Here is a 144,179-nt window from a genome sequence, read left to right on the forward strand (position 1 = left end):
CTCAAAAGAGGTCCCAAGGGAGGTCTTTGGCTTCTACGTTCTGCTTGAACCCTCGAATTGTCTAGGTTCAAACTTCAGTGCATTTAATTATATAACCAACCCTAAGACTGTCTGGACAAATATATCCTTTTAGTTTTCCCACATATTTACAGTTTATGCAGATTCGGTGGGCATGTCTTAATCTCCCCCCAAATGGTACCAGAATGATGAGATTAACTATAGTTAATGGATCCACTTATTGCAAAAGATCATTCACTTGTCTGACCTCTTGGCATTGGTATTCATGAAGGAGCACACCCGGCTGTCACTTGAGGTCATAAGTTGTTCTCCATATTGAGGTTTTCATGGTGACCATGGATCTCTCACTGATTACTGAGGTCTAGGAAATATTATTCTAGAGAGAGAGAGAGAGAGAGAGAGAGAAGAGAGAGAAAGGCTGTTAATTTTTACCATTACAGAAAGGCTGTTAATTTTTACCATTACAGCAGAGATTGGTCATCATAACTCTGCCATGCTATTGATGAAGCAATCACAGATCCACCACTAGTCAAGATGATGTGACCTAGACTTGATTATTTTAGGACTGCTATACTCACCTGAGACATAAAGTCCATGCTCCATGTGTGTGGGCACATTATTATCACTCTGGATAATAGAGAACCACTTTGGCTACATGGTGAGTATTAATAAGAACCAATAAGCACTTACTTTTCTTGTTGTCCATGAAGACCAGTTAGTGTGTATCTGTCTGTAGTATGCCTTACAGGAGACTTCTCAGTGACAGAGGAAGGTGAATATATTGTGGCAAACCTTGGTCTGCTTTTGTAAGCAGGAATTGCTATAATAAAGTGTCAAACGTTTTGAATGGCTTATAAATACTAGACTACTTACTGGTAGGACAAAAGGACAAAAAGTCTCTTTTTCTGTATCTGGGCACCATCATATGACTGTTGCCACATCATAACCTAATTACTTCTAATACCATCAAAGCAGATTGCATTATAAATAGAGGTTTATAAATGCATTTAAACTATTTATACACAGAGTTTCTGTATTCATAGCTTTGTTATTAACAGTTTTTATGCCTAGTGATTTAAACAAAACATAGTTAACTTTAAGGTAAACTAAGTCTTGTATTATCCTTCAGCCATGAAGAAATTATGTATTTTTAAAAAAGAAAACTTCTTTGAAATGATAACTTATTTAACTATCAGACTTTTTTTCTGAGCCATGTGCACCACTGGGAGGTAATTTGAGGGTGATGCTAAAGAATTAATGCAAAGATTATCCATAAATGCATGACTTGGGACCATCTTGAACTATTTTCTGACATATGAGAATATTATAGTACAATGTTTCAGACCACTACTGGGTCCTCATTGGGCCTGATGCTGTAGGAAGCAAATAACTAGGTGGAGGAGAAGAGGAAGAGCAAAAGAGGCTGAGTGGTTTATGAAGCTAGCCTGACCTGGAGGCAAGAAGGTGCTAAATTACCTTGTTCGTCAATAGAGCTAGTAACAAACACAAGTGCCAGTGGGCTAATACCTTCTTCCTTTGAGAAAACCGACCACTGTGTGAGTCACTGTGATCCCAGAGCGGTGTCCTACCCCAGAAAGAAGAGCAGTGGCTGCAGGGTGGAGACTCACAGCTGACTCAACATGATCTGTTTTAACATCATTTGCCTTTGTGTTAATCTCTCTAGTTGGTTTTGGTGGTGGTTTAATCATTTAATCAATCAAACGTTTAACCATCCTACATTTTAAAATATGTCATTGCTGACACAGAGCAGATGGGCAGCACTGCAATGAGCAAGTATGTGATGGAGAGAAAGAAGAGAAAGGGAAGTGGAAAGGTTGTCTGTGTACCATGAAGAGAGGTGTAATGAGATGTAAGGGTGATGCGGAACAAGCTGATGTGAGTAGCCTACACTACCAGCAAAGTCCATGCCAAAGGCCTCAGTCTGGGCTGCCTCCTAGAGCCACATAGGAGGGCTAAGCAGACCTGGCCCTGCTCCCTTCTGGAAGCATGGGAGAACAGGCCCCACACCTTGCTTGGGCAACACAGTAGAGCTGATCCTGGTGGCAGAGATGTGGGTGAGCTGGCCCCAAGTGTATGAATGTATGAAAACTGCCCCTGGCCCTCACTGGCCATGGAGTGGCATGGGTGAAGGTGAGCTACCACCACTACTACTACTCACCCACCCAGCTATGCACCCTCATTGGCTGTCTCAGACAGGAGTGCTGGCCTAACTTCTCACCCAGACAAAGTAGGAAAGCTGGCCCTGTTGGCATGGGTAAAGGAAAGCCAACAGGCAGACCAACTCTGCGATTGCCCAGGCCCAGCTCTAGTACTTTGAGTTAGTCCACCCCAAAATCGATCCCATCTGAGAGCTGTTGAAGCATTTGAAGGAGCCTGTCCTGCAGAACTGAAGCTGCAGGATCACCATGACACGTGACAAAAAGATATCAGGGAAGAGTCATGATGATCTAGTATTTAAAGTATAGGAAAATCCACAGGCCTCTACCAGACCAATGACACCAGCAATGAACGTATGCAAGTAAAACCGTTTGGACAAAAGGATATACTCTGTGACACACTGTAATGTTCCACAGCTTCCATGGCAAAATATTTTTTGTTGCTGTTTTATTTTATTTTGTTTTGTTTTTGTTTTCTTTAGGATGAGGTGGCAAGGGTGGAAGGCAGATATGGAGACATACGAGATTGGGGAACATGATGTAAAATTCACAGAGTCAGTAAATAAAAAGATTTAAATGAAAATATTATACCATAGTAACATTATGTTGTTAAGTAATTTCTGTCTGTATTTGTAGGTTTTAATTAGACAGGAGAAGAGAATGATCACACAGGAAGGTTTGTGAGATGAATTGCACAGATGAATTAATACACTGAGTGAGACATTTGGTAGAGGAGATGGGATTGCTAGAGATGTGTGGATAAGTGACTGGTCCACAAAAATTATTTATACTCCATAGCTGTCCAGATAAAGCTACAGAAATGGTAGAATAAAACAGTGGCTAATGTGATATTAGGAAAAGTGAATCTAGAATTATTTGGGCTTATAAATTCAACTCAGGGAAAATGTGTGTGTGTGTGTGTGTGTGTGTTGTGTGTGTGTGTCTGTGTGTGTGTGTGTGTGTGTCTGTGTGTGTGTGTATTCTCACTGAACTGCAGGCACTCCAGCAGTGAAGATAATATAGAAACAAGCCTTGCATCGATTAGAAATCCAATATTCAATTTTTTATAGATATGAGAGCCCCAGTTCTGCTGTTTACAATATTTATACAGTTTTGACCATTCTCTTTGCTTTTTGTGACATTATAACTTTGTCCACTTAGATGTTTAAAGTTGGGTGGCAATAAAATACATTCACAATGGTATGCGCCAATAATGTTCTTTGTATCTGAACTTTATCATCTTCAATCCCAGCAAAAATTGTTATATGCTTCTGGGAATTTCCCTGCTGTAGGTATCTGAAATATAGAAACATTCTAAGGCCGTGTTTTTTTCCCTCTGCTTGAGTCTTTTTTTCACTAAGCATACTATCTTCAAAGGTCAAGTATATTATATTACACATAAAAATTAAACTGATATCTGGTGAGAGAGAGGTCAAGAGTTCCAAGCATTCCTTAGCTGGAAATAAAATGAAAGTGAAATTAGGTAGTTTTCTGTGCATGAAAATAGCCCTGGGTGACTTGAGGCATATAGCTAATAAGACACAGAAGCACAGAGAAGGAAAATGAGAAGGAAAAATGGTGCAGAATGGGTTCCTCGAAAGTTTCATTTTCCCTAAGTAATCTCATCCCCCAGGTTAGCATCACTCAATGCTGAGAGGGAACTCAAGTTTATGAGTATTCCTCCCAATGAAAAAGAAGTTCAGAAAGAAACCAGCCCTCCTCAGAACATTCTCCACAGTTGAGTGGAGAGTGCGGTATGACTTTCACATGTACTCTGGTGCCTCATAATTGACCATGTCCCCTGGAGGGGGAGACCTGGTGGCACTCAGAGGAAGGACAGCAGGTTACCAAGAAGAGACTTGATACCTTATGAGCATATACAGGGGGAGGTAATCCCCCTCAGGAACAGTCATAGGGGAGGGGAATAAGGGGAAAATGGGAGGGAGGGAAGGATGGGAGGATACAAGGGATGGGATAACCATTTAGTGTAACAAGAATAAATTAATAAAAAATTTTTAAAAAAGAAAAAAATTAAGATGCACACAGAAAATAAATAAATAAATAAAAGAATTAAAAAAAGAAACAGCCCTCCTGCCTCTTGGAACAATTTCTGAAGTAACTGCTTTGACAGTAGACAGATCAGTACTGTTAAGGTATCAGGAAAAAAGCTGGAAACAAGTAAGGTCAAGACAGTTTCTATTGATCTGCATTATGGACACCCACAGAAGCAAAGACAAGAGGTGATAGCTCTAACTGTTACTGTGTCCTTCCTTTCAAAGGAGCATAGCTAGTATTATGGATCACCATCACTACCCATCGATTGTCCAGTACCTAGATATTGTATATATAGATCCCTAAGTCATGGGCACTACAAGCAGCCTTGGCTGAGACTAATCCTGATATATCCAAATGTTCCAGAAATACAGGCAGCAACATCAGGCAAACTAACATTCTGGTCGTGAGAGCTTTGGTCACTCATCCAGGTTCATATTAAACTCATTATAACCATTCTGTAAACAAAACTTTTACTTTACATGGTGGAATTACAATTTTCATCCCTTGGTCCACCTCCGCAAACTATAATTATGAGTATTCTATGAAAACCCATGCCCTAGATCCAAGCTTCACATTGCTGTGTGTAGAACCAGCCTTTATATACCTGCACACTGCTACCACAAGCATTTCTGTTTGTTCTTTCCAGGGCCAGGATGAATCTCTCAGTCAATATCTTCACATAATTTTAAAAAACGAGATAAACCTCAGAAAGTTTTGATATTTTATGAGCCTCAAATTCCCTACCTCGGCTGGCAAGGACATCCATATCATCACTGTTACTGACCTCAAATGGTGGAAGTAAACAGAGATTAAGCTGCTATGTCCTCTCGATAATGAGAAGTAAAAAATATAAATCTAGCTAGTACCTTTGACATTACTCATAGACGTAGGTCTTTTTTCCCATAAGTGGAATGGAAAGTGAAGTAAATTTCATAAAGTTCCTTGTCATTATTTCTTGGAATAATCTTTAGTCACTTTCTTATTATCTGTTCCTTCTGGGAATCCCATTGTTGTATGTACTACTTCATTAGCTGGTGTCTCAGACATCTCAGCCTTTTTCATCTGACAGGTGAAAGATAGCAAAAATAACACCAAGTGTGCTTCCCAGAAAATCTTCACTGAGGCAGTATAATTAACTGCTTAAAGTCAAGAAAAATGAGCAAACTTAAAAAGCAAATACAAGAGAACAATGTAAGGTAATTACTCTGGTTAATTTTTGTATCTATGATACAAACTGAGGAAGAATAACTTGAAAAAATGGATTTATTTGCCTTACACATATTGATCATGGCCAGGTATCAATGGAAATCAGAACAGGAACTCTAGTAGGGATAGAGGCAGTGATCATAAAGAAAGCAGCTTGCAGACTTTGTTCAACTGGCTTTTATATATCAACCAGAGACACCTTCTCTGGGGTTGAACATCCCACAGGGGGCTGGAACTTCCCGAATCAATGACTGATCACAGAACAAGTGCCTCCCAGATATGCCCACAGGAAAATCTGATAAAGGTAATTATTCAATGAGATTCCCTTTTCGTTTACAATATATGTGTAGGTGTGTGTCAGTTGACAAAACTAGCCAAAACTATTTATTTATAGTAGTAAAATATAAAACAGTACTTCTAATTCAAAAATATTCTACAAATCACATCATACTTTAAAATGAAAGGTAATCATATACAGAGTACCCATTTGCTACAGGAAATGCCTGTGATGTTTCAAATTAAAATGAAATGTGTTAAATAACAATAGCACTGATGAATGTGGCATAAGTAGGCATGTACAAATTAATGCATTTCTGTAGTGGTAATGCTGAATTTATTTTTACCCTACTGTAAATGTAAAAACCTAAAAACATCTTTCCATGTGAGGGAGGGAGGGGGGAAAGGAGGAAGCAGGGAGGAAAAAAAGAATAGAAAATTTAAATAGCTTCTCTTTACAACTCAAAGAATGAGAGAAATAATATAGCAAACCCAAGAAGGAGGAGGAGAAGATGAGGAGGAAGTCCTTTTATTTACCTAGTTGTTAGTTGTTTTTCTGCAGGACTGGAGTTCCCTTTTCTGATTTTGTTGTTATTGTTTCTGTTCATGAGGAAAATGTAAAAGAACTCAGAGAGTAGAACTTGCAGATTGTTGCACTGGGTTTAGAAACCATGAGATGAAACCTTTGTAGCTGCAGTGAAGCCAGAAGGAAATTAGAAGAAACTATAGTTTCAGTTCAGGAAGTCAAGAAAGTATTAGGCTCAACAGTATAAGTCTGCTATTGATTGGACTGAGTTTGTGCTTTCTGAAAGCCCATGCACACACATGTGAGATATAATATGAATGAGTTAATATCATAGTGATTAGGCTTAGAACTCTAGCTAGATTCCAGAGAGGATGCAAATATAGAAACAGGCCACTAAGTGAGAACTCTGAAAGGGGGAAACTTAGCAATAAATGTCTTCAAGCACTTTCCTTGGAGAGAGACTCTGGGGATATATAACTATCTATCTCATTAACTATTATTTTCTTGTCATGGCTTAAAGAAATCTTTTTGCAATTTGACCACTTCCTCTTTGTGGGGAGGCCTGGTGGCACTCAGATAAAGAATAAGCAGATTACCAAGCTGAGATGTGATAGCCTATAATCATATAGTGAGGGAAGAGGCCCCCCTAGGTCATAGATCTAGGGGAGGAGAATCAGGTAAATTGGGAGGGAGGGAGGAACGAGAGGATACAAGTGATGAGATAACAATTGAGATGTAATCTGAATAAATTAATAAAATTAAATTTAAAAAAGAAATCATTTTGCTTTCACCTTATGGATTTCAGCTTTAGATTTCCAATGGTTACTCATCATTCATGACACTATTTGGGTCATAGAATGTCAATATATTGATCCTTATGTTCACCAAATAAAGTTTTGTGCATGGAACTTACTATGTTCAGCAGAAGGTCTGCTACAAATCTCTGACCATACCATTTTGGGCAAGATCCCATCATCCTGAAATATGCCTGAGAAATGATTGACTGAAAGGCTCTTTCCATTCATCTTCTTCCTGCTTCTCATCTATCATCACTATAAACATGTATACTTCCTAAATCTGCTTTGTTATTTCTTTTAATGACAACTATTCTAAATTGGATAGTAAATGTCCCATAAAAACCTTATAGTCAAGGTTTTCTCTGCAGCTAATTGAGCACTCAGAAAATATTAACAACTCTAAGAGTTGGGTGCGACATTGATGGTTCTCAGATGTGTCCTTGAAGAGCATATGAGCCCTTGTCCACTCTGTTCCCCAACAAGCTGTGATGAACAGTTATATGAGGTTTTCTCCACCATGATATGCTGCCGTATCACAGGCTCAAACCAAGCAGCCAACTGCTTGATCCCAGGCTCAAATCTCTATACCTTTGAAACCAAATAAACATTTTCTATTTGGAAGGCGGTTAGCTCAGGCCTTGCTTGCAGTGATGGAAGCTGAGAAACTCAGTAATTCTTTTGCAAATCATTTGATAAGGCAAATTCATTACAGGGTGGTGACAGTAAATTTGTAAGTAGCTCTTGGCTGTAATCAATGTTCAAAGAAATTTTACTCCTATTCTGAAGATTCAGGGCATGTCAAGATAAGATTACCAAGACAATTTCATCAGCTTAGTGTTCTGGTAGGCATAATAAGAAACAGTGCCATAGTGTTATATTATGGACTTTGTCATCTAAGACCTTGAATAGATTTCCTATGGTAAAGTTAGTTGTTAAAGTCATACAACCTTTCCAATTTCAATGTATGATTTTAGAAAGTGGATTATGTTAGTTACTCATCTGTGTGTTTATGTTCAGTGTGAAAAAAATATCATAGACAATTTAGTAACCAAAGTTTCACATATCTTTTTGATATGTGCATGAATTTAGATCCTCTAAGTTTTTAACACCCTATATTTTAATGAATAAATTTTCATGTTCTGAGTATACCTGTAGAAACTGAGTAAGCATTTTGCCATGTTCATTGAACAAAGCAGTTTCCTTAAAAGGAAATAGTATGGTTTGAATTTCCTACAATCTAGTATTGATTAACAACAATGAATACTTTGACATGATATTTTTCCCAAGGCATCAACTTTATTGATCATGCTATTCTTTATATATCAAAATAAGACTCCAATTTTTATAAGGGAAATAACATCGAATATCATTTTCATCACAACTTAAAAGCAATAACTATTGCAGTAATAAATTTATAACAAGTGTGGTAACTTCTATAAGACCTACATAAATTGCAAGCCAGCCAAAATTCAGTAATGATCTGGTCAATCATCTCAGGCTTCATTCCTTATTGATGAACTTCTAGACTTTAGTTTTTTAAGCTTACTTTATTTGGGGTTCTTTAATGCAATACTTCCCTTCCAACCTACCTGCTTTAAATAAGAGAGAATGGAGGTTAATAGGGACAATGGAAGTAGACAGCTTTAGACTTCATTCCTTGGATAAATTCCACTTTTATCTTCAGGTTTCTGAAAGACCCCTTAAACAGCAAACCTCACAATTTAGCAAAAGTAACCACAATTACAGCAGCCAGAACCTGGAACTTTGAAGTGTTCTCAGGCATGTTTCTCACCAGGAATGTCTCTGATTTAAATTATGTAGGGCCAAGTGATGTGAAGCAATGCAAAAGTGATTGATCTTTGATAATTGGACTGTTTATACTCCCCCATATCCTATACAGGATGTTTTCCAGCTGGCAAAGATGATGCCCCTTCAAGAGGCAGGGCATCTTCTACGGGAAAAATATCACATGCCCTCTCACAAGTCTGTTTTCAGGTGACATAGACCACACACCCTCACACAAGTCTAGTTCACATCCCACACTTGAGATAAAAATAAAAGTATGTTTATATCCACTACATGAACTATTGTCAATTGATAATATCTTGTGGATAGACTCATTCTCTTTTGATAATGTGGCCACTGATAGGGTTCCCATGCTGCACTGGATGGCACTGCTTCTGTGCACATATGAACAACACTAACTGGACTGAGTAGGTTTGTTTTTTATCAATTTTTTTAGTTACCACATTTCCTTTAAAAAGTAATTGATATGCAACTCATATAGGTCTTGAACTCACTATACAATATAGGGTGACATGGACTCATGATCACCCAACGTTAGGCTCAAGACAAATAGAATTTCAAGTGAATGCCACCACACCCATGTTTTAATTCATCTTTTAAACTCATTACAATAAGGTTTGTATCATTATTCCCCTATCAACAGTCAATAACTTACATCATTACCAATGATCGTTGTGCTACCTATTTTATCAAAACATATTACTGTAAATTCCAGAAAAACATGTCAAAATTAAACAAATATTTTTAATGGCATGATGTTTGGAGCAGGACATATTGGGAAAGTATGGGCAGTGTTGAGGAACAAATTGAGGTGTTTTTCTTATATTTCATATGGATATTCACAGTTCAGACATGTCAACTCATATATAAAGTAATAGATCTTTTAAGGTTAGTTCATGAAACTTTGGATATCAATAAAAATTAGCAAAATCCATAACAGTTATTTTGAAAACAATAGTGTTTTCAAGGAAATCGTTCCTTCTTGGTTCTTCACTTTGAATCCTAGAGCCTATGAATTAAACTGTCAAATACAAACAGGTGAAATAATTCATGAATATTTTAGGTCATTTACAAAAGAAATGAGTTCTTACATGATTGAAGTTAGAGACTTACTTTCCTTACTTCATAAGGGAAACACTGGGATGAGAAATTTGTGTAAGAAGAAAAACATATTTATTTCACAAAAACAAGTATGTTTTCTGGAAAATAAGGGAGGAAAAACATTTGTTATAGTGTTTATTTATATCAATTATAATGGGTGTTCCATGTTAATTTTGGCCATGCCTGTTCCTCAAATGGTTTTTTAAATTTTTTTATTAATTTATTCTTGTTACATCTCAGTGGTTATCCCATCCCTTGTATCTTCCCATTCTTCCCTCCCTCCCATTTTTCCCTTATTCCCCTCCCCTATGACTGTTCCTGAGGGGGATTTCCTCCACCTGCATATGCTCATAGGGTATCAAGTCTCTTCTTGGTAACCTGCTGTCCTTCCTCTGAGTGCTACCAGGCCTCCCCCTCCAGGGTTATATAGTTAGGTTGCTATTGTTCTTTCTGGATGGAGGTCACCTGAAGAAAGGAGTGATAAAGTCTTATTTCCAAGAAATTACTCTCTTTACTCAGATGAGGGAATCTTCAAAGGCACATCTTTCTGAGACTTCTGCAAAAGAGTGAAACTAGAGGATAGAAAAAGAGTGAAAATACTGCATAGTGAACTATTTTTTTTCTGCCAAAGATATAACAAGCTTATAAGGGGAAGGGGAGACCTCCACAGATAGTCAGGAAGGAGAGCTAAGAAGAGGAGAAGAGCTGGAACCTCTCACCAACTGGCAAAACTTTACTAGCCTGCTAACCAGCTAAGTAGTTCTTCCAAGGAAGAGCAATTGATGCTACAAGAAAAGTGCTGCTCAAGCACCTTGAACTTCTTGGATGCAAAATAGTCATTGGATAAAGCAAGAATCAGAGCATCCACAAGGAGTACATAAAAGCTCCTGCAGTCTCCAGCTCACACACACCAGAACTCCAGCGAACACCTAGTCTGCAGATACCTAGATTTCCTACCATTTCCATATGTAGCACAATGTGCAGCCTGTTAGAGTCAGGGAACTAAGAGCTTCACCTTTAAGCCTGCAGAGCTTCCAGACAAAGGATACTCCATACTTATACTTTTCAATTCTTTGTTACATATTTTCTGCTCAAACATATTAAGTATGACTGTTTTGCTTTTGAATATATATGTATTTATATGTGTGTGTGTTGTATATAAAATGTCTCCCCACGGTACACTACAAGGCATTCTTCTCTATACCCTACATTTCATTTATTCCTTCTTATTTTTATTTATTCTTCTCTAATATATTACAGTTTTCCTTCCCTAATGCCATTCCAGCCCCTTCCCCCCTTTTCCACTATCTTTCCCTATATTTATTTCTCCTTAAACCTGGACATGGTTTTCATGGATATCAAGGAAACATGACATTTCAAACTTCAGCAAGACTATGTACTTCCCCTCATATTAATTAATGCTGAACAAGGCAATGTAGTAGGTACAAGAGTGTCTCAAAATTAGGCAAAAGACTTAGAAACAGCCCATAGTCTCACTGTTAGGAGTCCCACCAGGAGAAAGAGCCAACAACTGTTACTTATATCCAAAGGGCCTAGGTCAGACAAATACACTCTCCCTGGTTGTCAATTCAGTGTCTGTGAGCCCACGTGAGCCCTGTACTTGGTTTTGTGAGTTTTCTTCTGGTATCCTTGATGCCAACAATCAGTTCTTCAGTTGACAGACATCTAGCATGTATCCAGTTTCTGGTAATAATGAATAAAGTTGCAATGAACATAGTTGAGCAAGTGTCCTTGTGGGAGGATGGAACATTCCTTTGGGATATCAACGGGAATCATATACCTGGGTCTTGAGGCAGATAAATTCCCAATTTTCAGAGAAACTGCCATAGGGATTACCAAAATGGCTGTAAAAGTTTGCATCCCAATAAACAATAAAGAAGTGTTCTCCAGCTGTAGGTCTTTACTAGCATGACCTATCACTTTTGTCTTTGATTTTAGCCATTCTGACAACTGTAAGATGAATTCTCAGATAATTTTGATTTATATTTCCCTGATGGCTAATAATGTTGAACATTTCTTTAAGTGCTTTATGTCCATTTGATATTCCTCTTTTGAGCATTTTTTTTGGATCTCTACACCATTTTCTCAGACTTGGTTATGTATTTTGTTGATGTCTAATTTCTTGAGTTCCTTATAGATTTTTGAAATTAGCCCTCTGTCAAATATAAAGTTGGTGCAAATCTTTTTCCTTTTTGTAAGCTTCTGTTTCTATTGATGGTGTCCTTTGCCTTAGAGTAGCTTTTCAGTTTGTTGAGGTCTCATTTATTAATTGTCAATCTTAATGACTGTGCTATTGGTGTTCTGTTCAGGAAATCTATCCTATCTTTGAGATTCTAATATTTCATCCTTAAATTACTCTCTATCATATCTTGTACCTAGAAAATCTATATAGATATTAAAATATCTTTATAACTCCTAAGCCACTAAGCTTAACTATAAAACTAATTATATGGTCTCCAACTCCATCAGAGGTTTGAGAAGGAATAAAATTAACTACCTGAGTAAAAAGAAAATGCAGGCTAGCAGAAAGTTTGCTGGCTGGACAGTCACCCCAAAGCTCTATATTGCTAGTCTATACTCTTTAGCATTTTGGCACAGCATATCTGACAGACATATTTGTGAAACAGGAACTATTAAGTACTTGCTTACCCTGTCTTGGCAGAGCTTGTCTCGTCTTGGCCTACACCTAAGCTTGTCCACTTTAGGCAAAATTCTGTATGTGGTAGAAACAAAGGCATTTTCTGTGGTGCCTAGTATGTCACGTTTGAAATCATCTTCATTAGCCTCTGAGTTTTTTTAAATTAGGTATTGAGTCTATTAATACTGAGAGATATTAATGACTAATGATCATTAATTTCTATTATTTTGATGGTAGTGGTAGTTATAGTGTGTGTGTGTGTGTGTGTGTGTGTGTGTGTGTGTGTGTGTGTGTGTGTAAGCCTGAGAGTGTGCATGTGCACACACAAGCTTTCTTTCCTTTGGTTTTGCTGATGTGAAATTATTAATCTCCTGTGTTCATGGGTTAAAGTAAACTCTTTGGGTTGGAGTTTTTCTTCTAGTGCCTTATGTCAGATTTGTAGACAAATATTGTATACATTTGACTATCTCAGAAAATATCTTTTTTTTTCCATCCATAGTGATTGAAAGATTTGCTGGGTATAGTAGTCTGGCTTACGTCTGTGGTCTCTTAGTGTCTGCATGACTTCCCTCTAGGCCTTTCCCTAGTCTCTAGTGAGATGTCTGGTGTGATTGTCATAGGTATGCTTTATGTATGGCTTGTCCTTTTTCCCTTGTAGCTTTTAATACTCTTACTTTGTTCAATACATTTTGCGTTTTGATTATTATGTGGCAAGGAGAATCTCTTTTCTAGTCTAATTTATTTGATATTTGGTAAGCTTCTTTTACCTTTAAAGGCATTGCCTTCATTAAGCTGAAGAAGTTTTCTTCTAAGATTTTGGTGAAAATATTTCTCGGGGCTTTTGATCTTGGTATCTTCCCTTTTTCTACTCCTATTATTCATAGATTTAGTCACTTCAGAATGCCCCAGATTTCCTGGTAGTTTTCTGCCAGGAATGTTTTAGATTCATCAGTTTACTTGACTAGTGTGTCAGTTTCTTCTAAAATATGTTTGAGGTTCTCTCTTTTATCTCTTATACTCTGTTATTGTGTTTTAGTTCCTGTTCACTTAGTTAGATTTTCCGTCTCTGGAATTCCCTCAGTTTGTGTTTTCTTTACTGCTTCTATTTCCAAGTTCAGGTCTTCTACGGTTTTATTCATTCCCTTCACCTGATTTTGTTTCCTGGATATCTTTATTCATTTTCTTTTCAAAGGCCTTTGTCATCTTTATCTTTATAAGATTGGTTTTAAGGTCCTTATCTTGTGCTTCAGATGTGTTTGTTCTGGGTATTGCTGCTTTTGTTTCTAAATTGGTATCTAGGAAGCATGTTTAAGGTAATTATTGGGTAGGTGCCAGTTTTGCAGTTTATCTTTCCCCACTTGTTTCTGTTCCCTCTTTGGTCTTCTGGGCTGTGGTTATGATGACTGGCAAATTCTCAGGCCCAGTAAGGTGTCTCCACTTGTATTTTGGTAGACTATGTGACCTCTGAGGTTTTGTGGTCCTGGGAATTGGCACGGGTTCTGGTTTTCCATTTACCAGAGTAGCTTCTGGGATTCTGAATACTAACATGGCCCCTAGTAGAGAAGTGTGAGTCTATCAGAGTTAGGATCTGGGATATGGAGTGCAGAGGTGCTACATGAGCTCTGAGAGATCATTGGATCAGCAGGTGTTCTTACCTGGAGTTTTGGATACTGGAACCTACCTCTTTTCTTATCTCATTCATATGTCTTTTCTTTTTCCTTCTTAATTATACTATCCCCTAGCCTTTGTAACCTCCAAAAAAGTGTGGAGCCTTACAGAATCTCAAGTTTCTCTTTCCAATATGTCACCCAACTATTATTTTTGAAAGTTAGTCTGATCATTACCCTTGCCCTCCCTATTCCATTCCCAATCATAAAGTTATTAAATTCATTCCAAGTATGCTTCACACTTTCTTTGGTTCTTTATTTTGCAACTGTTATTGGCAGTTAATGGTTGCTGGAAAAAAACTGAATATATTTGGTCATAGTATAGAGAATGGTAGCTTGTTCATGCTCTTTTGGATGGCCTCACACCCTTGCACATACAGGTAACATAAAAAAATGTCAGTCAGTTATTAAGAAAGAGAGGGTGAGGGTATTAGAAGATATATGTATATTTTTTCAAGAATAATTATTTCTGCATTTACTGAATTTAGTATTTTCTCCTGAAAACAATTACCAATTCAAGGTTTCCATGTAACTTTCTACATTTCCTTCATCTTAAGGTGTCTCTAGAATTATAACAATTAAATAGATGAATTGATTGATTCAGCTCAGATTTACATTATGTGTGCCTACATGCTTTGTATCAGTGATAAAAGCTCTTCAGAAGCAAGGCCAATAATTTATTTTGTTTAGGGTTTCAGTTTACCATATTGTGGATGATATGGTAAAGCATCCTGACAGCCAAAAAAGCAGAAATTGTTTTGGACACAATGAGATGGCAAAAGGTCACAAGAAATTCATGGCTTGCATATCATCCACAAACTGCTAGATTCCTGAATTTTATCTTTATTTGCCCTGGAAAAGTTTGTGTATGGCAGAAACTATGGGGCGTTTGTGGATCCTGCTTGAGGTTTAATTAAGAGGCAGAGAAAGCTATATAGGTTTAAGCTGTTGGCCTTTTGCTGGAGAAATCTCCCAGCTAAGGCTAATTTAACCCAACTTATCACCACCTGCTTCCCAGATCTACCTTGTCTCCCTTGTATCTGCCTTATACATCCTTTCACATCTGCCTGCATCTCCTTGCTTCTCTGTCAGCAGGGTCTACTTCTGCCTAAAAGTTCCATACTTACTATCTTCCACAGCTCAAGCCAGTAGGTCTTTGTTATGCAAAAAGTCACATTCCTTACTCTAGCAGAAGGCAAGGTGGGAAAGGGCACTTACCCATGTCACTTTCTTAGATGTTTAACAACTAAAGCATATGATTGTCTTTTAATCTTTATCAATTTTATACAGCTGTTGTGAATTTTCTCTTTTTGAAACTGATAAAAAGGATAATTGTAAAACAATTCATTTGTAGTCTTCAACAGCATCAGAGATCTGAGTAGGATAAATTGTACCTGAGTAAACAGTTACAGAGCAAGCAGCTTTTAAAAAAAAGAAAAGAAAAAAGGCTACCTGAACATTCACCCAAGGTTCGTTTCAGTCAGTGCTGCATCTATCTTTGGCTGCCAGGCCCACAAGATCTGACAGAGTTTCCAATGAACAGGAATTTTTAAGGCGTATCCTACCTTGTTAAGCAAATTGGGACAGTTGACCGCCCAGTGTCCTATTTGTCCAATATTTGGGCAATGTGAGGTCAGCAGTTGAGGTAAAGGGTAGTTTATATCCCAGTGGCCTGCTTTGCCGCATTTGAAGCAAGCTCCAGGTAGATGTTCTTCACTGCCCATCTTCTTCTTTAGTGGCGATTAGGGCTGCTGCCAGAGCTGATGTGTCTGTTAGAATAGAAACTTATTAATAAAATATCTTAAATGTCATATTCTGTAGATCTATGAAATGTTTGACAACCATCTACCTACCAAATGTATACTTAATTAGACAAATTTGTCACTTCTAGTTAATTAACTTTGGAAATTATATATATATGAGGATAAATAAAGCTTATTTCTGTAACTAACTAAAATAGTACTAAAAGGACTAAAACGATAGTTGACTGACCACTGACTTGAGTATTTAAGTTATTCTTAACAGATTATGATAGTAGCTTTCAAAAGACTAGGACTATACATTAAAATCTTAAATGAGTTGCATATGCACATATACCTTAAATAAGAGTTGACTCACATATAAAATATGTTGTAGCAAATATAACCTTAAATTGATTATCTTACAAAATCCATACCAATCTTAAATATTTAAGATCTGTTACGTTCTAATCTAAAAGGAGATAAAACAATCCACCCTTCTTTTCTCTGTCCACAAGACATGGTAATCCACCCTTCTTTGTCCTTTCATCCTTTTTCCCTCCTTTCTCCTCTTTCCCACCAATATTATAGAGAAAAGAAATAAGGATAAATGAGAAAGGTACCTACATCTAACTTCCTTTCCTTCGTTTCCTCCCTGACCATGACCAATAAGGCCTTGCAAACAACCTATCAAAAGTCAACAAACATCTCTAACTCACTGAACAACCAAAAGCCACCCACTCTACCTCTTGGGAATAAGGGAGCTCTGTTCTTAACTTTCTTCCTGCTACCTGGAGGCAATGGTAAATTTTGGTGATACTAAGAATATTGAGATATGGGCCATGTTCTGGGAGAGTTGGCTGTTTCCTGTGTTGTCAAGGCTAACAGGGATCATCTTCGACTAGAAAAGTGCAGGGATTAACTGAAACCATGTCTGAAGCAATCTGTAAGGTTGGAATTTCTGGGTCTAGTTGCTTTGTCTTTGTTGGTGTCTGGCCCTTTCACTCTAAAAACACTAACATTTAAAGGTAAGGACATTTCTGCGTTAACACATGGTTGGAATATGTGCTGTACACAAATCAACTAAAGATAATTCTCTCTACTCTGAGTATGAACAGGTAAAAGCCTTCTGTGCATCTTTAGAAGTCCCTTTGGACTGTATAATCAAACTGTAATAGAGTATTTCAAATCCACATATGCCATATGAAAGCATGGCATTAAATAATAAGTCATGAGGACCTGAAATCCAAAAAGAGTCATTGGCTACAGTAGAGACATCCAAGTCTCAGCCAATCTTCTAAGCTATTCACTTGTAGGGGGAATCAGCAATCATAGCACCTGTTCTGCTACTCTTCTGAGTCTCTTCCTTCACATCTTCTATTTTATCAGCCAAGATTTTCAGGAAGTCTCTTATGGTTGAGTCTTGTCTGTATTAACATTGAAGGAATCCATAGTTTTTCATTTCCTGGATAGCCTCTTCCCCAATGCAGGATGCTTTCTGACTTCCATTCTGAGGTTAATACATTCTTGAAGGTATAGGTTGATTTAATTCATCAGTCTTTTCTGAAATCCAGTATTTTTCGGCAGCTGTGCTGCTTATCCCATTGATATTTTTAAAAATTAAATAAAATTATGTGTTATCTCCAGGAGAGCTCATATCCACAATATGTTTTATGAGCATCTCCTTTAGAATATAGTAAAATCTTTCTATATTTACTTGACCAGTAGGATTGTAAGGTATGCTTGTAATATGATTTATGTTATAATATTTAAAAAATTGTTACATTTTATGGGAGACATATGCCAGAGCATTAGCACTTTTAATCTATAAAGATAGCTATCAGTTTTAATAAATGTGTAACTACAGGATCAGTATTTATAGAACTCAAGGCAGATGCCAATTGGAATCCTGAGTAAGTATTAGTTGTATGGTGTACATATATTAATTTTTCAATCTCTGAAAAATGAAGCACATCCATCTGGAAATTTTCATTTATCTGGATAACCTTAGGATTACTTTCAGCAGATAGTGTTGCTAGATTTTAAAAAACCAAGTAGGACATGGTTTTATAATTTCCTTGGCTTCTTGCCAGGTTATAGAAAACATTTTTCTTTAAACATCTACTATTTATATGGCATTTTATGAAAACATTAAAGCTTCTAATCATTTCCTATTAATAATTGATCTATCTCAATCCCTAGTGCTAATGGTCCTGGAAAACCTGTATGACATCACATGCCATTTCTATATAATGGATAACATCTGCTTTGAGCTTCCTGTTGTAGTAATATAAATAGCAAAGTGAATTATGAATCATCTGGAATAAGTTCTGCAGTTTCTATGTTCAAAACAACTCTACATATTGAAAATCAATAACTATGTTAAGAGATTCTGGAAGATCTTACAGAACCATGAGAATAACATGTAATCCTGATTTTTAAACTGAATCATATGTACTTTAAACTTCTTTACTTATATTTCCTGACTTAAAATCTACAATTCCTGATTTATTGGAATCTATATAAACCTCTAATATTTGTTCTACTGTTTGTAGCTCATCATTCCATCACTTAGACATATTCTTACCTAAGTTAACTTCATTCTGATTTTCCTGAAAGAGGATATAAGAAACTATAGTCATTACTGAAAAAATTATAATTATTTCCATGCTGATAGTTAAAATAAATTAAATTATAAAATAAATTATATAAATTAAAAAAATCCTGTAGTGTTTTCCAATTTTTAGCTCAGAATTTATTTTCTTCCGTTGCAGACTTTACTTTATTATTATTTAAATGTAATATTTCTTTCTATGACTGTCTAAAGTCAGTTTCTTTCTTTTCAGTGTTTTTGCAAGCTCAGAAACAATTCTACCTATTTATCTTTTACAGCTTTTAAATTTTAATCTTTACTTCTGTATCTAAGTTTCTCTAAACTCTGTCTTCTGGAAATTGCCTTTTCCATGTACACATTACTGGCTCTGGTGTCTTCTCAGTATTTGGCCATTGTGGTGGCCAAATGTTACAAAAGGCTCTAGAACTCTGCTTTCACTACCTGCAGCTGTGGTCATGTCCTGACCAACTATCTCCAATGTTCACAAGTTGCTTGGCTCATATGGTGGCAGGTGCTCCTCATGCTAGCATGGGTAATGGCAGTGCACTCCAATGGGACACAGCACAAAGACTTGTCTTGGGCCACAAGTTGCTTGTCCACCTCCTTGACTTCTTTGTAGTATCTGACTTTGTGAGTATTGTCCATTACTCACAATACACACTGCCAGAAAAACATCATTTCTCTGCCCACTCAAAGATGACTGCTTGCCTGTAGACAAAACCAGCAGCTGCCATGGGAGATAACTTCCTGAACAGAACTACAACAGCCTAAGATTTAAGGGCAACAATTAATAAATGGAACCTAATGAAGCTGTGAAGCTTATGTAAGGCAGAAGACTCTGTTAACAGAACAAAGTGACAGCTGACAGACTGGAAAAGATCTTCACCAACCCTACATCTGACAAATATGTAAAGAGCTCAAGAAACTAAACATCACCAAACCAAATAACCCAAGTAAGAAATGGGCTTAAGAATTTAACAGAGAATTGTTAACAGAGAAATACCAAATGACTGAGAATCATTTAAAGAAATACTCAACATCCTTAGTCATCAGAGAAATGCAAATCAAAATGACTCTGAGATTCCATCTTACACCCATCAAAATGTCTAAGATCAAAAACTCAAGTGATAGTACATGCTGCCAAGGATGTGTAGAAAGGGGAACACTCTTTCATTGCTGGTGGGAGTGTAAACTTGTACAACCACTTTGGAAATCAATCTGGTGGTTTCTTAGAAAACTGGCAATAGGCCTACCTCAAGACCCAGCTATTACACTCCTTGGAATATACCCCAAATATGCTCCACCACACAACAAGGACATATGTTCATCCATGTTCATAGCAGCCTTATTCATAATAGCCAGAACCTGGAAACAAACTAGATTTCCTTCAGTTAAAGAACAGACAAAGAATTTGTGGTATGTTTTCACTATGAAATACTACTCAGCTGTTAAAAACGAGGAAAATTTGAAATTTGCAGGCAAATAGATGGAACTAGACATGATCATCTTGGGAACTGAGCTCAGGCCCTCTAGATTAGCAGGCAGTGCTCTGAACCTTTGAGCCATCTCTCCAGCCCAGCAGGTGGACATGCAGGCAGAATACTGTATATATAATAATAAATAAATAAATCTTAAAAAAAAAAGAACTGATCATCCTAAGTGAATTAACTCACACCCAGAAAGATACGCATGGTATACACTCACTTATAATTGGACACTAGCCCAACAGGGATGTCGGCTGAAAGTCTTCACTTAGCAGGAGATTGGGATAGATACTTGGACTTCCTATTAGGACTCCAGGTAAGAGAGGTATGGTATAACAGGGAAATAGAAGGATCTAGAGAGTCAAAGAAACCTACAAGAAGACCATTAAGGCTAGAGGATCAGAACCCAGGGGGTTCTGCCCAAACTACTGCACCAACCAAGAACAATGAATGCAGTAAACCTAAAAACCTTATCCAGATGTAGCCAATGGATGGCCCATTCTCCACAGTTGTGTGGAGAGCAGGCACTGACTCCGACATGAGCGCTGGTTCTCCCATTGACCACTCTCCCTTGGAGAGGAGACCTGGTGGCACTCAGAGTGAGAGTAAGCAGGCTACCTGCTTGCTGATAGAACTGATAGGCTGTGATCCTGTGGTGGAGGAGGTGCTCCCCTTCTGTCACAGAACTATGGGAGGGGATTAGGATGAAAGAGGGAGGAAGGGAGAATGGGGAGATACAACTGAGGGGATAATAACTGCATACATTACTTAAATTAAAAAAGAAAAAGAAAACTTCCCCAAACCAAAGAAAGAGAGGCCTATAAACATACAAGATGCATACAGAACACCAAGTAGATTGAACTGAAAAGAAAATCCTCCCACTACCTAATAATTAAAACACCAAATTATATATAAAGGAAGACCTATCAGAATTACACATGACTATCAACAAAGACTATAAAATTCAGAAGGCCTAGCAGATATCAAAGACACTAAAAGACCACAGAAATCAGCAGTTTACTACTCTACCTAGAAAAACTTTAAATCAATAGATGGAGAAAACAAACTATTCCATGGCATAACCAAATTTAAACAATACCTATCAGCAAACCCAGTCCTAAAGAAGATACTAGAAAGAAAACTAGAACCCAAGGAGGCTAACCAGTCACAGAAGAACACAAGAAATAAATAGCCCCACATCAGCAAAACCAAAAGACAGGAAGCACATGTACACAACACACACTTGCACTCTACCACATCTAACATCAAATTAATAATCATTGGTTATTAGTATACTTCAACATCAATGGGATCAATTCCCAAATAAAAAGACACAGGCTGAAAGATTGAATGCAAAAACAGGATCCATCATTCTGCTGCACACAAGAAACACACCTTAACAACAAAGATAAACATTATCTCATGTTAAAGGGATATAAAAAGATTTCTAAGCAAACTGATCCAAGAAGCAAGCGAGAGTAATCATTCTAATATCTACTAAAGTATATTAAACCAAAATTAATCAGAAGAGATAGGGAAGGATACTTCATACACATCAAATAAAATCCACAAAGATAATATCTCCATTCTGAACATCTATGCCCCAAATGCAAAGGCTTCCACATTTGTATAATAAACATTACTAATTGTTATATTACATATAACCCCAAACATTTGAAGTGGGAGATTTCAACAACTCACTTTCACCAATGGACAGGTTATCAAGAGAGAGACTAAATAGCAAAATAATGAAAGTAACAGATGTCAAGAATCAAGTGGATCTAACAGATTCTATGGTAATTTTAGATGGATTACCTACTGATCTAAACACAAGTTTGTTTTGTTTCATTTTATTTTGTTATGTTTTATTTTATAAGCCAAACTCAAATACTTTTGTGCTTTAGACCTTCGGAATTTAGGATAACAATTCATTAGGAGGTAAAAAAAATAAGCACTTACATACATGGTTAGGATCACCTACCTTCTGAGTGAGTTGTTTCCTTTTGAAACAGAGAAAATTAATACATGAATTCTAGAATCGCTTCAGTTAGGAGCTGAATACAGATTTCTACATTCTATGTTCCCTGTCATCTGTGAATGTATCATTAGTCAATGATAAAGTTTCCTTGAATTGCACAAGGAGATATAAGTGATCTTAAAGGATACAAATAATGTGACTAAGGATGATAAGACAGTAAGGGAAGAAGGGGGAAAGGGTCAAGCCGACAAGCAAGCATTATGACTCTAATAACAATGCAGTAAGATGTTTTATATTGCGGGATGACGGCACATACTTTTACTTCCAACACTCAAGAGGGAGAGGCAGGCACATCTTTGAGTTTGAGACCAGCCCGGTAGCCAGACATGTAAAAACTCTGTCTGGAGAAATTAACTAATTGCTGTCTGCTGTAGGCAAGTCATATACTTTAAAAGACAAGTCGTGCTAGGTGATTTACCCCAATGTCAGGATTTTTAAATGAAATAATGAATGCTGACCAATGAGTTATTAATAAAATATCCCAAATAATTTTTAAAATTAACTATGTTTTAGAAAGCTACATATATAATATTTATATGATATATGGAGTGCATAAAATATGATATCTCTGCATTGTTATACTTCCTAAATCTCATTTTTATATCACTTGATATCAAGACTAGCTCTCTACTGGTACATAGTTTTTCAGTTTGATATGGACTCAAGAGAGATGGAGTTAAGTCATCCAATATGTACGCTCTTTCTAGAATTTGCATTCACTTTTATTTGTCACTTAGTCTTTAAGTCATAGCAAGTGTGGGAAAAGATACACAATTATTAACAAACCATTAATTCTATCACAACTTATATTTTAGCTTATAACTTTGTTACTTCTCCCATATCTTGCACTCACAAAGATGTGCCTTTTAAACAGACTCTTAAAAATCTTGTTTAGGGATTGGTTTTCATTAATGATTATATTTATGGTAACACTCATCTAAGTATTCACAAGAACATGAGTTCCACTATTATCGATGCACAAACAAAATAGTTCCTACCTCAACACTCTATCACCATTGATGTCCAGGATCTGAATATATACTCTGTTGAGACTCAGTTCTTTGCATTTTTTTTAAACTTTATATATTCCAATATAGTAGAATAGTGACATAAAAATCATCAGATATTTTGAAATTTTACTGTATAGCTGCAACTATTCCCTTGTTTTCACTAAGAAATTATACTTAATTAGATACTTTCTTCAAAGTAACCACACCAAATCATTCTTCCATATCGATTCTGCTTGTGTTCTAGAATGTCTGTATTTTGTTCACATCTAAAAAGGTCTTCGAAGAATAGTCTACCCTCTATTGCCAATTAGCTTTGGAAATGTACATTATGCCCCAAGAAAGGTGGTATGCAAGAGGTTTTTAAAACGCACTGACATTTTCCTTTCAATCTGATGAGTCAGCATTTTGTTACTTCTATGATTTTAATCTACTTTGTTTGAGACATGTTTATGTGCCCAATAGCTATATCTATGGCTTCTGAGATGTTTTTCTTTCTGGCTCATGTTGTTATCTGAAGTTTCTTTTATGTTAATGAGACAGATTTATATTTATATTGAGTTGTTTTATACAACCTCAATGATACAGCCATATTGATCCTTTTACAAAGGATTTGTGCACTATATTCTTGACTATATTATTAGTTCCTGAGATAGTCTTCTGATTTAAGATTGGCGCTAAAATGACTGTGTCACTGAAATTTCTTGTTATATTTTCCTAGTTATGAGAGGAATACAATATAAATCTATATTGTATCTTCCTTGTTAGTGTATTTTGGTTCATCTTCATTCTATTATTCTAGTGTTGTTTAGCACTGTTCTATCTTCTAGTTATTATAATTTAAAATATATGCTTTACTTTCTACATAACTACAATGAATGCTCAGATCAAATCTTGAAATATGTTTTAAAATTTAAATATATAATTATCTAATTTCTAAAATATATTTAACAGTTTTTAAAAAGTAATTAGTTCAATGATTGGTTCAAAATACCAGCAAAATAGTGTAATATAAAATTTTACATTTTTGTTACACACTTTTGTTTAAATGGTTCCGTTTGTCTTCTCACACTACAATCATGGCTTGATGAGCAATCACTGTCCAAAGCACGATGTTCTCATGGTGGGAGACAAGGCCAAAGAAAACCACACAAATGTATTTTGTTTCTGTTGGAATATGACACATTTTCATGTCATATATGTCTCCTTTCCATTATCCAAGACAAATTATACGCCCAAAGCCAGGTGAAAGAGTGAGAAGATGAGTTCTCCCTATAGGAAAGCAGAGAAATGGAAGGGAGGAAATGATGGTTATGAAGACCCAAAACAAATATTTTGAGTTTAAAACTTCTAATTGAAAGGCTTATATTTACTATCTACAAAAAATAGTTATTACATTATAATTTTCTTTTTTTTCTTTTTTTACATTTTTTTATTAATTTATTCATATTACATCTCAGTTGTTAGCCCATCCCATGTATCCTTCCATTCCTCCCTTCCTCCCACTTCCCCCCTACTCCCCTCCCCTCCCCTAAGTCTGTGTCTGAGGGGGACCTCCTCCCCCTGAATATGCTCATACGGTATCAAGTCTCTCCTTGGTGACCTCTTTCCTCTGAGTGCCACCAGGCATCTCCATCCAAGGCACATGTTCAAATATGGGGCACCAGAGTTTGTGTGAAAGTTAGATCTCCTTCTCCACTCAACAGTGGAGAATGTTCATCGGCTAGTCCGGGTAGGGGTTCAAGGTTTACTGCCTATTTTTTCCTTGGCTGTTGCCACAGTTTGCGGAGGACCCCAGGGCCCAGACTCACCTGTAGTTTTCCAGGACCCGCTGGATCCTTCTATTTCCTCTTTCTCCCAGGCTTCTCACACCTAAAGTTTCAATAGGATGTTGTTAATTTTTACTCATTAATGTAAATGTTTTGTTCATCCTAAATTTGCAAGAGTCAGATAGTTCCATCCTTTTCTGTAATTAATAGCAATATAATTTGGCATTTAGAAAAATATATTATTTATTTTCAGTCTCAAGTAATACCTACTTTGTAAATAAATTAATTATTAGATTTATGAAGTGCAGTTAGTAATATCTCTACTTTTTAATAAAAAGTACTTTACTGGCTATCAGTAATATCTTATTTACAGGATATAGAATGGAAAGAAGGCAGTTATAAATTTATTGTTTTATGGTGGAATATGGGGCACCTTTTTAAGTTCATCAATGATCCCCAAGATATAGTTGTGTTTTAGAGATAAGCTAATGATACAACTGTGACCTACAGTGGGTCATTATTTTGAAAAAAAAAATGAAAGAACCAGTACTTGCATTTTAAATATGTGAGATGAGCTAAAACTCCATCAAATTAGATGAGCACTAACCTTCTGTAAAAATAAAAATGATTAGTCTAATTTTCTTGAATAAAATAAAATATGGAAATATTTTAAAGAGAAAAATTTCTTTTTCAAGCCTTGAATTAATTTTTAAGAATATGTAGAACCCCTCAGGAGATGAAAAACTGAATCCTATTATTTTGAATGTTGTCAAGAGTGTGCCAAAATATTATATTTTCTCTACAAATAATTTTTTCCATAATTTTATCATAATATTTTTTATTTGTATGTGAAAGGAAAGTAGAGCACAGAGAGTGCTAGGGACAATCACCACTACAGAGGAACAGAAGACATGGGATGATTCTGCAGTTTAACTGGCGTAATTCTAGATACCAGAAGCAATATGTTGCCTGTGTAGAGCAGCAAAAAATGAAGATTCTATCATTTTTCATTAATAATTTTTTAGGAGAAATAGTGTTAATTTTCATAATGAATACATGCTCAAAAATTGATTAGAAAGTTTTCACTCCCTGTGTTCTACTATATATATGGGACTATTTTATATTATAACTATAGTAAACATATTAAGGATTTCTGTAACTCATGTTTAGTAGGTTGCTCCAAATACATATAACAAAAAAATAATCCCTTTCTGAAGGCTTGACTTATTCTAGAAAGCTATGATAGCATGTGGTCTGTCTAAGCCATAGCTGAGACATAGGCCAATCAGCAGCAGACAGTCTTTACAAGTTTGCATGTCTTATATGCTTGATATTGAGATAGGAATGCCCAAGTGTGAGTCCTTCTATATTAGCTATCCCAGTTATTCAGAGAGTACTCAACCTCACTTCTCTTTGTAAGAATTGCTTTTCCCATAAGTCTTGTGTCCCTCTGGGTCTTATGTTTTTAATATTTCTTGACCTAGGAATTTGACATCGCAGAAGCTGTAGTATATAATTATAATAAAAAATGAAGAAATTATGCTTTATGAGATTCTCATTCTTAGAAAATAAATGATTTATTTCTATATAGAGAAAAACATCCACAAACAAATTCAAAAGAAGCGATGCAACAAACTGAATTGTGCAACACCATCTTTAGACTCATAATAAACTTGAGAATGAATTTTAAATTATTAATATATAGGAAGTAATACATTAAAACAAAGCATGCTTTAAATATTGTTTTTTAAAAACCAAAGAATAATTTAGACAAATGTATAGCACAATAAGCATTTAAAATTTTAATTAAACAGAATAAACATCTCGATGTTAAAACTGTTTTTGCACCGTGTATTTTTTAGGAGCAACAAATAGCATAGACAGTGGAAGTGGTTAAAGAAAGGCAACAGTGTAAGAGAGGGAGCACGAAGAGAAACGAGGGTCAGTATCAGACCTGAGGAGAGCAGGGTGCACGGACAGAGCTTGCAGAGAGAAGACAAACCTTGGGCCGGGGTTTCTCTGTGACAAGCTGGAGAACTACAGCAGGGTGGGCTCCTAGGAGGATATGAGGGTAACTCTAGCTAGCAGGGTCATGGAAAGTGAAGAGGCCACCCTTTAGCTAGCAGGACTCCTCGTGGAAAGAGGGTAACACCAACTCAAAATTTTAAGTTGCCCACAAGATGTACAAGAACAAAAATAGTAGACATTGGGGAAATGTCCAACCAGTACTTGGTCCAATCTGAGACCCATGCCATGGGAAACAACCAACCCCTGACATATTAAGGATACTCTGCTTTACGTGCAGATGGGAGTCTAGCATGGCAGACCTCTCAGTGGCTCATCCCAGCATCTGGTAGAAACAGACGCAGACACCCGCGGCCAAACATTGGGTGGAGGAGTCTTGTGAAAGAGCTGAAGGATACGACAGAAAGACTTAGAGTGGACAGGAGCTCAACAAGAACAGCAACAGAGCCAACTAACCAGGGCCTGGGCGGGGGGGGGGGGGGGGTTGGAGACTGACGCTCCTACCAGGGACCATGCATGAACTGGACCTAGGCCCTCTATACATAAGTAACTGATGGGAAGCTCAGTCCTCATATGAGTTTCCTAGTAAGGCGAATGGGTGCTGAATCAGACATCGACTTTGTTGCCTGCTTCTCAATCACTTTCCCCTGGCAGGGCAACCTTGCCAGACCACAGAGGAAGAGGATGCTTTCAGTCCTGGTACAACTTGATACACTGGGTTGGGTGGGGATGTTCCCTTTCTCTGAGAGTAGGGGAGGGGCATAGGAGAAAACAGAAGGAGGTTTGGACTGGAAGGAGAGGAGGCAGGGGCCTACGACAAGAATGTCAAGTCAATAATTAATAAAATAAAATGTTTAAAAAGATTATCCACTCCAGTATATTTGCATAATAAGTGCCTAAGACTTTTATTCATCCAATCTACATTTGTTCAAAGATATTATTAGGAACTGGAGGATAACATAGTGTTCAGTGTTGCTCTTAAGTAGGTACCAGCTTTAGTTACAACCCTAACAATGAGCACCTCATCACTGATTCTAAATCCAGTACCAGGAAATCTGATACTTCTTTTTGACTCCACAAGTACCTGTATATAATGTCATTAATGATGTACATACCTAAAAAGAACCCCCACACTCATACGCACAAATAAACCTATAGACTAAAAATTAATAAACGCTAAGGCAAATGTTTGATTAGAACAATAGAGATCCAGCATTTGTATGTACAAAGAGACTGACATTCTATAGTCTGTGTATTTCACAATTCTAGTTACTTTTCAAGCATGTATCAAGCATATGAATATTTAAAATTGTATCATGAATGTAGACATGAGAAAAAACAATGGTATGCAAGAATAACTTGTCTTGGTGTTTGTAGAAACCCTATCTCCTCTTCTGTGTAGTAAGCTATTAGCATGGTTAAAGAAAGAGGTAGAATAAGGAGGAAAATGTTGCTGCAAACTATGTGAAAGCTGTCTTCTCTGACTCCAGCTTTCGATGTGACATTGTTTAACTCTCACAATTAGTTGTTACAATGACATAAGCACCTGATATTCTATCAGTCAGATGCGTTTATTCCCTTTGCACTTCCCCAAACATGCCACAGTTATAGCTACTGGGAGAAATCAATTCTATTGTCAGAAGCACCCTGTGTCATAGTTTCTCCTTCCTCTTCCTTACCAGGCTCGTTAATTTTACAAGCTTCAGCTCATCCATCAGCCTGTTGAGGAAGCGTTTCCTCATTCCTGTCAGGGTGTAATCACTCCTTGTTGCCAGATTTATACAAAATTCTATTACTGTACTGCATATTTATTTCTGTGTTTACTTAAGCATCTCTCACAAATAGATTTTTAGTTGAAAGCAATTCTCATTAATATCTGCATTATAGCACAGTGTCTGTTGACTGCATGTGCTCAATAACTAATTTTTATTTCAATTAACTAACAGCTATGCTGTAGATTTTTGTATTTTACTCTCTTCCTTTGAGATGCATTCTTGCTTCTCCATGAGTTTTTTATTATATCTCAAAACACTACTTCTTCAAATAGACAAAGAAAATGTGATATTATTTCTTCTACAACCAATCTAAGGTTTATCACAAATAATCATTCAGCTGAAAAACTAATCATGAAAATTAAATTTTCAAACTTCCATCAACTTAATCTACTTTAGTAATTTAAACAGCCTCTTTTAAGTTGCACACTAAACATGTTTCAAACATATGATGTGACAAACTACTCTGTGTGGGGAGTCATCAATTTGATCTCTTTCACTAGCATTGGTCTCAGTAGTTTTTATGATGAGAAATTATATCTAGAACTATAATCCATTTCTAACAATTATTCTTCATCCATTTATTCCATGTATTCATTTCAGTTTTATCCTTGATCAGCTGTATCAAAATGCAGTTATAAAACAAAAGATAACATGATTTTGGTGACTAAGGGTATAGTCTAGTGGCAGAAAACTTGCCTTGAATGCATACTGTCCTCATTGTGAACACTCACACTGCAGTACACACACAAACACATATATGTACATGCATATAGATTAATATCGACACACATAAATATACATTCACTTGCACATTCACACACAAAGATACATTTGAACACACATGTGTATACACTCACATACACATCATATATTAAAAATTTGTCCACATAGGTACACCAGCACACATGTGCATATAAACTCATATCCATACTCTCTCACACACAAAAAAAAAACACAGACACACATTTTCTTATAAGAAATATGCTCTGCATATTTTCAACAAATGCAGGAAACAAGACAACAGAAAGAAGGAAGTAAAACAGTCTATGAAAGTACTGTTAAAATAAATATTCTAGTAAATAAAAATTACTCAAGATTTTTGTGAACAATGAAATCAGAACCTTAATGTTGAATTTTATATGTAAAAACAATATGTAGTCAAACGTATGCTTTCATATTTGTAAGATGCTAGCATAAAATAAATAACAAATATGAAATATCACATTCTTAAACATTAAAACAACTTTTGTGTAGCCATGTTAATAGTTAATATAAACCTAGGAAAGCATTTATTCATCCTTTGACTCATTCCCAAACTTGTAAAAACTTCTTTTAGTTCTGTATAAGTCCCCTGAAGCTTTTACATGCACTCACTGGATCTCAGCTAAATTTCAGGAATCTGAATTCTTACCATGTCATATGTATACTTGAAACTGAAAAACATGTATCTGTGGAAATTCTCTGTATTCAACTTAAAGCACCTGGCCATGATTGCAACTGCTTTATGGTTTTGTGTGCATGTTAACAGTTTTTTGCCATATTCCTACAAATTAGAATGATTTTACACTGGATCTTACCAATAATGGTATTCAACTCAGGCTTTGATTTCTGACAACAACTAGTTTGTCTGTCTCTTTCTACATGACCCTACATTGTAGTACCAATTCTACTTGAGTCAGAGTGAGATGTTCAGCTAGAGAAAAAGATAAAACAAATTTGAATTGTCTTTTCCTCCTCTGTTACAAGGCATTGTACTACAGCTTTAAGTTTTCTCTTCCTTTCTGCATAAAATTTCTATACTGAATATTTGCAATTTAGCCTACTAGGCTGAGCTCAAGAAATGAAGGAGACACTGTTAAATGTTAACTCTCCTTTTAAGCCTCGCCATTGAAGAATTAAGTTCTTTAAACAGAATAGAATAAAAAGTAGCCTTGAGTACCAAATACCATCAGTGATTTCTCCGTTGAGTCATTCACTTTTAGTAAAATTTTATTTGTGCCTGGACAGCAAATTTTTAATATGTTATTTGGACAAACAAGATAGTTTGTACTCTGTCCCCATATCACATTTACATTTTAGCATTTTTACTATCAAGTCAGATACTCCAGTCGGGTTGAGAACTTGCACTTCAGTCTACTTGCTTCTAAATTTGACAGACTGATACATTTATTTTAAGTTCATTGCCCAAATTCTTTTGGCTAAATATGTCAAGTTTATTATCTAAGCTTGAAAATAACTCCTAGCATGCTCCTTCTTTAACTTTATAGCATTCTGTGCTTCAGAAAATGAGAATATTCAAGTGTTCAGCTTGTCAATGTTTGGCTTCTTTTCCTCTTCCTCTCACACGGGGCCTGCTTGTCCTTCTTGCATAAAGGCAGCCAGGTTTTGTTATTTATTTATTTATTTATTTATTTATTTAGTTAGTTAGTTAGTTAGTTAGTTAGTTAGTTACTTAGTTATTTTGTTGGTTAGTTTGTTTTTCAAGACAGGGTTCCTCTGTGGAACTCACAGAGATCCACCTGCCTCTGTCTCCTAAGTCCTAGGTTAAAGATATGTACCACCACACCTAGGCCGCACTTCCAATTTTAAAAAAAGATTTATTTATTTAATTTATGTATATGAGAGCTCTGTATTTTCATGCATCCTAGAAAAAGGAATCAGATTCCATTATAGATGGTTTTGAGCCACCATGTGGTTGCTGGGAATTGAACTCAGGACCTCTGGAAGATCAGCCACTGTTCTTAACCAATGAGCCATCTCTCCAGCCCCAGAAGCTGAATATTAAGATTAAAATTTCAAAAGACAGTAATATTAACAGCTCATACTTTACTATCTGGATAGAAATACGATAAAACATTATCAGCTAAGTTAATTAATTAAGTGGTCAAACTTAAAAAAAAATTTTTAATAGGAAGGCCACAGTTTTTACCCTTTCTGGGAAGAGTACTAGAGAATGTGTAGCCATCTATAATTCACCGTAAACATTTGTCAATTATCTACTGACATCTTTTGTGCCTCCAAGGACAACACAGTTTTGCAGAAGTCAGTTGTAGCTGTGAAGTCACTGCTGTCCTATTTTCACGCTCTCTGATTCTTCTCTTAAATCCATTTTATCAGATAATTTTCTCTTTAGCTTGCTGTTCTCTACTAAAGAGCCAACAATCACCTCTGATTGTTCCAGTATCTGGCACAAAACCTTTCATAGCTTTTAAACTAATTTTCACTCTTTCTCAACACTGACTTCCAATCCCTTCATGTGAGTGCTCACACACCTGCAGATCACCTGCTGCCTTTAACATTCTATTCCATTGCCTTAACTGGATTTTTCTCTTAGAGCTGCAGTATTCCATCATTTCTCTAAATAAAATGTTTATTGTATTTTACAGAAAATACAAGACCTATTATGTTTATGAAAAAATTGGTAGTTTGTTATTCTATCTATATTTCTTCCAAATATTCCTTATTTGTACAAAATCATGTCCAAAGAACTATCAACCAGGACTAAAGATTACAGAGGAGATACAGAGCCAATACACAAGTGTTCTACCACTTAACTACATCTTCAATCTTCCTTTTACTTTTTTATGTTGAGAGAGTACTCATTAACTTTTCCATGATGCCATTGAACTCTGTAACTTAAGCAGGTCATGAACTTGACATCTACTTTCCTTAGCCTCCTAAGAAGGTGGTTTACAGTATTACAGGCCTACACTACCCTACTCAGTAATCTAAATTATTCCTAAAACTGTTCGTCATCATATTATGTTTATTATATACATGAAATGGAAACAGTACATGATAAGCTATTAGTACATTTATATTCACATTTCTGTCTCTCAGAGTGGAACTTTTTTTTCTACACGTCCCCCCAGAAAAACATCTTTCAGCATATATTTTCATCAACAAAAATTGGCTTTATTGTCAGGCGTGGTGGTGCACATTTTTTATTCCAGCATTCAGGAAGGGAGAGTATAGTAGACAGTGGACAGCCAAGGCTACACTAAGAAACCCTGTCTCAAAAACAACAAACAAAACAAAACAACAACGACAAAAGATTTTATACTTGAGTGTATAAGATAATTTTGCTATGTTAGTTTTATTTCTCCATCTAGATTTCCAGATGGCAGGGAGAATTATAGCCTACATATGTAATTAATTTCTGTCTTTTTATTTTATAATTTCAGGCATTCTTGTTTAAGAATTTTTAAAGAAATGAGGTGTAAATTTTTATCTCCATATATTTTATGAATGAAAAATGGAACTGTCATAGGGGAGGGGAAAATAAAGGGAAAATAGGAGGGAGGGAAGAATGGGAGGATACAAGGGATGAGATAACCATTGAGATGTAACAAGAATAAGTTAATAAAGGAGAGAAAAAAAAGTAAAAAAATACTAATAAACACCATAATTATATTTAAAAAAAAGAAAAATGTTAATTACTTAGTGAACTACTCGAAGAACAATGTGTAGTCACAATATAGTGGCTTTAGACAAGTGCAGCTGACTTAATATTGGGGAAAACTACTGGAGGAATGTGACTTCATAAATGTAAGGAATAGATAAATTACACTAGCCGCTGCGACTCGTTTGTATTTATGGAGATGATAGTATAATAGTCTTGGATTTCAACTTGATCGGATCTGGGATCAACTAAGAGACAAGTCCCTGGATTGGTTCTGTAAGCTTTTTGCATGGAAGGATTAAGTGATAGGGAAAAGCTTCCCCCAGGGCAGATTTAAAGGTTGTAAACAAGAGAGATCTATCTAGCAGTTTTCACCCCCTACATGCCTGCGTTGGCCCCTTCCTGGTGAGTACACTACCTTATTGCTGCTGCCACGTGTCATGAAATCACAGTCAAGATTCTTTAGTCTTTCAAAGTGAACTGAGATTCATCAGACATTGAGAATTACTTCAGGCTTTCATCATCAGTGCGTGACTTCTGTGGCATACAATACTATATGCTGTCTGGTATTGGCGTTTAAGCCTTCAGCATGCATAAGATTATTGTTAAACTATCAGACTGTATTCTGTAAGTCTAGCTAATATCCTATAAAAAAATATGTTCCTTCTATCCTTACAGGTGATGTCACAAGTATGGCACAGTAGCCTAGGTAGCCACTATTTTCTCTGTAGATCCAGGCAACTCCTGGTTTCTACAAACGTTTATGTTTATCTCAGTCGTTCTTCATAGACTCCTATCTGAGTATTGTTTCTTAGTTAAACGAATCCATCTTTATGGAAGGCCCCATATGTACTCGTAGAGAGTTTCAAAGTAGACATGTTTTAAGCTTTGGTGTACACATATGATTGCGTTAATTATCATGAGGAACATTTTCCGAAAATTGTGCTGTGCTTAAATATAGTTAAAATAAAATATATGGGGTTGGGCTCTAAAAGTTCGAACCAACACTGGCTACTGAGTCGTACTGAAGCAGATCTACTTTTTACCTCACACAGATTTGGACTCTGCCAGCCCTTGTGTTTGCAGAGACCTCAACACTCCCTACAGATACCTTATATGTATTGATTTCTCCTGTGTACAAAATAAAATAATGACTTCTGGGATAAGATGGCACAAATGGCATTTTAAAACATTTATGTATCTTTTATTTTATGTGTAACTGAGTATTTTTTCTGAGTGTATGTGCATGCAGAATACACATTGGTAGTATCTACAGAAAATAAGAGATGATATCAGTTACATTGGAACTGCAATTACATACTGGATATAGGCCAAAATTGAACATCTGGGAAGGGAATCTGGATCCTTTGCAAAATCCTGGATTCAACCATTAGTAATGAAAATATTATTTGATTTGGACTGTTACAAAAGATGTCTGGGGCATGTACAGAATCACATAAACTTTAAAATTTTTTTTTAGTTTTTTGAGATAAGGCTTCTCTGCTTCCCTCTGACTCCCAAAGTGCTGGGGTTATTACAGGTGTGCCCCTCTGTGCCTGGCTACAATATAATTTTTGTGTGTATTTTAATAAACATAAAATATATAAAATATAAGTAACTACACTAATGTAACTTACCAAAATTATCAATAGGATATATAAATATACATATATGTTAAAACCTATCTTAAAAAATATGAGTCAATGACCCAAATTCTTAAATATTAACAGATTATAAGAGAAGAAAGACTAATTCTTCAAAAACTCTTGCATGAAAGAAAATAGGAAAAGATACTTCTAATTTCTTGTTATGAAGGCAGTATCACTGTGATACTAATGTCAAGTAACTGCACAAATAAATAAGAAGCTATTATCCAAAGTATTTGATGAACAGAGACAAAATGGTCTCAAAATAACATTAATTATAATAATGTAGCAAGTTATCCTACTAATTATGAATTTGGTTTTATTCCAGGAAGTCAATAATTTAACACAAACAAAACAGTAAACATCATAAAGTACAAAAATAAGATAAAAGATAACATTATGATTATCTCAGTAAATAAGTTGGTCAAAATTTAACATAACCTCATGATTACAGTCTCCAAGTAACCTATTACTAAAAGACCAGTACCTCCAGTAAAAGAAAGAACAATTATGATAAATCTATAGCCAACATTTTAATGAGCAGGGGAAAGTTGAAGGAATTTCCTCTAAACTCAATTGAAGAATATGACAATTGTTATCACATTCAACAATCTTGTTCAATATATTCTATGAGTTCTTAGAGCAATAATTCATGATAAATTATGAGAATACAAATAGGAAAGGGAGAATTTTAAAATTCTATTTGAATACAGTCAGATCTTATACTTAAAACACTATGAAGGTCCCACCTGAAGACTCCTAAAACTAATAAATTCAGCAAAGTATCAGGGTTCAATATCAACATGAAAAAATAGTGACTTTTTACATATTCAAATAATGAACATGCTAAAAAAAAATGAGGAATGAATCCAGTTAAAACTAGCTTTACAAAACAAGTATAAAAAAACAACAAACAAAACAAACAAACAAACAAAATCATGTTATAAGGACTGAAAAACAAAATTAATAAGATCATGAGCAATTATATTGGAAAAACTATCAAATAATGATGTTAATATACACATACATGAAAAATACATCTAAAATTTAATGCACCATAGAAATATATAAAACATCCCACCTGTCCATATTGAAGCTCAAAGAACCATCCATAGCTAACACAATTCTAATAAAACAAAAGAAGCTGGAGCAACCATGATAGCCAGTGTAAAACAATTTTACTGAACCAGGTGCAGAGGCACACATCTATAATGCCAGGACTGAGGGAGGCAGAGGCAGGATGATCTTTATGAGGTCAAAAACATCCTGGTTTACAAGGTTAGCCCAGGATATCCAAGGTTAAACTGATAAACCTTGTCTCAAAAAACCAACCAACCAACCACCACCATCACCACCACCAAGAACAGCAACAACTACAAAACCCAATTCTACTGAGCTATTGTAAGAAAAACAACAACCAGAAAACCATTGTTTTGCCATCAGTTCAGACAATGCCAAGGAATAGAACAGAAGATCCATTTTTAAAAGATCACACAGTCAAAGCAAACTGATTTTGGCACTCATATGATTATAGTAAAGGATATTCTTTAAGACCAGCTGATTAAACAGCAGTTCAGAAGGTATTTGCCTAGGTTTTATTAAGTACATGATAGATACTCAGGATCAAAGTATCTTAGTTCATATCTTTCTGAAAAGGTAAGCTTGTTTCTTCAAACAGTATGAATACAGTTATTTTTAGACCTCTGTTCCACATAATGTGTTGAATTTATGTATTACAACTTCAGATGTTGTTTCGATTTACCAGGATGTTAAGGGGCCTATGCATTTTTCTACATCTATTGGTATCTGTATGTATATGTTCATTTAATATGCCAATTCTGCATAGTTTAGATTCCAGAATTATACTAAAGTACACGACACTCAAGCTCTGGTAGAGATACTTAGGTGTATAGTATTATTATGTTAACTGTCTTTTTAGTGTTTTCTCTATCATGCTATACATTTGCAATAAATGTCCTTAAAGTATATATTTATCATTTAATTCATATTGATTAAAAGAGTAATAATCCTCTGGTTTTTTTCCAAACCATTTTGCTTCTCTGTCCAAAGAAGAAAAAAATCATATGTCACATTTCTTTTGAATGAAAAAAATCTTTATAGTCGTAAAAAAAAGTAACCTTGGTCACAATATTCATTAAAACTAATATTGTAATGGAGCATTTTAATAGTCTTTCCCTCTTTCTCTTTATTTTGTGAAAAAGCATTTATAGCACTCAGCATGAGTTGACACTTAAAGTGAACAATCCTAACAGATGTTATGATTCTACTGCTATTTAAGGCAAATTAATCTTTGCAGTTTTAGTGACAGTGTGTCAATTAAGTGACTACAGGCAGACAAGAATGCTGTTTCATATTTAAGCAGGAGGTACTAAAAGAAATTGATTGCAAAATAATTGAATAGTTTCATAGCTTTATCAGTTCAAAACTTTATATTTATTGATTCAACCTTTACTAATACTTGGCCAATAAATTTTATAATTCCTTACACTGCTTTGTAGCACCGACAGTAAATATATTCTATATTTGCTAAATTTTTACTACTAAATATTATGACACCTAGTGTTCCTACAATTTCAATAACATTTTGAGTTAGTTTTTATTGATAAAAATAATGTTAAATGATGAATAATTACAAGTTCTATATATCAGAGGATAGGTAATAATACAAATGAATAAAAATCCAACTTTAAATTTTTTTTTCTTGATGAGACATTTATCCCATGTGTCTATTTTCTCTGCAAACATTAAAATATATCATATATACATATATATGTATATACACACACACACACACACACACATATTATCTCAGCATCTGTACTTAGATGTTTATCAGTTGGCAAAGACCATGCCCCTGCAAGAGGCAGTCCCTCTTCTTTGGACAAACATTGCATGTTCTCTCACAAATTTCTTTCCACTGGACATACACTGCCCACCCTCACACAAGTCTGTTTCACATTCCACACTTGGGATCAAAACAAAACATGTTTATAACCACTACAGGTTAGTAGGAGTTATTATAGGAGGAAAATTGTTCTACTCCTGCTAGGTGCTAGGTGATGCTATGAGCATCAGTAAAGAGTTTGAACTATAGCATCAACAATTGCTTTATATTTGATCTTTATTTTGTCCATTTCAAGTCAAATACACATTATCAGTAATACTAGAACATCAACAAATATTTGAGATAGCAACCTCATATGGAAGAGTATGTTCTGGAGAATTACTCTTTGTATTCATGGAGTCTGGAACATAGGACCTCGTTTGTCTGTCAGCTTTTTGCAACAGTGAACCATGCCTGATATAAAAGAACCCAACAAAAGGGAAAGGTTTATTTTAGCTTACACTTTTAGAAATGTTAGCCTATAACCAATCTGACCCAGTTGCATTGCAGACCCAACATTAGGTTTCACTTTGTAAGGTTTATATAACTTCTCAATAATACAATGGGCTGGTGACAATACTTTTTGTGTGCATCTTTTGAAGAGACATATAAACCATAACACTCCAGGCCTTAAGTTTTCAGGTGTTTAAATATATGCTTTTAATATTTTGGTTCTAACTCCCTAAACATTTTTAATTGTATATATTTGTCACAATATAGGATCTACTATCTGGAGTTGTTGTCTCCATGTAAACCAAATAGATTATTTGAGCTTTTAGGCCTACCAATATCTAATGACTAGTTGCCTACTTTGACAGGTGTGCTAGAATGACAACATAAGCACCAGTCTCCAATACCCTCAAGAATGTGAAACAATGCATTCTATCTGCAACTTCCAAAATAGATGAGAAGTTTGGAAAAATAAGCAACAAACTGTAAGAAGGTACGTAAGAAATAGAACCATTAAAAAAAAATAACAGACCATAATCTAGCGTGCAGAACAAAAGGATAGGGAGAAGGGGAATCAACTGTTATTCCATTCTGGATCTGGGAACAATCCATAAAAAGGAAGTATTTATGAGCACAGTCAGCAAAACCAAAAGTTTGGATGACAGACTAACAATATGTGTGAAGCAGATTCTAGGAAACAGAAACATTCAGAAAAGCTTTAAAATGTGTACAAATCATCCTAGCCAAGGACAAGAAAGACTTCGAAAATAAAAAATTTGAACTCTGAAGAAAGAAATTGAAAGAACACAGCATCAGAAGTCCCATAATACAACAAACTAAAAGCCACAATAAATACAGAAGACCTGGTAAAGACCCGTGTAAACCCTATGCTTGCTGTCGCAGTCTCTGGGAACTAATAGGCACCTTGTTTAGTTGACTCAAAGGACGTTGATCTTTTGGTGTTCTCTGGTTACAACAATCCCTTTGTCTCCTTTTCTTCAAGAAGTCATTCCAAGGGGAATGACTGCCATTTAGACTCTCTGTCTCATCTCTGTCTCTGTTTCTCTCTCCCTCTCTCTCCCCCCTCTCTCCCTCTCTCCCCCTATTCCTTTCTCTCTCCCTTTCTCTCTCTCTCTCTCTCTCTCTCTCTCTCTCTCTCTCTCTCTCTCTCTCTCTCTCTCTCTCTCTCTCTCTCTCTCTCTCCCTCTAATGTCTGGCTGTGTATCTCTGAGTACATTCTCTCTGATGATGATGGCATAAGACACTGACTTATGAGCACAGCAGAATATCACTATGGATCATTTTATAGATATGTTTTTTCCTTTTTCAGATCATTAGTGTTTGGTTTTATCCTAGGTCCATGGGCGATGTAGTCTCTGGTTCTTGGTCACCTACGCAGTGTCAATTATGGGCTTGCAACTTTCTGAGGAACTACCATATTGATATCCGTAGTGGCCGTACAAGTTTGCACTCCCATCAGCAGTTTTTTTGTCTGCTCTTAGGACTCTTTTCCTCCTCTTGTGTTGCCATATCCAACTTTAACATAACTGTCTTTATTTCATCTTATTATAATGTACTTTGTTCTGTTTGGTTGTTATTTCTTGGAGAACTATTCTTTTCTAATGATAATCAGAAGAGGAACGGATCCAAGAAATGGGAGATGGGGAAGAACCTGGGAAGGAAAGAGAGGAATAACTATAAATTGGATATATTGTATGAGAAGAGAATGTATGCTCAGTAAAAAGAAAAAGTAACATTTTATCACAAAATAAGGCATTAGAAACTGGAATTGTCTCCCATATAATGTATCAAGAATTTGAAAGATAAAAAAAGATTGTGATTATAAAAGCAATTTCTAGATCAGAGGAATAGAATGTTTTCTATGAGAGTGTGTTTCCTAGAAATAATAGCAGTTACAAACAGAAAGTCTTATCAACATGGTTGCCTAAACAATAATTTATTACAATTAAAAAAAAAGAGGCTATTAATTTAAAGGGACATCGTGGAAGAAAAGTTAAGATGGAAGTCAAACAGTTGTAATAAACAGAATATTCTTTAAAACACTAAGGAAACTTATTCCCCAAAACATAAGAACTGAAGCTAGAAAGTTTCAGAATAAAATATCCTTATGAATTTTGTGTATTTTTTATTTTGTATAAAGTTTTCCTATAAAGTAACTTGGTATCTCTTTGAAAACTTACTCCAAGATCTCTGTGTACAGTTCCCAACTGTCCATAAATTTTAATATTTTTCATGTCTTATTACATTTTGAGATATGAGTCATGGGAGTGACAACAACAGTAGAGAAAGGAGAATATTTCTTTTTTTTGTTTGTTTTGTTTTTCAAGACAGGGTTTCTCTGTGTAGCCTTGGCTGTCCTGGACTCACTTTGTAGACCAGGCTGGCCTTGAACTCACAGCGATCCACCTGCCTCTGCTTCCCGAGTGCTGGGATTAAAGGCGTGCGCCACCACGCCCGGCTAGGAGAATATTTCTTGACCTCAAGAAAAGGCAGCTGTGAATTTTTTGGCTTTCAACCTAACAATGTTGATTTTATTACTTTAATCTGATATCATCTCACAAACCAACACATTTATTTATTTTTCCCCTACCTCATCATTAATGTAATATGTTACCTTCTTGGTTGCCATAACAGAAAAGTCAGTGAATTGTTCTTTTTCTTCCTGGAAATAAAGTATATTTATAGTGAAAAGAAAGTCCTAGTAGAAAAAATTAATTCTGAAGGCCATGTTTTTGCTCTCTTACACTTTCACATGTGTTTGGTCTTCTTCTTCTTCTTCTTCTTCTTCTTCTTCTTCTTCTTCTTCTTCTTCTTCTTCTTCTTCTTCTTCTTCTTTTTAATGAATGTGCAACTTTCATGAGACCACAGAGTCAGAAACAGGACTCTATTTTTCTGTCCTGTCCTCCAGTATGGGTATTATGTTGGCTTAATCTCCTTCACTCTCTTCTCTGATCCACCAACATGTGGTAACAATGTGAGGACTGTGCAAGTGGGTGACATACCTACATACCTACATACAGAGGACCTGAAGAACCAGAATTATTTATAACCAACAGTGAACACCTATAGCTTCTGTGATGGAAGTTGTCCTGTTTATGGCCCAGTCTGAAGCATTAGCAGAAATAAGTTAATTACACTATTCTGTTGGACAAAATGTGAAAGAGTGTGAAGCTTCCATAGGGAGTTGGCTCCTAACATGGCTGGTTGGGAGAAAAGAAAACCACAATTGGTTCAGGTGGCTTCCCGGTTTCATCATTTAATCATTTGATGACTGAATTATGCAAAACATACACATTCAGTGCAACATTTGCCATGTCCTAAACACTCACAAATTGCAGTTTTCATTTTCCTTTCATAACTCCTTTCTCATCTTTCAATTACAGGCAGAACATTGCTGATTTCTTATTATGTGTGATATGTATATTGTGACAGGCTTCTCTTGGTGAATGGGCTGCCCTAGAAAACATAATATGTTCTAATCAATGTCAAGCTTGATTCTTTTTTTTTTTACATGAGTAATACCATTGGTTAGTTTATACTAAACTCAAAGCTGATATCACAATTTCAATTAACCTTTTAGAGCATATGTTTTCACCACAAGGCACATTACAGATTTCCTTGAACACATTAAATAGTGTGTCAGTCTTGGCCTAGTGAATCATTTTCAAACTAAAATCACCAAAGTAGTATAAAATTACAAATAAACACAGTGTCTTAACTAGGGCTTTATTGCTGTGAAGAGACCCTATGACTATACCAACTTCTGTAAAGGAAAATATTTAATTTGTGGGTGGCTTACAGTTTCAGAGCTTTAGTCTATTATCATCATGATGGGAAGCATTGCTTCCTGCAAACAGATTTGGTGCTGGAGAAGCTGAGAGTGGCTTGCGCATATAGGAGACATCAAAGCTTACCTCCTCAGTGACACCCTTCTGCAGTCAAGGCCACACCTACTCCCATAAGGTCAGACCTTCTAGTGGTGCCATTTCCCATGGACCAAGTAGTCAACATCATGAGTTGAAGGGGTTCACGCCTATCATACCACCACTGCATCAAATAAAGTATAAAAATAAATAAAATATGCCTGGTTTCAGTATAATATCAGAACCCAAGAAGGCAGGATATTGCCTTGTTCAGTTTCAACTGGAAATAGCATGCTACATGATTCAAAAATTCTATCCATTCTCAGTTTGTTCACAAATAAGAAGGAAAATCTCTCTTTGTTGTTGTTGTGGCATTATTAATATGTGGCAACATAATAAGAATGGACAAATTGAAAAATAGACATCATCCAAAACTTCAGTGAGAGTACTTACCAAAGATCCGTCTCTAGTGAAGTTCAATTACAAACAATTGTATAGTAAAAGTAGTTATACTCAAGAGATGAATAAAATAACACATAAATATAATTGAAGAGACAAAAAAATAATATTATCTTGCATAGGCTTAAACTTTATGACAAATAAGATCATTGAGAAAAAAAATGATATCTAAAAGAAGAAAAATTTTTTGCATTAAATTAATGAAAAACACAAAGAAGAAGAAGAAAAGAAAGAAAAGAAAGTAGAAGGGGAAGAGAATGGAAAAGAAAAAGAGAAGCAGGGAAAATGTAGAACTGAGAAAGCAGAAAAAAAAATTAAGGCACATCGATGCAAAATGTATATCAAATATCTAAATATGCAAAATATCAGAGGCTAGAATTATCTTCATGGCACTTAAAATATAATTAGTAAAAATTTAAAAATTAGTTTTGTCTAATAAATGTTAATTAAGATATAGTCAGAACAGCAACATCGTTAAAGCCAAATGGAATATATAAGAAAATATATATATTATAAAAATGAGCACTCTACCAAGATAATGGCAACTTTTCTTTTCTTTTTTAAGATTTATTCATTTGTTATACATACAGATTTCATTATAAATGGTTGTGATCCAACATGTGCTTGCTGGGAATTGAACTCACGACCTTTGGAAGAATAGTCAGTGCTCTTACCCTCTGAGCCATCTCTCCAGCCCTGATAATGGCAACTTTTGTGCACTTAATGCACCCTGAGAATTTTTATAGGTAAATCAACAGATTTTCAGAGGAAAATATCAATCTTTTAAAATTGTTTCATCACGAATTCACCTACAGAGTCTCTTGACATAATAGGTATTCTAGAAATCTTGATTTGGGATAGAATTGGGAAAAAGATAAGAAAAGGACATAGTCACATTACTATAATTTTAATGAGATTTATATAACTATCATAACTATTATGTCTGCATTTACGTTAGATTATTGCTTTGCTCGCAGTGAGTTTAATAAATGGCTGTTCTGCATTGTGTTGTACTTAAAGTACATTTCAATTAGAAATGTTCCTATGTCCTTTTGCTGTTATCTATACATTTATATCATTAATAAAATGCCTTCTATTTAAAAAAAGATGAATTCACCTACAAAGCCAGTCAAACAAACAAAACATAAAATAATAAGCCAATTAAAATCACACCAGGAGTTCTCTCCACAACAAACACATATTCATTCTTTTAGATTCCACGTGTAACTTCTATCACACTTCATATTTGTTAATCATATTCTAATTTAAAGTTCACAGCAAATTTTAAGTCTATTTTTGTAAATTTTAATATAGCAAATATTAAAATTGCAAGAAAATGTTCAAGTACAAAATAAGTAATATTTCATTGTCTTACTTATTTTACCACTGAAGAACAACTTATTTATGTGATACTTCATGGTTCCAAAATGTTTTAGTGCATATTTCCTGAAAAGGGGACCTTCCCACATTGCCATAATAGTATCATAAATGATATTTAAAAGAGAATAACATTCTCATGCATGGGCCTCTTCTAGAACCTGTTATATCTAGATGATAATCCATGTCCTCATAGTTCCCAGATGAAAGGATTCTATATGCATTTAGAACCAAAAGACTTTCCACGAAGGCAGTTTTTATTAGTTCTAGTATATAAAAAATTTATTTAGCTAAAACTTAGGTAACAAAGACAAGTATATTATATGAACGCATACTTCCATTTTTCAAAGGAGCAATAATTCAACAAGATTTTAAGTCAATATAGATGTTCTATATGAAAAAGTGACCACTATTCATCAAATATTAATAGAGCCACATTTTAACATTAAGCAATTCAATTTTATAACTATGCAAAGATACATTTTCATGAATGCTAATATTAATATTATCATATCTATAGTCATATTATTTGTTGTTTACTGGGTCATATTATTTTTTACTGTATCATAGAAATAGCTACAGAAAATAAAAGAGTCAGATCCCTCATACCATGAAAAGTACACCTACATCTTATTTAACTTGTACGTTAACACCTGCATTGGCAAAAATCTAAGAAATAAAATATTTACTTAGCAAAGAAACATTTGTAAAGTCTTACTTTTCTAAATATTATTTTATTTGAAGACATTTGTTTGGTGTCAGACACTACCTAAATTAAAATGTTTATTTCTAGCTTGACAAAATGGATGTTTGTTTTTGCTCCAATCTAAATGCACAAATGTTCTTGCAAATGTTCCATGGATCTGCAGCTACCAACTCCTTTATATGCTTTATTCACCAGAAACTTTCTCTCTCTTGGCTTTTGAAGAGAGCTTCAATATATTTATCAAAAAGAATAATACCCATTTTCAAGTATATATTATTTATTATACTTTAGTGTTCTTTGGATAAAGTACTACCATGTACATTAATATTGTTGAGTAGTTGACAAAATTATTGAAAAACGAAGTCAAGGAAGGGAAATTTCAGGTATAAATAGACATGTGGATGGAGCTAGGGCATATGTGGTGTCCTGAAAAAAGCACAGTTCTAGTTTACTAATTATGCAGTTGACTAGTATAAAATTGTGGATCCCTATCATCACTATAAATCAACTCAACAAAGTGTTAACTGGTTGTAAGCAAAACATAATGAACACAAGTGTTTAAAAAAAAACAGCTTACTTTAAATCTACAAACCAAGTTAACATGGAAGAATGTCACAGCAAAAAAAAAGTAGTCAGGGATATTAAAGGATAGCTAGAACAGCCTGAGTACCATTTTCTTGTACACAAAGTTCTCTTATCTCCATCAAGGATCTTCACTGTAACCTGCTTGCTATGGCTCTCTTTGTGCCCCATTGATCTATTTTCAGTGACATCAAAAATTTTCAAAAATTATACCATAGTAACTATTGAACTTCAAAATTACCTATAAAATCCTGGAAAGAGAAATGCAAAGCACATAACTCTTATTTCTGTCCTATCTCACAGCTGTACACCATCAGGGCCATAGTAGGAAGACTTATATTTACAGGACAATGTGTAAAGTGCTCTAGAAATTAGAATTCTAATGTCTAGGCTGAAATAAAGGGTTTTCTTCATGCTTATTGACCCAGATTGAAGCAACAGCCACAATTAATATAAAAAGATGACATTATAACCTACACAATTTCAGACTTATAATTGCACTTGACATTAAGTACAAATCTATCAGCTAATGATGTGAATTTAAATTTTGTATTGCTAAGTGAGGCTATCCAGTAATTCCATCTAAAGATATTCATGAACCACTCTACCATGTTGATCTAAATTGCATCTTTTTTAATGAAAATAATGTAAATTACTGCTTTTCATTATAAAGCCCATTTTTATTTTAACAAATATTTGACTTGTTAATTATGAAATATTTTAAACGTATCAATCTAATCAAGAAGCACATGAAACTGTAACTATTATTTTATGTAAACTCTCCACTAGATTCCATGTATATTTCCTTCTGTGCCTGATTTATTACTAAGAAGCAACCAATTATGATTTTTTAATACAATTTGTGTAATTTTTGCCTTTATAATAATTAGCAACATATATTTACATTTACATAAAAACCTTTGATGGAATCAAACAAACTGTTTATTCTTTGTAAAAGACTCATATTGAATTAGGATAGTGGCAATATTCAGATAGGCCTTCTAAAGCACCTCATAAACCTAGATGTGATACTGTGGTGAAAGGCTTGGTAATTCCATGCATGAGGAATTTTGTGTGAAAGTCAAAGTTACAGGAACATTTTTCTTATATAACCTTCAATTGAGTGCAGCTAATGCTGAGAAAACCTTATTAAATGTTTAGTATTATGTTATAATCTGTGTATTTATCAGGTGACTCAAAAGATATATTCTTGTATTTGACTGAGGACATGAGGAGATTCTCTGTGTGTTTTTTCACTATTTGTAAAAAATCTGTCATTGTGTTTCTTAGATAGAAATGACAGTGTTGTTATCCAGTCTGAGGCAGATGCAGGTGATCTATAAATTATGTTTAAAAACCAGAGGAATAAGAACTGCCCTGTAATTCTGAAGCAAATGTTTTCCTTCTGTGGGATGTTTTCTTTCTTATGTTGAAATGGCTGCCCATCCAAATGGCAGTCCCAGCACACACAGAATTTGAGTAGTGGGAGGTTAACCTCAGTTGACTATAGAGTGATTTAGTGGCCCAAAACACCTGTACTGTGTTTTTCTTGTGAACTCTGGGACTATTCACCTTCCCAAGAAGGGCCACCAGGCAGGTTCAAGAATCACCTATTCTTCAGGACCCCAACTCTATTTGTCTACCCAAGGAGGGCTCCCTGGCTCAAGGATATTCAAGCATTTGAGCCAAGACTCTGCCCACCTTCCTAAACATACCTGCCTTGGCTTCAGAGACACACAATCCCAGCTTCTGGTCCATGACTCTTCCTGTCTTTGCAAGGAGGAGGTCCCAGGCTTTAGTATCACTTAGCCTCCTGCCTACTGCTCTACTCACCTTCCCAAGGAGACCACCCAGACCGCAGGATAATGTAGGTTAGACCAATCCCCCAGACACACACATAAATCTCCTGCATATGAGCCCATCTGGGATACAATCAGCAGAAGAGAGCTGTGTGCTATTCACTAATATCCAGATTTAAGAGCACAGCTCCATCATCACAAGGAGGGCAAACCCAGGACCATCCAACTATTGGCCTTGGGCTCTTTTCAATTTCCAATATATCTATCTGGCATTAGGAACAACCAACCAACACTAGGAACAAACAGATGTCTAAAGGCCAATGTAAGAGCACAATCAAAGGAGTTAGGGCAATATGGCACCGAAAGATCCAAGCAACCTTACTACAACAAACTCTGGGTATATTAACGCAGTTGAAACACAAAATAACATTAAATCAATTCTTACAAAGATTTTAAAGGCCTTTAAAAGAGGACCTGAACAAATCCCTTAAAATATAGGGAAATAAATCAAACAAGTGAAGGAAATGAACAAAACATTTCAAGACCAGAAAAAAAATAGAAACAATAATGAAAACATAAATTGAGGGAACCCTGGATATGGAAAATATATATATATATATAAAAAGAACAGAAACTACAGAGGTAAGCATCACCTAGAGAATACAAGAGAGAAAGGAGAGAATCTCAGGTGTAGGAGATACAATTGAAGAAGTTGATACATCTGTCAAAGAAAATGTTAAATCTAAAAAAAATTTTAATATATATTTATTAATTTATTCTTGTTACATCTCAGTGGTTATCCCATCCTTTGTATCCTCCCATTATTCCCTCCCTCCCTTTTACCCTTATTCCCCTCCCTTATGACTGTTCCTGAGGGGGATTTCCACCTCCTGTATATGCTCATAGGGTATCAAGTCTCTTCTTAGTAACCTGCTGTCCTTCCTCTGAGTGCCACCAGGTCTCCCCCTCCAGGAGACATGGTCGTATGCGAGGCACCAGAGTACGTGAGAAAGTCATATCCCACTCTCCACTCAACTGTGGAGAATGTTCTGTCCATTGTCTAGATCTGGGTAGGGGTTTAAAGTTTACGACCTGTATTGTCCTTGGCTGGTGCCTTAGTTTGAGCGGGACCCCTGGGCCCAAATGTTCTACTTGTAGGTTTCTAGGACCCTCTGGATCCTTCTACTTTGCTATTCTCCCATGCTTCTCTCATCTAGAGTCCCATTAGGATATCCTCCCCTCTGTCTCAGTTTCCTGGTAAGTGAAGGCTTTCTTGGGACATGCCCCTTGGGCTCGTATGCAGATATAAGTGAGTATATACCATTTGAGTCTTTCTGCTTCTGGGTTAACTCACTCATTATGATCATTTCTAGCTCAATCCATTTGTCCAAAAATTTCAGGAATTCCTTGTTTTTAATAGCTGAATAGTATTCCATAGTGTATATGTACCACAGTTTCTTTATCTATTCTTCTACTGAGCGATACTTGGGCTGTTCCCATGTTCTGGCTATTATGAATAAGGCTGCTATGAACATGGTTGAGCAAACTTTCTTGTTGTGTGCTGGAGCATCTTCTGGGTATATTTCAAGGAGTGGTTGATCAGTGGAATCGAATCAAAGACCCAGATATGAATCCACACACATATGGTCACTTGATTTTTGACAAAGAAGCCAAATCCATTCGATGGAAAAAGGATAACATCTTCAACAAATGGTGCTGGTCTAACTGGAGGTTGATATGTAAAAAAATGCAGCTGGACCCATATTTGTCACCTTCCACATAACTCAAATCCAAGTGGATTAAAGACCTCAACATAAAACCAGAGACACTAAGTCACTTAGAAGAAAAAGTGGGGAAGATCCTGGAACACATTGGCACAGGAGACAACTTTCTGAACAGAACACGAACAGCCCAGGCCTTAATGTCAACAATTAATAAATGGGACCTCATGAGGCTGAGAAGCTTCTGTAAGGCAGGAGATAAATCTAAAAAATGTTTGATAGAAAACATCCAAGATATCAAGGGCACTATGAAAAGACAAAACCTAGGAACAGGAAGAAAAGAAAAAGAAGATTCCTTATCCCAAGAACCAAAAAATATTTTCAACAAAATTGTAGAAGACAATTGGCCAAACCTAAAGAAAAAGATACCTAAAAACATTTTTAAAAAAAAGCTTACAGCATCAAAAATATTAGACAAGAAAAGAAAATCTTCCTGCCACATAATAATCAGAAGCCTAAATATACAGAATAAGTATTAAAAACTGGGAGGGGAAAAAGCCAAGGCATATAGAAAGGAAGACCAATCATAATTACACCCTACTTCTCAGCAGAGACTCTACAAGCCAGAGGATTAGAAAGAAGTCTTGCAGACCCTTAGAGACCACAAATGTAATCTCAGACTACTGTACCCACCAAAACTTTCATGTACCATAGATGGAGAAAACAAGACATTCCATGAAAAAACAAAAATTAAACAGCATCTGTACATAATTCTAGCCCTACAGAAGACACTAGATGGAAAATTCTAACCCAAGGTGGTTAATTACACCTAAGAAAACAAAGACCAGAAATAAATAATCCCACTTCAGCAAACCAAAAGAAGGGAAGCATGCATACACACACACACACACACACACACACACACACACACACACACTGCTACCACCAGCAGCATAAAAATAATAGTAACTAACAATCATTGGTCATTAATATCTCTCAGCTTCAATCAACTTAATTTTCCAGCAAAAAGACACAGGCTAACAGAATGGATGCAAAATCAGGATCCATCACTCTGCTCTGTACAAGAAGCACAGAACAGGGACAAAAATAGACTGTACTCCAGAGTAAAGGGATGGAAAAGTGTTTTCAAAGCAAAACAGACCCAAGAAGCAAGATCTAGTAGCTTGTCTAAAATCTAATAAAATAGAGTTCTAATTAAAATTAGTCAAAAGACATAGGGAAAGACACTTTATACTTGTCAAAAGAAAAATTCATTTAATTATCTCAATAATCAACCTCTGTGCCCCAAAAAAGGACATCCACATTTTAAAATATATATTTAATTTAATATTAATTTATGTGTGTTGTTGTGAGGCTGTCAGATCTTGGAGTGATAGACAGTTGTGAGGTGCCATGTGTGTGCTGGGAATTGGACTCCCAGTCCTTTTGAAGAGGTGGCAGTGATCTTAATCACTGAACCATCTCACCAGCCCTGGAAATCCACATTTTTAAAAGAAACATTACTAAAGCTAAAATCATACATTGATTCCCACAGATTATTAGCGGGAACCATCAACACCCTAGTCTCACCAATGGACAAGTCATCAAAAGAGAAATTAAAAGTGAAATAATGAAATTAACAGATTTCAGGAATCAAATGGACCTAATAGATATACAGAACACTTCACACAAACACAAAATAATATATCTTCTTCTCAGCATCTCACAGAATCCTCTCATTGAACATATAGTTGGTCACAAAGCAAGTATCAACAGATAAAAGAAAATTGAAATAACCTTTGTATCTTAACAGATCACCATCGAGTAAAGCTGGACTTCAACAACAACAACAAAAGGAGAAAGCATACACACTCATGGAAATTGGACAATGCTTTTCTCAAAGACCACTGGATTAGGGAAGAAATAAAGAAAAAAATTAAAGACCTCCTAAAAGTCAATGAAAATGAAGGCTCAACATACCCAAACTATGTGACACAGGGAAAGCAGTGTTAAGAAGAAAGTTCATAGTAATAAGTGCCTTCATAAATAAATTGGAAAGTTTTCATACTAACAACTTAACAGACCACCAGAAATCTCTAGAACAAAAAGAAGCAAATACATCTAAGAGAATTATCAAACTGGGGCTTGAAATCAATAAATTAGAAACAATGAGAACAATAAAACGAAACAATGAAAACAAGAGCTGGTTCATTGAGAAAATCCATAAGATAAACGAATCCTTAGCAAAACTAACTAAAAGGCAAAAAAAAATATACAAATTAATAAAAATAGAAATGAAATGGTGGACATATTAATTGACCCTAAGGAAATTGAAAGATTCAGTAGGTCTTATTTCAAATGTTGGTATTCCAAAAACTTGGGAAATTTAAATAAAATCCATGATTTTCTTGGTAGATTCCACTTAAGTTTAAGATCAGGCAAATAATTTAAATAGTCCCATAATCCCTAAGGAAACAGAAGCAGTCATTAAAAGTCTCCCTACCAAAAAAGTCCAGAGCAAAATTGTTTCAGCCCAGAATTCTACCAGACTTTAAAAGAAGAGGTAATACCAATACTACTCAAATTCTTCCACAAAATAGAAGCAAACAAAAATATTGCCAAAACAATTCTATGAAACCAAAACTACACAAGGACTCAACAAAGAAAGATAATTTTGGACCAACCTCTTTTATGATCACTGAAACAAAACTATTCAATAAAATACTTGCAAACTGACTCTAAGAACACATCAAACACATCATCCAACTTTTTCAGATATGCTTCATCAAAGGGTTACAGGAATGAATAAATATATGAAAATCCATCAACATAATCCACCATGTAAGCAAACTGAAAGTTAAAAACCACATGACAATCTCATTAGATGATGAAAAAGTCTTTGATAAAATCTAGCACCCTTTCATGTTAAAAGGCTTGGAGAGATCTGGGATACAAGGTTCATAGTTAAATACAATAAATGTAATACACAAAAAGCCTATATCCAACATCAAGTTAAGTGGAGAGAAACTTAAGAAATTTCACTAATATCAGTCATAAGGCAAGGCTGAACACTCTCTCCACATCTCTTCAACATAGTGCTTGAAATTCTAGTTAAAGAAATAAAACAACTACAGAAGGTCACAGGAATACAAATTGGAAATGCAGATGTCAATGTATCACTATTCACTATTCACAGATGATATGATAGTATACATAAGTGACCCGAAAAATTCTACCAGAGAACTCCTAAAGTTAAAACACACCTTCAGCAAAAGGGCTGGACACAAAATTGCCTAAAAACAAAAAAGTCTGGAGCTGAAATAGAAATTAGGAGAAAAATGCCCTTCACAAGAGCCACAAATAATGAAAATATTGTATTGTAATTCCAACCAAGCAAGTGAAAGACTGTATGACAAGAGCTTTAAATCTTGAAGAAAGACACTGAGGAAGATATCAGAAGATGAAAAGATCACCCATGCTCGTGGACCAGTAAAATTAAGATAGTAAAATTGTCTTTCTTACCAAAAGCATCCACAGATACCATGCAATTCCCATCAAAATACCAACACAATCATTTATAGACCTTGAAATATTTATTCTCTTTGTATGGAAAAACAAGAAATACAGAATAGCTCAAAACAATTCTGTACAATAAAGGATCTGGAGGTAGCACCATCCCTGATCAAACTTTATTAGAGTTTATATAATAAAATAGGTTATATGATATATAATAAACAATATACATCGTATATTAGTAAGTAATACAATAATTTCTTATATAAATAATATAATAAAATGGTAATAAACATAAAAAACTATAAATATGTAAATTATGAATAACATAAATGTAAACAACATAATATAAAATATAAATCATAGATTAAAATAGTAATAAAAACTGCATGATATTGGCACACAAACAGACAGGTTGATAAATGAAACCAAATGGATTACACGGAAATAAACCCACACAGCTATGGGCATTTGATTTTTGACAAATGAGCCAAAACCATACAATAGAAAAAAGAAATTATCTTCAACTAATGGTCCTAGTCTAATAAGATTTCTGTATGCATTAGATTGCAGATCCATATTTATCAACCTGCACAAAACTCAAGTACAAGTGAATCATAAAATCAACATAAAATCAGATTAACTAAACCTAATAGAAGAGAAAGTAGGGAATAGACTTGAACTCATTGGTACAAGAAACAGCTTCCTGAACAGAACAGCAACGGCTCAGACACTGTAATAAATGGAACCTCATGAAACTGAAATGGTTCTGTAAATCAGAACCACTGTCAATGGGACAAAATGACAGCCTATTGATTGGAAAAAGTTGTTTACCAAGCCTATATCCAATAGAGGGATAATATCCTAGATATATAAAAATCTCAAGGTGTTAAACAACAAACTAAATAACCCACTTAAAAATTTGGGACAGAGCTAAATGAGAAATATCGATAGGGCATTCTCTAATAACTAAAAAGCACTTAAAGAAATGTTCAAGATCCTTAATCATCAAGGAAATGCAAATCAAAAATGACTCTGACATTCCAACTTACACCTGTCAGAATGGCTAACATCAAAAACATAAGTGACATGACCATTATTTGATCATTTAACAATTCACTTATATAACTTACTCATCCTAAACATTCTGCAATAACACTCTCAAAGTATTGAAGGTAAATTTTGCATTCTTCTTTAGTTGTATTCCCATACAACAATACCTCAATACCTCATATTAGAGTAGAAATATAAATAATGTGTGAAGAATAATTTTAAATTTTAATTCTATACCAATGTTTCAAAATTAAACTTATTTTGCATTAATATTCAAAATTCTATACCAATACATTAAAAACAACCTTGTGAGTAATAATTAGGGCCTTAAGTTGAGGAGTAGCCTCAATAATCTACTTTTTGTCCTAGTTTAGTTTTACAATTAGTTTATTTGTTTAGGATTTAAGATGTTTTTAGGTCTAAATATATGTTTGAAGTTGATAGAGATGAGATATAATTGATATTGACTTACATTTAGAATTTTAGATTCACCAAGATAGGAAAGATGTTTTCTTCAAGGTTGCCAAATATAAATAGCCAATACACTATGAATGTAACATTAATATATTCCTGGTGGTTTTGCGGTCCTCCTTGCTGTATGTAGTTTTTTTTGTATATGTATAATAATATAAATGTATATGCAAAAATATAAAAATTAAAATTAAAAAAATAGAAAAAAACTTAAGTGACAGCACATGCTGGTGATAATGTAGAGCAAAGGAAACACTTCTTTATTGCTGGTGGGAATACAAACTTGTACAACCACTTTGGAAATCAACCTGGCAATTTACCAGAAAACTGAAATAGTTCTATTGAAGTCCAAGCTATACTACTCTGGGTCATATACGCAAAAGGTTTTCCACCATACATCGTGGGCATTTGCTCAACTATGTTCATAGCAGCTTTATTCATAATAGACAAAAGCTGGAAAAAAAATGTTCCTCAACCAAAAAATCGATAAAGAAAATGTGGTATATTGGCATAATGGAATATTACTCAGGTACTAAAAACAAAGACATCATATAATTTGCCAGCAAACGGATGGAAGTAAAGATCATCCTGAGTGAGGTAACCAAAACCCAGAAATACATGTGTGGTACACACTTACTTGGATATTAGCCATATAGTACAGGATAACCATACTAGAACACATAGCCAAAGAAGCTAAGTAAGTAGGAGGGCCTAAGGGAGGATGCTTGAATTTCATTCAAAAGAGGAAATAGAATAGAGATCAGAAGTGGATGAAGAGAGGAAACTGAGTGAGAGGAAGAATGGAGAGGGGGACGAGGGTAAGGAGAGCAGGAGAGGGAAAATGGTGAGGGCACATATGAGATAATCTGGAGACTTGTGACGGAGTAGGCTCATGGACGAATATGAGGTGACTCTTGCTGAGACTCCTAGCTGCAGAGCACATGAAAACTGAAACGGCTACCTTCTGACAGGCAGGACTTCCAGTGGAGTGCAGGGGACACCAACCCACTCACAACACCTTCAGCTCAAAATTTACCTTGCCTAAGAGATGTACAGGAACAAAGATGGAGCAGAGATTGAGCAAATGACCTACCCATAAATTGAATAGCACACACACACACACACACACACACACACACACACACACACACAAACACACACACTCATACACCTTGAAGCTCACAAATCCAACATATCCAATTATTCTAAACTATAACTACTTACACTTCATAAAAAATCTTTATGGACCAGTTAGGCTGTATTTCTATTAGTATATAACACTAACATTTGTCATAAGTGATTAGATTTTATTATCATAGTTTGCCTTATTTAAGGACCTTAAGGATTATGAAAACCAGAAACTACCAAGCTTAGAATTTGCGTCTAGTCATATACTTTACTGCAAAGAAAGGAATATTTAAATGTAGATTAATCATAACCCATGGTGAATGGGCAATAGTTAAGTCAACAGTCAGTGGTTAAAGTCATAATTCACACTTTATGATCAGTGGTAGTGTCAACAGTTGTATCAATCCTGATATTTGATTTATGGACAATGGCTTTATCAATTGTTGCTAGTTTGGGAGGAACATATCAGAATATTGGAGACCAAAAGTATGAGGAAAGATGTCATAAAGTGACCCCTTAAACTAGGAACCTGAAATCATTTATGTACATTAAGAATGAGTACTGATGGGCTTATTTTTTTTTTCGGCAGAAGAATTGTCTGTCCTTCAATTTCTTCTCCATTTACTTAAAGAAATAACAGTGTTTCATAAATGAAAAAATTAAAGAAAAACAGCTATGCTATCAGAGATAGAAATTATATTTTCCAGTAACTATGTATGTCAACTTACAATTCTGAAATAGTCCCTGACATTGCTAATTCTCCAGTCTGGCAATAGAAAATTCTAGCATAATCTGCTCAATGACAGTGTAACTGGGTTGTGATAAAGACACCCAATGCAATAAATAAAGCACTCCATTGGCATCTCCAGAGAAGTTAAGATGCATTATATAGTGCTTTGAATTGGCAATACTTTTACACATAATTTTACACTTCCAGTCAGAATATGTTGGACATAAGAACTATTTGGTAATATTGGGCATTAAAATCTTAATTAGTAAATCCAACCTTAAGAGTAAATATAGTTATGTATTCTAGTATTCATACTAAGGATATTTGAAACTCTACTGGGAATCATTTTAATGTTTAATTAAAATTACATGCAGTATATATGTGTATATGTATGGGTATGTATCTATTACACATAATAGATAATAGAAGATAAACAGATGATAGCTAGGTACACATAGATAAATAGATACATAGATACATATATAGGATGATTGAATGATTCTAGTTATTCAACCTAGGATAATAGTGCTCCTCTACAGAAAACTATAGACTCTAACAAAAACCCCAGTGCTAGGAATAGGAAACTTCCTTTAAGATATTGATCAGGGAAGTACAAGAGACTCCTAAGGCTGTGGCCTTTGCTACTGTTTGCATTACAGGCAAAAAAAAAAAAAAAAAAAAAAAAAGCAGGAACCTATTGCTCAAGACAGCACATGATTTGGACATAGAACTTGAAGGACGAAAGATGGATCTGACCATGAAGTCTCCTCCCTGAGGACTAGCTCTCATAAGATCAGAAAGAGCTATGAAAGATGCCAAGAGAAGAAAGGAACCAATAGTTATATCCATTTGTAATCCATAAAAACTACTACCATGACCACTATGGCAAGTTTTTCCCAAGGGTTCTATGTAGTGGATGTAAACATGTTTTTGTTTTTATCCCAAGGGTGGGATGTGAAACAGACTTGTGGAAGTTTGTGCAGTGTTTTTCCGTTTCAAACAGACTTGTGGGTGAACAGGTGATGTTTGTACAGTAGAAGAGGAACTGCCTCTTGTAGGGGCATGGTCTTTGCAAACTGATAAACATCCTACTTCAGACTCTGAGAGGGGGTTATATGTGTACAAACACATACACACACACACACACACACACACACACACATACACACACACACACACACACACACACACACGAGGCTTGGATTTTGGCTTTTTGGTCTTGGCATTGTTTCTTATTATTTCGCTGTTCATCACTCCACTTCTAGACTCCCCTAGAGAGAAAGGCTCCAGAGAACACCTCAGTGTTCCAGGTTCCTGCCGCTGCTAAGGATTCCAGTGGCTGTGGTTGCAGTCACCTTTGCAGAATTCCTGGTATACTGTTTAATGAAGTCCTGACAATGAGATGTGGAATTGCTCCAAGGAACTGAGTCCAAGGAGATCTACTTCTCTTCTTCCCGTTACCCTCTTTTCTCTCCTATCTAGAACAGGTGGGTTGGAAAGGAGGTATAAATACTAAAGAACCCCAAATAAAATAGGCTTGAAAGAATTCAAAGCCAACAGTTCTATAGGGGAACTTAGGTAGAGGCAACAACATCGGTCACCTAATAGACTTTAAGGTCTGTTCAATAGGAGGCCATTGATGCCTGATACTGTAAACATAGCCAACTGCCAATGGCTGATGAGCCCACTCTTCTGTAATGTTCCCTGGGCCTGTGGTGATGGGTGTTTTGCAGATGGATCAACAGAAAACTGAGTAAGAACCTTCAGATTATTCATTTAGGTAAAAATGGTATAGCATTCCTTTGTGAATGGGCTTATGTACACAGCAAAGCTAACCTATCTAAAATTCTATTTTCACACAGGCCCTCCTATATCAGTTTTTCATTCAACAAATGTGCAAAAGACTTCTTTGCACTGAACATAGGTTGGTTTTATTTTCATTTAGATAATAAGGACATGTTTATATATTTACTCGCATTAATACTTTTATTGATAGACCCCTATATTGGTCTTGTGAAGGTACTTCAGAGCAGCTTTTCAACAGCCACCAGCTCTACAAACACACACTCTGTATCTAGCACTCCCATCCCCATCTCTGTTTTGTTATTCCTCTATACTGCAAATTAAGCTCTCAGAGATGCTTTCCACTGGATACCCATGGCAGCTGCAAGTAAGTATTATCCAGATTAAACTTTGCATCAAATTCCCAAACACCAGGAAAGTAAAACATCCTTACTAGAGAAGTACAATTTCCCACTCTTCTCAAACATCTCTACTTACATTTGAAACACATTCAAGAGAGCTCTTCTCTTGAATATTTTATAATTCTCTTTTTGAAGGAGAATAATTTCAGTCAATTAAACTTGCAGGCTACTCGGAGAAGACTTTCTTATGACTGCTATAAATGAAAAATAATTTTATTTAAAAAGTGAATAGTTCATAAGGATTGAGGCTTTTGAAAAGGTCCATCTATCGCCTGTCTGACATGTCTAGAAACTTGATAATTGTCCAAATTCTTCTGGGAAATTGATTCGGAAAACTTCAGTATTCTATATTTCTTTAGGGTAGTTTTTTTTAATAATTCATATAAGACAAATTCCTAAGGTAATATTAATATTAGATATTTATATGTGGGTATTTTAATGCAGGAATTTAGACTGTAGCTCTGTGGTAAGGTAGTAAACATTATTCTGAGAAATAATTGTGTGCCAAACAATAGGGTGATAATATACAGAACATTGCAAGAAAAGCTAATTTTATTCAAATAAAATCTGTATTTCTGTTCACCTGTTTAATAGCTACTAATGAAATAAGTATCTATATGTATGTCTTACCTTACTCGTACACAAAATACTTTATGTTAATATCCATCAAATGTTAGTATAAACTCTTCAGGCTACATTAAAACTCATAATATTCTATACTTATGAAAATACTATTTCTCCACAAAGATATACCATGGCCTTAATTTATACCAAGTTGTTTATTTATGCTAATTTGTATCTTAGAAGAGCTGACTGACTTTGGTCAAAATAGAATCATAAAGCACTATTTTTTACTAGTTTATTAATGTGAAACATGATTGGAGATATTTACAAGATATTAAAATTTATTATCCAAGCATTCACTTGACAATACAAATGTGTTGGAGATCATTTTATCTCACTTTCTTTGTTAAAAGTCACTGGTTTTAGAAAAAGACAGCAGAAAATGTCGGGAACTGTAAATCTTTATCAATAAATAATATCTGCTTCATAAAGTTGAGTCAACATCAAAACTAATAAGATTGCAAGGAGATATTATTTTCTTGGCCTCAGTAGACTAGATTTTTCTAAGTACAGACTTGAAAAGCTCATCTAATTTATCTTTGAGCTAACTGCTATATTGATCTACAAAAGAAAATAGAAATGTTCTTAATTGGCCTAGTCTGACAGAGCAAAAAAATGGGAGAAATTAAGAAGGAAGAGAAAAACATCATTCATTTTCTCACAGCTGACCAGGGAGAGTGGAGTAAATGTGTACAGCAAATTATTACATTTTGGGGGAGTATGTGAGCACTTTCCGCACAGTGGGATCAAGCTCTCACCGCCTCAAATGGAAATTATTTTGGGAAATGAATAGAATGAGGTTTGGAGATGGCCAAATCATAAATAACATGGATATTGTTATAGAAAAAATAGAGTTCCCAATCAATCAATGCAGCCTCCCTAATATTCTCTTCAGTCCTTTTATACAGCATTCACTCGCACAGATCTGCTACATTTTCAGAGGAAGTATAACCTTAAACATACCACAAGTAACAACTGGAAAACACATTTATAACTGAATGACAATGGAAAAGCAGTTGATTATCCTAAATATTTGTGGACATATAGCTTTTACACCATTAAAGGGATTTATGTCCACTATGCAGCTTTGTAGGAAAGACATTCTCAATGAAATACTACAGGATATTAAAGTGGATAAAGAAAATAAAGAGATTAGATATGATCTGACAGACTTACAGAGAACAACTAGAAAAAAATAAAATCAATAAAGCCAATATTGCAGAGCACAGTCTTTATAAAGTTCCATAAAACAAAATGAAATTAAACCTAGAGACAAAAGAGATCATGCCATGGAAGAAATGCATAAATGCATATTATTTCTATTCCTTTAAAATGAAAATAAGCAAGCTAAACAAATAGAAAAGTCAAAGATAATTTAAAATTTGTATACACACATAAAGAATAAATATTGATCTAAAGTCAATGAAGAAACTACATTACAGAAAAAGAAAAAAGACAAAAATAACTCACCACAAACTATACCTGCATTGTTACTAAGTCTCAAATATAATTAAGGTCCTTAAATCTAGATAGGAAAATATTTCACCTATTTGTACTTTTATTTGTTTTATTTTTAAATTTTCTATCTGACTTCATTTCCAGATTATTTCTTTCCACTAGTACACTTGCTGAGGGAATCACAAATATTAACATTAGGGAGTCCAGTTCTACCAAAACCACGGCATCGAGTCTGGGTAAGATATACTTTTAGTTCTGCTAACATACACTAAGTGGCACTAATTGCACAGTAACTAAAATGTAATTAATATGAAACCATAGAGCTGTTACTATGCCCCAGCTGTATACACTGGTATTTTCCAGATGAGCCAAGTTTAAAGATGGAAAGTAAAGATGGAAATGAAAGTTGTTAAGGAGTAAAATCTAAAGTAGTAAGTCGATATAGTTCCACGCAGCTGATAGACCGTAGGTTTGGCATGTCAGGAATTAGTTACAGTTTAATTAATAATAGTTACTGTTTCTATTTCAAAAAGCCCATCCTGTATCAGGCATTCCAGTAGTCAAAATTTGATGATATAAGTATAGTTAAAATTTTGTGTAAAAATTCTGGATGCTCTATAGGTATGTGATCAAGAAAACTATTATCCACATATGAAAGCAACAAATGGGTAACATCAAATATGCAAGAACTCTGATTACACATGGGGTAATCCTTTGTACTGGTTAGTTTTGTGTCAACTTGACACAAGCTAGTCATCAGAGAGGAAGGAGCCTCAGTTGAGGAATTGCCTCCATGAGATCCAGGTGTTGTAAGGCGTTTCTCAACTAGTGATGAATATGGGACGGCCCAGCCCATGGTGGGCAGTGCCATTCCTGGGCTGGTGGTCCTTGGTTCTATGTGAAAACAGGCTGTGCAAGTCAGGAGAGCAAACCAGTTACCAGCTCTCTTCTATGACCTTGATATCAGGTCCTGTCTCCAAGTGCCAGCTCTGCTTGGGTTCCTGTCCTGATTTTCTTTTGGTGATGAACAGCAATGTAAAAGGGTGAGCCAAATGACCTTGCTTTTTGGTCATGGTGTTTCATTGTAGCTATAGAAAGCCTAACTAAGACACCCTGTCAACTTTATCATGACCCTTTTGTGATTATAGCTCTTTAATTTGTTTCAGGTCTCAATGTCCCTTTTAAAACACACCTGACTCTGATGGTTTTACTTGTTTTTTTTAAAAAAAAAACAAACACGACAAAATTGTATTTAAATGACATTATTCTGTGAGTTCACAAGCAAATCATTCCTGTTGATGATGTCCTTATAGTATGCACAAGATCCAGACAGGAATAAGGGGAAAATATGGAAGGTTGCAAGGGATGGGATAACAATTTAGATGTAATATAAATAAATTAATAAAATATATTTAAAAAATCATAAAAGAAATAGGATCACTTAAAATATTTTAAGCATGATAAATAAGTTTATTTTCTTTCAAATTTTTAATCTAGAAAGCAAACTATTATTTAGAATCTGTTGAAAAAGTAGGGAAAAAGATATGACATTTCTCAGAATATTGTGGTAACATTTAAGAAAATTGAGACTAATAAATTATATTTTAAAAATTTAGTTAACCTGTTGTCTCTAGCTCTTATTTTCATTTTTCATATATTACAAACTAATTATATTAATAAAGATAATATTAAACAAATAATAAATAACATATCAATGGAATTAATACCCCTTCATGTAACATACGTATCACATAATACAATCAAACAACCAGAGAATCAGATACTGAGGTGAATCTTGGATCCTCAATGCACTGGTTATTGAAACACAAACAGCAGAATATAGTAGAACTGCATGCCCTCTACCAACATCTCCGTAGCTAATTGCTATCTACAGATGTCATTCTGTTGAGCCATTTCAACGATTACAATGGTATTTCAGGTATTTATTGTGAGTTTATGTGGCTTTTTGTGTATGAGTACACAAAACACAGTGTACACACGGAAGTCAGAAGATAGCGGCTGAGACTCAGTTCTTTCCTTTTGATGTGTGGATCCCATGGGTCAAATTCAGGGTGCTGTGCAAACACGTCACTCACTGGGCTATTGGGATGGCCCTGCGGTGATTTTAGCAGTGTTTCCCATATTTTTATTATACTGATGAAGAAAGGAAGGCAGAGAAGAGTTGTCATGGCACAGCTACAGAGGGATTCAGAAATGCATATGAATTTTGGTGTAGAGACCCGTACTCTTAGTCATCCTGGACTTCCTACCTCATAAGGAAGGTAACATTCCTATTATTTGTTCTAATATTGGTATCACATAACATTGTATAAACATTATATTAAAAATACCAAGACAATAAAGTTTCTGAAGGACAGAGGTAGGTTATATAAAAATATCCAAAATCTTGTAAAATTTACCAAAATTCCTTTGTTTTTAGTTATTTCCACTAATAAGATTCTGTACTATATAAAAATACATATTGCATAACAAATCTCATCAAAACATTGAGAAATTTGAAAGTTTAAAGTGTAAAGATTATACATTTCTTATAATCACATCTAAACTAGTATCACATATACTCTAGTATTCTGAGTGTAATTACATAATACATATTTATATTTCTTATAGAGAAAAATAAAATTCTCAATCCAATCTACCTTATAAACCAAATAACTATATTTCACACTACCAATTGTTTACTGTTGTTATTCCTGGTTTTTCTGTTGTCTGTTTGCTTGCTTGCTTTTCTATAGGTTTGAAATTCGAGGCCTAGGTCAAAAGCTAGGCCTGCCAAGGATTAGCACATAGATATTGGTACCAGATGCTGTCACATGTCCTTGCATTTTTGAAGATAGAAAATGGTCTCATTTAAGATTTCTTCTACAATCTTTATTTCTTGTTGCTCAGCAGTGACCTTGGGGAGAAATGGAAAGCAATACTGCTTCCTGTAGTTTACCATCTGTGGATCATGTTTTTTGTTTTGTTTCATTTTTTTGTTTTTTGTTTTTTTGCAGGAGGGGGAATGGGGTGGGTGAGTTGTTTTTTGCTTTTGTTTTTTATGATGTGATGCAATATTTACACTGTTTGACTTTAACATATAATGAGTGTTTTCTTTCATTGTTAATTTGTAATGTGCTTGATGTACAGGTACCAAAAAATGAAACTCATTTTTATAGTAAATGCTTATAAAGTCTAGTCTAAGGATATTCAACTTTTGAAGTAAAATCACCATATATATTTTGTGTATATTAGAACATCATGAACACAGAAAATTATAAGGTGAATAATAAATATTTGCAGGACCACGTATCAGCTATGAAAAGTGCAAAAGAATGCTTTGTGCTGACCATGTCCTTCTCTGAGACAACAGCTACACAGAAATACACATTTTAAAAATATACATTGTGTTCACCTAAAGGGTCATGTGACTGAACTACATAATGAGCTACTCTTTTATACTATGTGCAACTGACACTCTTATTGTACACTACCTGTGCTTCCTACAAGCTACTGAGTACATGTTGTAGTCTATTTGTATGAATAAATACATGAAATAGTCACAGAGTTAGAAGAAAACCATGCCATGCTAATTTTAATGTTAATGAGTACTCAATTAAACCATAGCAAGTAGTGAAAAAAAAAAAAAACAACCAACAACCATTAAAATACACTTTGAAACTATGTTCTATTTTCTTAAGAATACAAATTCACTTGATGTTTTAAAATTCATTTCTACTTTCTTTAAATCAAGGAGCATGGGGTTTATTAATTAAGAAACAAAGCTTTTTCATGAAATGCTTCATTTATCTCTTTGGGGTCCTAGTGCAATTATACTGCATTAATCATTAACTGTCCTTCATAAATCATCAAATGAATGACTGAATGGATAGATGAATAAGTAATTACACCTGTGAGACTATGAAAAAAGAAACAGTGTCCACATCTGTAACGTTAGGATTATGTTGACCAATATTGAAGAAAAGGGTAGAAAAATTCCACAATACTTGTACCATATTGATGAGAATATGTATCTTCTTGTAATTAGAGTTTACACATGAATACACACAAATAATGGAAATGAGAGAAATGTGATGAACTTGAATGTGTGAAATAATAGCCAAAGCTAATTTTCATCTTGTACATTTTTAAGAAATATTTATTTTCATTAAAAAAATTTACAATTCTGCCTATATTATATTACTACAAATTCAGATTATCATATTAAAACATTAACTCGAAGACTGGAGAGACTGCTCAGCACTTAAAAACACTGACTGTTTTTCTAGAGAATCCAGGTTCAAGTCCCAGATCTGACTCCCTCATACATACATGCAGGCAAACACAAATACACATTAAATAAAAATAAATACATCGTTTAAAAAAAAGCCTCAACTTGAGAAATGCCTCCAGAAGATACAACTGAAAGAAGAGAACTGGTGAAGGAGAGATGAGAGTGATAGATAAAAATACTAGTGTGAGTAATGTGGACAGAGGCAGAACTGGACGTATGACAGCAGTGATGGGCATGAGAGAGGGCAGAGGTCGACAGTGGATAATATTATTGCCCCGTGGGGTGGAATCCATGGTCCATGCTCCCAAAGACCGAAAAGAACAAAGAAGCTACTTGGACAGAGAGATGGATAACGACACATGCCCTGAGCAAGAGGGATGTGGGAGACTTCTACTACAGCTTCCACCTACACTCTAACTCTCAACCCCACCCCCCGAAAATAGTAATGGCCTAGACAGGAAACCATCAGAGAACTGTTAAAAACTGTGATAGGATGCTGGGTTTTTGCTCTCCACAATTGGTAGCTTCCACCAGAGGTGCAGGGGGGAAGGCATAGCTCTATTTCAGGGGCAGGCCACTGAGAGATTTACCAATGAGTATATAGACAGCACAATTTATTTTTTGATGTGGGGAAGTAACAAAGGCACTGGGGTGAACTGGGAGGTAGCAAATGTTTTAGGAGTGTATGATGGGGAATCCCAAAGAATCAATAAAAGTATTATGTGGGAAAAATATCAACTCACACATAAACGAAATTCTTGGTTCCAAAACAAAGAGAAAGATGACACAAGTACACTGTATTGAGGTTTACTCTGAAGATAATTGTGAGCTAATAATCAAGTACAGTGCACATCAGTTGACGGCAATAGATAGAAAGTATGTCTCAGGGCTCACATAAATCAGTGATAGATAAAGCTACAAGTGAGTAAATTGCCCTGTCCTGAAAACCATCCAAAAACACTGGCTACAGTATAAGTAAATCAGCTCAAAATGACACCACCCCTGAAGGCAAACATCCCAAGATGACCTTGAAATGGTCTTTGACCTTAAAATAACAAAGAGCCAGGGAAATTGCATTGTAAGTAAAATAAACAAAGCAAGCAACAACTTAAACTTTAAAGGGCAGGTGATGCCATTCAGTGTAGTCAGCCTGCCTAGAGTGTGTGAAATACAGAGCTTGATGCACGGTACACCACAAAATAACAACAAACATACCTCAATATTTGTCCTACAGGACTACTCAAGTATCATTTACAAAACAAATAACATTTAAAGAATAAATGAGAATTCCTTGTCATCTTCAGAAATGGAGTTCTTTTTTTTCAGTTTGCAATGTGTGATATATTAGAGACCCTGTTTATAAACAAAGAAACAAATAAATAAGAACAACCATAAGTTTTTGAGCTTTCTCCTGTTATAAAGGTTTGCCTGGATAAGCAAAGGATAAGTATTCCTTTAATTTGAGGGAAAAAAAGGCACTTTAATATCCTGTGGCATTCCTGTCAGATTTTATTGAATTTGCACAAACAGCTTTAATATTAGGAAATGAAGGACACACATAGCTAGACTCAGTGATTCATGGCAAAAAACTTTCCCTATTTCATCTATTAATCATTCACTTGTCTGCTCAAAAAGTTTCAATTAAATTTGTCAAACAACCCAACTAACAGCAGCATATCGGAATAAAACACCCTGAGCTCTCTGTGTACTCTTGTCTTTGTGTGCTGAAGTAGGTCATCCCAATCTCAGTTTTAAGAAAGCATGTTTATACCAGTCCACTTAAAGAAATTAAGCTCATTTAAGCTTATTTAAGGATATTCTTTTTATTAAATATTTTTACATTTATATTTATATTATTTTACATATATACAATAAACTACCTACAGCATGAAGAACCATGAAACAATCAAAAGTTTCATATATATATATATATATATATATATACATATATATATATGTATATATATATATATATATATATATATACACATACACTTCATTCATAGTGTTTTGGCTATTTGTATTTGGCCACCTTGAAGAAAACATCTTTCCTATCTTGGTAAGTGTAAAGTTTTTAATGTAAATCAGTATCTATCATATCTCATCTCTACCAACTTAAAATATCTATCTAGACCTAAAAAAATCTCAGCTCCTAAACAACTAAGCTCAATTTGTAAAACTAAACTAACTTGTCCTCAACCCCATCAGAGACTTGAGAGAGAATAAAATTAATTACCTGAGTATACAGTGGGTGCAGGTTAGCAGCTTCCCAAATGAAAAGATGACAGAGACCGTTTGCCACCTGAGCAGTCACGCAAAACTCTCTATAACATTGGAGCATCATCTTCAGCCTTCTGGCCCAATAGATCTGACAGACATATTTATGAAGCAGGATCTATTGAGGATTTGTTTACCCTGTCTTGGTAGAGTTTGGCCATCGATTCTGTCTGAATAGGATGAAATTTCCAAGGAATGTTGGGCCAAATTTCCTGTGGCAATGGTATGATCACTTTGGGTTGTTTGAGAAAAGTCTGAACAAAAGAGAATAAAGGCATGTGCATCTCGATGCCATATCCTCTGTGTTATGTGCTTTTCTTTCACTAGCCATAAAGATCACACTCAGGACATTTTGGTATCACACTTGGCACCATGGGCTTACAAGCTAGAGTCCATTGTTTAAATAATTTGTCCTCCTCAGCAGACACATTCAGATCACCAGTTTCTGTTGATGTATGTCAAATCATATAAATAAGAATAGAAGTTATTTGCTTAGTTTTCAAAGATTAAAGAAAAAATTTCAAAAATAGAGATTATACTGTCAAAGAACTGATACTTAATATGTTAAAGATAGTAAATTTTATTACACATGTTCCTGATTTTTTTTAAAGCAAAAAAAAAAAAATCTTGCTGGGTGTCAGTTACAAAGGAAAGTGCTTTGAGAATGAGTATGGTAAATATGATTATCCTTATTCCCAGAAAATGTAATTTTTCTTTGCAACAGATGGAGACCACTGCAGAAAATAACCCTCAACCAAAAAAGCCTTGTATGGAGTCTAGTTCCAAAGGATGCACAACTCCTACACCTAAGCCTGAGAGATCATTCCAAGTAAAGGGGTTGAAAAATGTGTGAGAGCCAGAGGAAAAGGTGTTTTGTTTTGGCATGGGTTATTTTTATTTTTATTTATTTATTTGTGTGTGTGATTGTGTTATCTTATTTAATTTTGAGTATCTACTTTATCAAACACTCTTAAATTGTGGCCTTATTCTCTTCTCATAGGAACTCTTTCATATTTTCTAATATTCAATTGAGAAGTAGAGGATTGTGGGGAAGTATGTCATGCATATGAAGAAACCATAGGTAAAAGATTAGTCTGAAAAATACACTTCATTTCACTTGCAAAGATTTCATGGAAGGAGATTATGAGCTCATTGGACTATTAAAAATTAAATGAAATATCTCTATTATGTTCCTAAAGCTCTATGAACAATTTACTGAGTGAGGCTTGACATGGCACAACCTCAACTTAGCAACCAATGCAAGTTAAAAATCAATAAAACTACTTCCCAGTGTATTGACTGACCAGTCTATGAAGACCTATGTTTCTCAAAGCACAAGAATACTTATTTCATATTAAGTATGGTACTTTCTACAAATACATGCTTTAACCTGAATTTCTTTGAAGTTTCAGAGAGAACTAACTCAAAAAATAATTTTAAACGTATCAAGAATGTGATTCTCATTCATATATTTCTTCAAAAGAAAAATTTCCCTGTATACAAGGGTAAAGAGATTAGTTCTAAGGTAGATCAAGAAATGCATATAGGAGCAAATATTTCAAAAATAGAATTCAGCTGGTGCATACTTCATTCATTTAATCAAATTTGGTTCTTCTAAATTTTTCTCTCAGTGTCCACCATCAGCACATGAAAATTCTTATTTTCAAAATCTTAGGTGGTAAGGAGGTCGCTTAGTCAGTCACAGTACTTGCTGCTCATATGTGATGTTCTGAGTTCAGGTCCTTATAAAATACTGGTTTTGAAACATGGGTATGTCATTTGTACCTGTAACCCTGGTGGTGGGAGACAGTCAGATTCAGGTGAATATTTTAGGCTTTCTAGTCATTCAGCCTAGATTATTAAAAAATGGTAAGCTATGCTACATATTCACTGAGAGACACTGTCTCAAACAACCTTATACACAGCTTAACTAAAATCATGAGTGAATCCCAACACTGGCATCATTTCTATTGCCCTCTTTCTTTTTCTTGATGTAACTCTCCTGCATATAAATCCTAAGAAGTTTTTTTTTTATATTTATGTCTGTGTCCTGACAAAACCTCATGAGCTAAAAGCTAACACACACACACACACACACACACACACACACACACACACACACACACACACACAAGCACATCAGTATATATTATTAGAAAAAAATCTCATAACCAGACACAACTCCTTTCCAATCTGTCATTTATTCTAGAAACAGGAAATGATGTAGGCTATAACTGTTTTTGTGGTGTTATAAGTATTTGCTGATAAAATCTGCAACTATATATACTGCTGGCTTAAAGGAATGACCAAAAATCCATGAGAGAGGATATTTTATTCAGCTGTTGTTGTTTTTTTTCGAATAATCACAATTGTTTTATGACATTTTTGACAACTAAATGAGTGAAAGCGAAGTAATTGTTAATTTGATTTTGGGAGAGTCTGCCACAGATATAAACCAAATTCAAGTTAATATACTCACCAGGAAAGCACAGTATTCACACCAAACCATTGTTACATAGGACAGAAATTGCAAATTCAGTGAGTTCCTCAACTCTTTCTATTGGGTATGCACATTACACACAAGCATGCAAGCATGCAGATGCATATTCATGAATACAGTTGTGGGATGTGTTATTTAGTACATGTAGACATTCAGCAAAGGCAACAGCAACAGCAGAAGCTGGAATGCAGGACTTTCTCCAGAACATTTCTCTCTAGGAGTGTCTCCAAGAGGAGCTATGAACACCTAAGCAATAGGAAACAATGTAAGAGTATTTGATCTTTGTTTTTTGGATTATTTATACTCTCCCACAGCCTATACAGGATGCTTTGCAACTGTCAAAGACCATGCCCCCATATGAAGCAGTTCCCCTCTTCTTGGACAAATATCACACACCCTCACACAAGTCTGTTTTACATCCCACACTTGCGATCAAAACAAAAAGTATGTTGACATCCACTACACTTCAGAGTTTGCTTTATCTTCTTTGATATATATAATTTTTAATGTATTAAATAATTAAACCAACATGTAAGTATTATATATTAAAGGATAAAAATCATTCTGTTTTCCACAAGAATGAAAAAGAGTAGTGTATATGTGTGCATTCACACAAGTGTATGTTCCAATCAATAGCTTAGCTCCACTGCCTTTTGTTCGTTCACAGGGGCTGGAATGGGCACTATATTGTGAGAGAGAAAAAAAAAACCAATAAGTTTGAAACATTTGGTTTTGATTTTTTCTTGTATTCATGAATTTCATATGTAAAATAGTGAGCTGTAGTGAAAGAAATCCTTGCTGTGAGCTTAGGGAAACTGTCACAGTAAGGCCCAACATGCTATATATTCAGCATATTGATTTAATAAGTCTATTTCAGCGAATCCAGGGCGGGTCAGGAGCAGTTGGACAGCAGCTGGATAACATACAATAGACTCCATAGTGTTTTCTTTCTTTGCTTGTTTGTTGTATGTGTGTTTTCATTTGGTTACAGAATGGTGGGGTTTGAGTGTGTTTTTGTTTTTGTATTGTTCTGTTCCCCTTTTAGGTGTGGATTTATTTTGTTTTCTTAGTTTTTTGGGGGAATCCATGTTGCTATATTGAGTTTTTGTTTGTATTTTGAGAAAGAATTTCAACTTGGGTAGATAGAGAAGGGGAGAGGACCTAGAAGGACTTGGAAGTGGGGAAGAATAAGATCAATATATTGTTACATTTAAAACTTTTTAATAATAAAAATATGATAAATAGTGGTTAACAAAAATAAGTCTGTTAAAACAAATGTCTTTGCCCTTGAGTTTGTATTACATGTTTTGAGCTCCTTCGGGTCTACCTGTGATTCTGGGTAGAAAATTGCTGCAGTTTAATTAGCTTTTCTAATTTGATGCCAAGAGACACTAAGTGATGCTTAGAATAAAATATACCTTCTATTGAAACAAATAATCACGTCAGCTATTATTTCCCTCTCCACAATAAGCCAAGATAAACTTCTTACATCTTGCCTGAAATGTTTTGGCACATTAATCCTGAAGCTTTTGGTCAGCTAAGGTGGTGCTCGAATGTGGTTAGTGAATTTGGCAGATATACTGATGGGAAAATATTCCAACTGTAAATTTGATATTGGTGTATATATTTCCCTCTAGTCCCCAAACAGTGTGCAGTTTCAAAAGACAACATGCTTAAGTGATATATGATTGTTTCATATGGAGTCTTAGAATAAAGGCAAGAATACAAACTGCAATTTGAGCAAATGGATTTATAAACAAAAATACCATTTTTAAGTGTCAAACAGTGCAGACTCTATCTTGTTTTTTTATAGTTAATTTTTATTAATTTATTCAGATTACATCTCAATTGTTCTCCCATCCCTGTATTCTCCTGTTTCTCCCTCCCTCCTTCCCACTTTCATCCTATTCCCCTTCTCTAAGTCTATGACAGAGTAGGACCTCCTCCCCCACTACATGGTCATAGGCTATCCAGTCTCATCTTGGTAGCCTGCTTATTCTTTCTCTGCATGCCACCATGCCTCCCTACCAAGGGGGGGTGGTCAAATATGAAGAACCAGAGTTCATGTCAAAGTCAGTCCCCGCTCTCCACATAACTGTGGAGAATGTCCTGTCCATTGGGTAGATCAGAGTAGGGGTTCGATGTTTACTATTGTATTGTCCTTGGCTAGTACAATAGTTTGAGCAGAACCCCCCTGGGCCTTTTGATCCACCCATCATGATGTTCTTATTGTAGATTTCTAGGACCTTCTGGGTCCTTCTATTTACCCATCTCCTATATTTCTCTCACATTTTTTAGATCAGTCACATTTAAACGTTTAGAAATTTTGAAAAAAATTAAGTTAGTTCTTAGTCTTAAGGACACAAAATGTGCTTGACAAAGAAACCTAAGCAAAGCAATATGTATTTGTCTCACAGTTTGAGGTTGCTGGCCAGCATGCAGGAGCATGAGGGAACCTGTCATATCACATCTGCACTCAGGAAGCAGAGACCAATGAGCACATGTGCTCAGATGCAGTTTTACTTTTATTTGGTCCATATCCCCAGCCCAAGGCATAATGCTGATTATACTTTCAGTGAATCTTTCAGGCTCAATTAATCTAATCTAGAGACTCTTCCAGATATAAACCCAGAAATACATTTCCATGTTGAATCAAAATCCCATCACGTTGAAAATTAAGATTAACTGTCACAATAATCTAAAAAACAATGCTATTGAGTAACCAGAAGCACATAATTTTTATATCAATGCTTAAGAAATATGCTAATACTTACTATAATTTATATTAGTTCAGAAATTTCAGCAACGCTTATCCTAAATATCTAGCTTAGAAAATTGGCTAAATGTTTTTAAAATGCCAATAAGTAATGTCAATTACACAAATAAAAATCATCATAAGCCAGTCTCTACAGAGTCTAGAGAAGACATAAGATAAAGAAAACTTAAAACTGTGGGGAAAAAAAACCCAAAGGAGCCAGAAAGACATTGGATTTTAATTCAACTGACTAACATCACTTAAAACGTGAGGAAAAAACTGTTAAATTAGATAAAAAGGTCACAAATGTTTAAAAGAATCCCCCAATGTATGGCTAAGGTTAAAAGTAAAAGAAAGAAGAAATCAGTTTTACAAACACAGTCAACTTATTTTTAGGAAGAGTAACAATAGAAAATCAATTGAAGAAAGGCTCCTCTTTTCGGCTAAGTTTTTATAGGGAATTGTGAATCTTGAGGCCTATAACACAACTTCCTAAAACATTAACTCAAAATTATTCATGTCAGTTTATTTTCCTGGTTCTGTGATAAAATACTCTGACAAAATGAACTAATGGAGGAGAGTTTGTTGTGGGTCATATTTCAGTGGTATACTCTGCCATGGGAGGGAGTTAGGAGGTGTTAGTTAGGAGCTGGGAGCAGCTGGCCACATCTTATCATCAAGAAAGAAGAGATAGCAATGAATGTGAGCTACTGCCTTAGCTACTCTTCTTCTCTAATGTAGACCAGGTTCCCAGACAGATAGTTGTGTTGCCCAACGTGGACAGTTCTTCCAACATTAATTGACGCAATCAAGACGATCCCTAACAGGTACACTCAGAGGCCTATCTCTCAGGCTATTCAAGATTGTGTCAAGTTGTTGATTGAAAAAAAACTATAATCTAATGGAAAATGTCCAGCCATACAAACAGTGCTAAATGGACTCAGTAAGCTATATGCAAATGTGTGCATATACCTATAAAAATCTTAATTGAGGAAACTGAGGAGGCAAAGGAGAAGATAGAATGGTAGAAAGAGAGGAAAAGAAGTGATGTGTTGCTATTTTTGTATATGAAGTCATAAAAATTGAAATTCTCAAATAATGCTGCTGCTGCTGGTGTTGATGATGATGGTGTTGATGATGGTGATGATGATAAAAATAGTGGCTTCGTAAGATACTGAGACAGCATTAAAATGTATTCATTATTTTCTTTCATCTATCTGTTTAAATTTGTTAAAATACTGTAGAAAACTTTTAAATTCATCTACTTAATTCAACTCCAGAAGTCCCTTTTCTGCTTTCCTGTAGTAACTTGACTCAAACATAGGCGCACCTTGGAAGAGAGAAACTCGGTTGGGTGATTGCTTCCTTTAGGCTGGCCTACGGGCCTACATCTGGGCACTATTTTAATTGCTAATTGTTGTAAGAGGGTCCACCTCAATATGAGCAGGGTCTTTCCTCAACAAGTGGGCCTGGGCTGTATGAGAACCGTAGCTGAGAAACTGATAGGGAGCAAGCCAATGAGCAGCATATTTCATGGTTCCTTTTCAAGTTTCTGCCTTGGTTTCCCTCAGTGATAAATAATAACCTGCAAACTGAAATAAACCCATTCCACTCCAAGTTGCTTGTAGCCATGGTATTTCACCAGAGTAAGAGAAAACAAAGTGGACCAAGTTCTTTTAGTACATCTAGATGGTTGTCTAAGTTTTCCCCTAGTATGTCTAATATCTGAACTTCTTTAGGGTCAGATTCTGTGAATTTCTTTAAATAATCTTTTAAATGATAAAAGCATGCCAATTTATATGTATTTATCTATTTTAGTCCATCATATTTTTGTTGAACCAAATATTTTAATATGGTAACTGTAAAGAAGAGAATTTTACACTCTCCCATAATTTGATTTTCCTATTAATATCATTCTTTTGTTCTGTGACCTATCCAAAATATTTTGTCACATGCAGCCATTAAATTCTTCATCCTGTTGTCAAACTAACTCACTAAGAACATTCCCTCTAATTACAAAATTTAGCATCTACACCTATATAATTCTAGTGTTATTAATTACTGGTTCTGATTGGTTCTGCCAAGTTAATAATGGGTTCACTGGACTGGCAGCTCTTTGGAGTGCCCCCATGTTACCATCACCAAGGAGACGACTTTATCATTTCTTGATTATGGCTTAAATTCTTTCTCTTCCTATTCCCAGAAAGGAAATTAAGCTCCTCTGAGATGCTTAATAGAAATATGGGCGCAGTATATGTAGTTGTTATGGTACAGAAAACTACCTTTATATACAACAGGGAATACAGATTAGCTTGCCCAAGTTAAACTGTGGACCTGATTTTACAATGATGCTTCACCACCACCCTTACAGAATAAGCTCATTTCTGAGCAAAGAGGTATATATGTAGTAGGACCTGAACAGCTGAGGAGCAACAGCAATGAGTCAATTTCACTAGATTTTTCAGAGATACCAAAATATATCTAGCGTGATATACATAATGTATTTAAATGCCATTTCTAAGAAAACTTACTGAGAGTAGAAAGCAATCACAATCTGGGTTGCAGAAGGCAGTAAGGTAGCCCATAGCACACTCAGATTCATTTTGTTTTGCTATACTTTTTCCTCATTTCCTGTTTTGCTTTTCATTATTTGTTGAACATTTTTGATAGAAACTTCTATTCTATGCATTATCATAGTTAACACTATTCTTTACTATCAAATATCCCATTGCTGACATTTGTTATTTTCTCAAGGCCCCTAAACGTGAGTCAATATGTGACCCTCCATGCTCCCATTGTGTGTTATATTTGTATTGTAAAACATCAGATCTATCACTGCCCTTATTTCGGAAAATCGGATATTAAAAGCTCTTAAGTGGGATGTTCAACATTGATTTATTTTACATCTGGCATTTTTGTTTAGCTTTGCTGGCATGAAAATTATCACTTTAGAAATTCTAGTCATGTTCTCTGCCATCTCTGAATTTGGAAAAGAGCAGACAGAAATGAACCAGAAATTCATTATGCTGCTCTCTATGTGCATGAACAATAGCTCGAACTGGCTGAATAAACATTCTGTGATATTTATATCTGGATTTAGAAATGTGGAGTTTCTGAAGTGAGACCACAGATTCGTAATTGTCAAAAGTGTCTCCAGGGCATTTATCTAAAGATAAGGTGTGTGTGTGTGTGTGTGTGTGTGTGTGTGTGTGTGTGTGTAAACTAACAAAGAATTTCATAACTCTATCAAACACTATATATTTAGGGTTTCTTCTATACTTGGCTATACAAGTAGCCTACAGCTGTAGCTTTATTGATTGGCGAGTAGCAGTTTACCATTAATATTGTGTAGTGATATTTATGCCATAAAGCTAACTGAACATACCGTATATGTTTGCCTAGATAGCATAGATAGAGCTACACATATTAGAAGCAAGAGAAAATATTTTTATCTGAACCATTTGATTACCAAACACAGAATATTCTTGGGTTTTTTTTTTTCTGTTTTTGCTCTTTGGTTGCTTGGTTTTGATTTTGGTTTTAGTTTTCTGAGACAGGGTTTCTCTGCTTAGCTCTGGCTGTCCTGGACTCATGTTGTACACCAGACTATCCTCACACTTGCAGAGATACAGCTTTTTCTGCCTCCCTGAGTTCTGGGAATAAAGGTGTGCACTTACTGTTCTTAATGATCCATATGGTTTCCAAAAATGCCCTCACACTATCATTTTCACATACCAGAAACTGAGATTAGGAAGGGTCACCTGAGTAACATATACAATAACATGAATATGCCACATGAGGCAAAATCATGTTTGACATGTATATGAATAACAACAGCTAAAATAAACTCATTTCTAGCGCTATACCTGAGTGGAGCTGGAAAACAGATTCCAAGAACAATTCTGTATTGTGAAGTAACTGAGGTCACAAGACTCTTTCCTTGTTTTCTTGAAATTTTCTTACAAGAACTCACGAAGGACAAATATCTTTATAAATATGTAGTTGGTTCTTCTTCCTCTTCCAACTTGTCCTTTCTGCTTTTTATATAGAATACATAGAGCTATAAAAGGTTGGTAGACCTGGCAGAATATTTTTCTTCCAATAAATATTACGGTTAAAAAGTTACAGTCTTGCATCACATTCAGAAGAAAGTATTTAACATAAACAATGCAATATCAGTCTATGTTTTAATAATGTAAGCAACAAGGAAAAGAAAACACAAATATTCCACAGAAATGTTTTGTTTGTGTATTTTTCTTTTTTAATTCTTGATGTAAATGTAGATTTTGGCATATTTTTTTAAAATTTCACATAATGATTGTCATTTAGCAAATGTACATTTTATTATTTGAGAAAAGTGACTGCATGTGCATAGGTATCTCAGTGAATGACCGATATCATCTTTCTTTCCATTTTATGCCTAGGATGTTTCCCAAAATGACTCTCAACTAAGCAAATACTGTTTTTTCACCCCAATTACAGCCACAAAATGCTACAAAAATTTCATAGTTTTGGTAGCCAAGGTATAAGCATAGCATGTTTCAGATACTGAAGCAATTTGGTATGTGCCTCTTGAGAAATGACACAAGAAAGAGAATTAAGACAAACTGAAGAATGAGGGCTGGTGATAGAAACACAGTGTTTTCTTCTTAGTCAGGTGTCATGAAGATAAGTATTCTTATACAAACATTTCAAATCAAACAGTTCTATAAATATCCTCCTATATAAGATTTCCACCCATGTATACCCATGTATACAGGACAATGTGATTTTAGCCAATGTTATGTTATGCTATGGACACAGCAATGTAGAAAAAAAGACAGAAATCAGTGTTGCTCCGTGAGATAAGAATTAACTAGAGTACTACTTTGAGTGACTCTTGGAACATCTTTGAGAATTCTTAAAGAGGCTATTAATGGAAAGAGTTATTCAATCAGTATTGGAGTCTTGAACCCACCGCAGATATTGTTACTGCCACCAGTTCTGCCTGCATCACATCTTGCCAGCTATGGATTGGGAGAGACTTATATGTTCTATGCCTTATTGCTGAGTTATTGACTACTAATAGATTCTGGAGGGAGGGAGGAAGTCATTGTCTTCAATTAATGAACCTACCAGAATCCAAAGGATATTTTCAGACTCAGGGCAATACAGAGGACCTTGGTTGGAGTCAGTGGATAACAAAACAAAAGGACATGAATGTAGAAGAGGAATTTGTAGGTAGGAAGAGAGTCTAAGGGAGATAAGAAAGGATGTGGGACAGTAATGAGAATATATCATATAGACATGTGAATGGATACATTTCATTAATTAAAAGTTAGTCTTTGACTTTTACATTTAAAATAGCAATGTTTTGACTAAATATAATAAATAAATATAAAATTCAATGCATACTAATGATCCATAATATATTTTCTCCAGTTTTCCTGGTACAATTTATAAGTCTCTATTTTTCATTAAGTTTTCAATGTCAAGTAGCCATATATCAGATTTATAAAATCTGATAAAGAATTCTGCATCACAGGCCATTTAGCTAGGTCTGTATTGACCATAAATATCTTATTTATTGGAGTTCTATGTGTGTTGCAATGTAGAAAATGAATGCCTCCTGTTTGAATCATTCTCTCTCTCTCTCTCTCTCTCTCTCTCTCTCTCTCTCTCTCTGTGTGTGTGTGTGTGTGTGTGTGTGTGTGTGTGTGTGTGTGTGTGTGTGTGTGTGAGCCAGCTCTGTCAGGAAGCCCAGATGAGGGGTGGACCCACATGACTCTGAGAAGCTGCCCAGACCAGGGACATCTGCCTAGGCTTTGGTGGTAGCAAACCCCTTCTGCTGCAGGGCCATAGAGCCAGATGTTGCCCCTGTGGCATCAGATACTACTCATATCAGGCTTTCCAGAGGAATTTTAATCCAACAATGTGGCTACTTTTGCAAGGCATCACACGCAAAGGTGTTCTAGGCTTATGTGATCTGGCTGGAATACAGACAACGCTCTGAATTACAATATAATATGGCTTGAATACAGACATGGCTTTAGTACACGCTTTTAATCCCAAACAATGGAGGTAAATGTGGCAGAAAATTTGATGCCATTGTGAACTGTAAAACCCTGTTTCTTGTTTGGTGTGGTTGAGTACTAACACATACCTTTGGTTCAAGAACTTTTTGTTTATGGTAAACAGGTGATTATGGTATGGTTCAGCCAGCCTTAGCACACACTTTTAAGCCAAGAGCAACACCTGACAGGGATTAAAGACTGGGAGGGACTTTGAGTTGAAGGGTTTTAAAGACAGTGTGGATAAGAGGAAGAAGCTTTTGAACTTTGAGTTAGTGAGCTCTTTGGCTTTCAGGTTTTTTGGCTTTTCCTGCTGCACTGTCTGCTGAGCTGGTGATCGTTTTGGGCTTTTTCCTCTAAGATGTGAGCTGAGTAGCAAGGTCAGCAGGGTTCTTTCTCTGCCTTTCTGAGGTTTTCAACCGAGCATCTGGCTCTTGAGTCTGTATTAGTAATATCAAATTGTTGGAACTTCCATTTTTTAGAACAACAGGGTATGTTAGTTCGTAGGAGGAAGCAGACATGTTTGAAATATTTTTCTAATTGAGGGGCAGAAAAAGTGATGACTTAGAGAAAGAAATGGCAGAATGAGTCAGCGATAGGATATGCACAACTCTCAGGAGAACAGGACAGAAAAGGGAGGCTACTTAAGAGTAACGCAGGGACAAAAAAAAAAAAAAGATGTTTTTACTGAATGTTGTTGATTACCAGGACAGTTTGAGAGACACAGGTTGCAGAGAGAACAAGCTAGACATGACACAGGTGATGACAGAATCAGAACAAGCCAGTGAATGAGAAGGAGCCAGATGATTAAAACATATGGTCAAAATTAGCTGCAGGCCAGGCTGAGCCACTGAGTCAGAAGCAAGAGGAGCCAGTTTGAATCAGTTGTCTTGGAGAGGAGTATAGGCCAGAACAGCTGAGGTGAACCAGCCCATGAGAGTTCAGAAAGAGCTTAGAAAGGCTTAGGAATGACTCTCACTTCATCCTCTCCTCCGAGGAAATGTCTGTTCCTTACCACCCTCGAGTCTACAGTTCTCCTAATCTTCATTGTGCCCACTTGTTTATGTTTCTATTTCTCTTCCATTTCTCCACCGTTTGCTTTCTCCTTGTAGTAGTACCCAGGGTCTCTGCGTGTCTGGGGCTCATCTCAGGAGTGTTTCTTCAGGAGTGCGAGGGCCTACTTGTACATTGTGGCATCAAGCAGGGGTCATTTTGTGTACAGTCTGTCCACCCCACCGGCCTGCACAGTGCTGCACCGGTGGTCATCTCAGATTAGCTCTCTGTTCAGGAACCCTGGCTCCTGACTAGTGGTAGTCTCAGGTTCAGTTTTTAAAGGGAGGGTTAAACTACTAATTATTCAGATGTTCACAGGTCAAAACAATGAGTGGAGACACAGTCTCTCTCTTCTCTGCCACCTACTGATGCACAAGTGACACAGCAGCCACACCTACAGCACCTCTAGTGGAAGGAATGACTGACTTTGTAAAAATTTAAAGTTCTTTACATTTTTTTGACAATTTCATTTCATTTGTTTGTTTTTATTATCATCTCATACAATACATCTGACTATAGTCTTCACTCCCTCCATACTTCTCAATTCCCCCCTCTCACCTCTCTCTTCATCCAGACCCACTGGTCTGCTATTTTCCTTCAGAAAATAACAGGCCTTCCAGGGATATCCGTTAAACATAGCATAAAAATATGCAATAAGAGTAGTCATAAACGCTCATATTAAAGCTGTATGAGACAAGTCAGTAGGGGGGAATAAGTACAGGCACAAGAAATTCTTACCAATACATTAAAAATGCCTTAGAAGTCAAGCAATCTTTAGGTATCTTCCTAAATTATATGTAGAACCTAAACTATTTTCCATGAAATTCAATTTAATATTCTTAACATTTTTTGGTAATTTTGTTTATCATTTACTTAGGCTCAGCTAAAATTTTTTCTTATATGATATTATTCTATAAATATCCTAGTTATCTTGGTACTTGTGATGAGATTTTTTAAAAAATGAACTGTTCTACATTTAAAAATATCTTCAAATTACTGATAGATGCACAAAGGTTGCATAAGCTCAACTTGCTATAATTTTTAATTATTATTATTCCGTGCTGACTTCAGTGTGACTGTTTTCCATGGACTCTCCATTCTCCCTTGAGGGCATTGTTCAAGAAGGTTAGGAGACAAGATGTTGTTGAAGGAAGTTTATCCCTACAGGAGGGCTTTGCTTTTTTCTTAAAATTTATATATTCACTTTAAATCCAGATTGTAGCCCCTTCTCTGCTCTCCTGCAGGTCCCCTTCCCACATTCTTCCACTAGCTCCCTCCCATTCTTCTCAGGAAAAGGTAGTGCCCCCTCCCCAGCCAACTCACCCCAGCACATCAAGTCCCATCACGACTGAGCTCTTCCTATTCCACATAGACCAGGCAAGTCAGCCCTGCCAGGGGAAATAGAGACTGAAAGCTGTCAACACAGTTCATGCTATAACCAGCACCAGCTCAACTCACTAGGGCACCCACAGGAAGATTAAAATGCCCATGGTCTTCACATGTGTAAGGGGCCCTGGTACAGTTCATGCATACTCCTTGGTTGGTCCTTCCGTCTCCTCAAGCTGCCGTAGGTGCAGATTAGTTGACTCTGTTAGTGCTCTTGTGGCATCTCTGTCCCCTTGAGGTATTCCCCATTACCCCCAACTCTTCTACAGGACTCACCTAGATGTCAGTCTCAGCATCTGATTCAGCTAGCTTCTGGGTGAGACATATCAGAGCATGGTTATGCTAGGCTCTTGTCTGTAAACATAGCAGAGTATCTTTACTAGTGTCAGGGATTTAGCTCTCTACCATGGCTTGGGTCCAAGGCTGGAGCAGGCATTGGTTGGAGATTCCCTCAGTCTTTGTCTTTATGTCTACAAATCTTGTGGGCTGAGTAAATTTAGGGCAGAAGGTTTTGTAGGTAGTGTTCCCCTCCCGCTACTGTAAGTCCTGCATGGCTACAAGGTGGCCTCCTCACTCTCCATGTTCTCCACTGGTAGGAGGCTCAGCTAGAGCATCCCCATATTCTCATAACCCTTCCCAGCTCTCCAGCATTTCTCAGAGACACCCCTACCCTAGTATTCCCTTTTCTCCCCAAGCCCTTTCGCCTCCCCTCCCCACACTCCCCGTATATGATCTCCATACCTGCTTCTACACAGTTCTCTCTCTACATCCACTTCCCCTGTCTATTCTATTTCACCATCTGAGTTAGTTCCAAGGCATGCCTCCCAAGGGCCCTCCTCGATTCTTAGCTTCTTTGGGTCTGTGAATTGTAGTATGGTTATCCTGTACCATATGGATAATATCGGCTTATAAGTGAGTACATACCGTGTGTGTCCTTCTGGGTCTGGGTTACCTCGCTCAGGATGATCTTTTCTAGTTCTGTTCATTTCCCTACAAATTTCATTGTTTTCTTATTTCTAATAGCAGAGTAATATTCCATTGTGTAATTGTACTACAGTTTCTTCATCCATTCTTCAGTCAAGGGAAATCTAGGTTGTTTCCAGATTCTGGCTGTTGTGAATAAGTCTTCAACAAATATAGTTGAGTAAACGTCTTTTTTGTATGGTGGAGCATCCTTTGGGTATATGCACAGAAGTGGTTTGGCTGGGTCTTGAGGTAATACTATTTCCAATTTTCTGAGATATCACCAGATTAATTTCCACTTTGGTTGTACAAGTTCGAACGCACACCAACAATGGAGGAGTGTTCCTCTTGTTCCACATCCTCGCTTGCATATGCTGTTACCTGAGTGATCTTAGCTATTCTGACCAGTGTAAAATGGAATCTCAGAGTAGTTTTGACTTGCATTTGCCTAATTATTAAAGATGTTAAACATTTCTTTAAGTGCTTTTTGGCTATTAGATAGCTATTAGATATTCTTCTGTTGAGAATTCTTTGTTTATCTCTCTACCCCATTTTTAATTGGATTATTTCATTTAATTTTTATTTTCTTGAGTTATTTACATATGTTGGATATGAGCTTTCTATTGTATATAGGATTGAGGAAGTTCTTTGCCCAATCTGCAGGCTGATATTTTGTACTATCAACAATAACTTTGCCTTACAGAAGTTTTTCTTATTTCAGGAGGTTGCATTTATTACTTGTTGCTCTTAGTATCTGAGCTGTTTCTGTTCTGTTCAGGAAGTTATTTCCATTACCAATGTGTCAAGGCTATTCTCCTCGTTCTCTTCTATTAGATTTAGGATAAAATAATCTTCCCTCATTTCTATGGATTATATGTAAACTATTTGAGGAAATTCTAATTAGCTCTCTCTCTTTTTTTAGTACATCTTGGCAAGAAAAATCCATAAACAACCTTAGTAATCATGTGTAGAATTTACTTAGCTTTACTCTTTTCTGTGAGTATTGATTTTTCTTAATTAATTAATATATTTGTTCATTTTACACCCCAATTGCAAACCTTCCCTCCACTCCTCCCAGTCCTCCCTTCCCATCGACTTCCACATGTCCCCTGCCCCCCCCCCCCGGCCGCATGCCAGGACACCAACCGACCATGGTACATCAAGTCACATCAGGACTTTAGATGCCTCTTCTTTTACTAAGGCAAGACAAGGCATACTTTCTAGGGAAAAGGTACCCAGAGGGAGGCATCAAACTCCAAATTAGAGACATCCCTGCTCCAATTTTTAGGGGACCCACATGAGACCCAAGTAGCCCAACAGATTCATATGTGTAGGAGGTCTAGAACCAGTCCATGTATGTTCTTTAGTTTGTGGTTCAGTTTCTATGTGTTCCCATTGGCCCAGATTAGTTAGCTATGTAGGTCTTCTTGTGGTGTCCTTGGCCATTCCAGCTCCCTCAATCCGTCCCCTAACTCTTCTGCAAGACTCCCTGAATTCTTCCTAATGTTTGCCTGTGGGCCTCAGTATCTGTTTCCATTATCTTCTGGATGAAGCAGGCAAGGTGACAGTTATGCTAGGTTCCTGTCTGCAAGGACAGCAGAGAATCACTAATAGTGTCAGGACATCATGTAATTTGCAGGCAAATGGATGGAACTAGAAAAGATAATCTTGAGTGAGGTAACCCAGACCCAGAAGGTTACACATGTTCTTACTCATAAGTGGATATTAGCCAGATCTTACAAGATAAGCAAGCCACACCCTATAGACCCAAAAAAACTAAGTAACATGGAAGGGTCAAGGGAAGATGCATGAATTCCACTAAAAAGGGGAAATAAAACAGACATCACAGACATCAGAAATGGAGAGAGAGATTGAGAGAGGGGGAGAGAGAGATTGAGAGCGGGAGAGAGAGAGAGAGGGAGAGAGAGAGAGAGAGAGAGAGAGAGAGAGAGAGAGAGAGAGAGAGAGAGAGAGAGAGAACTAGTTGAGAGAAGAGTTGAGGGACAGGGGTGAGGGAGCGAATCAGATGTGAGGAGAACAGGATCAGATGTGGGAGAAAGAAGCTTTACGAAACTGGACCACAAATACTATTCCTAGCTAACCACTTCTCCAATTTTATTTGGGCCCTTACAAAGGTATCATTTGTTCCAAATCAGTTGGAAAGGTTTTTGGTTACTTTCTAAGGGTATAGAGAGTTATTTTGAATGGGAATTGGTTATAACATATTATTGGTCTTATATAGAGAAAAAACAAGATTGGATTCAGGGATGTCTCTCTTCTCCCTTATCTTCCATTCTTAGATTTAGAGATAGGGGTTGAAAAGAAAGAAGAGGGAATATAGAAACACATAGGAAAGGTGGAACAAAAAGTAGATTAGTGAATCTACTTATCAACTTAATGCCTTAATTGTCACTCACAAGGTTATTTTAATTCACTGGTATAGAATGTTGTATATAGATGCAAAATAAATTTAATTTTAGATACAGTGGTATAGAATTCAAATGTAAGATTATTCTTTACACACATTCTATGTATTTCTACTCTAATATGAGTAATTGTACCCATATAACTCAATTATAATACAAAGTTTACTTCCAATACTTTGAAAGTGCTATTGTAGGCTGTTTAAGATAAATAAGTTATACAAGTTAATTATTAGTTGATCAAATCATGGTCATATCAATTACTAGTCTATTTTTAGCACAAGAATATATTCCTTAGGTGCAACCAATAGTTCTGATTCTTTATAAAGAGAACATAAAATAGTTAGATACGGTCTTCAAAAACCTCAGATGCATACAGAATATGGCATTTAAAATGTTTTCATTATTTTAAGATTCATCAACAATGAGACAGATTAACTGCTGGCAACACCCAGCCTACCTCAAAGAAGATGATAAGCATAAAAGAACTGCCTTTTGGAGATTACTTCAAGTGTGGCAAATAAGCTACTGGGAAAAATGTCCTCATTTCTACCACAGACAGAATACTTCCTAAAAAGGGCAAGCTTAGATGCAAGCAGAGTTTAAGGCCAAACTCTGCCAAGACAGAGTAAGCATGTCCTCAATAGCTCCTGCCTCACAAATATGTCTGTCAAATATATTGGACCAGAAGGCTGAAGATGATGCTTCAATGTTATAGAGAGTTTTGGATGACTGTTCAGGCAGCAAACTGTCTCTGTCATCTTCTCATTTAGCAAGCTGTTAATCTTCACTCCCTGTTTACTCAGGTCATTAATTTTATTCCATCTCATGTCCCTGAAGGGGTTGAAGACCAGATAGTTTAGTTTTACAATTAAGGTTAGTACTTAGAGGTTAAGATGTTTTCAGGGCTAGGTCTAATTTTTAAGTAGATAATGAAGAGATATGATAGATATTCATTTACATTCAGAATTTTAGACACACCAAGATAGTTTTCTACAAGGCTGCCAAATACAAATAGACAAAACACTAAGAATGTAGCATTGATATAATTCCTGATTGTTTCATTGTTCTTCTTGTTTTAGGTAGTTTATTATATATATGTTTAATAAAATAAATGTATATGTAAAAATTTTAAAACAAAATTAGAGGAAGAAAATATTAAAAAAATAAATAAAAGTTACTTCTGACACTTATTTCTACTCTATGGATATTTTAAGGGACTACCCGTGCATGCATACTTGTGTGTTTGTGTGTGTGTGTGTGTGTGTGTGTGTGTGTGTGTGTGTGTGTGTGTGTGCTCATGTGTGTATGTATTACTCAAAATGTCATACTGAAAATCTCCCTCTCTATCTGTGAAGTGAGCAAATACTTCATGATGTGGAAATGAACAATGGGAAATTCTTTGGCTGAGAATAATTTCAGATTTAGCACTTTTTTCATGACAATTTTCTTCTCATAGAAATATGCGACAGGCGGTAGTGGTTCATACCTTTAATCCCAGCACTCAGAAAGTAGAGTCAGGCGTATTGCTATGAGTTCGAGGCCAGCCTGGTCTACAAAGCGAGTCCAGGACATCCAAGGCTACACAGAGAAACCCTGTCTCAAAAACCAAAACAAAACAAAAAAATAAACATGCAAATTTGTAAGAGTTATGAAATAAATGGAGACGGGTAATTTCTACTGTTTATATGAGTCTATGTTTCATTAACTACTTCATGATTAAGAGCTCAGATTGTGCACTGAAATACCTTTAGCTTTGAAGCTAGACTTCATTTACTGGTTCAAGTGACTGTAATTGTGATATATTTCAAAGAGAAATAACCCTAGCTATCTCCACAGTCAGAGAGAAACATTAAAGGTTAAGCTTGGGAACTCTCTCTTGACTAGCCCATATTCACGTTCTCAGTTTTGTGTTACTTTTTCTTGTATTGTTTGTTCTCTAAATCATAGTGCTTAAAATCAGTGTTAAAATATCTTAGGTACTGTCAACTGTGACTCAAAAATCTATTGATCCTAGTAAATATATCTGAGATATTATTTAATATGTTAATAATAATCAGATAACAACATTCTAAATGAATTTGTAAAGTATAAAGGGTTAGCATCATAGTATATTAAGAACTTAAATATCTCAAGAACGTTCCAATAAAAATGATTAAGAGCCTAGCCATAGACATTTCCTATGAGAAGGTATACAGATTAACATTAAGTAAAGAAAACAATGGGCCATGAATTTGAAAAAAAGAAAAAGAAAAGATATATGGGAGGGTTTGGAAGTGGGAAATAATAGTCTTACAAAACAAAGTACATAATTTTTAAAAGAAAATATATGAATCATTGAAATGTAAAGAAAACAAAATTTTTAAGAAATGAAGTTCAATGTACCTATTAAACAAATTCAACATTTAATTCTCGTAAGAATAACCATATCCAAAAAGGCCTGAGATGTGCTGGCATGTATGTGTGGAAAACGTGATCCTTGCACGTCAGTATTAGAACTTAATGTAATATAATCTTTGCAGGAAACAGTAAAAAAAAGTTTTTGTGAAAATTAAAAACAGAACTTCTTCTGGGTATATCTGAAAGCAAATTATAACAATTTATCAGGGCTCTGTCCTGCATTTATTTCAACACTATATATAACAACCAAGAATACCAAACAATTAAAATGTCTATTCAATGAAAATATGTCTGTATATTGTATTATATGGAGTATAACACTCAAACATAAAGATATAAAAGACTGGAAGTGGATAGATATAGGAATCACTACAGTAAGTGAAGTACATTAAGTACAGAAAGACAGGAACTTGATTTTAAAACTCATATGTAAAAATCAAATTTCTTAATTTTACAGAAGTTGATAGTAAAAGGATGGTTTCCATTGGTTAGAGTGTAAGGGATAGGAGACTAGGTGGGCAGTGGTTGATAATTAGGTACTTGATCACATTAAAGTAAGAGAAAATGAGCTAGTATTATCCTGCAGAGTGATGTGACTACAAATAACAGTGTGTTCTACATTTTTTTCTAATCCATAGAAAAAGAGGCTACCACCTTGGAATTGGGATGGGTGACATGGGATGGATTTGACTGAGGTAGCTGGGAGAGCCTAGAAGAATGAAAGGAAATGTGATGTTATTAGATTTCTATTAAAAACATATTTTTAAAATATAAAATAATGAACATGACTGTTACTGTCTCACAAACTGATAAAAATTCAAAGAGAAAGATGTGTTACCTTGATTTGAGCATTACCAAACATGTATTGAACAATCGCATCATGCTGCTTGGTGTGTATGGCTCTTATACGTCTGTTAAAAATGAAAATAATCTAAAAAGCTTAGATTTTATTTTTTCTTTTCCTTGAATGCTCAAGAGGGAATAGAAGCAATTACATTGAACTTGTAGTCCATTTAATGAAGAATTGTTTTCATTTAAAAGAAAAACACTAGCACATCAACTCTACTTCCTGCTTATAAGGACCTGAAAGATCAAATTTTAGTCTGCAAGCTTTTTTGACTTATGCACATGTCCACATTTATTATAGCTTGACTTGAAGCTCTGTGGAATACAGTAGGGGAAGCATATCTGATTGCCACTGTCAGCTGGGAATTGGCTCTGCAAGTGACTTGTTATGGGTAGAAAAATGTGTATACACATTCAGTGCCTTTAGGGAAATTTTCAGGTAGACTTACAAGGTGCTCAGCATTGTTTCATCAATACATACATCTCCTGGCTCTCAAGAGCCAAGCCTTGCAGGAAAGCTATAAAAGAAGTTTAATGTGAAATACAGCAAAAGCTTTTGACACATCTCATTTCTTTCCATGTGAAGCTCCTCATGAAAAAGTGAAACCTGGAACAGATAACCACCTGTATTAGCTCAGGTGGCCTAGATAACAAGACACAATATGTAATATTAAAATTAATCTTTCTATTTAAATAAAATATATTTTATTATATTTTTAGATATCCATACATCTTTATCTTAATCACTGTATCTACATCCTATTCTCTACTTCCAAATTTCAGGTCCTATTAAAAAAAAAACAATTATTGCATCTTCTGCTATCCATACCCTCCTGCATGTGAAGTAATTCCTTGGAATGTTGTTGGCCCCCAGATCCAGGCACTTAAAATGCGCTTTTCTTCTGCTGATGCCTTTATCTTTTAATAGTTATTCAGCCAGGATGTTTAGGCCATGTGCGCCTCCTACCCCTGCTAGTGTGTTGACTAACTATGGACAATCAGAGCGGCTGTGAATTGATGAGTGTCTTGCTTCTGTCGTATGCATAAGGCAATTGGCTCTCAGACATTGGCTATTATAATCTTTCTATTCTTCAGAGATGGTCAGTGGACCTTGAGAGACAATATGATATAGGTATCCCAGTTGTGGGTGATCATGACACAGACACTTACTCTATGTACTAGTTATGATTCTGTATACCTAACAAAGAAAGCCTTGGGAGATCTGAAAGCTGCATTAGTATATGGATAGAGAGATGCAAATTTAGTGAGCATGTTATTACATATCAAAGAATATTATAAAAGGAATGAAGTAAGCCACAATCTTCTATAATTTTTTTTTCAAAATTCAGGTTGACCACTGACTGCAGTTTGTAAAACCTCAACCTTCTATTATTGTTGTTTTTTTTTAATTTTTAGAACAACATAAACAATTAAATAGAAGTGATGCTAGGTAATACAACGTGATTCATTTTGTTTGTTGGGAAGGGGGTGCCAAAGGTGCAGATTAAAATCAGCTTGTATTTGAGAAAGGAGCCAGTGTCTGAACTGTGAGAAAATGTTACTCAGCTTCATCGTAATTTTCAGATAATTGCTACAGGCTTATAGCATTTGCATAAGATTTAGCTCTTCAGAACCAAAAGCATTCTGGTATTGGTGAGAGGATTAGAGTGGGCAAATGAGGTCATTCTAGTGTGACTGGGACAATAAAAATGAATGAAAAGTAAATCTACTGCATGCTACATCTTCTCTCACAGCCATTGCTTTCCAAAGACCTTATTGATTTAAAGGAGCTATGTGAAAATTCGTGTTAGAAACCACATGAAAAATGAAACACTACATTTCATGGCAATCATAATGTGATGGGTGTCCTTTTATTTTCCTTGACTGTTGTTAATCTCTTGTTGTGTAATGTACTTTCTTTACTCTACTGATTTTTGTTATTACATTGTATTGTTATAAGACGCACCAAATTTAGGCAAAGGATCAGTTCCAAGCTTCAATTAACCAAACATGCACATAATAACTTATAATTAAAAGTAGACAATGCCCCACTATTGTTTCCTTTCACACTAGAAGGAAAATGACATAATTGGAATACGTATATGAAATAAGTTGACAATGCTATTTTACTGGTAAGAAGGAAATAAAAATGATAAACTGTAGTTTGTTTTTCTCATCATTCTATCTCACGGCAGATGTACATATAAGCTCTGGTATTATTATAATAATGTTTTCCATGTTCTATAGACCATCTTCTATGTTCCAGATTCTTTGTGAAATGATGATGCAGAAATAGGGCATAATCCTTCCTTGAAAAAACTCCACCAATATAACTAAAAGGAGATATTATGATGCTTTTAGGCATGTATTATTAAAATAAATAAACATGGAAGCTAAATTTCAGCTAAAAGGATGGTTTAAGTATTTTCTGCCTAATGGGACTCTAGATGAGAGAAGCATGGGAGAATAGCAAAATAAAAGGATCCAGAGGGTCCTAGAAACCTACAAGTAGAACATTATGATAGGCAGATTTGGGCACAGGGGTCCTGTTCAAACTATGTCACCAGCCAAGGATAATACAGGCAGTAAACCTTAAACCCCTACCCAGATCTAGCCAATGGACAGGACATTCTCCACAGTTGAGTGGAGAGTGGGTTATGACTTTCTCATGTACTCTGGTGCCTCACCTTTGACCATGTCCCCTGGAGGGGGAGACCTGGTGGCACTCAGAGGAAGGACAGCAGCTTACCAAGAAGAGACTTGATACCCTATGAACATATACAGGAGGAGGTAATCCCTCTCAGGAACAGTCATAGGGGAGGGGAATAAGAGGAAAATGGGAGGGAGGGAAGAATGGGAGGATACAAGGGATGGGATAACCATTGAGATGTAACAAGAATAAACTAATAAAAAAAAGAGAAAAAAGTTTAGAATTGTTTATCTTTGACATAGAGTAGGAGAATAGAAACCATTGAAGAATCCATGTTTCAAACTCAAAATTATTTCAAAAAAGAATTGATCTAAATATGTACCTAACAGCATACATACACACACACATACTCACACACACACACAAACATACACACACACACTCACAAAGAAGATGCCTAATTTCATTGATATTTATTATAATCAAATTATTATTATCATCTGAGCATGCACATGTACAATTAAACAATAGAATCCTGAATATACTAGTAAAATGGGTAGTCTTACTTGAAACTGACATTTTTATTTCCTCACTTAAAAATGTTATGGATATGAACGACTTGATTGCACATATGGAACCATCTTCCATACCAAGTCCTTAAGGAGGATGTTTTAACTTATTAACTATCTATCCAGCTCCAATGTCCTCATTCTTAATTTCCTGATGTATAATATTAGGATGACAAGAATTCCTCAAAATAATAGCATGAGGATAAAAGTTATGTATACTATGTTAATATGTTCTGGGATGAAGGACCGTATGATTAAAATATTCATAATTCAAAGTTAATCATGTAACAATAAAATTGCTACAAGTTCCAAGATATGTTTTATTAACTTTGCTTTTAATAAAATATGCTATAAATTCATGTAAATAAAAACATAACACTGTAATTAATCATGTCCAAAGTCTGGGCATGTCAATAAACTTCTACATATTTAGAATAGCCATTTTGAAGTTGTAAAACTTCATATTTAATTTTATGATGACATTATAAGGCATTATATTCACTTATCCATCATCAAAAAAATTCCATAATAGAATTACAACTGGCCAAGTATTAGCCATATACCCTCTTTCATAACTAATCTCTACCTGCCTTCAGTCCTCCCTCATAACTTTCTATTTTAGCTTTCTTTGTTCTCTTTGGTACATTTTATACTCCACCCACATATACATTTGTTTACATATGCACATATATTTTATAAATACATATATGTATACATATGTTATTAAGAAGCTGTGTCCTAGTTCATAGCTTCACTTCAGCTTAAATTAATTTCTTAATTCCCTCTTCAATATTTGACCACAGGATTACCACTATCATACTAATGCCAATACAATATGAATAATCCATTGCTTAAGATGGGTAAATCAAAGTCTATTGTAGAATCTATAGAAAATTTTATAAATTTGAATCTTCAACAATATTTGAAATTATATTGGCCAAAGGGGGCTGACAATCTTTTATTTTCAAACAAAATCATGTTTCAAGTGGTAGGATATATGATTAAGGTTTTTAAAGAACTTCAATCAAAATATATATTTGTTATAGAAGAAGAGAGAAAATACTGTCCTTCTATTCAATGATGTTACACGTCATATGCATTGTTTCCTTCATCTCTTTAATCTTTAATAAAGTCTATGCTTTCACCTGTAAAGTGGGTTTACATAGCACATTCTAGACTAGCCATTGTCAACTTAAACTCTGTGATATTTTCTGCTAAGTATTCAAAGGTCAATAAAACACCTCTGTATGTTATGTAGTTCTTCCATATGAAAGCACTGTCTTTATTTGTAGGACCAATATCTTACAACAGTCCACTTTCCAAACAAAAGACTAGTTTAGAAAAAGGAGGGGTTTGGGAGCAAGACATGGTCCCTTTTAGGAATTTGGCTTGGGAGGTGATTTCATGTTATTGTACATTAGGAACTGACAGAACTATGCTCTTTGAGTATCTTGTGTGAAAAGCACCCTTCAGCTAAACTCTTCTCAGAAGCTGCCTTCTAGGTGTTCCTAAAGTCCCATGTATGAGAAACCTTGATCTTCGGCTTGGGGCTAGTAGACGGTGGTAGCAAACTTTAAGATGCAGGACCTAATTGGAGGTTTTAGAATAAAGGACATAGGGAGTGCCCCATCAAAAGGGGTTATATAATCCCTTTGGCTTCTTGCTCTTCCCTGTGTGACCCTGATGTTCTGTACTGCACACCACTACCATTGGTGAACTGCAACACCACTGTCACCATCAAGGGACCCGCCACCATGGACTAAAACCATGTTACATGTGATAGCATGGCTAGTGGACTAAGGCACGCTCTATAAACTATACCCATATTTAGCCCATGGAAACCACTATCTCAATGAAGATTCAGCTGTTCCTGAAACCCAGAAAGAAATCATAATAATGGCATTTGAATTGAAAATATAAACTTAAAAAAATTAGTGCACAAACATTTTTATAGCATTGAATATATATGAATGTTCACTAAACTGAGGAACAGATTAAGGTCAAAGAGCAAGGGGAGAGGAAGTCCAGTGTCCTGCGTGATACCCTGTGAATGAGACAGAGAAGACAAGATAGGTTGCTAGAGCTTTATGTGAACCCTTGTTCATTTTGCATCTAAGGCAATTTTTCATACCTGTTCTAAAACACTTATTATATAACAACATTTTTTTTTTGCTGGCTTTGTAACATCTTATAACATCTATTATCAAATCTTTATCTTCCATTTATGAAAAAAAAAACCCCACCTCTTGTATCCAAAGTTCCATCTGATTTAGTTTTCCATGTTTCAGTTTGGGAAAACAAGGCAGGGGTTTCTTTCTTTTCAGTTCTCTTACCTTGGATCTTAAAAAAATAAAAAAAATAAATGAGCCAGAGATAGGAGAGAGCGAAAAGAAGAAAAAAATTTTTTAGCGTATGTTCAGTCTGGTGACATCAACATGTTCACCTTGCAACAAGTTCCCAGGTTGAATTTATCTCTTGAGTTATTGTTTTGTGTATTCCGATGAGGCTGTCCTCTTCTTCTACACTACTTCTGTACCCTATAAATACCCATGGTGCATCTTCACAAACGCTCTCCCTTATTGCCTCCAGTGACTTTCTTCCAGTGTAATCTAAACCCAGTTTGTCTCCTGAGACTACACCTCTGATACAAGACATACACACTGCCACCCGCTGCAAGGAATGAGGCTGACATGCACAGTGACTGTCCTTTAACCTAGAGCAGGTCCATCCAGTGTCCTTGGGTTACAGAAAGTGGATGCCTGCTGCACTCTCCCTATGTGTTTAACTCTTGGTAGGCATGGGAAGAAGTGCATGAAGAAATGACAGCACCACATTAAGCTTCTCTCAGATGGTAAAATTAGTTTTGGATTTGAATACCAAATGCCCCAAAGGTCCCAGGGATTGAGAGGTTGGATGCCAGCTGAGGAGCTTTTGTGATGTGACTAGGTTCTCTCAGGGCTCTGTTGTAAACAGTGGGTAGTTCTCTGACTGGCTTAATACTTTGGCTAAACTGAAAGAAAGGAAGAGGCATAGTCTATTTAAGGAAGTAGGTCATTGGGATTGCATCAGGGAAAGTTGAACCCATCTTCGGGCCCTTGCTGTCACCTTTGTCTACTCCCTGCTAATCTCCACGAGGTCAGGACACTGCCACAAGCTTCTGTAGCCATAATATTCTTTCACATGATCTTGGGTCAGTGGATCCTGCTGAGACTGGGATGAAGCCTCGAAAACCCTTAGCTAAAATAAACCTTCATATTTTGAAGCGGTTTCTCTCAGACGGTCCAAATGTATTTAGATTTGAATCCAAAGTGGCCCATGGTGCCCAGGAACTGGGAGCTTGCATACCAGGTGGGAAGTTTTAGGATTATGAACTGGGTTCTGAGGGTTCTTATAGTCAGTAAGTAGTTTCTTCCCTGGATTCATAACTTGATTGCCTGACGGAGAAGTGATAGAATCTGTAAGAATCAGAAAAAAAGTCAAATAAAAATGGCTAAGGCAAAATGTAAACAGTGAAAAAAGAAGGACTGCAAAACCATGGCAGCCATTTTCTGGCATTCCAGCCCGGATTACCTCGTATTTCTGTTGAATTTGACCTTTGGGGCAGTCTAGAGGTCTGTTCCATCACAGCGTTAGTGCTTAGAATGTGAAGGCCTTGAGAACCGGAGAGATTTTGCCCTTGTTTGCATTGGCTAACGGTAAATTTTGAAATGTTAAATTTTTAATTATTTTTTCCATACAATACACTCTGTAAAATGATAGAATGCTTCATGAATTTGCATTTTTTCCTGGTATAATGCCAGGGCCGTGCTAATCCTCTCTGTATCCTTCCAGTTTAGTATATGTGCAGCTGAGGTGAGAGATTGAAAATTTAAAAAGCAGAAAATTAGTGGTAATAGCAGAGACTAACATTTTATCTGGCTTAAGAAAAACAGATCAGTCAACTGATACATGTTAATGTGATGCACTTTTCACAGGAGCTAATTTCTTATTTATGATAAATCTGTACAGCCTTAGGCCAGTACTTAAAACCTCATTATAGTGAGTACTTGAACGCTTTAGAAACAAAATAAAAGGGGTATTAACAATAAGTATTGATTATAACCTAAATGAACGTGTGGGAACTCTATTGACTTTCAGGAAGACAGAGAAGGAAAGGCAAACACACACACACACACACACACACACACACACACACACGGTGGGGGAGGGGGAGCTGAAGGAGAGAAGGGAGGAAATGATTCCAATACCTGTTGTAAAATGTACATGTGCTTGGAATTTAATGAACATTCCAACTGTAATTTGCATTATATTATATGATTATTATTGGTCATCTAGTTCAAACTGAAAGTTTGCTGTGTAGTTAAAGCAGATGTTCTTTTACTTTTACTTTCTTAAGAAGTGCATATAGAGATATAAGCAATCCTTTTAATAGATTTATAAGTTAAACCATTTTGTACATAAATTACTGATATTAGTATGAAATATCAAAATATAATATATGAAATCATTACTTTGGAAATATACTCTTTTGTGAAGTTATTTTGAATATACAGTTAATAGTTGTCCTAGCTAGGATTAATATTGCTGTGATAAAACAACACTACCAAAGCAACTTGGGGAGAAAAGGATTTATTTCACTCACAGTTCCACATAAGAGTTCACCACCAAAAGCAGTAAGGTTTAGAACTCACACAGGGAAGGACACTAGAGGCAGACCTAACACCAACACTGGAAACTTTGAGGGATGATGCTGTTTCCCATGGCTTCCTTAATCTATATTGTTATAGGATCCAGGAACACCGGCCTCTATGCAGTACTACAAAACAATGGGCTGGCTCTCTGGCATCAAAGACCAATTTAGAAATGCACTCAAGGTTTGCCTACAGCTCAATCTTATGGGATATTTTCTTAATTGAGGTTCCTAACCATTTTCCCTTGGCAAGGGAACAGGATGCGCTCATACCTGATGCTACTTGATATGCTGATGTGGGTGGGTAGGGGTATTCTTCTCTGACGAATAGGGGAGAAGGGATAAGGAAAACAGGAAGAGAAGGTGGGACTGGTAGGGGAGGGGGGAGGGGCTGTGACCAGATGTAATGTGGATAATTAATAAAATAAAGTACTTGATAATCTCTCCTCTTAGGTAACTTTAGTTTGTGTCAGGTTGACATAAAGCTCTCCAGCACAATAGAACCCCTGTTAACACAAACACATCACCATTAAGTCCCAACATTTTCTTTCTCACTTGTCCTCAGGATCTCACTTTGGAATCATAAATAACTTGAAAAGTCCTACAGTCTTTACAAATACGAACACATTAAAAGTTCATTCTCTTTAAAATGTCCAATCTCCTTTGCAGTCCAAACATTCTTTTTAAAAGTTCAAAGCCTTTCAGCCGGGTGCTCCTGTAAAAATCATAATTAAGTTAAATACTTTCTTCAAGGGGGAAAAAGACAGGGCACAGTACAACCTGAACAAAGAAAACCCAAACTCCAACATTGTAAAAAAAACTCAATGTCCATTTATATGGAATATACTCATGATCTCCTGGGCTCCTCCAAGGAGCTTAGGTCATTTCTCTAGCTGTACCCTCTGCAGCAATTCACAGCCTATCATCTAGGCTCCAACTGTCTCCACTCTAAACACGTTGCTGTCTTTTGTGGTTATATCACATGTCCTAGGGTATTTATTGCTGTGGAAAAAAAAAAGACTGAAAAGCTAATAGGGGAGGAAGGGTTTATTCAGGTTCCATTTCCAGAGCATAGGACACCACTGAAAAGGGTCAGGACAGGCTCTCAAGCAGGACTGTAATCTGGAGTCTGAAGCTGTTTCAGAAGCTATGGACAGGGTACTGCTTACTGGCTTACCTCACTGGCTTGCTAAGCTTGCTTTATTATAGAACACAGGATCACCACCCATGATGGGCCGGGCCTGTCCACACTGACTGCTAACGGAGACAATGTCTTAAAGCTGGATTTCATGGAGGCACTTCTTCAGCTAAGGCTCCTTCCGCTCAGGCAGGCAGATTGGAATGAGTTAGAGGTTGGTTTGCTCTACACAGTGAGCTCCAGGCCAGCCAGTGCTACAGGGTAAGACTTTGTCTCAAAAAATAGGTAAATTAGTAAATAAACAGAATAAAACAAAACCCCAGAAAGATCTCTAACAAAATAAGACTTTAAACAAGAGTTTCCCTATTTATTTCTAAAGCTTTATATATTAACATACTGTGCATTAAATGTAGAGTACCATAGAGAACAGAAAAAAATAGCTGAATGACAAAGGCATTGGCCAAGTACAGACTAGTGACCACCCATGTGATTTCATATCGTTTGATAAAATACAAAGACCAAAATGATTTGCTCACCAACTGAAAGGTCTATCAGTCTCTGTGTTCTGATGGTCCTAGTGAGCAGAAGTGACAAAATTTTTGAGAGAGTGAAACAAAGTGGTTTGGGGAGAAATGCTCCAGTCAGTGACATATTGTCCTCTAAGTCTTACCCATTTCTTGCTTTGTTTTCCACACTGGACTGTAGGAAAAATAATTTCTCATCTTTTCCTAAGTTATGAAAATGCTTCTGTTCTATGCTCCCCTCTGTTGCTGTGATAATGCACTCAGAGCAAAATTAGTCTATGGAAGGAACCGGTTATTTCACCTTACACTTCTATGTCATGGTGCATCCCTGAGGAAAGTCAAGATAGAAATTCCAACAAGAACTTGATGGCAAAAACTATAAGAAAGCATCGCTTGCTGGGTTTCTCACAGGCTCAAGCTAACCTAGCTGTCTTATGTAGCACTGCCCAGTTAATGGTACCACCCATAGTGGGCTGAAGATAATCAAGACAATCTCCCATAATTATAACCACTGAACATCATAATAAAACAGTTACTCAATTGAGACTTTTCTTTTTTAAGTTTCATTTTTTCAGGTCATTCTGGGCTGTGTTGTTTTGGCTAAGTGGGACAGCCTAAGACACTCAGGAGGCTCACCGTTGTTCTTGTGCGGCTCAGGAGCGTTGCTATTCTGATGATAACTACCAAAAACAAAACAAAACAAAACAAAACAAAAAACCTGACAGCAAAACTTATGACAGCAAATATTGAAAAGAAATGCATGAAGGCTTCATTCTGAATCTCTTAATTTGCTCTGTCTAAAACTACTAAAGCCTACCCAGTAATTTTATTTTCCATATTAAATACTTGCATCTTAATAAATGCAAATAATCTACTGTTGATCAAATGTTTGTTAGTAGTATTTTTAGCTCCAGGTCATCCAAATTCCACCTTGAGGCAAATTCAGGTTCTCAAATACCAAAATTTACTCCAAAATTTCCTTTATTTTCAATATGTATCTATTTTAGTTTATGTGTAGTTTTTTTTTAATCTTTTCACACACAAACCTGAATTGTAATTGTGTTGCAGGCTAAACCATGTCAAGAGCTGTAAAAACATTAACCTCCACCTACTCATGTTAACATGTCTTTCCCTTCTCACAGCTGCAAGGCAGGTCAATAATAAAATAAATGCTTAATTGACTCTTTTATATCCCTGCCTTAAATTCATAATGGAATTGTCAATCAATAAGATAGCACTTTATTGCCACATTCTAACTAAAAATTGTATGTTCTAGCTGCCTGTGGTTATGTCCCCAAAGATAATTTTATAAACTACCTAATGCTTAATAAAAGGACTTTATTTCCATAGATTGAGTAGCCTAAGTCAAAGATGTCTGTAATGATACTTTCTAGTAAATACTTCTCCATGACACAAATACTGATTCACAGCAAACAAACTGGGTAGAAAATTACTTCCAGGAATTAGTAAGGATGGCTGTCCAATAAAAGCACTTGCCATTTCTCAGAAAGCTTGAAATATAGGCTTTGTGGGTATGGAAAAAAAGTGATTATATTTATAGAGGAATCTAGAAAAAGAAGTGCACTTCTGGATATCACTTACAACTTTAAGAATAAATGAAACTGCTCTGGGAAGGATTTTAACTTAATCTCCTATGTTCTCAAGTGTAGAGGAAGAGAGATGACAGCCTTTATGACACAGGAGGAGAATTCTATCTGGTTTCTTTTTTTCTAATGGCATATTGCACATTTGGTATTTCAATTAAAATTTTTAATTAAAAATTCCAACTCCTGTAAGTTTGCTTAGTAACTAACATATTCATATGACCTCTAAATAGAATAAGTATTTAGTAAGAAGTAATGAACTTGAATATTAACATGGTTATGATCAAAGGATATGGAAATGTATTTAAATTGAAATTATGTGGGCATTATGTTAATGTAAAATGGTGACTCTCATCTAATTTGGGATGTTTTAATCACTATATTAAAATACCTTTTAATAGTTCGCCACTCTAAACTCATATAAATAGAAGGGAGCTTGAATTTTAATTTGAAAATGTTTTAGTATGTTAATAAATAAAATTTTGAAAGTAACTTGATCTTTGTCATTTATAGTAGCACAAGGAGAAAAGAGTCACCAACTGTAAAGTACATGCCTAAAAGTTGCTATATAGACATTTTCTTTGACTTGAACTATTTCTTTCTGAAGGGCTGAGAGTTCTAGCAACTCAGAAGGCTGAGAAAGCTCAGAATGTTAGAAGACTCATAAGGCCCCATGCCAAGTTAGGACAATACATGATGGTTACTAGGAAAAGGGAAGTCTCTGAGCAGCCGAGATGCCTCTTCTCTCCTGGAGCCCTTTCAGATGTGGAAGAAAGAATGACCAGACCCACAGTGCTGCCCCAGACGCTGTTAGAACTTAGAAGCTAGCTTCAGTAGCAGGCACATGAGATTAGAGAATATCTTTGTATTAGTTTTACTCAGTAGTCTCTTTTTTCAGTTATCTTTTTTATTTAATTAATTTATTCAGATTACAACTCAATTGTTATCCCATCACTTGTATCTTCCCATTCCCCTCTCCCTCTTTCATTGTATTCCCCTCCCCTAGCTCTAAGACAGAGAGGGATCTCCTCCCTTAACCTGCTTATTCTTTCTTTGAGTGCCATCAGGGCTCCCCACCAAGGGGAAGTGGTCAAATACGGGGCACCAGAGTTCACATCAGAGTCATTCCCTGCTCTCCACATAACTGTGGAGAATGTCCTGCCATTGGGTAGATCAGAGTAGGGGTTCGATGTTTACTATTGTATTGTCCTTGGTTAGTGCAATAGTTTGAGCAGAACACTCTCTGAGTCCTTCTATTTTCCCACCTCCTATATTTCTCTTACCTAGAGTCTCAGTAAGATGTCCTCACATCTATCCCAATCTCCTGGTAAGTGAAGACCAGTAGTCTATTCCTGTGAAGAGACACTATGACCATAGCAACTCTTTTAAAAAGCATTTAATTGGGGCTAGCTTACAGGTTCTGACAATTAGTTCATTCTCATCATGGCGGGAAGCATGGAAGCATCAAGGCAGACATCGTGCTGGAGAAGGAGCCAGAAACTCTACATCTGAATTTGTAGAGAGGAGAGAGACACTTAACATCTTAAAGCCCACTGCCAATGATGTACTTCTTCCAACAAAATCACACCTGCTAATCTCTCTCTGTAATTACCAACCATCACATATATGAACCTGTGGAAAGAATGTCTGTTCAAACCATTACAATACCTCCATGGTACTGACTCAGGCCAAGCAATGCTTTCATTCTCTATCCATTATTTCCCTTTTACAAAACAATAGATACATGTGATTAATGTTTGAGCATCTGTATAATGCAAGCATTTCGTTTTCTTTCTTTTTTCCTTCTTTTTTTTTTTTTTTTTTTTTTTTTTTTGTCTTTTTGAGACAGGCTATCCTTGAACTCACAGAGATTCTCCTGACTCTGCCACACAGAGTGCTGTAATTACAGGTGTGCACCACCATACCTGGCTGTATCTTCCTAATTTCTAAAGTCCAGATGGTACTGTAGTACTTTGAAGGACGAATTTCTTGGGCATTTTAATGCTTGGTCTCCAGTTGGTGTCACTCCTTAGGGAGGTTTAAGTGATGTAGCCTAGTTGGATAAAGTGTGTCATTGGGAGTGGTAGGTTTTGAGATTAAAAGTCCTCTACCACTTCCAGGTCATTTTCTCTGCATTGTGTTTGTGGCAAGATATGAGTTCCCAGCTTCCCGCTTCTGCTGTCATGCCTACCTCTTGTTTCCATGGTTACCACCATAATAGACGCTTATTTCTCCAGAACCAAAGCTAAGTTACTTATTCCTTCCAAAATTTGTCTTGGTTACAGTGTTTTAACAAGCAACAAAAAAATAATTAAGGCAGATACTTGCTTGAAATGATTGAAATGGCCAGGAATGCAGCTTTATGCTGAGTTCCCTTTTTGGAAGCTCCAGCTTTCTTTGAGATACCCATTGTATTAGCTATCTGGTTTATCATTGCAAATAATAATACTTTACAAAAGCATGAAAGAAGCTGTTCAGTTTGAATCACAGTTTTAACATACAGTCCACCACCTAGGGAAATAATGTCAGCCCAAACTTGAGGCAGCTACTCCTCTTGTGTCTGCATTCAGGAAGGAGAGAACGATGATCACTGATCCACAGCTAGCTTTCTGTTTTGTTAGGCAGTTATGAACTCAAGCCCTGGAAATGGTGCTGCCTACTTTTAGGGTATGCCTCTGCAAGGTAATCTCATATGAGCCTTGTCATAGCCCGCATGATATAGATAACTCCTTGTAGACATGCTTCTATGTTCCTTCCCAGGATGAGTCTAGATTCAGCCAACTTATTGACTAATATCAACAACCACACTCCTTAGCCATATTGCTACAATTAACAATAATCATCTTTCTACTTGACTAACATAGACTTGGGTAGAATTGTATTTGGTCTATGGTCAGTCTTCTATCTAGATAAAATATATATTTGTTTGCATCAACCCAGAATTGACAGAGAATGTTCTCCTTTAAAGAGATTCTCTAAGTTTTCATCTTTAATGCATTGTCTTGACCTGTATCTAACCAAGTTATCTTATCTGTGCGGCAGAATGAATTTTCCAAACGATAACATCATTTTATTCCTGCTACATTCGTTCATTAATCCATCAGTCATGAATTTCTATCCCTTAAATACCTGGCTAGGTGGAGGTTGGACAACCTGATGATTAATATGTTGCAGTGGCTTCCAAAAGAACATAATCAACTTACTGCTTTCTTCTCTGCTCTGGCCACCAACAATATTCTTTCCTAGACCTGACTTCTCAAGTCAGATATTCCTGGTGAGAATGTATATTCCAGTAGGGAAAAGAAATTTTATTGGTGATACACTAATACACTCTTCATTTAACTTTTATATTGTTACTTTATCTTAGTTTTTATTATAAAGCCAAAAAGGAAGGCTTATGTTACATACATCTACCCATTATATATCTATATGTTAGTTATGTGAAGTATTATCATACTCTGAAATACCACTTTTTTGAATGTCCCTCAAAATTTAATGTGTTTTCCACTATGATCATGTGTTTATGTTGAGTGCTGTTCATCTCCACTGGTGTCATTCCAAATGTACTAAAGAGCAGTAGTTCTCTGACACAGACATTTCTTTTGAAAAATAAACAATGTTGTCTCTCGGATAACACATTTTCCTTCTTAAGGTACCTTTATAAGTTTATAGAAAAGTGAAAACAATCTTCAAATGCTGTGTGTGTCCTGACAAAGCACTCTACCTGAATTCAGATGGAGGTCTGCTTAAGTTTTATATGAATCATTTCACTCTGAGTCACCTGTGAGTCATGACTTCCTCCCTCGAAGAATCAATACACTTGCCTCTCTGGCTTCTTGTGAGGAATAAAGCCCCGTGTGCATGGATCTATTAAGACAGGCAAGGAGTTAAGGCATGGGGAGACAAGGCAGACTCTCAACCATTTTGTGACTTTAGAATACTGATATTTCAACAAGTGCTTGTCACTGCTTAGTTAAACTTAAATCAGAAGATCATGGATCTAAGTCTACATTCTAAACAGGCCGCAAGCTAAGTGTAAAGGTATGAGAGCACATGCAACACACTTCACCTTCCTTGCTGAGATTTAACAAAAGACAAACTCACTGTAGTGCACTCAGTAGGGTATCTCCTCTGTCAACTATTCATCTTGAGTTTGGGCTCACACAGAATATCTTTTAATTGACCAGAAACTTGAAAGCAACAGTAATAGAACATAGTTCATTTCTATTATAGTTAATATTTTTTTCTCAATGGAACTCAGTTTTGTGTCATCTTGAACAAAATACTGTTGTCATACCCACATCAATAATACTTCAGTGGATCAAGAGTCGGTGCCACTGGTTCTCTGTTATTTTCCAAGTTCACCTTCCCTAGCCTCTTCTTGACACGCATACTTTTCTTTCCCTGAGATCTGTTTTCACTAAAGGTCTGTTTGTCCTTTTGTTTGTCTCCTGCGCTGTTCTGTGGCAGAAAATTTTGAAAAATTGTTCTACATGGGGCATCCTTAATCTTAGGCCACTTCACCCAGGGATAGTGTGTGTGTGTGTGTGTGTGTGTGTGTGTGTGTGTGTGTGTGTGTGTGTGTGTATACCCACTGCACAGTTTATAATATGCTCAATGCTTGAAAAATCTTTAGTTCTAAAGTGTGTGAATCTACTTGTGATTAGTTACTATGTTTCCTAAAAATATGTAGTCAAATTTTCCATGTCTTTTGGATGCATCACTGAGATCTCTGTCCTCTGTATCCTCATCTACTAAGTAGGAAGGCCAAATCTTCTATTTCATGAGCTTCCTTCATCTAAGCCACCTAAGAAAGTCTAATTTGAATAAGGAATATACCTTATATCTTGGAATAGAACAGTTCTGAATTTGAATATGGGATGTATTCCTAATGCAACAATGTAAAAAATAGTCTTTGTCTTGATGGCTTCTATAGACAGAAAGTTAAATGACTTATAGAACTTGAATCATCTAATGGTATATATCATTTTCCTATTAGATGTTTAGGACAACAGTAACCATAATTCTGTGACACTGACAATATTTTTCTGTTATGTTCTGTTTTGGCTTGCAAAGATGATGCAGGATGCATTCACTAACATTATGGAAGTGGAAGAGAAATCTGGCTAAACAATAGAGATGAGTTGATCAAGGATTTTTTTTTGTATTTCCAAATAAGTAAGAAGCTAAAGACAATCCTAAACCAAGCTATATTTAGTTTCTGTTTGCATTTTATTTGTATATCCAAAACCAAAGACTTGGGCGAAGCCACTGATGGTGAGCAGATAGGGTATTTCATCTTCGAAATAACTTACTGAAATCAGTTTCAAATGTGTAGAAGGGAAAAACACCCACTTCTTACCAAGACTGTAGTGGTGCACAGTGAAAGAACAGAGTCCAGTTTCAGTCTGAGAAAAAAAGAGAAGAGATTTTCCAAACTGGTAGGAAAGACCTGGAGATATTAGGGATGTAAATAAAAGTTGACTATTTAATAAGAGTTTTTGATTTTTGAGGGGCTGTGCTAAATAAAAGATAAGGAAAGTATACATCAGATAATAAAACTAATAAGAGTCTCTCTTTATTCTTGAGACCAAGTTTTAAAAAGTGAGAAAATACACAGAATTAATTAATTAAAAGGTAGAAATGAATAGATAGTGCTTCAAAATAAACTATTCTGATTTTCTATATCTAGATTTTAAATCAAATAAATGTACTTGGAATCCAGACAAATTGAAATATTCTAAGTTTTTCATATTGCTGGTGGACCTAGCTAAGGTATTTGAAGTTATCAGAGCAAAGGAGTGTTATGGAGAACTGTCCTGTGTAGACTTGTCTTCCAGCCAATCCAGAACACTAGTTTCTATTCCTCAGAAACACAGGTTCTGCACGAGTTCCCCTTTTCTAAGACTTAAAAGCTCATATAGCCAACCTCAATGAAAAGTTCTTGTTTCTTTGGCTGTGATTTTTCACTTTGAGTAATAAATAAACTCAGTATTTATATTAGTCATAGTTATCCAGTAAAAACATATATAAGATTTTGAGTGAGAATTTCTTGGTAGGTTCATAATTCATAGCCCACCTAGCCCTATGATGACTATCTGCAGATAGGAGAGAAGGGGAATCAGTAGTAAATCAGTATAAAGGGGCAGAAGCCTCATATAAGAAAGACAAATAGATGTAAAATCTTTTAGTACTCTTGCATAGGTCCATGTTCTAAAGGTTGAAGAATATGTGCTGAATACCAGCCTTGACAGGTCAGAAAAAATGACCAGGGACATGTGTAGACTCAATGATTAATCCCTCAGCAGACTTTTCTCTGAGGGAGTAAAATTTAATTATCTTGGGCTGGCAAGAATGGGGAAAACCACAGGTGCAAACATACATACATATAAACATGCATACATACACACACACACACACACACACAGACAGACAGGCAGGCAGGCAGGCAGACATATATTTGGTGGATGGAGAAAACCTCTAGCAAGCTTATTTTTCCTCTTAGCCTTTGCATAACACTGAACACAAAAGTTATCTATGTAAGAAAACAGATTACCTCATAGCCACAAGTTACATATTCTCACAGAGCAATCACCTCAAGAATGTATTTGTTAAAAACAGATTAAAATAATTAAACAGAGGAAATTACAATAGTATTATTAATTATGGATTCCTCTTTGAAAATTCATACCTACCTAAACATTTCCCATCTATTTAGCTCTCCATACCTTTATTGTAACTCCTCAAACAATAATTCTTATGTCATTGTTTAAGAAAACTTAAGCAAGCTAAGTCTATAGTAGTAAGTTTTCCCCTGTGCTTAGCTGATGACAATTTGTATTTAATAAGAAACAGATCATATATCTTATGTCTTATTTTTGAAGTCTTATTCAGTTAAACTGCTTAATCATCTATTCTATGTTCTTATATTTATAATATAATTATTTACTTTGTTCATAACGCTGTCTTTTCATGGTGCACACTGAAACCTGTGACCACATCCCGAGATTATATGATGCAGGAACTCAGACCCAACCTGCAGTAAAGGTTTTCTTTGATCATTAACTTGTTCTAAGTCCATTTGTCCCTTCAAGTACAATTCTGTGCTTGTAACATATGAAAGCTCACTACGCTCCCTTTCTAAGGGAAGGGCCACATTCTATTTCTACTTCTTTCTTTATTATATCCTTCTGGCAAAGCAACTTAAGCCATCTCCTTAAACTTTCTATCAACTACCTTAACTTCCTAAAACTATTTAAATCAAATCAGAGATTCTGTAAAAATCAGTAAGTCATCTAAATAATATTATTTTATGGAAGTTCTTCTTTTTGTTCATCTGCAGGAAAATTATCCAATAGTGTGGGCTTTTTCCCAAGAAGCAATCACACCAGACTATAGGCAATGGGGAATCTCCCCATGCCGAATAAGACAATGCTAGGTATATGAGGAATATAGCAATGACAAACACGCAAAAGCACAGCAGCAGCATGAAGCAATCTGGAGACAAATCCCCGAGAACTGTGCTTCTCCAAGTACATCCATTAAAGCTGTGCAAAATGGTGGGCTGTATCCAGGAAGCTCACTTGCTCACTGCAGTTCCTCCTGGATGGAGTCCACCAAATCTGTATTCTTAACATGTATAGAAGATAGCATAGCAGAGTATGGTTCTCTGATGTGGGGAAAAATGTGCTTTTTATCATCATCTTTCTATTTCATCAGGATCCCAGGCTAAAGGATGATGCCACTTTTATTTAGGTGAAACATCATTCCTCATATCACTGAGCTATAGTCAGTCTTTTGTGCAAAAGCCATCATATGCACACCTGGAGTATGCTTTGCTAATTTTTTAGGAATTTCTAAATCTAGTCAACAACCACAATGAACCATCATTTGTTTTGTTTTTATATAAAAATTTTAGTTCCTTGGATCACAAATATTTTTGATTAAGCTAATCATGATGAATACATGCACACACACACAAGCACACACATGCACACACACACACACACACACACACACACACACACACACACACACACACACAGACTGGTGATGGTGAGTTTCTAAGTCCTGTGGGAATAAATAGGGAATATACTTCAAGAGTACCTACAGGGAGGGAATATTTATGGGTCATGAGAGTTTTGCTAAAGATACATGAAGAAAAGGTAGTAGGGTCTAGGACATTCAGATATGCAGAGTACAATGACATTTTAAAAGTTAAAATGTTTCTTATGAGCAATAAACTAGTTTTCCTTACCACACATTTTATATATTGGTAAAGCACAGTTCCATTTTTTGCATCCATTTTTTCTCTAAAATAGATATAGTTTTCTGAATATTCTTTTACTACCCTGATGATTGAACCACACCTTGTTATCTATGAATACGGCTAAAAGCTCTTGTACTTTTCGTATGCAGAAATTAATGGTTTATTACTGTGTTTGAATAAAGAAACTTTTAAAGTTTTGTTGCTATTTTTAAGTATTTCGTAGAAAATCACCCTGGCAAGCATTTGAGATGAGTTCATTGTTCCCCTATCTGTACACTTTACAATTTCATTCTTTATCTCCATAAGTCCTCATTTGTAGTCTGTCATTATTCAGAGGCTCTCCATGCCCTTGATCAAGAGGAGAAAGGTTAAATATCACTTCTAAAACAGAACCTGAAAAAACTTGATAAAAGACAAGTAAAGTCAGGGATCATTAATCATTATCACACAAGAAAAATTGGAAAAGCATCTGAAAAATCAGCATTGTCATGTGTATTTTTTCTGTTTTTTTCTCTTTACTTTCCCAATTTGAATAAGGTAAGATTTCAGAGTAGAGGATTTCTGAGTTACTAACAGCTTCTATAAAATTTTGTATTTAAACATAATAAAAAATTGTATTTAAAACACAAGCTCAAGTGCAAATGACTTTAAAAGTAATGTGTTATTAATAAACTGTAGGAAGTTATTCTCTTGGCAAATTAGAGAAAGCTAATGTCTTGAAAATATGGGATTTTCATATTACTTCTTATCTTCATCTGCAGATAGACACGGTTTCTTTGACTGTGAAGGATTTGAGAGAAACATTAAAGCTTCATTGTCATAAATGCTGTTAGTGAAGCCAGTGATGGGCTGGATGCCATTTATAATTAGGAAAATATTCACGTATTATTGGAATAAAACAAGAAAGCTGTGTGTGTGTGTGTGTGTGTGTGTGTGTGTGTGTGTGTGTGTGTGTGTTACAGAAAAAGCAAGATTGACAGTAAAAGAGATTTTTCATTTATTTTCTCATACACTAGATTCCAACAGCAATTTTCCCTCCTTCCCTTCCTCCTCCTTCCCCTAGATTATCTCCTGTTCTGTCTCCCTTAAGAAAAGAGCAGGTCTCCCACGGATATCAATTAAACAAGTTACAATAAGACTAAAAAGAAAAAAAAAAGACTTGATGGGACAATACAGTAGGAGGAAAAGGGTCCCCCAAGCAAGCAAAAGAATCAGAGATATTTCTCTACTCCCAGTTTGGAACTCCACAAAAACAGCAATATGCACAACCATAACATATATACAGAGGACTAGCTTAGACACACACAGGCTCCTTGGTTGTTCCTTCTGTCTCTGTGCGTCTCAATGAGCCTTGCTGAGTTGATTCTGTGGGCCACATTCTCCTGCTGTTTTCCATCCCTCTGGCTCCTACAATCCTTTGCTCCCCTTTTCTATGGGATTCCCTCAGCTCTGCTTAATGTTTGGGTCTTTGTATCTTCCCTCATCAGTTGCTGGATGAAGACTTTCTGATGATGATAAGGTTAGGCATAGATCCGTAAGAATAACAGAATATCAAAAGAAATTATTTTACTGACTTTTTTTTTCAGCTATATTTGTTCTATACTAGTTTTCAGGGATGTCTAGCCTGGTTCTTGGCTCTCCAGGCAGTGTCATTCATGAGCAATATCTCCTGGCATGGGTCTCAAGTTGGACCAGTCATTGGTTGGCTCCTCCCACAAGTTCTGCCCCATCATTATTACAGCACACCTTGCAGGTAGGACAAATTTAGGTCAAAGGTTTTGGAATTCGTTTGATGTCTCAATCTTAGCATTATAGAATATGGCATGTTACTACTAGTCTCTGCTAGGGTACCTCTCATAGAATAAAAAGGGACAGATTTAAGCATAGTATTAAAGGAGATAATCTCCTTATCAGCTACATAGCTTGTTTGGTGGAATTTATAAAGCTGTGAGGTTGTGAATGAGATTGCTAGCACTGTGCATGTGGGGGTACTTGTTTACTCATGCAAAGTATGTGAAATTAGAACTGGGAAAATGCAGGAATGAATTTTACCCGAAAATCATAGTATCTTTACATAATAGAAATGGAATTCAAACCTGTAAGTGGAAAACTTAAAATATAATGTGAATGAAATATTAAGTGTTGCTTTGTGCAGTGTAAAAAGAGGTGATATTTTGGAACATTAATATGTGGGTAAATGTGACTACCACTTTAAAAGTGACAATTTCAAAATTCTTCATTGTATTCTGTGAATGTCTCTCACAATTCATTATGCTGCCTGTATATATTCCAATCAGCAATCAGCTCCTTGATATCTCAAGTTAGTGTTGGTACCTAAGGTATGCAGCTGAGCACATAAAAAATCTTACACACCCACCACTAATGCTACTTTATTAATTCCAGCTATTTTATTCATACTATTTTAAAGCCTATGAAACATTTCTTTTTACTCTTCATGTATGTTAAGTGATCTTCTTATTATTTTGTGTCATTAGATCAACTGCATTATTTTTTAAATATCAATAAAATAATTATTCTCACTAATGAAACTATGAACTTACACAATAGAATTAGAAACTGGGAAGAGAATTAAAACACTACATAATTTACTTTTATTCTTTTCCAATCAAATATTTGACTTCCTTAAGCATAAAAATAATTTTAATGCATAAAATGTGGGAAATTCCATCATTTTAATAGGCATATTTTTAAAGTACTAGGTTAACAAGGGTAAAAATAACAAATTTCTCTGTAACAAAACTAGGTATTTCTAGTAAATGCAATATCTCAAGTTTCTGGGATATTCATGTGTGTGTGTGTGTGTGTGTGTGTGTGTGTGTGTGTATGCGCGCATGTGATAAGGGTGTAGAACTGAGAGTAAAACAAAGAAATTACTTACGTGAAAAAGAATTTAGAGAATGGGAAGGCTAAGTGGTTAATACAAATCTAAAACAAAAAGATTGCTTCAACTCTTTCAAAATAAGCAATAGTCATAAGGAAATGGAAGTAAGGTAATTAAAAAAGTTGCTTCATCACTAATATTGGAAAGCTAAATATAATGTTTGTCACCATGAAAAAATACCTCCTCAACAAAGCTTACTGGAGGAAATATTGGTCTGTGCTAAAGTTTTAGTCCATTGTGGACGGTGAGTGTAAGGAAGCCAAGCGACTTGTATCATCGAAACCATGAAGGACGGAGAATAACTTGTCCACATACTTCTTTAATTCAATCTACATCATCAGCCTATTGGGTGGTATCATCCACATTCACGGAGGCACATATACTATCAGGCATCAAACATTACAGTAAAGAGTCAGGGCTTTGTAATGCCAAATACTTCAATTATTGATAGGAAAACTTTTTTTTCCATAAAGCAACATACTTCCCCTAAATACTGGTGAGTTGGAAACGTAACAAAAATAGACTTATAAAAAGATGAAATTTATATAAAATTTTTATTAATTAATTTATTCAGCTTACAGCTCAATTGTTCTCCCATCACTTGTACTTTCCCATTCATCCCTCCTTCCAACCCTGATCCTATTACCTATATGCTCTATTATTACAGTATCTAGTCACATATAAGGAATCATGGTTAATACATTTTTTGCAGGACGTATAATATGGAGGTATCATCTTAGTAGAGTTTAGGAAGAATTTACAAAACTAAGACTGAAATGAATGAAAGAAAATAACAAAGCTTATGTTTGATGGACTCATGACATATAAAACTGTGTAAAACTAAAAAATGTTATGAACTAAGTGGTGCTCTTAGAACCAATCAAATACTTTGGTTTTCTAAATTTTTTTTTAATATCAACAAGACTTTAATAAAAATATAGTCACAATAATATGAATTATACTATTGTGCTGGATGTAGTTTTATGTTAACTTTGCACAAGCTAAAGCCATCTGAAAGGAGGGAACCTCAATTAAGTAAATACCTCCATAAGATTAGGCTGTATGCAACCCAGTAAGGCATTTTCATAATTAGTTTGATGAAAGAGCTCCCAGACCACTGTGAGTGGTTCCATCTCTGGGATAGTGCCTACCAAGGAAAGACTTGACACCCTATGAGCATATACAGGGGGAGGAGGTCCCTCTCAGTCACAGTCATAGGGGAGGGGAGTAGGGGGAAAGTGGGAGGGAGGGAGGAATGGGAGGATACAAGGGATGGGATAACAATTGAGATGCAATATGAAATATGTAATATGAAAGTTGGCTCTGCAAGCAATGGGTAGCAAGCCAGTAAGAAGCATCCATCTGCATCAACTCCTGGCTCCAGCTTCCTGCCCTATGTGAGTTCTTGTGCTTACCATTTTTATTAATTACTTTAGGAATACATCCTTTGGAGATTATTGATTATAGCCACAAAGTATAAAAGAACGATGTCATGTTTTCTTTTCTACGTTTCTTTTAAAAATCATATCCATTATCTTTGAAGATCACCGAGCTTACGCCGGACATTGTACTTCATAAATGCAGGACCTTTTAAAATATAGGATAATAGAACTGTGAATTAATTAATTAGAATTTTAAGCTACAGCTATATAAACCCACTGAAAAAGGACTTGGTGTTTAGCCTTTCATGGAACATCTTTATTAACCTTCAGGCCCTACCAAGGCTCTGTAAATATGGAGGAGGAGGAGGTTGAAGATAATAAGAGCTGGAGGATGAGAAGAAATGCTATGCAATGCTATTTTCTAGATATCTGTGCTTACTAATGGATAATGTTCATAATCCACTAATCCATTAATAACATGATTATTATGTACATAAGATCACAGAGGCTGTGGTAATTGGTACATGAATTACATAAAATCAAGTCATGCAGAAGTCCCAGCTGGATGGTGGTGAAGATGATAATATCAGTCCACACCTCTTATTATCATGATAATAAAATGGTAAAGTAGAACATCTTCAATTGGAAATACAAGTAAAATTTTGTAAAGATGATTCTACAAAAACTGTCTGGTAAAACGGTTACAAAATGGAAAGTTATAAACTAATAGCAAATTGTAAACAAAAACTGAACCTTAATTATTTTGTATTCTGCAAGAAGCCATTATTTAACTGCCTGTTTTTTTAACATTTTTCACTTATATTTCTAAGACACTTATTTAATTTTCATTTTCTGCATACAACTGCATCAGCTCAGACTTTATTAGTGACCACCTAATAGTGATTTATTATTTGTAATTCAGATCATTAGACAGCACTTACAGAAATTCGGGGTTTTTTTTTCCCCAAACAGGGTTTCTCTGTGTGATAGCCCTGGCTTTCCTGGACAGGAATTCTTTTGACCCCAGCAAGATGGGAAGCCCATGGAATAATAATGCATGTTGTTATTTCTCTGTGTCATTGGTGCACTGTTTTTGAACATATCTATTCATAAAGTCAATTTCTTGTCCTTTCCTTGACCACAAACAATGTGAATATTCAAGGAGATAATTTCTCTTTTACAGAAACTTGTAATATCAATGAATGAACAGTGAATGAATGGGTGAATGATTCTAGATGAAGAGAATTTACATGTCATTAGAGCTGGCAGTATTGTGATGGAAATAAGCACTGGAAAGTGATAGTGGAAATATGAAAAAATGGGGAAAAATCACAGAATTAACCATAAGAGAGTAAAGTAAATCTAAATACTAGAGATGAAATGCAAATAAAGAATTGGAGGGACATTTTATATTAAATATTAACTTTTCAGTGGATAATGTCTCAATGTATAAGCTACTGCAGTGGCCTTAAAAGACGTATTTCTCAAGTATAATAGAGGAGATGACAGTGAATTTTTATGTCTTTAAGAATAATGAAAGCATGGTTATAATAGCAGTATCTTTGTTGAGGTTCAGATCAATTACAACAATGGCAAGAATGAGCTGTAGAACAAGAATTTTGACTGCTTTTCAATGAGCATAGGGAAGACTAATGACAGAGAAAATCAGTTGGTGACTTGTTAGTTTAGGTCATATGGATTTGATCTGAAGTAATAGACATTTACTTTTTTTTCTAGTCATACACCATTAAAATAGCACCACACCTCTCCCCTTTCTTTGCAGAATAAAGCATTGCAAGTGATGTGACAGGTGTCAAATGTGCTTGTAGTACAAGTAATTAGTGCCATTGTCTGAACATATCCCTAAACTTTATGTTAAACCTTAATTGCCACTATGGCAATAAAAAAGACGAAGTCAGAACCCTTATGAGAGTATATGGAGTAGTTCCCTGTCTTCCATCTTTCATGTACTACAAAATACAATACTCTTCTCCCCTAGTTTATGAAGTAGCCTATTATTACCAAGGAAGTAGTCAAGTACTGTTAACTGTTAGCAACGTAACATGCTGCTTAGTCTTAGCTTTCCACACTCCAACATTGTGAGAAAAACATAAAGAGAATATTAGAGTTTGTGACTTGTAGATCTGTAGTATCATATTATTATAATGAGAAAAGAGCAATAGCCAGAAAAGGGATAATTTTAAATTATGTTATTCTGATTCTTATCACTATAATAAAGCCACAAACAATGAAAATCATAAAAGAAAAGGTTAATTTTGGTTGATCATCCAGAATAGATTTTCCTATGGCCTTAGTGCCCAAGAAAACAACACATTATAATTGGGGTATGAAAAAGCACACTGTGTCCTTGATTTCTTGGATATTTTGTGTCAGGAAATTTTCAGATGTAGCATTGTCTTTGATGGTTGCTTTGGGCCTTAAGGTCAACAATTAATAAATGGGACCCTATGAGGCTGAGGACAAAGTGACAGCCTACAGATTCGGAAAAGATCTTCACCAACCTTACATCTGACAAAGGTCTCATATCCAAATTATATAAAGAACTCAAGAAATTAAACACCACCAAACCAAATAAGCCAATTGAGAAAAGATGCCCAGAACTTGACTAAACAGAGAATTCTCAGTAGAGGAATATTGAATGGCTGAAAAACACTTAAAGAAATTTTCAACATCTTTAGTCACAAGAAAAATGCAAATCAAAATGACTCTGAGATTCCATCTTACACACATAAGAATGGCTAAGATCAAAATTTCAAGTGACACCACATGCTGGCCAGGATGTGGAGAAAGAGGAACACACACCTTCATTGCTGGTGGAAATGAAAACTGGTACAACCATTTTGGAAATCTGTCTGGTGCTATCTCAGAAAACTGGGAATAGGGCTTCCTCAAGACCCAGCTATTCCAGTCCTTGAAATATACCCAGAAAATGCTCCAACACAAAACAAGGACATATGCTCAACCATGTTCATAGCAGCCTTATTCATAATAGTCAGAAACTGAACAGCCTAAATGTCCCTCAGTTAAAGAATGGATAATGAAACTGTGGTACATTTACACTATGGAAAACTACTCAGCTATTAAAAACAGGGAAATCCTGAAATCTGTGGACATATGGATGGGACTAGAAATGATCATAATGAGTGAGTTAACACAGAAGCAGAAATACTCAAGTGGTATATACTCATTTATAACTAGACACTAACCCAAAGGACACGTCCCATGGAAGTCTTCACTTACCAGGGGATTGGGATAGATGTGAGGACATCTTACTGAGACTCTAGGTAAAAGAAATATAGGAGATGGGGAAATAGAAGGACACAGAGGGTCCTAGAAAGCTACAAGAACATTGTGATGGGTGGATCGGGGCCTAGGGGAGTCTACTCAAACTATTGCAGTAACAAAGGACAATACAATAGTAACATCGAACCACTACTCTGATATACCAATGGACAGGACTGACTCTGACATGAACTCTGGTGCTACATATTTGACCACTTCCCCTTGGTGGGGAGGCCTGATGGCACTCAAACAAAGAATAAGCAGGCTACCAAGATGAGACTTGATAGCCTATGACCATATAGAGGGAGAGGAGGTCCCCCTCGGTCATAGACCTAGGGGATAGAAATAGCATGAAATGGGGAGGGAGGAAGGAATGGGAGGATACAAGTGATGGGATAAAAACTGAATTGTAATTTGAATAATTTAATGAAATTAAAAGTAAATTAGGTAAAAAGAAAAAGCAAACTGTTCACAGTGTGGCCTAGAATAAAAAATAGGAATGGCAAGGATCCATATTTCCACAATCTTTGTTAGAGCATTGCTCCAATGGTTTCAAGTCTGCCCCATAGTCCTTTCCACTCAAAGATTCCTTCAGCTCACCTGGTACCAAGCTGGGACCTAGTCTTTAACACATGGGTCTGGGGAGCATGCAAAGCCCAAACTGGAGTCTAAAACTCTCAGGACATAGTGGGCATTATTCTTCCTCTTTCTTTTCTTTTTCCTTAAGGAAGCATGTCTCCACATTCTATGTTACAATATTTCCCAAGTGCATAGAAATCTGTTTAATATATAAATAGTTGTTACTTGATTTGGAGGGGATGACCCCAAAATGGGACAGTGTTTGTGGAAAAACACGTGGAGATGATCTTACAATCCTCTCTGACAATGCATAGTCAAGACTTCTTGTTTTCCTAATGTAAAAAAAAACATAAACAATATCCTAATAATGCAAAAAGGACCTGACCTAGTAACATGGAAATCTACCTCTGCTGCATCACTGATACATAGAGAAAAAAATAATTCACAAAATTATTCAATGCTTAGTTAAAGATCAATGCCATGTTTAAAGAACACCCAAGGTCCCTTTAATTATAAGGAAGACACTAATGAATAAAATAAAATGCTAATTCTCAAAATTACTGCATAGAGAAATAACTATTGCTTTGACTACCACATATTTCTTACAGAATGCAGAGTGTTGACACCTACTCTAGTTAACAACATAACATAATATGCTGTATGTGTCTTGGTTAATTGATTCAGTTTTGGAAAAATTATACATATATATGTTTGCCATGGCTATGGTTAATTCTGCAGCTACTTACTCCTTAAGCTTCATGGCTGCTTAGAAATTCCAAGGTCAAATATTTTGTAAGCCACATATTTTGTGGCTAAGTGTTGAAACAAGGAAGGAGTAGGTTGTGTGCTGTAGAGAACTGTTAGCCAACTTGAAACATCTTGAGAATTTAAAGCACATAAAAACTTTTCTAGAAGGTAGCATGTTACAAACATTTGTTCTTACAAATCATGTAAGACGTTGGTAAGATTTACTGTTTGAAACTTGTGTAAGTCAGTGAGACTTATCTATGCTTCGCTGGAAAAAAAAACCATTAAGCAGTATCAATGCACATTTTAAACACTGGGTGCTCTGAAACTATTTAACATGTTATATCTGTCCTTGAACTTAATAAAATATTTTATTAATATACATTCTCTGACCACATCATCTATATGTAGATCATTTTAAGAAAATGTGTTTTTTCAAAAATCAATAAAGGCAATTAAATGGCAGTCTCTGAAACACCAGGATCAAATTCACACCCTTAAAGTCCAAGTTCAGACAATATTTCCTAAGCTTAGTAACTTTATGTGTATTAAAAATAGGTCCCCTCCTTTTTTTTTAAGCATCAGGCTGGCCTGGAACGTACCGAGATCCAGGGATCCATGCACCTCTATCTCCCAAATTCTGGGATTAAAGTCAGGGGTAACCATGCAGCCTAATGGTATACTGTGCAATTCACCATGATATGCCATAGCTTCCATGGTGAGATTTTTGTTTATTTGTTGTTTTTAATTTTTGTTTTTTAATTTCTTTTGAGAGTAGGATAAAAGTGTAGATATCAGATAAGGAAGAATAAGAAATGAATGGGATTGGGGTACATGATGCAAAATGTACAAAGACTAAATAAAAAATTATTGGAAGAAATTAGTACATTTTAGCTATAATTTTTTAGACTAGCATTTAATCTCTCTGTGTCTCTTTGTCTCTGTCTGTCTGTCTGTCTCTCTCTCTGTGCTAAGTGTGTGTGTGTTTGTGTGTATGTATATGTGTGTGTTAAGTGTGTGTGTGTTTGTGTATATGTATATGTGTGTGTTTGTGTGTTTGTGTGCGTGTCTGTAGTGTATGTATGTTTTTATGTGTATGTGTGTGTGTATCTGTCTCTCTTTGTCTCACTCACTCACTCACTCTGCCTCAACCTGTGAAATTAGGTTTCTGAGAGACCACTTCTGTTTTACTCCCACAATTGTGGAAGGCACAATGTCAAAAGCCTGGTATGGTAGCAAATGTCACCTTTCCTCCCAATAGAGTGAAGAAAGTCTTGCCCTACACCACTTACAGTTGTTTCCTTAAATTAGAGATGGAACGTCACTTTTGTGAAACCCTAGTGTTGAGAAGAAAGGGTTGAGTCTACACTACAGATCTGGGACAAGAAGAATGAAAGTTCTCAAAGGAGCAGTAACAGCACCAGCAAAACCATTTCTGCTGTGAACCACATGGTATCCCCTAATCGCTTTAAAACTGCTCTAAAGAATGGGGTGAAACTTTCAATCTTATTGCCAGAGCTGGCTTTACAATTGTTATCTTCTGAGATAAGCCTTTACCAGAACATGCGCCCTGCAAACTCAATGTCAGAATTATGTGTTTAAATCAGCTTATCTCATACACTTTTGAATGATGCTTTTATAGGTACTGGATGTTAAAGAGGTAAAAAAAAAAAAACCTGATGAATTATTATGAGGCCTTTTGACTACTTGTGATATTGATATGTTTTCAAATGATCACAATACATGATGGAGCACATGGGATGGTGTATAAAGAGATATGTGTGAGTCCAAGTGCACTGAGGCACTAGCAGACAACGTAAATCAACCTCACTGTCTCTGCTTTTGGTAACCTCTTTTACAGTGTGTACGTGGCCTCACTGCTATAGTTCTCATTTTCTGTCCAGGAGAAGCCGTTGCCTGAGTTAAGACTAATATTCATGAATGTTAAATTGGAGGAGCTTGGTATATTTATATTTCTAACCAGTTCAGGTACTGTATGGAGCCAGCCTGATTCATAGAAATACTTAATTCAACTGAAAAAAAAACATGAAAGATTAAAGGCCAAAATATGGGGAGCTATAAAAGATACAAAATGCTTCATATTGATTTCTTTGAAGTCTGCTGCAGGTTACAAGTGTGTCACTGTATAATCATCCTGTATCCAGAAGAAGGAATAATCTTCCCATTTAATCATTTTGTTCAGTGGTTAATACTTTAAGCTCTGAGCTCCAGAAGTTTTGTGGTTCATCATATTTCTTAAGTCTCTGCTCACTTTCTGTTTAAAGTACCAGTAATGTTTACAAGGGAGCATTGCAGATATTATGGACCTCATTCATCACCTGTATTTGAACTAATTATTTTTCACATAGCGAATCATGTTCAATTTATACAGAGATTTAAAAAACACTTTAACCATACACTTTAACCACATCTTATTTGTTTGAGATCCACAAACTAGTGTTTTGCTTTATTTCTTGACACAAGGAGAAGTTCAATTTTTTACATATTGTGTGTTTTATGTAGCTATTTTATATATTAGTAGTCTTTGTTTTCACAATAATTAGCTTACTTTACTCATATTTAACCTAAATACTCAGTTGTATTTTTCAGTGTTAAAAGGTTAAAAGTTTTTCATATCTTAAATTCACAGGACTTGGACAAACTTATTCTACGATGTTATCACAGGTGAGGTATTATATGGGGAAGAGGAGATCTTTCTAGAAGAAACATTCAGAATCGCCTTATTTTTAAATAGCCAGCAAGTGCTCATTTTTAAAAGTGCAGTCATGTTTTTTCATAAAGTTTGGTTGTAACTGTTCCGAAGGTCTTTATGGCATGCATGGATGTTTACACATCCCCATGTGGCTTCCTTTAAATTTTTTGCTCTAGAGTCTTCTTTTCATATTGCTGAATTGCTTGCCCAAAGTAACTCAATATTTTTATGCAAAATACAAAATTTGTTCTTGACACTAGAATATGGTTTCATATTCTTAAAGGAAAGTTCCTGTCACTGGGTCAACTTCTGGTTAGAAACAGAAACTGTTTCACTGTGGAATGAAGACATTTAGAAGCTACTTGCTACATTTGTGTTTCAGAACCTTAAATAGTGTATAGTTTCTGAACATTAGCTAAAATCTTTGACCTTCCAATATCCTTTTGATTGTATATATTCTTCTGTGAGATGACTTCAGTTTGAGCTGAACTTTAAGACCTATGAAAGTTTTTTCTTTTTTTGCTAAATATTTTTTACTTATACATTTATATTAATGCACATATAAACAATACACTGCTTACAGCAAGGAGGACCATGAAACACTCTGGAATTGTATATATTCATAGTGTTTTAGCTATTTGTATTTGGCCATCTTGAAGAAAACATTCTGTGTTGGTGAGTCTAAAATTCTGACTATAAATCAGTATCTATCATTATCTCGTCATTATAAACTTCAAACATCTGTCTAGACCATAAACATCTTAACCCCTAAACATTTAAGCTTAATTGTAAAACTAAACTATCTAGTCTTCAACCCATCAGAAACTTAAAAAGTAATAAAATGAATTACCTGAGTATATAGGGAGTGCAGGTTATCAGCTTCCCAAATGAGAAGATGACAGAGACAGTTTGCTGCCTGAAAAGTCATCCAAAACTCTCTATAATGTTGGAGCATCATCTTCAAGCTTCTGGCCCAATATATCTGACAGACATATTTGTGAGGCAGGAACTATTGAGAACTTGTTTACTCTGTCTCGGCAGAGTCGACCTGCATTCAAGCTTGCCCCTTAAGAGAACTCTGCCCCCAGATACAAAATAAACTCAAAAAAGTCAGTAGCTTTCCTATATACAAATGACAAACAGGCAGAGGAAGAAATTAGAAAAATCTTCACCAACCTTACATCTGACAAAGGTCTAATATCCAAAATATATAAAGAACTCAAGAAATTAAACACCACCAAACCAAATAACCCAATAGAGAAATGGGGCGCAGAGCTAAACAGAGAATTCTCAACAGAGGAATATCAAATGGCTGAGAAACACTTAAAGAAATGCTCAACCTCCTTAGTCATCAGAGAAATGCAAATCAAAACGACACTGAGATTCCATCTTACACCCATCAGAATGGCTAAGATCAATAACTCAACTGACACCTCATGCTGGCGAGGGTGTGGAGAAAGAGGAACACTCCTGCATTGCTGGTGGGAATGCAAACTAGTACAACCACTTTGGAAAGCTATCTGGTGCTTTCTCAGAAAAATGGGAATAGGGCTTCCTCAAGACCCAGCTATTCCACTCCTTGGAATATACCCAGAGGATGCACTACCACACAACAGGGACATATGCTCAACCATGTTCATAGCTGCCTTATTCATAATAGCCAGAACTTGGAAACAACCTATGTGTCCCTCAATAGAAGAATGGATAAAGAAACTGTGGTATATTTACACTATGGAATACTACTCAGCTATTAAAAACAAGGAATTTCCAAAATTTGTGGACAAATGGATTGAACTAGAAATTGTCATAATGAGTGAGTTCACACAGAAGCAAAAAGAGCTAAATGGTATATACTCACTTATATCGAGACACTAGTCCAAGGTGTACGTCCCCATGAAAAACTGTACCTACCAGGATAGTGGGTAAGAGGGGAGGACATCCTATTGAAACTTTAGGTGTGAGAAGCCTGGGAGAAAGAGGAAATAGAAGGCTCCAGCGGGTCCTGGAAAACTACAGGTGAGTCTGGGCCCTGGGGTCCTCCGCAAACTGTGGCAACAGTCAAGGAAAAAATAGGCAGTAAACCTCGAACCCCTACCCGGACTAGCCGATGGACATTCTCCACTGTTGAGTGGAGAAGGAGATCTAACTTTCACACAAACTCTGGTGCCCCATATTTGAACATGTCCCTTGGATGGAGATGCCTGGTGGCACTCAGAGGAAAAATAATAGGTCACCAAGGAAAGACTTGATACTGTATGAGCATATTCAGGCGGAGGAGGTCCCCCTCAGACACAGACTTAGGGGAGGGGAGGGTACGAGTAGGGGGGAAGAGGGTGGAAGGGAGGAATGGGAGGATACATGGGATGGGCTAACAATTGAGATGTAATATGAATAAATTAATTTTTAAAAAAAGATTAAAAAAAGATAAAAAAAAAAAAAGAGAACTCTGGCCCCATTTTGGTTGCTTCCTTGTGTGCTAGATGTTTATTTTCATTGGGAGTTGGTTATAAGTTATTATTGGTCTTATTTAGACAGAAAACAAGATTGGACTCAGGGATGTCGCTCTTTTCCTTTATCTTTTATTCTTAGGTTTGGAGATAGGAGTTGAAAAAAAAAGAAGGGGAAATAATGAAATATATAGAGATGTTAGGACAAAAAGTAGATTAGTGACTCAGCATGATGCCTTAATTGTTATTCACAAGGTTATCCTTAATTCTCTGATATAGTACTTTTTAGTAGATGCAAAATAAATTTAATTTTAGATACCTTGGTATATAATTTAAATTTACAATTATTCCTCACACACATAATATATATTTCTACTCTAATATGCAGTGTTGTACACATACAACTCAATTATAATACAAATTTTACTTCCAATACTTTGAAAGTGCTATTGCTGGCTGCTTAAGATAAGTAAGTTATACAAGTTAATTGTTACTTCATCAACTCATGGTAATATCAATGGCTAGTCTATTTTTATCACAAGAATATATATCCTATGTGCAACAGATAGATATGATTCTACAGAAAGATAAGATAAAATACTTAGATAAGGTCTTCACAAACCTTAGAGACATAATGAATATGGAATTTAAAGATGTTTTTATTATTTTAAGGACACATTTACAATGAAACAGGTTAACTCCTGACAACACCCAGTCTACCTCAAATAAAATGATGAGCATCAGAGAACCTCCTTATGGAAATGGCTTCAAATGTGGCAAACAAATCATTAGGTAAAATGTTCTTGTTTCTACCACAGACAGAACCATGAGACTTTAATCAACAGCCTTAATCTGAGCTACAACCATTCAGACAACATGAAAAGGAAGATCTTGAGACCTCTTATGACACAAAATTGTTATGAAAAATGTATAATTACTATAGTTAAAGGAGCTTGGCATAGACCTTGGCATACAGAGAATCAGACCTGTTTATATCCTAGCATAATCAAACTTTCATGACAAATATGTGGAGAGTTTATATAAATATTTCCCATATTGATATAGATGATAAAATGTAGTTATTTGGAATGAAATATTTTACTATTAAAGGCAAATTACATGATATATTGTTTGAGTAACTTAGGTAAAATAAATTTCAGGATAGTTCTTCCTCCACAAACCTTGCAGTTCTATATGCCAATGAGCAAAAGGGAAGGAATTTATCAAGCATAATTGCTGGTGTTTGATAACTTTCAAGAAATAATGATTTGGTGAAAAAACATTATTTTATTTCACATTTTACAAATTGCTGACTTTTTTGTAAAGAAGATTTTTTGTCAAAAAGATGTAGAGAATGTTGAGTCATGTTTTTATTTTAGTTTCAGAATGATACAGGCTAAAGTATTAAAAATAAGTTAATGCACATTTCTCAAAATAAAATAGTAAAATTTCTAAATCAATATCTGAAATATGGAAGACACCATGTAGGCATACAAATATAAACCAGTTAATTAAAAGTAAAACCTGAAATTTTTCATGAAACTATGCAGGCCACTGATTAAACTATTTGGGGAACAACTTAATAATACATTTATTTCATTTTAGGTAAGAATACCATTTATATTTTGATGATCATAGCAGAGCTCTTTCTAATGATAGAAATTTCAAATGAGTGGCATTCATTTGTCATGTTCATATGAAGTTTGACAAAAATATTATTTTTCACATGTATAGTGCTGTATCTGTGTTGTTTTCTTTGTGTGGCTTGAATAAATATCTCTTAAAAGCCAAAAAAAAAAAAAAAAAAGAATACCGTTTATGGGGCTGAGCAGAAAGTCTCATAATTACACTGTATACACTTGAGAATTCAGGCAGAAGGACTATGAATACAGGCTGCCAGGGTTACATGGCAAACTCAAGGGCAGCTGGAAATATAAAACGAGACCCTGCCTCAAAAACAACTGAGAAAACCAAGCTAAAGCTAAAATTATATTTTAACCACTTTCCCTCTCAGTATATCAGCACATCTATCATCCTCTTATTGAGTTTTCATGTATGCAATTCATCATAATTTGCTCTTACTCAACACCCCCTTCTTCAGCCACCAAGATGTTTAAAACTATACAGTTTTATCTACCACCCGTTAGCTCTTGGTTTATGTTTGTTGGGTGAGTGAGTGAAGTACACCCCCAATTACAGCATATTTGCTTTCCTGTAACATTTTCCAAAATAAATGTTAGTGCCATATAACTCATCTTCAATACGGTTCCAGATTTCTCAGAACTAATTAGCAGATAACAAAACAATCATCACCAGTACACATGTTACCTACAGATGTAGGAAAGAAAGTGAAAGGAAAATAAAACTGATGAGGGCAAGTCTGTCTTTTAAAGAAATAGTGCTTTGCTATTGTCCATGTTGAAAATCAACAGTTCAGATTTTTATTTCCTTTTAGTTAAAAATAATATGCAGATACTGATTTAATAAAAAAAGAAGTCTGTCATCTAGATTACATACTTTGAGTTTATTAATCCATAATGCTCCCATTTCTATTTCCTCTATTTTCTCCAGTTAATCATCTTCTGCAACCCAGAAACCCTTCTAATATCAGCTTTATGTGTGACTTCACACAGCTAAATGAAACTGAAGTCCAGAAATAAAAGAAGATAGAATGTTTTCAGTTTGCTTGTATAGTGAAACTCAGACACTTGTGCTCCTTACACTTGAGGAAGTGTCTTCTATTTATTCATTCCTTTTTTTTTGAAGCTAGGGACTCCTTACGTAGCCCAGGCTGATGCTGAACTCACAGGTTGAACCCACCTACCTCTGTGTAATGAGTGCTGGAATCAAAGACATACACTAGAACACCTGGTAACATTTTTATTAGTTTTGATGATCAAATAAAACTCTATTATGTATGTATGTATGTATGTATGTATGTATGTATATGCAATTAGCACATATTCCCCACACATCTATTTGTTAATGGATACTTAAGGTGATTTTTATAACAAATGTAAATATTACTACTATAAATGCTGATAGGTAAGTTTCTCTGTGGTATGCTTCAAGACCTTTGGGAATACATCCAGGAACGCCATATCTGGAATATATGTCACTTTTGTTTTTAAGTCCAATGTTTTTATATGAACATGTGAGTGCACATGTGTTTAGCATGTGTGTACATGTAGGCGTATGAACAGACGAAGGGTAAAGGAGCCCTTTGGTGTTCTTCAGTGCAGTCTACCTATTGAGGTAAGATTTTTCATTGGCCTGTTACCAAAAAGTTTGGACAGACTGTCCACTGTGATCCTAAAATCTCTGTCTCTGTTTCTCCTGCACTAACAACCTAAATGTTATCAGAGTTTTTATGCAATGAGTTTCAGGAATAGAGCTTAAATCCTTATCTCTATCTCTATCTCTATCTATCTATATATCTATATCTGTATCTATCTTCTATCATCTATTTATCTAATTATTTAGTATAGAAAAGACGTGGAAGTTAGAGAAATTGAAGGAATCAATTTCCTCCTAAATGTGAGTACAGCCCAAGGCCAGAGGTATCAAAGAATCAAAAAGAGAACTTGTTATTTCGAGTTTCCCAAATCAATTAATTTCTGCTCAGAAATTACAATACAATACAAATTCAGATATGTATCTTTCTGTATATGCACATAAAAGTATAACTTTCTCATCTTATCAAGTAATCTCCTTTTGCAACAGAAATAGTCTATTGCAGACATAAAAAATATGGTCAAAAAACAGAGACAATGTGGTATTGTGACGCTTAACCACCACTGACATATCATCAACCTAAGATTTATGAAAACATGGAGAAGAGGAGGCAGAAATATTGCAAGAATGGAGGCACAAGAAACATGTTGAATGAACATGTCTGCCATGGACCAGCTCAGTCGAGTATAGGTCCTTGGGAATGGGAGTTCTTCAAAGCATCGGTGGACAAAGATAGGCAAATGACAAACAGAGACAAACCAGGGGAAGTGTTTGAATCTGAGTGTATTTTACAGACAAGCAAGCTATGATTTTATACATTTTTTGATATGAGGGGTGTTTTTCATGGTTACATTTTTTCATACAATTCAAACTAAAGGATACAAAGTAATAAATGTTGTCATAAATTTTGAATAATCATTGGTAAGTCATTAGATTGGCATCAGTGCATGTGCCTTCTTTATCAAAGATCAGTGTTCTCTCATTATGCCAAACATCTGTGAGTCAAGACAGTTTTTTCCTAAGCTCTTCTGTCACTATCTGGAGCTTTCTTAAACACTTTATTTGTAAGTCATAATTTAAACTATAATTAATCCTTAGCTATGTTTTTATTAACAAGTGGATCAGAACTTGGTAGAACTCTGAATGACCCTTGACTGCAGTCTCAAGTTAGGGGTATCTTAGCAGAACAGTTATGTTTGAAAAGTTCTGATAAGGAAGCAGGTCAGAAAGAGAAAACATTGAGAATATTACAAAACAAGAAAGCTGCAATCAGTTACCCCTGGCAGGAACATCAGACCTGTTCCAGGAGGCTCTCCCTTGGGTAGGGGTCATTCCCTCGGGTTGTATAGTATCATTTGTCACACAGACTCCACTGGAATGGTCATAGCACATATCCCCTAGACATAAAAGTTAAAATGAAGTTATAAATTCACAACTATATGGAGGCCTGGACATGACCAACATTATGATGACACCATTTGACACACCAAACAGATAGAAAGTGAACATTTTCCCTCTTTGATTAAAAGGCTACAAAAGGTCAAAGACGTATATGATGAGAGAGAAACAGACAGACAGACAGAGAGAGAGACAGAGACAGAGACAGAGACAGAGACAGAGAGAATATGACAGAGACAACTCCTATATAAATTATCTAATCTCAAGTGATCAGCACTGAACATATGAGAAAAGCTAAAGAGAGTCAGTATCAGTAGGTTTTTTTCTACATGTGTAAATAGTAATAAAGAAGGGATCATAAATTAGGGTCAGAAAGGAGGAGGGATTGCAAGACACACAGAGGTAGAATAGATGTAGATGTAATGAGCATGTATAAAGTTATTAAAAGATAAATAAAACTAATTTAAAAGTAATCTTGAGGAAAGAAATATTGATTACTGTATAGCGTACATTTTACAATCATATGTAACACATCCTGAGCAATCATACTCATATTAATGGGATTTCAGTTAAGGGTGAAATATAATAATAATTTTGATTATATCAAAATTGACTTAGTAAAAAGAGTATTGTTTAGAAAAATAAAATGAAGAGAAAATGTTATGAATTAAATATTGTAAGTTACATAGTTGATAAAAGCTAGTAACTAAATATGAAAAAGACATGTATATATAAATTTAATAAAAATAGTCAGAAAAAAATAATAGAATATATGCATGGCAAATAGAAAGAAAACAAACTACTTATTATTTAATTTCAAGGAAACAGACTGTGAAACCAAAATATAATGACTTTAAATTTCCAAATTAGAGAAATAAGATACCTTATAAATTTCCGGTGGGAATATATAACCATATTGTTAAATTAGGATAACTATTCATTATGTAAATATATATACAACTATTTCATATTCTTGTTAGATCAATGTAAAACATATAGCAGACACTCAATAGTTTGTGAATTATTTTATAAAAGAAAATTAATATTAAAAACAGACTAGTTACAAATTTGATAACAAAATGTTCAATATTTTCATACTTACACACATTTATCAATTGCAATAGGTGGCAATCAACACATCTTAGATATTTTAAAATACTTGATAAGATTTCCATGATATATTTTTAATTTGGAGAGTTTGAGCTAAACAATGTAAAAAAAGTCCACTAAGCTTTTAAAAGCATATGTCATTTGTATAAAATAGGTGCAGAAAAAAAGGAAATCTCTATTACATTAACACTAAGGAAAGGACTCACATTTCTCATGCTGTCCAATTTTCAAACTTAGATGTGATATTGATTTTTGCTCTTCGTTAAACTAAAACTTACTGTCAGAGCCATTTTTTTTTTTTTTTGGAGACAACGTTCAAGATAAGAAAATCTGGCTTCATCTTATCTTAATTCGCCAGATGAAAGCCTTCTCATTCTCTATCTCATTCCATTCCCTCCTCCTCCTTTACTGCTTAATAGACGAGGCTTCATTTCTGGCACAAAAGAATCAATAGAGACTTAAACAACGGGTGCTGCTACCAATCAAGGGCTAAATGGAAACTGGGTAGAAAGTTGATACTTGAGTAAAACCACTGAAGTCTTCACTGGTGCTTCCTTATCTTTAACCAGTCAAAACTTGATTTTATTAAAAGGGATGAGAACTAACATGGCATGCATTTTCTCAAATGCTGAAACAAGTATGGAAGTAACATAGAACTGCCCATCACAATAGTGACTTTGATATGAATAGCATATTTTTCTAAAGCAAAAGAAATATTCAAGCCTGCTGTTTAGACAGGTATCATGTCCTTGTGAGGATGGCAGAGACCGAATTATTACCTAGTGTATCATCTGTGAAGCCTAGAGCAGGAGTTCTATTCCTATTGAATAGTGTGGTAGCTAGAGCTGCTTATACCTCACTGGTTCCTCAAAATATTATATAGGAATTTTTACATATCAGGACCATTATATTAATCAAATAAAATACAGAGATGCTGGGAAAATTATTTTTTTAATAATGCAAAAAATCAAAAAAAAAAAAACCACCCAGGTTATTAGCAAAGAAGGTATAAATGTTTGTTGTCAAAAATACTACCATAGATGTATTAATACATTAAAATCATCAAAACTGTAGAAAAGTACACTTTTATGTACATCTGCAATCACTCACAAATATACAGGAACACATATACATATATATGTATATATGTATGTATATGTGTGTGTGTGTGTGTGTATGAATATATACATGCTCCCTGGGAAGATGCATGTGTAAGTGTATGTAATACACATTGTGCAAATGTACACATATTCTATAAATGCATATATTACACATATATACATGGTGAGGAATGAGGAACAAGAAAGAAATAAAAGGGAAAAAGAGCCATTTGTTACACAAATATAACAGAAAGAATATAATAAATATAAACACACAAATAGGTAATTTGCTCAACCATGTTCATAGCAGCCTTATTCATAATAGCCAGAACATGGAAACAGCCTAAGTGTCCCTCAATAGAAGAATGGATAAAGAAACTGTGGTACATATACATTATGGAATACTATTCAGCTATTAAATACAAGGAATTCCCAAAATTTGTGGATAAATGGATTGAGCTAGAAATGATCATAATGAGTGAGTTAACCCAGAAGCAGAAAGACTCAAATGGTATATACTCACTTATATCTGCATATTAGCCCAAGGGGCATGTCCCACGAAAGCCTTCACTTACCAGGAAACTGAGACAGAGGAGAGGACATTCTAGTGGGACTCTAGATGAGAGAATCATGGGAGAAAGGCAAAGTAGAAGGATCCAGAGGGTCCTAGAAGCCTACAAGTAGAACATTATGATAGGCAGATTTGGGCCCAGGGGTCCAGCTCAAACTAAGGCACCAGTCAAGGACAATACAGGCAGTAAACCTTAAACCCCTATCCAGATCTAGCCAATGGACAGAACACTCTCCACAGTAGAGTGGAGAGTGGGATATGACTTTCTCACATACTCTGGTGCCTCACCTTTGACCATGTCCCCTGGAGCGGGAGACCTGGTGGCACTCAGAGGAAGGACAGCAGGTTACCAAGAAGAGACTTGATACCCTATGAACATATACAGGGGGAGGTAATCCCCCTCAGGAACAGTCATAGGGGAGGGGAATAAGGGGAAAATGGGAGGGAGGGAAGAATGGGAGGATACAAGGGATGGGATAACCATTGAGATGTAACAAGAATAAATTAATAAAGGAGAAAAATGGAAAAAAACAAAAAAAAAAACAAAAAAAAATAAAAAAATAATAAATTCTACATATACCACATATTTTCTTTGACTTTTGGGAGAGAATACTAATAAATGTATTAAGTTAAAAATATAATAAGCTCAAAATATTTAATACTTCTGTTCTAATTGCTTTTAATTATCAACTTGACACAGCCTAGGGGAGTGTGGAAGGAATTGCCTAGCTGTACCATTCTGAAATTTGTGGATCAGAGTTATATAAGAAAACTAATGAAACATAAACCTATGAGTGAGCCAGAAAGCAGTGTTTTTCAACAGTTCCTTACCACAGGTTTCTTCCTAGAGTTCCATCCCAGACTTCCCTCAATGATAGGTTGTGACCTTCTGAATTTGATTTTGGTCAGAAAGTTAATAGCAACCATTTACCATCCTCATGTAAAGTCTTCATTCTGTATCTGGGCTTATGGTCATAATTCTTTTATAATTACCTTTCTTTACTACTATTCTGTACTGTCTTTGCATTTAGTAAGCTCCCTGAAAATTCATAGTCCTACCTAGAAGAATGACACAAAATTTTATTTCTAATGATCCAGGCCATTTGGACATTTCCCATGGGTGAATATTTGTAATTTCCTGTCAACTTTAATCAGAAGACATTTTAATATTGAAAGAGACATATGCTAAAGCAATTCCCATCCTTCAGCCACATTATCCTTTTTATCCACTACGAATTAGCAGTTCAATTTTGCCCCTAGATAGTCAGGCCAGTCAGTATCTCCACATTGTGCAGATTCAGAAACATGAGAAGTTTAAAGTACCTAAAAATACATATTTTCAGTTCAAGGAAATTACTTCTCTGTCTTCTTTGGAATGCATTTTTTTTTGTTTGAAACAATAATTTCTAGGTCATCAGAACATAATAGTGGTTCACAAAGGACCATTTGTAAATGGTACCATTGCCATATCCACCATTTGACTCATTAAGAATTTGACTTTGGGGAGGAAAAAGAACCATGTCTTCCTTGCTGATTCAGAGCATAAGCAACATCTCATTGACACCTTGCACAGTAATGAAACTTGTCATCCAAGTGGTACTGTAAGCCTTCAAATGACCATGGAAGCAACGCATCGTTCCAGGCATTTCATGACAGAGATTTCAAACAATCCTAATAATTTCTGGACCTTCTATTAAAACGATCTCATCTTTCCACTCTTTGGCTACAAAGTTCATTCCTTGTTCAGAAGCAGTGCTGGGTGGAACACCATCATGGTAAACAGAACATTTTGTAAGCTCACAGATTCTTCTTTTAGAAAAAAAAATTCCATATAAAAATTAAAAAAGAAAACAAAAAAATTTAAAAAGATAAAGACAAAAAAAATTCTATGGAGTGCTAAGAAGAAGAAGGTATAATCCATTGTGTTTGGGTGAAAAATTCCTTAAATATCTGTTAGATCCATTTGATTCATGACATTGGTTAATGACATTATTTCTCGGCTTTGGTGCGCCATATTTGACCACTTCTCCTTGGTGGGGAGGCCTGGTGGCACTCAGAGATAGGATAAGCAGGCTACCAAGATGAGACTTGATAGGTTGTGACCATATAATGGGGGAGGAGGTCTCCCCCAGTCACAGACATAGGGGAGGGAAATAGGGTGAAAGAAGGAGGAAAGGAGGAATGAGAGGATACAAGTGATGGGATAACAATTGCGATATAATCTGAATGAATTAATTAAACAAAAAATACGCCAAAAATGAGACTTACATAATTCAGAGTGTGTCTTCCAGCCAGAAAAAATAGGTCTCAACTCCTCCTAACATGTAGTAAACCGATCTCCCCACAGAAAATTTGATATTTTTGGCAGATTGAACATTCAATAATGGCTATAGTATGTTCAGCTTTGCTAAATAGAAATGAAGGTTGGGTAGTTAACGTATAGTTCCTATGACAGACACCATAGTTATACTATTCCTGGTCCATCTGTTAGAAGGTAAGGTAGGAGGAGAAGGATGTCAACAATAAAAACACAACTCAAATGTCTGTATACTAATGAGTAGTTAAACAGTGCTTCTCATGAAAGAAAAGACAGAGCAAAACCAATTTCCACAGTAAGCATGGTCCTCTAAGCCCATTTATTTTTCCCCAGAAACCCCCAGGGGTACTGTATCCCCTTCTTTTGACCCAGCGAAAGGATCCAATTTCCTTCCACCATGAATTAAAAATTAATCGGGTTCTATAATATATTACATGTGATATGCATACTGAAGCAGAGAAGAAAATTATAAATCAGTTGGAACAGGAAAAGATATTACCAAATAAGGGTCAGCTTGATGCAATATGCAAGCATAGCCAACTGTTACACATCACTGATTTCTCAACATAAATATAACTAAAACCACTCAACTATACCCTTTGAATGATTAGATTTTGTAGTATAAAATATTAAGTTACTAAGCCTGATATTAAACATCAATAATAAAAATAGTTATGGACAGGTAAAAGCAGTGGTGTATATTATAACATCATTCACTTTTGCACACTCTAGAGAATCTGATAAAATTCATATAGACAATTGAACAAACATGTATATGTTTCAATTTCTAAAAAGTTTATGTACAAGAATGAGGTGCTCTACAAATGAGATTAAACTGCATTTGTATATTGCAATTTATACAAAGTCAAGTAGAAGTGAGTAAAAGATATAAATAAATATAAAATACAAAGGAAATTATTAAGGGAATTTACCAGAATAAAGATAAAAGGATGATTTAAAAAATTAAAAGTAATAAAATAAAAAATTGATCAGCATGATTACCACAAATTAAAAAGGCTTTTCTATAGGCTATGGTACAACTTATAGAAGTAAAGAAAAGGTATAAAAATGTTTGTCTTTATATAGGATTGATACGTGGAATATATAAGAAACTCAAATATCAGCAAAATAATAATTAATAATAATTTAATTTAGAAGTCATACAATTTTGTTTTTATAATTGTGTATGTGTATGCATGTGAACAAGCATTTCTTAGTGCATGTGTAGAAAAAAAATCTCAGGTGGCAGTCACAATCTTCTACTTTGAGACAAAGTTTGCCGCTGCAGACATAAGGGTAGCTGGATTATAAGTTCCTGGGTTCAACAACATTTATTTCACATTAAGCAGTAGGAGTAGAGAGATCACAGACATATGGGATGTTGTGTTTGGTTTACATGTTGTTTGTGGGAAACTGAACTCAAGTGTTATAATTATTATCTCTAGGGCTTTATCCATTGAGCCATCTCCCAAGACCTCTTAGATGAATTGTTATGGATAGCCCCCAAGAATATTTACAAATTACTGAATATAACACATGAAAAGAGAAAGTTCATTAGTATTAAATGAGAAATGAAAATTAAAATCACAAAACAACCAGTTTTGAATGACTATTACAAAAAGTCAACAATTTCAAATACAGTTAAGAATGCAGATATAGGGAGGTTTTACAATGTTGAGGAGAATTTAAATTACTAGGCCAATTATAGAAAACCCTATAGATGACATACACTCACACATACACACACACATACACACACACACACACACACACACACACACACACACACATTGTACTCTAACATACTTTTATATTTGTATGTAGAATTGACCATTTCTTACTGTTTATTATATGCCTGGAAAAAATAAAGAAATTACAGATAAACTATTTAAGATCTCTAGGAAAATAAGCCAAGAAAACTAGAAAGTCACTCTGTCAAGATATGTTGCTCTAATTAAAATAACACGATGTATTTTTTTGGTAGTTTACTACTAGAAAATGAAATAAATGAATTAAGAGTAGGTTATAGTGTTCATAATAATTCTGTAATCAGTGGTTTTCCGTGCGAAGTACTCTGTATAACTTCAGCAACCTCCTTCTGGAAAAGAAAGCAACTCGAAATGGAATCAATAGAAAAGCATTTTTCTTACATTATCTTTCAATAAGTGTGAGTGGCTCTTATTGTCCACACTGTCGAGTTGATTTGTCTTTTATTAATGTTTTTTTATTTCTGAATCTGAATATACATTGAAGCAAGTAAGAAACAAATAATTATTATTTAGTGATTCTAATTCTCTCATGTAATCAGTTATTTTCATTGCAAATAGAATATAATTTAAAGGATGCTTTAAGAAAACTATTCAAAGGGATTTCTGCATCCTACTGCAGTCCTTAGAAACATCACTAAGAAGAGGAGAAATAATTAGGCCTGTTTTAGAAAGCTATTTATGAAACTGTGGTCCAAATCAAACAGCCTTACATGTTTACCTGCTCTGCTACTATTTAACAGGTGAAAAAAAAAATTACTCACTAATCCCTTTTTATTCAGATGCATCAGTGCCCTGCTGGCGGGAACCCCAGGCTCACATTAAGTGTGTAATCTCCTCTAGGCCTATCATTTCTCTAATTTGTTCCATTTGCAAAGTAAATTTGCAAACTGACCTTTTAAATGAATAACTATGCTGAAGAGGCTTCAACTAATATAAGTGATGACCGCCCCCTCCTTTCTTCTCTTTTTTATTTTTATTTTTTAAACTGGTGGTTACTCTCCTGAAATCCTCCATGGCTCCGGGCATTAAACATTCACAGGGTTCATCCTGTCTCTATGGACCTACATAACGTTACTTTTAAAGACAATTGGATTTTCAAATATGGTTTTTAATGCTTTTTTGAAATTATAATAATATTCCATCATTTACCTATCCTTTCCTTCCTCAAAACTTTCCTGTTCACCTATATTGATATTCTTTAAATTCATGAATTCTTTTTCTTTAATTGTTGTTATACACACACACACACACACACACACACACACACACACACACATATATATATATATATATATATATATATATATATATATCTTTAGTATAAAAATACATTTATTTTTGTATATGTGAGTGGTGAAAATAGGACACTCAAATTGTGTTGCTTCCAGCCTTTCCTTATCTGCTGTTCTGCCAAACAGCACAATGAGAATTAGGTTCCAATCACACTTAACTTTTTGCTATTTCTCTGTCCGTGAATAGCTTCCAAAGCATCTTTTATGGGCCAACATATTCTGTGAAACATGTTTATAAATTCTGTTGGTCTTTCCTAAAGCATGCAGCTTTGGAAAATTGCATCAATTTTATCCACAAATATATGTAAATGTTTTATACATGCCATGACCATCCTCTGCTGAAATATAGAAGCAGGAGAGTAAATGGGAGAGATTCAGATATTGAGAATGTTTAAAATCATTTAGAGAATGAAAGATGAAACAGGGAAAAAAATCTATGAACCTGTTTGACAACCCACAGCTAGTAAGTTAGTAAGTATGAACTCACACTCTCAAAGTTCATTAATACCTGTGATTTTCTTGAGCCACATTGAGAAGTAACATTATTTGAAATCTTTGAAAATAATTATAGTTTTGATTCTATAAATTAGATAAATTCAAGCATATCAAAGATCCATTGGAGTTCTACATATTGGCTGTTGTAACGCAGATGTGAGGCAGCCTTTGGAATAAGTAGGTCTTTAGGCTTGTGTATTGTGTTTTCCAAATAAATTTTACTACACTTTTTCTGTGAATAGTAGGAATTGCTATAAAAGAGATTTTAAGTAAGCTTTTTCCCCTTCTATACAAGGAAGAATATTTGAGAGATTAGGCATGACAAGTAAGAAAGTGGTACAGTTGACAAAAGCCAGATTTCACAAATACGAGTAAATTGTGGTCATTAAACAAAAGAGAAAACAACTCGATTTATAGTCAGTAGTACAAGAAATGTTTGTTGTCACTGTGGTAAACTGGAGCAAGAGAACAGCCATTTCTCATGCAAGCAACAGTGTTCAGAACATTTTAAGGTAGCATTCTGTGTGCAGAGAGGTTAAGAAAGGAAGGAAACTATTTATTAATAGATCATAAAGATGTTAGACTGAGAATATGGCCTCAGAGAAATACAGTCTGAAAAAGAGTGATAGTAAATTGATGAGCATACATAAAATGATTGCTTCTACTACATTGGGTTTTCCACACAGCAGACCAAAGAATTCCTGGTGGTGATAGAAGGGAACTCATTTTTGCACAGTGTCAATGTGTACTGCTAGGATTTTTTTTTTAATCTCCAAGGAGCTCTCTTATAAAACATTAATTGAGAAGATTGATGTAATATGTGTTCTATTAAAAAACTATAAAGAACGTTTTATGATAACTCAGGCTTCAGATGGCAGTAGAAGGGAAATGGTTATACTGAATATAGAGAAAAATCTTTAATTAGAGTTTCCCAGGTGGTTTATACTCTCACACACTTACTTCCTAATGGGAATATAATATTACTCCATTACATTAAAGACAAAACATTATTGGAAAAACCATTCAGTTCTTATTTGGATTTTTTTCACACTAAATGGAAGAGATGGGGACTTATTCAATGGCTCTACTGTCAAGAGAGTCATAGAATGTCACAATTAACTCAGTGAAGATGGCTTATTTTGTTTTCTCAGTAGTAATGCATCATATATTCAGTCATGTCTTCTTACTATTTTTTCCTTTCAGAATATTTCCTTTAACAAAATTTTTTGTGCATCTTTTGAGACAAGGTTTCTCTGTATAGCTTTGGCTGTCCTGTACTCATTTTGTAGACCAGGTTGGCCTCGAACTCACAGTGATTCACCTACCTCTGCCTCCCAAATGCTGGGATTACAGACATGTACCACCAAACCCAGCTAACACCATTTCTTTATAAATATTGTTTGCTTTCAGCTTTTAACCTTAGTATTAAAGGCCTGGTTATTTGAATGGGTACAACTTGACAAGAATTTGATATTTGAATAAATTATGATGATTTGAAAAATACTTCCAGTTCACATAGTACTGGTACAATAGTACATAGTACATAGTGCAATATAGTACTAAAATATTAATTGACATGTGTGCCAGAGATTGTGGAATTTATATACATAAACAAGTAGAGTGAATGTGGATCCACACCTCCAGTTGCTCTTCCACATCCAAAACCCCCAGTCTCATTCCTCGCTCTGCAGCAGAACATCTGATGTGGTTCCTCTTTCCTCTCTGACTCCTTCCCTAATGAATCACAAGAGTTTCTCCCTCAGGATTCCTTCTCCAATTCCTCCCATTATTCCAGCTGCTAAAACAAATGGATATTCACTGGGAGCGCAGGAGCTGAGCAGATTAGAAAAACAGGCACCCCTATTAACTCATAGGCCACAACTGCCAGAAAATAGTCAACAGCCTAGAGATTTTTCTTCTCAATCTATTCCTTTCCCCCAAATCTCACCCCCAGCTGTTCAGCAGAACACTTGTGGCAGCCATCTCCACTCTCATCTTGTGTGAATCCCAGAGATCTGAGAGACAGAGAACAAAATGGCTGTCTCTTGTTACAGAAAGAAGCTTCCAGCACAGGAGCTGGGTTGCACTGCCCTGAGTTGTTGGCCAATGGTGTCCCGTGGAAATCCACAAACGACCCGGTCTGTTGAGAAGACAATGGGCTGTTCTTCACAAATTAACAGTGGGGCTCTGCTGCCAGGAATAACATGCAACACAACTCATTGAACAAGGAATGGTGTTTTCCTGGTGCTGATGTTTACATGGAACTTTCGTCCCTATGTCCTTCAATAAGGGATAGTACTCTGTAAGCTACCAAAAGAGGATTTGACACCAATTTGGCCACAAAACCTTTGACCTACAATCTGTCCTGCCTAAAATTTGATAGGGCAATGATAGCACAGAACTAGTGGGAGTAAACAACCATGTATGATTTGACTTAAGACCCATTCCACACAACAGACTCTGTACATGATATATCTTGGGTGAACAGGAACCGAAGACTAGATAACATAGACATCTAGGGTAAAAGTAAACACTACACAGAGAGAGAGAGAGAGACAGAGAGAGAGAGAGAGAGAGAGAGAGAGAGAGAGAGAGAGAGAGAGAGAGAGAGAGAGAGAGAGAGAGAGACACCTTAGTTGAAGCTAAAACAGGTATATGTAAGAGATTTATTCAAAATCTATTTGGTTCCTTGACTTCTCCTGCTTGAAAATCCACGCGTGTATGAGTGACTCTTCACTTACACATCTTTAAGAAATGTTCCTGCCAAGGCATGAAAAATGGCTTTGAAGTGGTCTACATGCAATGCAGTGAACAATTTCCATGAAACTTAATCAACACAAAGTCCAAGATTCTTCTACCTTCTAGGCTTCCAGAACTATTTCAAATCCCGTGCAGTTGATCACCCCTGTGGGACGAACTGCTTGGTCTCTTTGTAGTTCCTTGTTTAGTAGAATTTTATGCTTATTATAATTTTGTACCTTCTTAGATAAAAAATCTTTAATATTAGGCCTAAAGCAAACCACGGTTTTAATATTTGCTCCTAGAAAACAATAATGATACTTAACATTTATTAATTTGTTATATGTGGAGTGTGTGTTTGTGTGTGTGTGTGTATGTGTGTGTATCTTGAATCTTCTCTTCCCATCTGTGTTTTCTTTTTTTTAAATTTTTTACAGTTTTTTGTTAATTTATTCATATTATATCTCAGTTGTTAGCCCATTCCTTATATCCTCCCATCCCTCCCTTCCTCCCGCTTACCCCCCTACTCCCCTCTCCTATGTCTGTGACTGAGGGGGACCTCCTCCCCCTGTATATGCTCAGAGGGTATCGAGTCTCTCCTTGGTGACCTACTAACATCAGTGTTTTCTTTGAGAAACAGTGAAGCACATCTCAGCAAAGCAAAGTTCTTCCCAGAATAGGATGTGTGCCTGTGCACTACTGGAAATTACAGTAACTTCCGAAATAGGAGTCTTCCTTAATGTAAAATAATCAGGAGGCTTGCAAGGCTGATAGGAGCTGTCTCCCTTTCCTTTTAGCATAAATTCCCTCTGTACTTCCTCCCCCTTTTTACCAATATAAAATATCTGTGAAGAAAGGTAAAACCTACATCCTCAGTACTGTCTAATAACATCTTCCAAGTATCTAGAGGGGTATTGTTTATTTTACTTCCTACATCTTATTGTGTATTTCCTACATTTTACAAACTAGATTTAACACTGGGATGTTTTTTACTGCACTCTATTATTTACTTGAACATGCATATTTATTAAGAAATTATTTTGAACTATAAAGGAGCAGAAAATATAAAATATTACACACTTCTAAAAGTGCCATTAGATTTAAAACTGAACTCTCCCGATATGATTATGAAAAGCTTTACTGGAACTTGCATTTATTTCAAAAAATGTCTAAAATTCTACCCAGGAAGCACTTATTGGGAGTCTGCTTTCTCTCCTATACATTACTAAGGAATAGTTATGCATATACCTACATGCTAACATAGTACGTACACTACTGCTGCCCAATTCAAATTGTAAAGCATGGTAGCAAACGATAGACTCAGGACAATGCAATTAAAGCAGAGTTGAATCATTCATATTGACTAGGAAGTTCAAGCACAGATTCATATAACATGTAGCATTTGAGCAGGACCTTTGACTATTTAAATGGTTAAAAAGCAAGACGTTTCAAAGAGAGCAGCACACACAAAGCTGTAGCAAACAAAGCTGTAGCTGTATGCCTCAACTCTTAAGTGCTCTGAGAGGGAGGAGGCTAGGTTTTCCTTTTAAGGCAATTACCATCAGCAGTCAAAATAATTTCAAGCACAAAATGCACCATTATAAATCATGCTGAGTGCTGCTCCATAGCTTCAGACTTCTGAAAGGCTTGACACATGTTCGGTATGTTGTGCCTTTGTCAATGTTGCACACTGCCCAACACAGCTAAATGGTTGCCTCAAATCAATCCTGAAGGATAAAAGAAGTACAGCATTTGAGGTATGCTCATCCATGATAACTCCCAATCGTAAACAAAACAAAACCTCTATTTCTTTTATGAAAACAATTCAAGGGTTCAAAGCTATCATATAAATATAGTCATGGAAATGTTAAAAGGTGTCTGTCCCATCTCACGGAAAGAACAGGGTTGTAATTACTAAACCTTTTGGATAATTCAGGACCATATTGAACCCACAGAACTTCTCAAGATTTTGCCCTCCTGCCAAGGCTCCTCAGAGAACTTATAAAAGATGCCAGAGAAACCTCTTGCTTGTGAGAACCCTTTCTTTCTTATCGTACTTCCAGCTTTTTTCAAGCAGAATCTGCTCAGAATCTAGGTCTGTTCAGCACAGTCTTTGCTTCTATGCTATTCTGAAAGTCAAAGGAGAAATTTCCCAATTAAACAAGAACATGTGCAGCTATGCTTCCAAATGTGTCACATTAGCTTGGATGTGAGTATAAGTCAGAAAACCTGTAGTCAACCTCCTACTTACATCTGTGAATAAGCACATAAGCAAACGCAGGGTTGTTCAGGCTAAACAGATGGATGGTCCTGTCAGGAGCAGATTGCAGTAGAGCGACGATGTAGGATGTAATGCCACCCCCTCTGAACTGAGAAACATGCTCAGCAGCAGGAAAGACAGCCTTTCTAATGTAGCTATTCTGTTATGATTCTCCACATTTAACTATTTCTAAGGGAAGGTTAAATTTTGTGTCCTACTACCATGTTATTTTACTTGTTAGTTCCGTATTATATTTTATCTTTTTCTTTGTATTCAAAATATATTTATTTTTTTAAATTAATTGTCAGCATAATCTATGCTTCTCTATTTATAATCACACTATATCATTAACTTAATTGATTAATTGGAAGTGATAACATAAATTACTATACTACATTTTAGTTTAAGCACACCTAGTCAATGAAGCTATGTTATGATAACTACATTATATAAAACTTTATAATTTCACATATGTAATAAACCCTAAAATATCCTAATAAGTATAATACTTTTTCTTTAATAAGTATTTGTATATTTGTGTGTCTATGTGTGAGCATGTGTATATGTATGCAAGTAATGCCTGAATCCAGGGGCCTTTGATCTCCTGGAGCTGGAATTATAGGCTGAGCCACCTATGTTGGGCTCTGGGAAATGAACTGAAGACCTCTAGAGGATTAGTACTTGGTCTTAATTCCTGAGCCTTCTCTATATCTCCAATGGAGTTAAAAATAAACACGTCATTGTAATCTTACAGTTTTCATGAAATTCATGTAATTACTTACAAAAAATGTTTTATTAAAATTGGAGTAATTCTCATGGTTCATTTCAACAAGAGTCTCTTATGTGTTAAGTCTCCTGTAAGGAGATATATATATATATATAATATATATATATGACCGTATATTGTAATTTTGTCTTTAATAGGTACATGTATTAAGTTATTTCATGTGAAGGAAACATTCCTAAATGAAAATGAAAATCTGATTTGCCTTAGCCTTAAGTTCTATTGTTTCCTACCCCAGTCATTACTTTTACTCCTGCCACATGGATCCATCAAAGCATTCAGGATTGGAAACTGCACCCTTTACAATAATAGTATACACAGATAGTATAAAATGTAACTAGGTGTAACTCTTACCAAGCAAGTGAAAGACTTGTGAAAGACTTGAATGAAAAAAACTTCCAGTCTCTGAAGAAAGAAATTGAAGATGTTTTCAAAAGTTGGAAAGACCTCCTTTGTTTGTGGATTGGGAGAATTAACATAGTAAAAATGGCCATCTTACCAAAAGCAATTTATATTTCAGTGTAATCCCTGTCAAAATACCTCCACAATTTTTTAAAGACCTTGAAAGATCAAGTCTCAACTTCATATGGAAAAACAGAAAACCCAGAATAGCTAAAACAATCCAGTACAAGTAAAAGATTCTCCAGAGGAATATCCATCCCTGATCTTAAGCTGTGTTATAGAGCAACAGTAATTAAAACAGCATTGTACTGGCATAGCAACTGGCTGGTTGATCAATGGTATCTAATCAAAGACTCAGAAGTAAGCCCACACACCTATGGACACTTGATTTTTGACAAAGAAGCCAAAACCATACAATGGAAAAGAGATAACATCTTCAACAAAGGGTGCTGATCCAACTGGATGTCTACATGTAGAAAACTGCAAGTAGATTCATATTTATCACCATGCACAAAACTCAAGTCCAAATGAATTAAAGACATCAACATAAAACCAGATACACTAAATCTGTTAGAAAAAAAAGTGAGGAAGAGCCTTGAACTCATTGGCACAGGAGACAGCTTCCTGAACCAGCAAAAGCCCAGGCGTGAAAGTCAAAATTCAATAAATGGATCTTCATGAAACGAATAAGGCAATGAACACGGCTAACTTAACAAAGCAATAGCCTACAGTCTGGGAAAAGATCTTCCCCAATCCTACATCTGACAAAAGGCTAATATCCAAAACATATAAAGAACTCAAGAAATTAAACACCACCAAACCAGATAATCCAATTAAGATATGGTGTTCACTCCCCTCCCCTCCCCTATTACTGTGAATGAGGGTATCAAGAGAGTAAGAGGAAAATGGGAATAAAGTAAATAAATGTTTTTAAATGTAAAAAAACAAGTGGGACTCAGAACGAAGAATTCTCAACAAAGGAATATTGAATGGGTGAGACACACTTAAAGAAACGCTTAATGTCATTACTCATCAGAGAAATGCAAATCAAAACAACTCTGAGATTTCATCTTACACCAATCAGAATAGCTAAAATTAAAAAAACTCAAGTGACAGCACAGGCTGGCAAGGATGTGGAGAAAGGGGATCACTCCTTCATTGCTGGTGGGAGTACAAACTTGTACAACCACTCTGAAAATCAATCTGACACTTTCTCAGAAAATTAGGAGTAGAGGTACCTCAAGACCCATCTAGTCTACTCCTTGGCATATACCCGAAAGATGCTCCACCACATGAGGACATTTGCTCAACTATACTCATAGTAGCTTTATTCATAATAGTAAGAGTCTGGAAACAACCTAAATGTCCCTCAACTGAAGAATGGATAAAGAAACTGTGCAAGGAAATGTTGAAATTTTCAGGCAAGAGACAGATGCTGGCACTTGCTATTGGACTCCAGGTAAGAGTGGTATGGAAGAATGGGGTGATAGACAGAACCAGAGGGTCCAGAAACCTTACAAGAAGACCATTAAGGCTGGTGAATCTGGACCCAGGGAGGCCTGCACAAACTGCTCTACGAAGCAAGGACAATGAATGCAGTAAATCTAGACTGCCTGTTCAGATCTAGCCAGCGGACAGCTCATTTTCCATGGTTGTGAGGAGAGTGGGAACTGCCTCAGACATGAACTCTGGTTCCCCTTATTTGACCACTTCCCCGTGGTGGGTAGGCCTGGTGGCACTCGGAGGAAGGGGAAGCAGGCTACCCAGATGAGACCTGAAAGGCTGTGATCATATGGTTGGAGAGGAGGACCTTTCTGTCACAGCTCTAGGGGAGAGGAATACGGTGAAAAGGGGGGGGGGAGGGGGGAATGGGAAGATACATGTAAAGGGATAACAACTGGAATTTAATCTGAATTTCGATAGCCTAAGAAATACGGGATACTGAGATGATTTTTATCCTTCGCACTCAAGTAAATGGATGAATATCATTAAGTTTTGCACATAAAATCCCTATAATTAATTAATTTATTTAATGGCACTTCTTTGAGAAATTTGACCATGAAAATTACACAGTTGTTTTTAACAGGATTACTTTTAAATTTTTACGCGATGCCAAATAAAAGACAATTAAAATTGGAAGAGCAACTGATGATGGTATCTTTCCTTCTTTTCCATTTTTTCTTTTGCCTTCTGAACATGTAATTCTTTAAAAATGAAATAAAGAAAAATCAAAGTAAGTCTATTTAGGAGCCACCAATCATTATACAGAAAGCACTTCCATGGTCTTATGATTTAAATTTTTTTAAAGGACAATCTAGAATTCTTTTTAGAAACATTGGTATAATTTTAATGCACAATTACTTTAGCTGAAGAAAATAATAATATGTACCTGGGCTGTAAGATTTTATATTTACCTTTGAAATTTGAGAGACCATCCCTAAATCTATCCTATGATATGTTTGCTTGATATGATAGCCAGCAGGGGTAGAACAGTGAAGAATTTAAATAAATTGTTAAACAACTTATTTGACAAATGTGTTTAATTAACAAGTATCTCTTAAGCTGTGATATCTGTTCACAACTAAAAGAATATTCTGACATATAATGGCAGGAAGTTTTTAGTCTAATGTCAAATGAGTTACTTATTTAAAAGTGACAATAAAATATTAGGTGAGATTGATGGTATATATCTGCCATCCAAGTCGTTGAGAGGTTAAGGCAAGAGGATTACAAGTTCAAAGTCACCTTGTAGTATTAAAGAACTCATTGTCTAAAACAAAACAAAACAAAAAAAAAAAAAACCTGGGGAATTGTGAAAGCTAAGTATTAATGACATGGCCTGGTTTCTTCTTGCTGCGGAAGATGTCTAAGGACAACAATGAAAGAGTGACAGGATTGCTGAAGCAAAACAAAATATGACATGGGTTTTGAGAGCTTGTCAAATTATCCAAAATGCAAAAGGGATGAAGATTAAACGTTAATAGATTTAATGTATGTGGTTTGAAGTACATGTATTTGCTTTTACAACCTTGTGCTAGCTCCTTAAATCATTAGATAAGCAGTAATACAAACAGTTACTAAAGGATTGAGAGTTTGATTCATTGGTCCTTTCAATTAAACAACAAAATATATGGGAGGCTTAAAAAGATGGTCTCTCCAATCCTTCCTAAGACAACAATAGGAACCCACAGAAAAATCTATGGATCAAAATGTTGACTTTTAAAGGTACATAAGATAGAAAAAAAATCCTACAAAATTTTTTAAGAATGCTAGGTCCATTGAAACACAACGTGCAATGGAAAAGACCATGAGCATGAAATGAAATGAAGTTGCCAGAACCCCAAAACTCTATGAGCAGGAACAAAGATGATAAGAATTTGCCTTAAAGCATGACATCTTCCAAAATATGACAAGTATGGCTCTGAAAGTGGACCTAAGAGTCCAGAGGGCACAGCTACTAGTCACATAAAATCACTTCCTGCTCATTAATCCAAAATGGAATTGATTCTACTGTCATTTAGAGTTTTGTGAGCCCATAAGCTCATTTTCCTTCCATTTTCTCCCATTCATATACAAAATTGCTATTGATGTTGTGTTAAGCTTTAAAATATTATCTCTATTTTAGAAAGAATAACATAGTTTCTTCAGATATACAGGCCCATGAATTTAGAGTTGTAGCCCAAAGTCCACTAGTCTTAATTTAGATGAAATAATGACGGACTTTCAGGTAAGAACCTGTTGAAGTTTGCCTTGATAATGTAATAGGTTGATATTGGAACTGACTCAATGTTGAGGCTGATGTAGTTGGAGAAGGTGCTAATGCTTTCTTAGAGATGCCATTGTTCTGACTCCTACCATCATTGCTTTGCCTATAATGGAAAAAGGTACTTTGACCTTGAGATTGAGGAAAGGACCTTGAAAAAAGATTGTTTCCCCTATGGTTTCAGCAGTGGACTCCATCTAATCACATGGAACGTAAGAGAGAAAGATGGCAGGGTAAGTGATACATCAGCCTGGATTTATGCTGCTGACACTTGAAGTCTCTATGCAGGCAATTGGGTCTCAAGTGTACCCCTGAGGTGACAACCACCAAGAAGCAGAGAGCTCAGCGACACTTCATGAGAATAGATTCCACTCATAGCCTGAAAGAGGAAGAAAATCATTCCTTACTTGGAAACCTCTGAGAAAAGAGAAAGAAAACAATGACTAAGACTTCATTAGTCAGATACACTGATCTCTCGTATACAGGTATATTTTTGTTACTTGAATTCTAAGTGTGTATGTAATCAGCCCTATAGAAAACCAGGAAAGAATGATGGCCAAACACAGTCTCAAAATAAATTAAAATCCACTGATAAAGAGTAAGTTACAGAACATATAACCACTCCCATGC

The sequence above is a fragment of the Acomys minous genome (genome assembly GCF_964271855.1).
Source record: "Acomys minous genome assembly, chromosome: 1".
Classification (NCBI taxonomy): domain Eukaryota; kingdom Metazoa; phylum Chordata; class Mammalia; order Rodentia; family Muridae; genus Acomys; species Acomys minous.